The following is a 140,821-nucleotide window of genomic DNA, read 5'->3' as shown; positions in this document are numbered from 1 at the left end:
ATTTATAAACATGTGTTTAAAAAAGTTTGTGGATCCGCATTGATTATGTTTTATATAAGAGAAATCAATGAGATGTTTGTAATATCATCATTATCATTCAGATATGTGTGGCTATAATTTTGTAACGGCTTGTAGACTTTACAGAGCGGTTGAAGATGTTGCATGTGGCCCTTTGGGTTGGGACCTACTACAAGACAAAACAATCACCCTGACTAGATCTCAACCTTGCAAATTTAACATTTGATTTGATGGATCCCAACCACGGTATATAAATGATTTCAGCATTGACATTACTATACCATACCATACCATATGAATGGCTTAATTTAAAATTTTAATTATAGAATATTCTAGTTTAAAGGGTGGGGGAGCACTGGTCCTATTCTTAAGGTTTTAGATATTAATGTCTGTGTCGTATTCTTGTAGGCGTTTTTTTAGTCCGTACAGAAGATTTGATAACGAGGCTCTTTGTTAAAGGCAATGAAAGCATGTTTGATTTGGTAATAAAAAAGTGGGTTGGGACATTCGAGAGAGGGAAGTTGGCACTTTGTGCCCAAATGATGACATGTTTGTGTTTTTTTTTTCTCGTGAGCGTTATCAACAAGGGAAAGGGGTGGTTTGCCTTCAAGGTTGTTTTAAATCTCCTTGTAATTTCCAGGAATTTAATTGTGGGGTCCTTACCCTACCTGTTTACACGTCACTGTTTTAACCTAAAGCCTTCTTTTCAAAAACCCTAGTAAACTTGTATCTAATCTACAGGTAAACGGTGGAAGATCGTTTCTTATCTAAACGCAGTGACAAATGTACCCTTTATTTAGGGTGGACACATAATTTCTCTAAAATCTAAGAAATGTTATTAGTTATTTATTTTTTTATTGTACTCACCTTAAAAAATATGTTCAGATACGTCGCAACTTAAAAGGTGAATATTTCAATTCGGTAAGAGTTGCCCTAATCAGTAAGCTTGAAGAGAAGAGTTCTAACATTACCATAACTGTGTTCGGCTGGCTTTGTAACGTCATTACACCATTGGATCAAGAATGTCCATATATGATGGAAGTTGAGTCCTATTTGTTCACGTTACTTTGGTTGATTACTAAACTTACTTATCTTGAGATTTATTCACGAGACTGATATAGAAGATATGATGAATAATTCGTTGATTAATGATTATTTCCACACTTATCCATAGGTTTAAAGTCGATCACAAGGCCGACCATTTGAACATATATAGGCGACCTTTGAGTGGGATTTGCATGTACAATGTGTATGTCGAGTAGAAATGGATCGAGAGGTGTTAGAGTGCAATTGTATCTCTGGAAATTTTAAATTTTCATCTAGTTTATGTATTTTTTTTCTTATATTTTTTATTAGTAATCTAACTTTATATCACTAAAGTATGATATTTCGCACTTCTTAAATTTTTAACATAAATTAATAATTTCGCACCCTTAACATAAATTTTTTTGTCTCTTCAAATATTATAGGTTCACATTTTATACATTTTAAGGGACGTATTCGATTGCTTTGATTTGATGTTCACCTTGAGTAATTTGTTTATTATTTTTAATAAGAATTTTTTTTGTTAGATAGTGAGAGTTCATATAAATTATACAAGGATATGGCTATGAACTTTTCAGAAATAGAGGTATATTAGGTTTAAATCATATTTCTGTTTTATAATAATTTTTTTCCTAAATGAGACTAAAAGAAGTAGGTTAGATCTGAACTTTTAAAACAGTTATTTGTATTTATTCTCACATTTGAGTTCTTGGTGCGTCAGTTTGTGTGGTAAAGAGTAGTGGCCATTCATCATACCACAACAAGTAGTCCCATTAACTTACAACTAGCCTTTAATTTTTCAGATGTTATTATCTTTTAAAATTTCTGTTTTACTGCTTCTCTTATGTCTAATCCTATTAACCCAAAAAGATATCTATATCTAGAATTGACCAGGAGTTGAATTTATTGAGTTACATTGGTAGTAAAAGAGAATATTGTATTTTTTAGATGATTCAGATTCGAATAATCACTCTTTAAAATTTTGAATTTATGAGATGACTATCCAGCTCAGTTGGTAGAGCACAAGGTTCTTAACCTTGAGGTCGTGAGATCGAGTCCCACGGAGGGCATTTCATAATTCAGAGATCTTCTACGAAAGCTGCTCTCAACCTGGTGTTGGGGGTAGCCTACTATTTTACCTCCCCTTTACCCCGTTACATATGGGAATAAGGGACAGTCATACTATCTTATAATCACATCAGACTATTAAAAAATTAATTGAATTTCTAAATATAATTAAAACACATATATGCTAAATTTACATTGCCCCAATTATAATTTCAATTTGCATGAAAACATTCTGCCTACGGGATTTCAAATTTGCGCATGCAAATTAGCTCATGGCCTACTGCCATTTGCAATTCAATTTGCGCATGGGTTTTGTTTCGTTTGATTATTTAATTTAGGTTTCGTTTAATTAATTAGTTAATTGAAGTTTCAAGTCCAGAATAAAAATTAACTAATTTAATTAAATATCTAACAGTTAAAGGATAAATTATTAAGCATTGGGTCTCTTTATAGGGTAATGAGTTTGAACCCTCCTTAAAAAGAATATTTTTCATTCACACTAACTAATAAAGTAGTGACACGTGTTATAATTTTATTGAAAAATAATAATTTATTAAAATAATCAAATATGTTTAATTGTTTTTCATTCACTCGCCCATCCTATAGTTTTTATCAATTATCGTGTGACTTTAGAGGTATATGTAATTATTAATATTCTCTAATGACGAATGCTCCATCAGCCAATGTGCATTATTTAATTATTATGGACAAAAGGGATCATAAAGTAGTGTGACAACTTTATGCATATTTTTGTTGGAGGAGAAGAATATGCCAAGATTGTACACTCTATTATTTATTTGCCTTTAAGAAGTCAAACATTATTCAAGAAATAAAATTAAAAATTCATTTTAAAGAAATGGAATTCTTAATTTGTACAAAAAATGTGATGTGAAAAATATAATAAATTTTTACAAAGTAATCCGTGGTTTGAAAATTAAAAGAAATATAAATATCTGAAATTTGAACCTAAGTTTATTAATAAAAATGATTACTATTATTTAATGAGGTAAGTTATGTGTTCACTTCTACTTTCCATTCCTTGTGTTTCGACAAAGAGTTGAAAGCAACGTTTCGGTCAGTCGCATATTTGCTTCATTAAAGGAGTGCAGTAAATCCCTTGGCTCCCCATCCTCCAGCTTTGTAGGGTACCCCAAACACATCTTTTCCCCCCACCCCTCAATAATTACCCTCTGTCAGTGCAGGCAACCCTAATTAAGGCTACGCTACCAACTGGCATGCACTGCCAAGAGCTTTGGGCCAGCGTTCATGGATGAACCCGGTCCGGGGAATGCTACATTTGTCTGCAGAGTTGCAGGTTGTAACAGTCATGTACGTAACATGTGTGTGTTTGGGTTTTGGGGGGGGGGGGGGGTTTAACTGATTTGGATTTTCGGAGGGAGGGATCACGTGCAATGCACGTGATCAGTCGGTGATTGTCCTTTTTGTGGGTGACTTGGCCAACAGTTCGGGGAGCCATTCCCTTCCCGGTTTGAATAATCAGATTTTGCTTCGTATCGGTGATTGAGCAGAGTTCACTTTTTGACTTTCATTATTGCTGTTTGTTGGGGTGTTGCCATCGATTTTGAAAGAAAACATTCCATCTTTAAATGTTATTACCTAAAAAGTAATAGGTAAAATCAGGGATAACTTTTTTTTTAAATAAGAAAGTAGGGATTATGGAACTTTATTTAAGGAAACGAGGTAAAAAGAAGGGTAAATTACATAAACTGTCAATAATTTTTGTAAAAGTTTTAATTTTCCATACTGAAGTTTCAGAAGTAACAAATTGGTCACTAAATTGTCATTAATGTTTGAGTAAGTTTTCGTTTTATTCACTGAAGTTTCAAAAGTAACAAATTTGTCACTAACTTTATCAATTTATAACAAATCGGTCACATGTCATTAACAGTCGTTACTGTAGTAACAAAATGCTGACATGGCGTGTTAAACCAGTTGACTTTTTCTTCACCCTTTGGCCGATCATTCGACTCTTTTTCTTATTCTTCTTTACCCTTTGACCTACCTTTTGACTCCTCATCCTCTTCTTCTTCTTCTTCTTGTATTATTTCATTTGTAATATTATTACTCGTTCAAATGAATGTAGGCAAAAAGTGGTCGTTGTGATATGGAAAATATCGTGGTGGCCATGATGACTATGGTTATCGTTGATCTCCAAGACGGTTACCATATCGAGGTTGTGATTACCCTCAAAGATATTCTCCTCAGTCTTCGTGGTGGAAGATCAAGGAGGGATCGTTCGTTCATATTCCTCAGTCTTCGTGGTGGAAGATCAAGGAGGGATCGTTCGTTCATATTCATCATCTTATTCTCGTGGTTCTAGGTGAAGCATTAGAGTTGAAAGCAATCTCTAAACTTGAAAAGACAAGGGCTTGTTACCAAGTCACATTAGTGTTGATTCTGTTATTAACGGTGGATGACCGATTTGTTATAAATTGTTAACATTAGTGATTAATTTGTTACTTTTGAAACTTCAATAAGAAAAACAAAATATTACTCAAATATTAGTGACCATTTGTATAATTTACCCTAAAAAGAATTGTGATGGGTCAAGTTGCCTTCTGATAGTGTTGATTTAGCTCTAACTAATGTCGTATTAGCTTTATACCTGAGCGTAAGATAATTTGTTCCAACATTTTGAGCGATTGTGTCTAGTTGATGCAATGTATATAGGCTTAATATAAAAAAATTGCTAATTTTGGTGCTTAAATTATTTTAGTCAATTTAGGTGTATAATGTTATTAACGCTATTATTTAGGTGTCTTATTCATCAACGTTGTTAAAAAACTATTATTTAATACGTCTTGCGTTTATAAATTTTGAAATTCTTATTTTAAAGAAAAACTTAAAAAAATATTATTATATTTTAAAAACCTCTAAATTCTCCAACATTTTAAAAAATCAAATCCTTTAACCCTAATTTCATTCTTAATTTTACTAAAATATCAGTTGTCGGTCGCCCCTACTGGCCACTGTCTACCGCTGTTGTCGGTCGCCCTACCCACTAGTTGCTAGACTCTACTGCCAATCATCCCGTGACCGTTACTCCTAAGGGGGCGTTTGGAATGGAGAATGTGGGATTTCCCCGGGAATGGAATCCACATTCCCTCGTTTGGTTTGGACGGGAATGACATGTTTTATTACCAATAGTGGATTTTTTGGGGTATATTACCGGGAATGTCATTACCTTCATTCCCTTAAGTATTGTAACATTACTGGCGTTTTGGACTAAAATGCCCTTAATTTTTTTTTTAAAATATCATTATTTTGTCATTAAATAATAAAAATTCTATGAAGGTTAAGTTACAAATTAATCCTTAAATTATTTTAGATTTACAAAAAAAAATCTATAATTAAAATTTTATATGAAGTTCAGGGGTTAAAATAAAATTTTACCCTTTCATTAAACCTTTTATATTTTTAATTTTGTAAAAAAATTATATAAATATTGTGAATTTAATTTTTTTAAGAAAATATATAAATATTTTACAACTGTAATATTATACAAATATATGATAAGGACAATTTGGTCAAATATACATTCCAATAATATTTTATTCCTTTAATCAAACACGGTAATCTTACATTCCTGCTAAACCAACCAAACACAAAATACAACATTCTCAGTAATCCTATTCCATAGTAATCTTTTATTCCCACTGGTAATCTTACATTCCGTGAACCAAACGCACCCTAAATCCTCTTTCAATCCCCTGAACCCCATTACAACCCCTAAATCCTTTTAATATCCATAGAATTGCAGGATATTCCACTGCAGAAGGCGAATGCAATGTGAACTTTGGTGGCTACAATCAAGTGGCAAGGGCAAGGGTGGATTTAAGGTTTTAGGGATTTAGGGGATTAGAGGGACGTTAAGGTGGTGGCAATAATGTTAAAGGTTAAGTTGGTTGTTGTTCATCGACGGTGTGACAAGAAAGGATGGTGGCCGGCGTTCGACTTAGGTAAATAGTTTAGAATTAAGGTTTTTAAAGTTTTGGATTTTTTTTAAGATTTAAGAAAATGTTGGGTTTTTTAAATATAATTTTTTATTTTGTATTTGAATAAAAATTTTAAATTTTTATAAATGAGACATATGTCTAATAACATGATCTTTTAATATCGGTGACGGACGAGACATCTAAATAATTACGTTGATAACGGTTAGACACTTAAATTGACTAAAAAAGTTTAAACATCTAAATGGGAAAATAAGTATAATTTAAGAATTTTTTTTATATTAAGTCGTGAATATACTATTATGTTGAATGTTTTCTAATGTGCAATTTTTGTTATGCGACTTCTGATTTGTTATCTGACTATACTTTTTTGAATTCTTTTTCTACGTCTATTTTAATCCACCTTTTAGATTAAATTGGGCTTTATAGCTCATGGAAGAATCTGTTCCCTCATTATTCGTTGAATTTAAACTGTGTTTCATTATTGAGCAAAGCAGCTATAGATTCTGGCCTACTTACCAATTTACTACCGACTGGTCTACTGATTCTGCTCTTTATCATCATCGTCATTATACAAGAACTTCTTTCATATAAAAGGAGGGTTACAATGAAAATCAAGAGGAAAGGAGCAAGTAAAGGGCCCTTGAAGCCCAAATAAGCAAAAGACCCTAACCAGCAGAATGAAAAGTGAAAACCCAGAAAGTCTTTTTTTTTTCTTTTTTAATGCAAATGAAGTAATATCGAAAAATTGAATGAGCAAACAGCGATAAATGAGAAGTTGCCTAATATGGTCGTTCCGTAAATTCCATTACTATTTTTTCTCCCCAAACTGAAGGTCATCTGCGAGAGCAGAGCAATATGTTTGACGTTTCATCTGCTTCTGAGAGTTGGGTCATCCGCACGTCTCAACTCACCGTGGTTGATAATTGCAGGGACAATGATAAATCGTGTCGACCAGTTTCATTGTTCCATCCACGACCAAAGCATTTTTGTCTTTATCCAACACTATACATATCATTGACATTTCACACAAAGTTTGTACACAAAAGAATGTGTAAACAAGTTTAGTTGATATATCAATTATTAAAGAATTAAATCCAAAATTCATTTTGTACCAAAAATGGGATCCTAGTGGACTTATTTTCTCATGAGATATTATGTCGACCCCTGTAGTTCGTCTCTTCTTATTCGAGCCTTGAATCACAGATGGTGATGATATGACGGTTGGTTGATAACGTTAGTTGTAAAGAGATAAAAGAAAATCTTGAGATTGTGTAAAGAAGTCCCTTCCTACGTATCATGGAGATTTATATATTAACCTTTAGCTTGGATAATATAAATATAATAAAAATGTATCTAACATAATTAATAAATTAATTTCAATTTAAAAATATAAAAGCAACCATATTTATATTTAAGCTAAATCTAAAAAATATATCAAATGAGTTAATGTAACTTTCTAATATAATTCATATATATTTTTGTTCGAGTTGTATTCTAATATTTTTAGGCATGGAGTGGACTATGACCTATTTAGGTCCTCTTTTTTGGCAAAACTAAACGGTAATATTTTCTTATTGGTTTACACGTCGCATCTTAATATAGTATTAATCTAATTAATGAAATCTTGGTAAAATTGATATAAATATTTTGATTTAAATTATATTACATATGAGTAAATAATTAATTACTTTGATCTAAATATAACGTATTTCAATTATCAATTTGTATATTTATGTATTATATTAATTCATTTTGTTTGTAATCATAAATGTGCATTTTTTTGTAATTTAGTTGTTATATGATATTGTTAATTATATTATTATAATCATATAAAAGTATTACTTGTAATTATAAATACGTCTATTTTCAATACAATCTCTTTAAATCTCAATGATATCAAAGTAAGGTAGATACCATCGTTACAATGTCTGATTTTGACAGTAATTTTACTTATTTTAAATTTATAATCTAAAACTTTAGAAGTTTTCTTCCTCTTTTTTTTATTCTTTACAATTTGTGTCAATTTTATTGATCGATCTAACTTTTTCTTCTTTAATTTTGTTTAACCGGTGACGACACTGATTTTAATGTTAGTTGTCGCCTGTTGGTTATCTTTTTTATTTGTTTTTTTAGTTTTTAATAAGAATAATTATATCTTTGTGACATGTTCTCTGTATTTATGACACGTTTATCTCTGTCTTTGTGACATATTTTTCTCTGTCTTTTGTTAGCTTACGGTTTTTTACTGTTGTTTTTGTTTATCTTTTTTTTCAGGGTTTGACTGTAACACACATCTCTCGTATATCTTTCAGTATACGAAATATAGATGTCACATCACTTTTAAAACAATTTTTCATTTGGAAACCCTTAAAATTGTCTTAAAATTTAAAACTAAAAACATTTTTATACAACTAGAAAACAGTCGTTGAAACATATTTTCAAAGTTATCACTTTAAATACAATCTAGAGCAATTTTTTTTAATTTCAATTACATGTTAGTAATTTTCAAAATAACGTGATTATCCTATTGTTACTGATGAGAGTCAACCTTAGATTGATGATAGCTGCTCCTGCTCCCAGTATCGGACTAGTCTTTGCTGTTACATACGCGTGAAATCAACACACGTTAAGTATATACTTAGTGAGACATAATATTATAAAAAATTTGCAATTTATACATAAGTATCTCATGACTATTTAATGACGAACTAAATCGCATACTCCATAAGGAATAGATAAATCATTCTCAGTTAAACTAGATTTTTCTTTCATACAATCATCAAAATCATTTTTAGTAGTCCCAACATACCTATCCTTATGTATATTTTTCCCAATTATTCTTTATTTGCCCTATGTACGTTAAATGAGAAAATACTATACATGTATTGCACCAAAGTGCCAAATGGTTCTTTATCTTTTATAATCATCGTGACACCTTATATACCATTAATATACCGCTATGTATTTTCATTTATGGCACCCTTTCATGCCAATTATGCACTGTTTTACATTTTCATTTATGGCATCCTTTCATGCCAATTATGCACTGTTATACATTTTCATTTATGACATACTTTCATGTCAATTATGCATTGTTATATATTTTCATTTATGACATCATTTCATGCCAATTATGCATTGTTCTTCATCCAACTTGTATTAGTGGCATCTTTCTTCCAAATTGCACCGTTAGACATTAGTCTTTTGTCCTAAAGGCATTTAACATTTTTTATAACTTGCACGATTGACACATTTCTGCTAAATGCAAAATTAGGCATTAATCTTTTATTTTAGAACGGTTTCTACTCTAATAATTATTCATAATATCAATTAACTCTTTCAATTCATTATAAACTTTATAGTTTGCATAAGTAGTGCCAATACGGTAATTCACGAACTTATTATAATTTACGTGGGTTACACACCCACTACCAATACGAAAATTCATAAACTTATTATGAATTTCTTAGTTTTGCACACAAAGTACCCATACGGAACTTCATAAACTTATTATGAATTTCGTGGGTTGCACACATAGTGCATGTAGCTTGTTCATCAACACATGATGAATTTCGTGAGTTGCACACATAGTGTTTGTACGGTTGTTCATCAACACATGATGAATTCTGTGAGTTGAACAAATAGTGTCTGTGAGTTGTACGGTGTACAATCTGTTGCACCATCGTCACCGCATCGACCTCGAAATACCTCATTTTCGCAATGATCCAATCGAACAATTCACCGCCGAAACAGAGTTCTAGTACTAAGTGAACACTAGTTTATTCTTTAAAACATCGTGGAGGTCGATCACATTCGGATGCGATGAAACATTCTCGACGATCTTTCGCATCACAGGGATTTCGTTGGTCAACAACGCATCAGAGATACAAACATGGTATTGTGTCGTCAATAACGTTGCCATTGAAGAATATCTAATTTTCTCAGCTCGAGGTGGTGACGTCATCGTGGTGGTGAATCTTTTCATAGTTTTAATGACAAATTCTCTGTATTTTTCACGATCTTCATTACTTTTTTTTATGCCTTTTCTTACAACTGTAAACCTACTGTTATCCCTAAACTAATTTAAATTTATACAAAAGACTCGTAATTAATATTTTATCTAAAATTTAGGGGTTAAAATAAATATTAAACAATTTTACTAATGAGTTACATCATCAAACTAACGACATTCAACGTCTAAGTGACCAAAATTTAATAAAATAATAATGTAAGTGTCTAAAACTTAATAAAACAATAACATAAGTGACCAAACTTATGTTTCTTTGAATTTGGTGAGCAAGCGTGTATAAATATAAAAGGATAATGATCAGAAATTAATCTTAATAATACAATAACGTAAGTGACTAAAACTTAATCTTAATAATACAATAACATAATTGACCAATTTTTTAAAAAAATTTGGTGAGCAAGAGTGTATAAATATGAAAGGAAAATGATAAAAACTTAATTCATGTATTATTTATGTGTGAATTATGTATTTTTAATTTTATATATTTATCATATTATGTCAGTAGTCGTGGTCGTGGTAATACGTGTCTTTGACATGTCCGCGCGGATACTTTCTTTTTAGAGAAAATTCTTAAAAAACAAACGCGTTGCGAATTTCGACTATCGCGTTACGAATCTTAAAATCGCGTTGCGAATCTTAAAATCGCGTTGCGATTTTAGACTATCGCGTTACGAATTTCGACTTTCGTGTTGCGAATTTGGAACCTGAGTTGCGAATTTGAGATCGCGTTGCGAATTTGTTGGTCATTTTGACAAATTCAAAAAAAATGATTAAAATCGTATATTATATGACATTTTCGGCCAATGAGGTTATTTTCTCTTTAAAAAAAAAAACTGTTCTCAATACTCTTAATCCAGCCATGTAGTCAAGTACAGTATGATACTCCGCAGCTGCATTACACTCCCATAATCTAAGCTGTTCATCGATAATCAGAAAGCGCTAAAATCCATTGGATCAATATCCAACGGTGAGAAGAGAACGTGATAGGAGTTTGAAGAGGGAATATGGTAATGAAGGCGATAAGCATCTCGCGGGGGCTAAGGTTGCTTTGCATTAGCTTTTTGTTTAAAGCAGCAAATTCCTTAGCAGTCTTTTATTTATCGCACTTAAATTATAGGGTAAATTATAACATTGACCATTCAACTACTTATTCCTTTTACTTTTACAACTGATCTATTAATTAAATCACCTAACTATTTAATTATTATCAATCAAGCCACCTGTTGTTAATAGTTGATGGAAGTGCTGACATGATAGTTAAAAAAATTAGCATAATTATACATTTAGTCCTTAATACCTATACATTATATCAATTTAATATTAATTTTAATTTAATAAATTTAATCATCTAATCAGATTGTGACACGTGTCACAACATGAATGGAAGTTTTCTTTTAATTTAATTATTTTATTTTCCACCGAATCAGTCACCATCTAATTGGATGGAAAATTGATGCTAAAGCAGAAATCACAAAGAGACGAGGAAGGGGAATCGAATGTGCAATATTGGATTTCAAACCAACGCCCAAACCACCAAGCTAGGAGCACTTCCTGGTATCAAAATGAACAACATACAGTAATGAATGAAAGAAAAGATATATATATATATATATATATATATATATATATATAAATCAATTTAATTTTGTTAATAAATACATGAAACTATTTGATAAAATTAACAACAATATATATATAATCATTAAATTTATTTTTGTGTTAAGTAATAATTTTAATTTTCTTGCTAATAATTTTACATATATATATAAATCAATTTGTTATTTTTTTGATTTAAAAATCAATTTATTTTAATTAAAAAGATTTATGAAATTATTTTAAAAAGTAAATTATTTGATAAAGTTAACAATAATTTATACATATAATCATCAAATTAATTTTTTAACTTAAGAACAAATTTAAAAAATTTATTAATACTTTCATATATATATATATTACTCAAAATTATTTTAAAAGCTTTAACAATAATGTATATATATATATATAATCAGTAAATAATTTTTTAACTTAACAATTCTTTTCTTAACTTTGTTTTCTTTCATTCTTTACAGTATGGCAAATTTTATAAGTTGCTTTGAAACTAAGCATTGCCCCTACCTTGGTGGCTTCAGCGTTTGTTTTTAATCCAACTATGCACAGGTTCGAATCCCTCATCACCCCTCTTTGTCTTCTTCTAGTATCATTTTTTTCATCCAATCCGAGGTGATATGTGTCACCATATGTTTCGGTAGAAAATATAATAATTAAATTAAAAAAATTCTTTCAATGTTGTGATACATGTTACAATCTTATTAGATAATTAAATTTATTAAATTAAATTAAAATTATTATCAAATTGATATAATGTACAAGTATTGTGGATTAAATGTATAATTACACCAATTTGTTTAACTGCAACGTCAACACTTCCGTTAACTATTAACAACAAGTGGCTTGATTTACAACAATTAAATAATTAAGTGGTTTGATTGATAAAAATAAATAATCGGTAGTAAAAATAAAAGGATAAATAGTTTAGTGGTCATTAATATAGTTTATCTTAAATTATAAATGAAAAGTAAATTGTGTGAATTATTAGCACAAAAAGTTATGGTGGAAGAAATTATGATGTAATTGAACCAATACTTTATTTTGAAACTAATGCAAAATGTAAACCTATGTTTTGTCACTCGCATTTTGTCTGTACTTATTTAACTTATAAACCAAGTTTTATTTTAAAGATAAAATTAAAACATATGATATGATTACCAAAACATATCATCAGTGCCGCATCTAATTATTTTCTTCCTCGTTCAATATTATTTGTTAAAAGCATGTTTGTAACTAATGAAGTTTGCTGATATTCAAGCTTCATTCAATATTAAGAAATGTTAAAGAATGAAGTTTGCCGATATAGAAAACAATGATCAGAACTGTGAAATTATTTGTTAGTAAAGAAAATCGTAATGCATATGCTCATTACACTAATATCGTAAAGATATTTAATTGTAATGCATATAGTCATTAATCTACTTTCACTTTAATAATGAATATTCCACAAATACTGGAATAAACTAGTGGTTGCTGCTGTTGTTAAAACTGGATTAGGATTCTGATTTAAAATTTAATCCCGCTGCTGCTGTTGTTTGCTGATGTTTACTATTGTTGTCGTTTGCGGGGTTAGGATTCTAATTTGAACTTGACTCACTTGTAACCTTTCAACTTTCAATTAACTTCTAATTTTTGTTACTGTTGTTTGTTGCTGTTTTTCTGGCGTGGAGCCATTTTTTCAAGCAAATGATAGCAGTTCTCTGTCCATATGCATGGCTTTGTGATGAATTGGAATAGAGAGAGAAGCAACATATCAAAGAAAAAATGAAGAACTTCAATACCAACTTGAAGTTATAAAGATGATGTAGCAGAATCACGCGAAGAATTCATCATCCCACGTGATTTCTTAGGTTAATGCATTATTTATTATGGTGAACAATGTTGAATTACGTTACATTTCACTTGGAGGTTTGTATATTTTGATTTTTTCATGTTTTAAAATATTTTTACTTAATTCAAATCGTAATTAAATTTCAAAGTTGCAATTGGATATTGTTATTGGTTAAATTTGGGTATACATAATAGGAAAAAAAACATTTGAAAAATTAGTTTTGATTAGCTACGTTAGTACCAAAAACCACTATATATCATAAAAATTAGTGGCGTTTGTGGCAAAAAATGCACTACATACATGACAATTAGCGGCGTTTATAGCAATAAAACGCCGCTAAATAATTAAACCTATTGTGGCTTTTTATCTAAAAAACGACACTAAAAGTTGTGGTGCTTGCACTAGTGGTGTTTCTGGTGGCGTTTTTTCTGTGTCGCGAGTATAGCGTAAAACGCCGCCATAAATCTAATCTGCTGTAGTATTGTCTGTTGCAACTCAAATATCTTAGAGACTGCTTGTCCTCCACGTGTCATTGTTTCAACTTTTAATTCACTCTCCAATTCCACTTCTCGTATCTTTCTCGCATTTTCTCTTATATAAATTATCAGTGTCGGTACAGAAGAAAAAAAACATTGTCGCTATAAAAGATCTTCACTGTTATCTCTTATTTCGTTTATATGCAATTGTTGGATAGATCAAGAGCAGTGTCGGAGACACAGTTTGATAAGGGTGAGTATGTATGCACCTTAAAATTCGATTTTTTTTTCGATTAGTTTTTTATTTTATTAGTGGTGTCCACCTTGAAATTTGAGTTTTTTTTATTAATTATTTATTTTACGGATGATGTCTATTATGAAATTTTATTTGTACTCCATCCTATTTAAAATTTTTATGTTGTTAACCAAGTGTACAACATCGTAAGGCTAATAGGCAAAGATAACCATACAAAATCCCCCACTCTAATTTGACTCTCTGTGTTTTCGGCATATCATGGTTGCGCCCTCAAGCCCAAAAGGCAACGGGCGCATGTTGATAAATCATTCGGGGTATTTACATCACATAAATAGATAAACAAATTTGCAGGTATCTAAGTCAACATATTTTAGTGCAGGTTGATGGATGCATGTTGAGTTCATGAAGATACTGTTCTTCATACACGCATGGATATATACAAAAATTCATATCAGGATACTAACTAGTATACACAATATTTAGAAAGTTTGTAACTAGAGTGATGAGATATGGATTTAACGAGTTTCAACCTAACTTGAACCTATTGATTTTTTTTTAAATTGAGGATTAGTGATTTTTTTAGAGTATAAATTTAGATCGAATCGGATTATAGTTTAGTGTGAAAAAAATAGAATCTAAAAAGAATAAAAATATTATAATTTATATATTTTAAAAAAATTATAATAATAACATTCTATATTACTTTTTCTCAATTAGTTTTTATTTAATAGAATAAAATTAAAAATTATATATATTTGTGTCAAGTCGAGTGTAAGTTTTATCTTAAAGGATAACAAGGTTTAAATCGAATGAAACCATCTTAAATTTTGATTCAATCATATTGTAGACATATTTTTATCAAATGAGGTCAGATTGATTAAAAACTTGACTTATGCTCGTCTCTGTATATCGTTACAAAATTAGACGGTATGAAATTAAATTATGAATAAAGAATATAAAAATTTATCGTTGCATACAACCACACCCAAAGACTCCCTCTTTGCATACACGTGCTATAATACGTTTAAACAGCAATCCCACGAATAGCAAATAAAGGTCTGAGTGGACAGCCACTAGGTACATGCTTAAAGTGTAGAAAGAAAAGATGTTTCAAAAATATGTTAAATCGACCCACCAACTTCATGTCTTTAAAATGTAGCAAGTGATTTAAAGTTAGCTTTTGTGAAGCCATTTGGATCGTACGGTCTACTGACTGTAAGGTCATGTCCAGGAAGCGACAAAAACATACAATGAGAGTAAGGCCATGTAAATTAAATACTCTTGGTCAATGTGCTTAATGCTCCCGGAAGGTCGACTTCTCAAATGGTAGCGGCTAACTAAGGAAAATGTTAGACTATCCGTGTAATTGTAAGGTAATCTACTGCATGCTTTCAGCTGGCTTTCTACGTGATCCTCTTCTTTACGCGACCTGCTAAATAAAACTTGGGTCACCGAAAGTCTGCCAATGCCTATGGTCCTCTTTTCTTCATTACGTTTCTTCTTCGTATTTGACTTCTCCTCCTATATGATTCTCTCTCTTTGTAGATATTGGGTCGTGGATGATGTCACGTAAGATAACGATGAGAACGGTTGTGGGGTCAATGCAGTCGATAGGTGTTTAGGAGTAGTATGTGGGTTCAGATGATGGTGTAGGTGGTTTTAAATGATGATGTGGTGGTTGCTGGTGTGTCAGTGGGTTCGGATGATGATTGAGGTTGACACAATCGATTCGGTTGATGTTGTAAGAAACGGTGTGACAAATGAGTGAGACAAAAAATAAGCAATCAGAGTGTAGGCTTCAAACATTTGAGATTTCAACAAGTAGAATAGCGTGTAAAGCAAGTGTGAAACCATGATGTCTAATTAAAGGAAAAGAAATATGAGTGGAAATGAAAATTCTTGAACCTAGTCAATCAATTCAATTTAATCCTATGTGCATGAAGCAAAAATAATACAAAATGGACTCTCAAGCATTAACTTGGAAGCAAGTAGTAATCAGCTCGTATAAGGCTGTGCTCCGATTTTGTGCTTCAACTCTGGAAAATATTCACATAAACCATATATGTTTTGTTAAATACACACTGCGTGTCATTGTTTGTCACCGGCACAACAGTGAAGAGGACATGAATTCTGCAGATAAATATTCGGAAGCAGAAGCCAATCCATGCAACGTTCACCTGCTGAAAAATAATTGGAAAATCCTTTACCGATAACTTACTATGCAATTTCCTCAAGTATTTTATATGTGCATACTGATGTAACACAGCAAGAAAAGAAATGAAATAAGCATAGCTTTATTTCTGTTTTTGCTCCTTTTGGTCACAATTTCTTACTCACTTTTAGCCCTTGCTGTCCTCAAACACTCAAATCAAGCCACACGAGAAAAATTTAAAAAAATTGTCAGACAAAAGGAAGAAATAACTAAACTTTCAAGTAAATAATACCTTAGTAAGCTCACATTTGATTATAATGAGAGACAAAGTCCTTCAACTTTATTCTTTCCAGTTATATGGAGCACGCTCGACAACTAAATAATCATCCCTGATATCCTTCACAACTCGAATCTCGTCATCAAGGTAGACAGTCTCAAACCTATACAGAATCTTAAGAACAGTAAAATATTTGTTTGCTTCGTCAGAAAGAACAGGAAATTATATGACAGTCTGACAGAGAGATGAGCCCATAACAATTTTTCATAAAGCACAATGAAATGTTCCTGTTGGATGAACAATGAAACTTGAAAACATCAGTAGTAAACATGTTTCTATGGAATTGCAATTCAAGAAAAAACATCAAGGAGGAATGGACATAATTTAGCTAATGCTAAACTTGGAACCCAGATTTCCAAATGCAAACCAAGACCTAAAACTATTTATTGCAGTAAAACAAACAAGAAATTAAAAACCAAAAGTTTAGATCACACATAATAATAGATTTCTCAAAAAAAAAAAAAAAAAAAAAAAAAAAAAAAAAGAGAAGAAGATACAAGTACTAACCAACCCTGCCCAAATGGAGGCAATGGGATCTCCCAGTTTTTCCCCCTGAGAACAGCGCTCGTAAACCTAAAAGGTCCAATCAAATTTGACCAAATATTTAAGCGAGATGAAAAGAGCAATAACTAAAATTAGTTTGAGCCAAAGAAGCAATCACTTGAAATTCACTCTCTGAGACGACGCAACCTCAATGCTAGAGCGAACAAAGAAAACTCCGTCAGGGGGGAAGGTAATCACGTTGTTGAGAGTCTTGTTCTGGACGTCAATGACCTGCAAAACGTCGCCGGCTTGAGTACCGAACAGGTAAGCCTTCTCTATTATGAAGAGCTGCTCTTTCTCGGTGGTCCAAAGGAGCCGCCACGTGGCTGAGAGGGAGACGCCAGTGGTGACCGTGTCGCGGCCCAGGACAGCCATGTCATCGATGGCTTTGATGATTGAATCGCGTTTTGTGGTGTCGTTTTGGGTTTTGAGGCCCCGGTCTTGATCGGAGATGAGATTGAGGAGGTGTCGTCTGGCGGATTGCGATTGGGCGGTGAGGGAGGAGCATGTGATTATAGGAAGGCGAAAATGATGTGGTTTGGCATAAAAGGAGTTTGGATCATAACGGGATCGTCGTTTTAGTTTGCTGGAGACACTCGGAGGAGATGATATGGTGAGAGCTGCGACTGTCACGGTCATGGCGTTGCCGGATTTTTTTATTTATTTCTTGGCTGATTGAAAAAAACAGTTGAGAAACCAAATGGAATTGGTGGTTCAAGTCGGACTTTGGGAGATAAACTAAACAAGTGACTGTCTTAATATATATATATATATTACTGTATATTTTAATAAATTAGAAATTAAAGTACAAAAATGTATATATTTGAAAAAGATAACAAACAATATCGACAAACTAGAACCGATTAACCAAAACATAACAATATTAGAACAAAAACGATACATCCGCAGCAGGTACTGTAATGGTAACAGTGAATTTAATACAATTTCATTTTTCAAATAATGGACCAAAACTTCAAGACCAGAAAGTTAAGAAACCAAATGTTATGAACCAGAAATGAATGAAGTTATTAAAACACCATGCCAAGGGGATCGCTTGAAGATATTGTTGAATTTTATTTTACTTATATTACAGATATACTAACATAAATAGATTAGGATAACCAAGAGATGAGACTTGTTAAAACCTTTGGCTGCGGCTATTTTCCTCTCTAGGTTCAGTGTTCCTTACTGAAACCTTTCTATATTCTTTGATCCTATTTTCTCTATTTCTTCTACTGTTACTATTGAAATTGAAGGAAAGTTCAAACCTTGAGAATGGATGTTTGTTTATTTTATACATGTTCCCTGATGTGCAAACATCACAATTGCAATCACCAGGCTCCAATTAAAATTTTAATAACAAAATGTATTCACTCAAAACATCTTGTGTTGTCATGTGAACTTAACAAAACAGCAGGGACAAAGGATTCCTCAAACTGCAATTCCATGATTACTAATTTTTGAAACCTCCTTTGCCAACGTATTCCGTTCTCGCTTCGCCTCAGAAGCAAGTTTGGATACCTAAACATTCATTATATCACAATCAACAAATACATTTTAAAAAAACGGGTCCATTTATTCATATCCAGATAGCTTACCTGCGACCTAAATTGAGATGCTTCTCTGCTTGGAAGTTCTCCAAGGGCATCCTTTAATCCTGACGCAATACATAGAGGGATTTTTCTCAGCCACATTAATGCTGAAAAACAATTTAATGAACCTAATTGAGAGAAAGTGCTTGAATACCTGCTGCTTGTCTTTCAATCTTATAAGCTGACTGAATTACACTTCGGATCTGCTTGCCTGCTTGCCTGAAACAAAATTGAATATGTTCTGAATGAGAAAAATTAGACTCAAGAAGCTGTGGTTAACATTCCACTGCACTTCCTTTGAAATTACAAACCTGAGTTTTGTCCTGCCACGGATCAGCTCTTCTTCAGCTACCGATGCACTCCGCTGGAAACATCAATTATGAAACATATTTCACAAATGTTTGATCAAAGGAACTATAGTTTCCATGTAGTACACAGTTTCTAGTGATATTCTCATATAACGTTAAAATTTTACCGTCTAGTAACTACATCTCAATGTATTTCCAGGATGTCTATTAAGAACAAGAAACTTTTGAAGTAGCTATAGGCATCACCAGATCAACACTTGGTCGGATAAAAACTGTTCGAAAAGTCAGTTCGGCAATTTAAATATTTTTACAATCCTGGGGATTACAAAATTCCATTGAACACACAACCTAAAGTACTAGCTAAAACAGCTCAAGTATACCTTTTGAGATGGTGAATTCTCTGTTTTCATCAACATTTCATTCTTAACTTCTGATTATTATTAAATAAAGAAAAAAATATTACTTATGTGTTTAACATAGAAGAACTCTAGAATAAGCTAAAACGAAGCATAAAAGTTCTCTTCCATTGACAAACACACATGCATAAAACATGTAGTTTCTGGATAAGTGCATTTCATTAAAAAGAAGAGAACCATGCTATTTAAACGACCAGCACAAACCAGAGGAAGCCAAGTTTGCTTTGAAGTTCAAAATCCTAATTTTTGGAAATAACCTGTTTGTGGGGATATCAGGAAAAAAAAATAGAAAATCTAAATTTTACATCACCTAGAATAGCCTATAAAACAAAACTAAAAGCGGAAGTAGGTATGCTAAACAATGCACGAGTGCTAGAAAACGTACATGAACAGATGTCTAATTTAATTAAAGCATGAAACAACTATCACATGATTATAGAATACTTGTCGATATTCGTATGATCAAATGGGGAAAATGTTACCTCCAACTTCTCACTTTCAGCCTTAAGGCGATCAATTGACTGTCTCAGCTCCTTCACTCTAGTATCAGCTTTGAATATCATGGACTGCAAGACCAAACAGTAGGATTATAATAGCGCTTTAAACCGATAAAGAATTTTAATGAGCACAGCCTACAAACTGGTTTCTTTTTTTTCCAAAATAGTCTAATAAAATTAAGAAAAATACTTTCTGACCTGAGTGATTGTGTTATAAACAGAAAAAAACTGATAAAAATATCACTGCATGGGCCATGATGTGCAAAAAGAAACAGAAGTTTCAAAAGGCAGAGCAATAGTTCCTTCTTTGGGAGACAGTCAAGCTGTACGGAATGGGAACATAAGAAGCTATTAAAGCTTCTCCAACATTACGACAACAGGCTATTCCAACTTTCCCTTGACATTTCACAATTCTACTACCTTCTACTGTTGAAAACTTAAATCTTTGCATGCACCTTGAAATCTCATTCCTGTCCTCTTCTAAATTCCAAATTGAAAATAAGTAGTGGGTCTTCTAAAATCCAAATTCTGTATATGTATTTATAAATCTAAATAAATCCACCAACAAAAATCAGGTAGTGAGGACAGACAGGGGACTCCATAAATAATAACTTATAAAGAGAACAGTATTTATGTTACGTCTTCACTCTGAAAAAGGCGCAAGGCCTTGTAATATAGTAAACGTCTTGGCCCTGCACATTGAAAATTACAAAACAATATCAATTAGGTTCAAGTTGTAGATCCAGGATAAAACAACGTAAGTAAGAAGTTGAAGAGAATTGCTTAACATGTCATTTAAGGAATTATAGATATGCAAGCCTAGGAATCATAAACCTGAAAGTAAGCTAAGCAACAACTTAATCAAGACCTCTTCACTATTGCAAAAAACTTGAACTAATCATTAAAATTGGCCATGAAAGAACAGCACTACGACATAGAAAGACCAAGTTTCTATGAATAACACGTTATGCATATTCATTAGAGCATAAAATCACATGGTAGCATCATTTTCAGCATGTAAAAAAAGGGTAGAGATGGATTTAATTGAATCAACTGTTGTGTATACATCTATGAATGCAGAAACTGGCTAAAAATATTATAGAACCATACTTTTAAGTACCAGAAATCCCAAGCCAACAGCAGCACCGCCCGTGATCAATGGATTTGAAGCTGCACTGATAATTCCCTCTGCAACAAAATGTGAAACATTTAAGCTAAAAATTGATTCTCCTATATACGAACAGAATGTGCATGTACTGAATCCGTAGATGGAGCAGACCTTTAGTGTTTTTAAATGCCAAGTTCTCGTAAACATCAAGTAGCGATTTGACATCTTTAAGTGAATCCTAGCAATTAAAAGAGAGAGATATAAATTATCCGTTCTAATTATCAGCTCAAAAAAGAAAAGAGAAGCGTACGATGGTTTGATTAAAATGAGCAGAGGAAGTGGAGCGAATTTCTGAAAGCCGAGATCTAGAAACTTCGATTGTGGCGTTAACATTCCCATCGATGATTTTCTGGTAGAGAACAGCTTGCTCCACAGCGTAATCGATCCATGGAGTGAATTGTTCAGGAAGATGCGATTCGGTTTTAGAAGGGGGATCGCGGGGCGGAGGCTGAGGCGGCGTTGGTGGTGGATTAGGATTTGGGCTATCTTCGGGTGATCCAGATACCGTTGCCATGGGGGAGATGGTATTGTTTCGCTGCGTCTCCTGCCCAAATTGGTTTTAGAATCGAGGGTCTACCAATCCCGGAATGCTCCATTTTGGACTTGAAGGGCCCGTTATAAATTCGGGTCATGCCAAGTAAAACAACCCGATTTGTCGGTCTAGTTTTACACAATGCCTCTCGATTATTTACCAAATCCCCAAAAAGTTATTGGTGGTTAAATGGATGGGTAAAAAAATATGGGAATAATTGCAGCCTTTTGGTGTGATTAACAATTATAGTCGTTTATTTTTTTATTTGATTATTGTTAAAAATATTTTCGATGAATTCTATCATATGATAGTCTAAATAATTGATTTTATTAATCTATAAATGATAATTATTATTCTACAATTGACACTTATACCTAACTGACACTTGCGTGTGATATGAGTTAGTATACAAGTCTTAAGGCATAACTAGAAGGGGATCTCTTCTCTCCTTTTTCTTTATATTTTTCTCTCTCATCCTTTTAAGTCTCAAGAATATTGTTTATCGTCTTAAGTACCCCTTATAACAATCGATTACGGCTCTTCGTATAAATTAAAAGGGGTGAATCGCTCATAACCGACATAACATACATTGATATCATCAACAATTTAGTGTGACGAATGTAAAATTACATCACGATGAAGAAAAACCAATCAAGATGAGCTCCATAGAACAAAACAATTAATTCAACTTGTCATCCTTAAAACCAAACCGAGCGCATCCCTAAGCCACTTGAAAGAATAGTTAATGTAATCATAGGAGGATCTCAACTTTCGACATCCTTTGACAAAAGGCCACGCCCCAACGTGTAATACTCATGGAAACTATTGCAAAAAGGCTCAAACTCATAGAAGATTAAAAAGTCAGTTCTAGGGATATGGAGTCTTCCTAAGTCTTCGACGAAACCACTGATGATCCACTAGTCGTTTCAGCTCACATCAATGACTTCTTTGTTAAAAGAGTCTTAACGAACAATGTAAGTGGAGGTATTATAATGAGAAGCTTTCCAAAAAATGGAAAGGTCACAAGAACGACTAAGCCTTGTAGATCCATTTATGGTTTCTTCAAACACTCGATGGATATAACTAGATCTATCGTGTGTTACATATTACCTTGGGAGATGACAAACACATTGTGTTACACATGGACTAGATTGATACTCTTTTACTTAGTTATCTAAATATTCAAATTTTGTTTTAGTTTAAACTATCAACGATAAAATATGAGATGCATATTTTATTGGTAAAATTAAATCACTATAAGTCATTATATTTTTATTATTCTCCCCTCTTAACGGATGTAGAAGTTTATGGTTATGTAAAATTTCTTATTTTTTTATTAAACTATATTTTAATAACTAATATAAAATAATGAGTATTCATTTAGCCCTTCATGGTACCCTATGCATTCGTCCATGCTATTGACTTGATCGATGAACCAACACAAAATTATTACTTAGCAAAGATCACTAGATAATTTTATTGATCCAAAGCAATTATATCTTAACGCGGGCATTTTTTTATTAAGTCTTAACACAAGCATGCAACAACAATATAATATAAAAGGTTTCTAAAAAAATCAATATAATATAAAAGAAATCATGCTATCTATATCTATATATTTTTAAGATCATAATACTTTATTTAATTCATTGTTTTCAAGTTTAACATGTGCTACTTATTTTCCTATAGCCAAGCCGTGTTGCACGTAGTTAAAAGAAAGAAAGAAAAAACAATAATAAAAACGTGAGAGAGTACCCAAAATATGTGGAAAAAGGCAGGAAGAAGAAACCGAGAGACAAGGGGAGCATGAAATAGTTTTTCTTGGCTTGGAATTGAACGGGTATGACAGTTAGAACCACTTTCTCTCTTAACCTCTCAAACCACATTCTCTTCCCTCTTTATATTATATATCGTTCTCACACTCCAATGGACCAAACACAATACACAGTCACTGGTTGTACGGATTCCGTGTGTGTGTGTGTGTGTGTTTTTGTAATAGTTAACTGTAATCGTTTGAATTGACTGGCGGCGGCGCCACCAGCACCACCACAAAGCCGAAGAAAAAGTCACCATACAAACTTTACAACAATCTTTCATTATACAAGAGCAATCGACTCACCCTTCTTCCTTCCTCGTTCAGCCTTTTACTTCATTTTATTTCCCTTTCGTATGGCTTTTATTGTGGATCAACAACAATCGGACTTTAAGCACGTTTGTAGAATTTGCAAGAAGGGATTTGGGTCAGGGCGAGCACTTGGTGGGCATATGAGGGCGCATGGAATAGGTGACGAGAGTGGCCACATTGACGACGACGATCATGCAAGTGATTGGGAAGATAAATTAGGAAGGAATGTTCCACCTAGCAATAAGCGCATGTACGCGTTGCGAACCAACCCTGATCGATTAAAGACCTGTAGGGTTTGTGAGAATTGTGGGAAGGAGTTCCTGTCTTGGAAATCGTTTCTCGAGCACGGTAAATGTAGCTCCGACGATGCCGAATCGCTTGTGTCCTCGCTCGGCTCGGATGGCGACAATGACACAATGAGGCGAGGTTGCAGGTGGTCCAAAAGGAAAAGATCGTTTAGAGCTAACGTGGATGATTTCAGCTCCTTTTCGCCGTCGAGCGAAGAAGAAGATCTCGCGAATTGCCTAATGCTGTTATCGAATGCAGCGGTTGATCCTTTCGTAACCGAGCTGGAGGAGTCTTGTGCTTCGGCCAGCAAAGAAGAGGAAAGAAGAAACACAGTGCATTTCATTGCTCCTATTGCATGTAGGGTAGCCATGGACAAAGCAAAAGGCGTTGCCAAAGGGCTGTTTGAGTGCAAAGCATGCAAGAAAGTGTTCAATTCTCATCAGGCATTGGGAGGACATAGAGCTAGTCACAAGAAGGTTAAGGGATGTTTCGCAGCCCGGCTGGATCGTATGGACGATAGCCAAGCATATGATGTTCCCACACACGAAGAGTTTTTCCCTAGGAAATCACTGTCATCTTTGCAATTTAATCAAGGAACCAGCACTCCATTGGCTTCTGCACCCAAAAAGAAATCAAAAGTACACGAATGTTCAATCTGTCACCGGGTCTTTTCATCAGGACAAGCATTGGGAGGACACAAAAGATGCCATTGGATCACTTCGAATTCGCCCGACACTTCCTCTTTGGCTAAGTTCCATCAGTTCCAAGATCGAACGGAGCCGAAGTTCATCAACAATTCCGAGCCACTCAATCTTAAGCTTGATCTCAATCTTCCTGCAGCAACTGAGCATCACGATATTGTACGACGGAATCACGATAATCCGTTAGGTTTCAACGTTTCGACCGGAATTTATTTACAGCCATGGTTAGGAGGCGGTGATGCCAAAGATAAAGAAGATAATCAACACCAACTGCAACAGGTTGACAATCAAACCAAAAATGATCATTGTAATAGTTTTATGCAAAATGCAGACGACGAAACTGACAGAAAGTTGAAGCTAACAAAACTAAAGGACATCAATATGAGTGGAGGTTCATCCCTGGCTGCAAGTTGGGATTGGTTATTTGAACAAAATTAAAAAGTTGGGATTGGTACAACTACTAATGCTGGCTATGACTCTTAATTAAATATTTTGTAATGCTTAATTGCATAATTATGATAATGTCCTCATTTATATTACTTTTCATCTTTTTTTACACATTTTGTATGTATATATATTCTAAAACAGAGTGCAATTATAAATTTAATTAAACTAGTTTATCAAATATCAATGTTGGCATGTTTTGGTCTAACTTGAAAAAGGAGATTTACAGAAACTGTTTTTGGTTCAGTCTGCAGTATAGCGGACCAGGGATTCAAAGCTATAATGCGGTCCAAGCGCCGTTATTGACCAAAATAGTGGGGTGAAACGGATTCACACTAATACGGTCGATAACGACCGTAACTTAACAGTTAACAGCCGATCGCTACTGCCGTTTTTTCCGTTACACCATGTCAACAACATACCAAGTCAAGATCAAGTATTCAATCATTCAAAATAAAAGAAAAAATAGCCCAACTGAATAAGTACATGAACATATTGTTTCTTGCTTTTTGCTTTAACAGCTTCTTCCTTCCTGTTTTTCTTTTAGTGTAACATGCAAAATTTTGAGAAAAAAAATGGGTATTTATGGTAGGAATCGAAGTAGAAACCAAAGTATGTTTAAGAACTTAAAAAATTAACAAGAAAATAGATGATTTTTTTAAAATTAAATCCAATTTTCTCTTTTTTTTGCTCTGCCTTTATGTTTCTGCCTCCTCTCTCTCACTCAAGCACGCGATAGAAGAAGAAGAATAAGGGGTTTGGGGAGTTAATAATATTTTATTTTAATTATGTTTTAAATAACTTTTTTCTACTTTTAATATTTTGGGTTTGGACCAAATCAGACCCGATAATTTAATTAGATTTGGGTTATAAGCTTATAGTATCATGGGTTTTCTTTTAAATAAATGATGAGTTATTTTTACTTTTATGAGTTTTAAATTATAATATTTTGATTTTGGTAAGTGAATAATAATCGATAATTTTATGGGTTAATTTTTTAAATGGGTTAAGATTTATTTGTGAGATTGAATGTTCAATTTAAATTTTATACACTAAAACTATTTTTATAATTTATTATTCTATGCATTATATGGCTTAAGGGTCAGAGTTGCTCCTGTAGTAGATCAAATTTATCAATTTAGTCCTTATCGTATTTTCGTATCAATTTGGTCCTTAAAGTTGTTTAATTTCATCAATATATACATTTGATCGTGTTGACTAACAAGACCATTAGTTTCAGCTGATGTGGATTCCAACTGTTGCCAACAAAGCTTTTTTACTGACATGTAAACATGCTGATGTGACAATAACACAAAAAAATCTTTTTTTTATGTTAACAATTACACGGGTTATATAACAAAACCTAAAATTAATAATCATTCCACGATCGTAAGCATCCCCATTTCTTCATCTCCCTTTCTTTCATCCCAGACTCTTCATCGTCATATCCAGGCAGGTAAGGGTTTTCAATTTCATTTTTTTCTTTTCTTTTATTTTGTTCTTATCATTTGAAAACCCTAAAGTACTCAACTTTTTTTATCTTATTTGAATTTTCTAATTTTAAATCAAAACCCCGAAATTGCATTCTTTAACCATTGTTTTTCACTATTTTATAATGGCATTGTTGAAGAGTGTGACTCGTAATCGTGCTTATAATATGACTGTCATAACCATTTTTTTATAAAAATAATTTAATATTATTAAAAAAACGATTACGACTTTAATTTTGGAAAATTTGGTGATTTTGGAATTAATTTGGAATAAATTGAATAGAGTCGCCATCGACCTTTAGGTTAGGTAGGTCGAATACCTAAAAAACGTCTTTTAAAACAATTTAAAAAAATCATTTTATAAGACAAAATTTGGTATGCGTCACCAAAGATTCGATTAAATGGATTCGGGAATCGGTTACGTGTAGGGAAGAATTAACACCCCACAACGCCCAAAAACTGGTACTGTGTCGCTTACACATTGTCGTAATGGTAGAAATTACAAATCGAATATAAAATTAAGATGTGATCCTTTTATTGAAATTTAATCAATTTGCTTCGAATAAATTAATTAGAAAATTCTTTAACTCGAAAAGAAATATCGAAATTAGTAATCCTCCCATCAGGAAAGCTAACTCGACTATTTCTAGTTAATAAAAGAATATTCCCTCATTGATAAATATGCAAATCGAATATAAATGAAATTAACGTTTGCATTCAAATAAAAATGAAATAAATACTAAATTAAAAACACACATTGCATTATTAAAATAATTAATTAGTAAAATATACTCGACTTGTTGCAAGTTCCTATGTCGTTAAAATGCCGTATCGGATCGTACCACTTCGACCAAGTGGTACTTCCCACGCCCATTCTATGCATACGTGTTCTTGAAAATATAGTCGATATTTCATACAGGGATCAAAATATAATGAAAATAAATGTAATTGAAAACAAGATAAATATTACATTAAATGAAATTAAAACATTATTTACATAATACAAATAACCAAATATAAGTGCAATAATCATACATAAATGACTAAATAAAAGAAAATATTATAAACCAAGATAAGATTATCAAAAGGTAAATATTTGTAATTACAAGGATCAAAAGGAAGAAAAACAGAAACTTGATGTACTAAAATAGTAAATACAAATTTAAGGGAGTAAATAGCAAATACAGAATTGAATAGGTTAAAAATAGAAAGAAAAGAAATTTAGGGACCAAATAAAGAAATAAACTAATGGGACTAAACAGTAAAAACCAAAGTCCGAATTACAAATATTAATAATACATGTATCAAAATGAAGATAACCCAAAATAATATAGAGGACTAAAATGAAATAAACAGAACATAAAAGATCACAAAGTAATTAAACCAAACATCAAACAATGACTAAATAGAATATATACGAATATGGTGACCAAATTCAAATAACAGTAAAGATAAATGCATGGGATCAGTGATTAAATTGAATATTTGAAAATATTAAATCCAGAATCAATATAGACAAATATGATATATAAAACATGAACAGTGACTAATACGAAATAAATATAAATATCACAACCAAATTATAATATCAGCAAACAAATATATAAATTAATGACTGAAATGCAATCATTAAAAACTAAAAGGCTCGAAATAAAACAATAATATTTCATTAAATGACTTAAAAAATCATTACAAAGGAGAGACCTAAAGTGTAGTTAACCCAAACGATGAAATTACAGACTGGTCCCCCTTGAAACTACGTCGTTTCGTGGGAGATATATATCCATAAGCCTAAAGCTTTCTCATTCCATCTTTTCATTTGCTTCCTTTCAGCCGAAGCAGAGAGAAGAGAGAGAGATTTAAAAATCAACCTCTCCTCGTCGGGGAGGGGAGCCACGACAGAGCTCGTGGTGTGAGCGGCGGCGTACGGCGACGCCGGTGGCCGGAGGAAGTCAAAAGAACCAAAATGTTCCTCTCCTTCCCCTATACCTCGAAAAAACACCCCACTCGACCTAAAGCCAACCCTAAATCCCTAGATCTAGGTGATTACCTTCGAAAGAAAGAAAGAGCACGACGAATTTCAGGCTTCCACGGCCTCGGACCACGGTGAGATACCTCTCTCCATCTCTTCTTCCTTTTGTTTTTCTTTTTTTGTTTCGGTATCCCTGTTTTTTTCAGTTCGAATGGGTTTTCTTTTTTCTTTTTTTTTTTGGTTTTTTTCTCCTCCCCCTCTCTGAACCTGAATGCCTCTTTTAAAATGGTTGCCTCTCTCCTTTTTGTTGTGGTTGCTGAATGATGATATCTAGAACTTAGGGAAATTATGGGTGATTTGGTAGCTGGTGAAATCCTGAACTTTCGGGATTTAATTTGTTTTAAATGGGTTCACTTGATGATACATATTTTGATTTTTTTGCTGTTCTTAACTGTTAATAGATTGATGGAGGGACCTTCGGTCACTGTGGATGCAGGCAGCCGGCGTCAGAGGCTGTCGGCGAGGGTACGCTCGGCTTGAGCGGCGGCGGCGAGGGGATGCTCGGCTGAGAAGCTGGAACGTCAAGCGGCGGCGGCTGGGAGACCAAACGGCGGTTGAGCTAGGGTTAACTGCATTTAGGGTTTAAAAACCCTAAATGCAATCTGGGTTGCTGAACATGTCTAGAGCTGGGCCTCGGGTTAGCTGGGTTTGCTGCGGGATTGGGCCAGTTCATTTGTATCTGCTGTTGGGCTTAGGGATTAGGCCTACAAAAATATGTAAATAATAATGATAATGAATATAATAATAATAAATAATAATAATAAAAATAACGATAATAATAATATATAAAAAAAACCCGGACAAAAACGGGTGTCTACAGCTGCCCCTCTTTGCGCATTCTTGTGTTAACAAGAATAGGGCAAAGATGAAAAGACATCACGTTTTTGTCTGGCTCTCTCCCTTAGAAATTGGATAATTTTGGTTGTTGGGGACGACACTGCTCATACGTGATGAAGAGTTCGGGTCGTTTTAAGGTTAACGCGGTTCCTACGTGATGAAGAAGTCTGGTCGGGGAATGATACGGCTCATACGTGATGAAGAGTTCTGGCCATCTAAAGGTGATAACACGGTTCCTACGTGATGAGGACGGCTGGTTATCTATGTTTGACATGGCTCCTACGTGATGAGGAGATCTGGTCTGGGAATGACACGGCTCATACGTGATGAAGAGTTCTGGCCATCTTTAGGAGTTATGGTTTCAAGAGAAACCAAATTAAAGATTTGTTTCAAAAGAAACAGACTCAAAGATTTGTTTCAAGAAAAACAAGCTCAAAGATAATGTGTTTCAAAAGCAACTGTCTCGAAAGAGACAAAATTCATTTCAAATGAAACAACTCAAAAGATGACGTTTAAAGGGAATTGTCTCAAGCGAGACAAAATTTGTTTTTAAGGGAAAAGTTCTCAAATATCTGTGTTTCATGGGAAACTGTCTCAAATGAGACAAAATTCATTTCAAGGGAAACGATCTCAAAGATGTTTGTTTTGTTTCAAGGGAAACAAATTCAATGATGGTAAATTTTGTTTTCCAAAGAAACAAACGCAAAGATTTTTCTCAAAGAAACTGTCTCGAGAGAAACAAAATTTTGTTTCCAAAGAAAGAGATTCAATGATTTTTTTTTTGAAAAGACATTGTCATAAGAGCCAAAACTTTGTTTTTCAGAAAATTGTATCTTATTGAGACAAAATTTTGTTTCCAAAGAAACAGACTCAGATTTTTCTTCAAAAGAAACTGTTTTAAGGGATAAAACCCTGTTTCCAGAGAAACAAACTCAAAGATGATCTTGTTTTTAAGAGAAAATGTTTCAAGAGACAAAATTTGTTTGAAGGGAAACGACTCAAAGATGTCATTGAAAGGAAACTGTCTCATGCGAGACAAAATTTGTTTTAATAGAAACGATCTCAAAGGTGGGTATTTTCAAAAGAAGTTGTCTCGAGAGACAAAATTTTGTTTCAAAGGAAACAAACTCAATGATTTTTTCAAAAGGAATTGCCTTTAAGAGATAAAATTTTGTTTCAAAAGAAACAGACTCAAAGATGGATTACATCTTAAGTAAGACCAAATTTGTTTCAAATGAAACAACCTCGAAAGTTAGTTTTTCATTAGAAACTGTCTTAAGAGAGATAACATATGTTTTTAAAGAAATAGACTCAAAGATGATTTTGGTAAGAGAAACAAACTCAAAGATTTTCAAAATGAACATATTCAAAGATTTACTTCAAGAGAAACTGTCTCAAGAGATACAAAATTCATTTTAAGAGAAACAGATTCAAAGATTTTTTTTCAAAAGAAAATATCTTAAGAGAGACAAAATTTTGTTTCCAAAGAAACAGACTCAAAGATTTTTGTTTCAAAAGAAATTATCTTAAAAGACAAAATTTTGTTTCCAAAGAAACAAACTCAAAGATTTTTGTTTCAAAAGAAACAATCTCAAAGATTTTTTTTTCACAAAATTGTCTCAAGAGACAAAACTTTGTTTCAGACTCAAAGATTTTTCACGAAATTGTCTTAAGAGAGACAAAACTTTGCTTCAAAAGAAATAGACTCAAAGATTTTTTTCAAAAGAAACAATCTCAAAGATTTTTTTCACAAAATTGTCTCAAGAGAGACAAAACTTTGTTTTAAAAGATTCAAAGATTGTCGATTTTGTTTATATGGAAATAATCTCAAAGGTGTTTTCAAAAGTGTTTATTTTGTTTCAAATGAAACAATTTCAGGATTCGTTTAAAGGGAAAACTGTCTCGTGCGAGACAAATCAGCTTTGAAAATCTCAAGTGATATTAATTTTGCTTTAAGTACAACAACCTTGAAATTTGTATTATGAGAGAAAATGATGTCTCAAGCGAGACGAAATTTGCTTTAAGATATAGTCTCAAATGAGACAAAATTTGTTTTTAGAGAAATTGTCTCAAGCGAGACAAAGTTTGTTTTTGAGAAAACGATCTCAAGAGATGTCAACTTTGTTTAATGTGAAACAAATTCGAAATTTGGATTTCAAAGGGAAAAGGTCTCAAGCGAGACAAAATTTGTTTTGAAAGAAACAACAATCTAAGGTGAGGTTAATTTTGTTTTAAGTGAATCAAATTCAAAATTTGTATCTCAAAGGAAAAATGTCTCAAGCGAGACGCAATTTGTTTTAAAATTCTCAAAATTTGTGGAAAAATGTCTCAAGCGAGACGAAATTTGTTTTGAAATAAACACGATCTCAAATGAGATCAACTTTGTGAAACAAATTCAAATTTTGTATCTTAATGGAAAAATGTCTCAAATGAGACGAAATTTGTTTTAAAAGGAATTGTCTCAAGCGAGACAAAATTTGTTTTTAGAAAATCTCAAAATTTGCGGAAAAATGTCTCATGTGAGACTGAATTTTACTTCAATAAAAAAACCTCAAAGGTGATAGATAGTCTTCTTGTTCCTGTATGTTGAGGAAATGTCTTGATTGTTGACTTCAAGAAGTCAAATCATTGCTTCTTCAAGTTAGAGATATCTGGTCATTTCTGAGCTTTGATTTCCTGAGAGATCAAAATGATGTATTTTTGACTGACTATCTTGGATGTTATGATGGATGTCAAGATGAAATTTATTTGATTTTTTTATTGAATTTGTCCTCAAGTGATGAGATAAATGTCTTTAATGCACATGATGATAAATGTTTGATACAACGATGCAAACTCATGTAATATGTATATATGTGTTGATGTATGTATGCATTGATATATGCTTTCTCGATTTGGAAGGAGAATAGTTACGAGAGCATTCTTCACTCTATCTTTGATTTATTTTGTCTTTATTTCCACCAGGTGTACTCTTGCAAACCTCAAACTGAGACAATTTATTTTCCTTGCCCCATCAAAATTTCCCCAAAAACTTGTCTTTTCTTGCCCCAGCTTCAATCTTGAGCTTCAGAGGGATCTTCGTTGAATTCCAATATATGCCTCCAGAGAGATTATCTTGTTTGAAAAACGTTTTTCTTCTTCTTGTATTTTCAAAAGTATGAAAATATCTATCAAAAGAGTTTTAAAAATGTTTAATCAAAGATTTTGAAAATATTACCCCTTTCAAGGTTTCACAATTGACAAATCCTAAAACAAGAGTTCATTATATATCAAAGAATTAATTACACTGTTAATTCTTCAATAAATTATAGCTATTTGACAAATGTCAAGATCAAGGTTATCTTTGAGGAATGGTTTAAGTGACAAGAGGATAAAATGTCTCAAGTGGTTATTTTTGGTCAAAAGTATAGTGTTCTCATTTATCTGATGTTCACTGGTCTGATGGAGTAGCTTCTGTACTCATTTATTGGAAGTGTTCTCGGACTCCCAACTCTCATGTTCTTATCCGGGTTGTGTAACGCCTTATCAAGGGATTTGTGTGATTGCCTCTTATGCAATAGTTGCACAGTATTCATATTCGAGACGCCTTTTCAGGTTTTCAACTCGAATCCTCCTTTGGTTTCAAGACGTTACTCAGAATTTACGTCTTGAACCCCCCTTTGTTATTTTTCTCTATCATGCATTAAAGATTTTAGAAAACCTTTTTGTAAATAAAAGATTAATCATGATGGGCGGAATGCAATCTGAGGATAGTCTCTTCTGTTTAGAAATCCATGTATGATTAGAAGAGACTTTTTAGGCACGTAATATAGGCCATGGTTCACGGTTATGAAAGAAAGGGATAAATAGGCCCAAAAAAGTGTTATAGGGTTATTGAACCAATGATCAATTCGTTCTGAAGCCTTCACTTTTGTCTTGCTCAATTTGGATCTGCTCGCATGTGTTCATTTTTTCTGGATGCTCTATGATCTTCGAGTAAAGTGATTCAAGAATGATTGTGCTTGATCAATCTCATGGTTTGACGCTCAATGCGTCATTTGAGTCGAGAGACTCTTTGTCTGTGCTCTTTGTCCCTTTTTTTGTTCTTTGCTTTTTCTTTGATTTTTGCTTTGATTTTTCTCTTTGCTCTTTGCTCTTCTTTTCTCTTCGCTTTAATATGATCTTTGCACTATGTATTTGGTTCACCTTTTGGTATCTTATCTGGATCAATGGTCTTCACTCATACGAGCAGATTTCCTCCAACTTGCCCCCCAATATGGAGGGTGATCCTTGATTAGGGTTGAATCAGAAGAAAATATCATTCAGGCTCAAATGGGGACACAAGGGATATATTTTCTCCTTTTGTGAAGGGATAAAGAAAGAAAGCCGTTCATCATCTCATACACAGAAGTCCTTGCGAAAGAGGTATCCCCAGGGGGATAGATTTTTCAGGATTAATTTTTATTCACATGAAAAAAATGTAATTAATGCATGATAAAATTATTTTGAAATAATTCTATTTTTCTCTTCGCTTCTTGCTCTCAACATGTCTCAATTGCTCATGCTCGTCTTCAGAAAATTGATGCGAGATGTCCCACACTGTGTCTTCTTTGTAGGAAGGTTTATGTTCAAGTGAACATCTTGTACTCAATGTCTGTAGGTTTTATTGGTAGAAAATGTTGGTTTTACGTCTAAGAAGACGATGGTGACTTTATTGGCTCAAAGAAAGGTATGGGTATGACTTTTGTGTCTCAAAAAAATAAATACAGTTTTTCAAGGTGGAAAGAATATTTCAAGGTCTCAAAGAGAGGGAATGTTTCAAGGTCGAAAAGAATATTTCAAGGTCTCAAAGAGATAGAATGTCAAAAATTGGTTATTTGGTAGTGACCAGGAATTATTTCGGGTAAAAATTGAGAGATTTTATTTTAGGGTTTTAGACAGGATAAAATAGGTCTAATCTTGCCATATGTCAAAAATCTATAATTCTTGAAGAATTAAAAGAATATGTAATTCATTCGATATTCAAAGAACTAAAGATTAAAATTTGTTCAATTATTTAACCTTAGAAAGTAGCATCATTTCAGTCATCAAAGATTAAAAATATTTAAGCAAATATTGAAGAAAGAACAAAAACGAGTTCAAACAAAACAAACTCTATGGATGCAAGTGATTGATGCAATGACTTCTCTGGCTTAGCATTAGGATACCCCTGAATAAATCAGATTATGGATTTTGTGCTTTAGTGCCTTGCAGTTCTCAGTGGAATGTCTGGAGCTTCTTAGGTGGAAATTGTGTACTGAATCAACATCGTAGACCTCAGGGAACGATGACTCTTTCCTCGAACCATCCTGGAAGACTCAATCGAACAAGCTTCTATCGTGTTGATTTCAGCTTCTTGCTTATATTCTCAATATGGTCACGTGATCAGGATCACTTCCACTGACTTCTCCACAAATTGATCTCATGTTTTTATGAATGATGCATATGAAAATGCTTAAAAATAAAATATATATGCAAAATAAAAAGATGCAAATGCAGATGGAAAAATGTTGACCCCCAACGATGAATATCATAGAATAGTCTTCACCAGAAATAAAAGTTTTCACATTACAAGACAGTCCAATTTACAAACATATCTTCGCTTAGATGGTGAGCCTGGAATGGATCACTGCTTCATATCGGATCTTCGTCCTCAATAATGATGCCCCTCAAGCGCTCTGTAATCTGACTCCGTTAATGCCTCGGTGGTAGTGAGGTCGGTGTGTCGCTCTTTGATAACTAGCGATGAAATGATTGTAGATAAGACTCCACTGCTAGATTACTCCTTGAATCAGTGGATCATCATCTCAGTACCGAATGATGCACGATCTCCGAGCTCACTGCTTCGTCTCGGATCTTTGTACTTGGAACTGATGCCCCTCAATGCTCTGTAAACTAACTCCATCAATACCTCGGCTATGCTGAAGTTTGTGCTTCACTCCCTGATGGTTAACGATGGAATAATTGTGGATGAGAATCTACTGCTGGATTACTCCTTAGATCAATGGATTATCATATCAGTCTCGAATGATGCACGATCTTCGAGAAAATCTCATTCTTGTACTCTGGACTTCTTTTTAGCCCTCGATGCATGTCTGTGTATGCGATCGCTCGATTGAAAACTTTTATCTCTTCTTGTGAAAATTTTCTCTCGGATATCCCCTTGCGGATCAACATTTTCATATTATAGCATGACGATGCAACGCAATGCAAAGAAGGATGAAAAATGACAAACAAAATAAAATAAGTTAAGGTGTAAAAACAAAAAGAGAAAAACGAGTTAATACATGTAGAATAATTTATACGGATAAAAATGTTATTCAGAGATGAATATAACACCTACCCCGTCATGATATCTACCCAAACATGCTTTCAATTAAATAACAATCCTACCCGGACATGCTATCTACCCAAAAATGATTTAATTTCAAGAAAATAATCCTAACCGCATGGTATCTAGTTCGCATGCTTTTATTCTAAAAGAATAAATATATTCTACAAACTTAAAACAAAAGGTAAGGGTTTAGAAATATTCCTCCTTTGTGTACACCTATTTTAGGTACCTACTGACGGACAGAGGTTCGATATAGCTATACCTAGGGTGACCATTCTACGGTTCACTATATGCATGGTTTCGGCTCTAACGGAAAAAAAGGGACTCGAATTGTCCTTGATGTCGGTGCCCCCTTGGGCTGCTAGACCCTCTATCCTCACCCATTACAGGTTTCAAACGGAACGGGTTCAATTCGAGGGGATTCACTGTCTTATACCCGTACGAGGAATAAATCCCTACGAAGGTATAAGGTATGTATCCCCTGGGTTATTTGCTAAAACTCATACGAAGAATAAATTCTTACGAGAGTAAAGCATTCACCCCAACTAATTTGGATCGAAGCTCGTGTCCAGAGCTTATGTTATGCCAATGCGAGTGATGTGTGTGAGGAGGAACGTACCTACCTTTGACTCAAAACAGAAAAGAAAAACACGACAAAAAACTTGGACCGATCTGAAATAAAAAAAATCAAATGTTAGTATGACAAATAAAAAATGAAGCAATTAAAAACTTCAATAAACGGATCATAGATTAACTAAAGACTCGAACTCATAATTTCGACCACAACGACAATATGTAAGCGACCTACAGCTTGACTCTCTAAAAAAAGTCCCCAGCAGAGTCGCCAAGTTGTCATAACCATTTTTTTATAAAAACAATTTAATATTATTAAAAAAACGATTACGACTTTAATTTTGGAAAATTTGGTGATTTTGGAATTAATTTGGAATAAATTGAATAGAGTCGCCATCGACCTTTAGGTTAGGTAGGTCGAATACCTAAAAAACGTCTTTTAAAACAATTTAAAAAAAATCATTTTATAAGACAAAATTTGGTATGCGTCACCAAAGATTCGATTAAATGGATTCGGGAATCGGTTACGTGTAGGGAAGGATTAACACCCCACAACGCCCAAAAACTGGTACTGTGTCGCTTACACATTGTCGTAATGGTAGAAATTACAAATCGAATATAAAATTAAGATGTGATCCTTTTATTGAAATTTAATCAATTTGCTTCGAATAAATTAATTACAGAAAATTCTTCTCGAAAAGAAATATCGAAATTAGTAATCCTCCCATCAGGAAAGCTAACTCGACTATTTCTAGTTAATAAAAGAATATTCCCTCATTGATAAATATGCAAATCGAATATAAATGAAATTAACGTTTGCATTCAAATAAAAATGAAATAAATACTAAATTAAAAAACACACATTGCATTATTAAAATAAATTAATTAGTAAAATATACTCGACTTGTTGCAAGTTCCTATGTCGTTAAAATGCCGTATCGGATCGTACCACTTCGACCAAGTGGTACTTCCCACGCCCATTCTATGCATACGTGTTCTTGAAAATATAGTCGAATATTTCATACAGGGATCAAAATATAATGAAAATAAATGTAATTGAAAATACAAGATAAAATATTTACATTAAATGAAATTAAAAACATTATTTACATAATACAAATAACCAAATAATAAGTGCAATAAAATCATACATAAATGACTAAAATAAAAAGAAAATATTATAAACCAAGATAAGATTATCAAAAGGTAAATATTTGTAATTACAAGGATCAAAAGGAAGAAAAACAGAAACTTGATGTACTAAAATAGTAAATACAAGAATTTAAGGGAGTAAATAGCAAATACAGAAATTGAATAGGTTAAAAACAGAAGAAAAAGAAATTTAGGGACCAAAATAAAGAAATAAAAACTAATGGGACTAAACAGTAAAAACCAAAGTCCGAATTACAAATATTAAATAATACATGTATCAAAATGAAGATAACCCAAAAATAATATAGAGGACTAAAATGAAATAAACAGAAACATAAAAGATCACAAAGTAATTAAACCAAACATCAAACAATGACTAAAATAGAATATATACGAATATGGTGACCAAATTCAAATAACAGTAAAGATAATAAAATGCATGGGATCAGTGATTAAATTGAAATATTTGAAAATATTAAATCCAGAATCAAATATAGACAAATATGATATAAAACATGAACAGTGACTAATACGAAATAAATATAAATATCACAACCAAATTATAATATCAGCAAACATAATATATAAATTAATGACTGAAATGCAATCATTAAAAACTAAAAGGCTCGAAATAAAACAATAATAATTTCATTAAATGACTTAAATAAATCATTACAAAGGAGAAGGGACCTAAAGTGTAGTTAACCCAAACGATGAAATTACAGACTGGTCCCCCTTGAAACTACGTCGTTTCGTGGGAGATATATATCCATAAGCCTAAAGCTTTCTCATTCCATCTTTCTCATTTGCTTCCTTTCAGCCGAAGCAGAGAAGAGAGAGAGATTTAAAAATCTCTTAACCTCTCCTCGTCGGGGAGGGGAGCCACGACAGAGCTCGTGGTGGTGAGCGGCGGCGCACGGCGACGCCGGTGGCCGGAGGAAGTCAAAAGAACCCAAAATGTTCCTCTCCTTCCCCTATACTCGAAAAAACACCCCACTCGACCTAAAGCCAACCCTAAATCCCTAGATCTAGGTGATTACCTTCGAAAGAAAGAAAGAGCACGACGAATTTCAGGCTTCCACGGCCTCGAACCACGGTGAGATACCTCTCTCCATCTCTTCTTCCTTTTGTTTTTCTTTTTTTGTTTCGGTATCCCTGTTTTTTTCAGTTCGAATGGGTTTTCTTTTTTTCTTTTTTTTTTTTGGTTTTTTTCTCCTCCCCCTCTCTGAACCCGAATGCCTCTTTAAAATGGTTGTCTCTTCTCCTTTTTGTTGTGGTTGCTGAATGATGATATCTAGAACTTAGGGAAATTATGGGTTGATTTGGTAGCTGGTGAAATCCTGAACTTTCGGGATTTAATTTGTTTTTAAATGGGTTCACTGTTGATGATATACATATTTTTTGATTGGTTTTGCTGTTCTTAACTGTTAATAGATTGATGGAGGGACCTTCGGTCACTGTGGATGCAGGCAGCCGGCGTCAGAGGCTGTCGGCGAGGGTACGCTCGGCTTGAGCGGCGGCGGCGAGGGGATGCTCGGCTGAGAAGCTGGAACGTCAAGCGGCGGCGGCTGGGAGACCAAACGGCGGCTGAGCTAGGGTTAACTGCATTTAGGGTTTAAAAACCCTAAATGCAATCTGGGTCGCTGAACATATCTAGAGCTGGGCCTCGGGTTAGCTGGGTTTGCTGCGGGATTGGGCCAGTTCATTTGTATCTGCTGTTGGGCTTAGGGATTAGGCCTACAAAAATATGTAAATAATAATGATAATGAATATAATAATAATAAATAATAAAAATAAAAATAACGATAATAATAATATATAAAAAAAACCCGGACAAAAACGGGTGTCTACAATGACATCATCACTACGCTTATCGTGTGGAGGTTCTTGGAGCAACTCATCGTCTAGAGGTCGTCGGAGTAAGGTGTGTTCAACAACAAATTGGGGGAACGATGGTCAAGATATCTTGTGTCATTGTGGTGTGAAATGCTCGATGTGGGCTGATTGGAAGAATAATAAGAATATAGGAAGAAGATTTTTTGAGCTTCCCATATTTTAGGACAAATACTTGTGGGTTTTTCGATGGTGTGATAAACCACTCTCAGATAGAACTAAGTTTGTCATTTATGAGCTAAAAAAGAGAATGATGCATTGAAGAGGATGTTGAATGGAAAATATGAAGATTCAATTGGAGCAAGTTTAATCGAAAGAAATGACATGCAAAAAGAAATTGAGACGATGAAAATAGATATGTACTTCAAAGGAATTATAGTATCTTGGATAATATGTGTGAACTGATAATTTGTATTATGTTTAACTGAAATTTAATAAAAAGGGTACTTTCACTTCTTCTTTGCTCATTCAACCATAAAACTTTTTGTCTCACTTTCTCTCTCGCTTCGCTTTCAATTTTTTTCCTATGTATTGATTTCGGAATGTATTCAATCGTGTGTTTTTGGCTAGAGGTTTGATTTTGGGAGAGTATTTATTCGATTTTTCTGGGAGAGTTTATCAATCGTGTTTTTGGGATATTGTTTCTCAATCCTGATTTTGGGATTTTGTTTCTCAATCGTGATTTTGAAAGAGAAATCAACCGTCTTCGTGTTTTTTAGGGATTAAAAAAATTGGGGATTTTTCCCTACCCGCGTAATTGTTAAAGTAAAAAAAAAGCATTTTTTGGGTTATTGCCACGTCAGCAGGTTTACATGTCAGCAAAAAATCTTTGGTGGCAACAACTGGTGTCCATGTCAGCTAAAACTAACGGTCTCATTATTTAACACAGTCAAAGGTATACATGGTTGAAATTAAACAACTTTAATGGCCAAATTAATGTGAAAATACGGTAGGGGCTAAATTGATATATTGGTCTAGAACGGGGCAACTCTGACCCTTAAGCCTATTTTTATTATATTATTGATAATAGAAGTAATGGATTGTTTATATTTCTAAATTCTAATTCTATTTTTCATGTTTCTTGTATATAAATAATGGGTAATTTTATAGGTTAATTTGTTGTTTCGTAGTTTTAAGATTTCAATAAACATTTATTTCTTTTGTAATATCCAATTGTTTGTTATATAAAATAGAATTTAGAGAGTCGGAAGAACCGGACGACGTCATAATTATTTAAAAAATTAAATAAAAATACTAAAAATATTTAATAAAAAATAATTTTTTATATCACAAGTCATATTCAAAGCAAGTCATAACATATATATAAGTTAAAAACCATAAAATCAAGTGAAACAAAATGATTCAAATTAACTACAACATAATATTTAAGGTAAAACATATTAAATAATAAATATAATTATATAACTATAATTAAAAAATAAATTTGGGGTTAAAAAAATCATAACAAAATGATATTGTTTGGTTTAATTTTTTTTTTAAACAATATCACATGGCTAAGAAACATAGAAGATCATTCCAAAAGTCTAAAGAGTAAAAATATGAGAACAAAACAATCTCACATTGCTAAGAAACATAGAAGCGCATCACAACTAACTTCTATAAATAATAGAGGTAATTTGGCATTCAAAATCATGGAGCCTTTTGGTGAGCATTGAGTGAACTATTCTTTCACTTCAATCAAGCTCGAATTTTAGGCTTCAATCGAGCTTCTAAATTTTTTTTTGAGTTCAAGCATTTTTTAGTTCAAGTTTCAATATTATATTTCGAGTTTGAGTTGAACTTGATAATTTTTAGCTTGTGAGTTTGAGTTGAGTTGAGCTTACTTTTAAAGTTTTCAAGTTCGAGTCGAGCTCGGCAATACTCGAGTTCGACTTGGCTCGTTTAACAAACGACGTTGTTTGGTTTAATTTTTTTATAAAAAAAAAACAAAAAATCCCGATTTTCCCGGTTTTTTCCGGTTTTCAGCCGGTCCGGTTCGAACGGTTCAACGGTTCTGGCCGGTTCACTAATAGCGGTTCAACCGGTTTAGATTGAACCAAACTAAACAACGATTCTCGGTTGAACCGGCCGGTCCGATCCGATTTTCAAAACAGAGATTCTTTTCTTTATGGTCTAACATTGTTGCATTGAAAACTTTGTAGAGCTCCTGCTCTACGTTGAACTCAATTTTTAAAAATTATGTTCACGTATTAATAGAAGTTTATGTGTTAGAAAGCTCTTCAAAAAGCATTAAAGGTGATTTTTTATAATTGTAATTATTATATTTTATAATAAATTGTGCAAACATAAAAAAAGTTTACAACCGCGATACTCGTACTGACCGCGATAACATCCGTTACATTCGTAACTGTGATAAATCAATACGATAGAAAACACAACCGCAACCACAATTTAAATTCCTATATAGTCTTCAAGCTTTTCCTACCCAAACCATAGAATACAAGTTCATAACTAGTGTCAAGACCTATGATGATAATAGCTGTCATGTTTGTCTCTAGCAAATTATGTGGAGTCGTTAGATGTTCAATCATGAGACTATTGTCGTTTAGAGAGTTCGATATTCTGGATGAACAATATGCAATGGTGCGATTTTTGAAAGATGCCTGTAGAAGATAACTCCAAAGGTACATTAAATATATATAAAAAAATCAAATAGCTAAAATCAAAGGCGGATAATTCATAATTAATTTGTATCTAATAATTTTATTTAGTTATTTACGATGTACACACACTTTACAGATAAAACTGCTCAAATCTAAAATCTCTAAAAAGAGTAACATTGACTTTAACCACTAAATTCGATTGATGGTTCGCAAACTTATAAATTAGAATGGAATAAAGGGAACGAGTAGTCACGATTCCTGGTGGCTTGGTTTTCTATCTTTGGGGGCAAATTAATGCAATGGAAAAGTTCAAATAGCTTCCACCATGACTTCAAGTGGAATCTTCCTAAGAAAATGCCATGCCATTTCTTGTTTGACTTCGGAATTTTGCCTACTTCATCAACTACAACTAGCAAGCAAATGCAATTAGAAAATTATTTGTGTTTTTTTGCTTCCAATGTTGTTAATTTAGACTTTAGAACCATATATTATTAATTTACATGCAACTCGTGGAAGATATAACACGCAGTAAATCAATTACATCTTGGAGATGTATAACGTAACATGCCTATACAATAATTAATTAATTAATTAATCCCATGCCTCTTCATTGTTGTTTCTTCCAGGGCAGTATACATCTGAAATAGTTAGTCAATTTAATCTTGGAACTGTATAATGGAGTAAATTGAATAGAAAGAGTTACCCCATAATAAATCACTACAGTACACATCTGAAATAGTTAGTCAATAAATTGGATATCAGTTATTAATTAAAAAAGCGAGACTAGTGTATAATTGTTTTCCTCCCCCTCCGTAATATCTCTGATATATTAGTCTTAGTTGAGACAAATTCTTAAATATAAATCTAAAAAAAGTTATGAATGAAGTAAGATTAAATTCTTTATCGATCCAGATTCAATAAAAACAAAATAATATATATAAATCATCATCAAACTCTTCTCCTTTTTAATGTGAAATTACTTTGTATTTTTATCATTTCAAACCAATGCTACATTAATGTAGAAAGAACATTTTATTTTCTTTTAATTTTTTTTTCAAATATCCATGTGATCAAAATCATTTTTGCTATTCATGTTTCTCATTATTCAAATTTTCACCTTATAGTTAATTTCATTTTGGAGCTCACGGACCTTCTAATTGTCACCTTTATCCGGCCCTAATTTGTCATTTTTCTTATACTCCTTTATCAAATGAGAACACAACAATATAAGCAATCCCTTTAGGTTTCGTTCGACGTGGCATGGAAGTAGCTCCTTAATGAACACTTGAACTGCCTAGGTAGAAGTGGTATGACCGACAAAATTACAATAGTGTCTTGTTCGTGTCACTCTAAAACTAGCAAAGAATGCATCTATATACATTATTAATGTATTTATATAGTATTCTTTACAATTAAAATATATTTATATTTAGTACATTATAAATTATAATAATATTTTATAAACTATAAATGAACGTGACGATGTTTTAAATACATTTTTTTTCTTTTCTCTATTAAATGCTCAATCAACTGTTGTTGTTGTCATAGTCGCCAATATCAAAAATATAAAAGTGGCTCAATCAATTTGTCTCAACGTCGTAAACCCGAATCTAACACTTGTTTCGCCAAAAAAATAATGCAATGGCTTAGATCTGAGCCTAATTATCTCGACATTTTCTTCATTGATAACATATTTTAACCATTAGATCATATTCGATTTGAGATATGTTGATTCCTTCGGCCTCTTCCTACTACATGTATGGTAAGAAGGACCATACCTCTAATATTTTGAGTCTAATCACTTATGGAGACCTTAATTTTTAAACTAGATAAATTAAATAACAACCCTTTTAATTTTTTAATTTGAACTATTGATCAGAATTATTTGGATGCCAATGATTATCAGATCCACAATTGATCTTGTAGTGATATCAAGAGATGAAAGACGGCAGTTGGAAGATGTTGATGGATGAGCAGATGGTCGATGAATGTGATGTATCATACTGATGCCCCCAATGTGAAACATGTACATGGTCCAACCTCAACACCTCTAGCCAGTTTAAAAAAAAGGTATCGTCCGATCATTTCACCCCATTAGTTAGAGTCAAAAAGAACCATACGGTGAGGAGATGTAAGGGGGGCCGATCCGAGAGTAGTTTAAATGCTCACTGCACCCGCATGTATTGTCAATCTTAGGATTGGACATATTCTACCGGTCTCGGTCACGCCACCTCCAGACCCAGCTCCTTTATACCCACTTTGAACTAGTGTATAGTGTATACCATACTCTAGAGAACACCGAGTGCTTTTACTTTTATGTCTTTAAACAAGGTGGATCGGTTTTTCTTTTTAGGGTAAAATCTATAAATCATCCATCTACGCGCTACTTTGTTGACTCTTATGACTATTAAAATTTATAAAATGGTCATTCGATTATTGGAACATACGACTAGTCATGTGATCATTTTATAACTTTTAATAATTGAAGGACTTGACAAAGCAACATCTACAGTAGATGGATCATTTTATAACTTTAGTAGGTGAGAGACTCAATACAATATAACCCTATAGTCGGGAGTCCATTTGTGTATGTTATCATTTATTTTAATAGTATCTATTTAGAATCGGTTTTAGCTATTAATAACGTGCACACATCCTACAACACGTAATTATTTGAACTTGAAATCTTTAGAAAGATCAACACTTCTTTTTATCAATGAGTTGGGAAGTGAACTGATTCAAATATCTTAATACAAAATAAATTTAAAATATCTAAGATTTTCACCAATTAAACACTTGGACTAAGACCGGGTCTACCGAACCCTAAAAAAACGCCATTTACTCCAATTTCCATAGAAAACTCCTTCCTCAATGGGGCTGAGATGGGGTTTCTTTTCCACCCATTACACCTTTTTTTACTTATAATTAGAAGATCTAAATTTATTAAGGAATAATAGCCTCGCATGTTGCATGTCCTCATTTCTTCCTTCATGCATACGTTTTTTTTATTTATTTGCCGGTTTTAGGAGAAAAATAAGTTACAGAAACTAAAAGCTCACCCATTTTGTTACTTTTTACTGCAAGTAAAAAATAGTATATAATCTGTTGGTGGAGGAATGCTCCTCACCTTCTCTTTTTTCAGTTTCAAACATACACAAACCGTCTTTGCTCGCCGGCAATGGAGAAACACAGGTGTAAGTTATGTTTCAAAAGCTTTGCAAATGGAAGAGCTTTGGGTGGTCATATGAGGTCTCACATGTTGAATCTTCCCCTTCCTCCCACAGTTGTAGAGCAAGAACGATCGACGAATCAACTCAGTAAAGACTTGGAGTCGGGTTCTTATTTGTCGTCGCCTTCATCAGAAGGGGAAGAGAATCCAAAGACAAGTGTTCGCTTGGTAGATCCTGAGTTCGTTGATGCTGGCTCCGTTGTTCTTCAAGACAGAGAAAGCGAGACCGAGTCGTCTAAGAACTCAACTCGGAGACGATCTAAACAGACTCGGAGGATACTAGCAAATCAGCAACAAGAAGAAAGAAAGAGGATTAAAGTTAACAACAACGACAAGAAGGACAACAGGCTAAGTAGGACCGAGTCTTGGGCTGATCCAGAACCGGTGAGTTCGATCTCCGACACAACAACTGAAGATGTCGCTTTCTGTCTTATGATGCTCTCGAGGGACAAATGGAAAAGCAAAGTAGTAAATCGAGATGATGATGACGATAAAGAAACAGAAATTTACTTCAAATCAAGCAAGGTTAATAGAACAAGTCGAGGTAAATACTGGTGCGAAACGTGCAACAAAGCTTTTAAAACGTACCAAGCACTGGGTGGACACAGAGCGAGTCACAAAAAGATGAAAGCTTACCCGCCGCCGGCAACTCATGAAACAGAAAATATGGGCACCACCGCTACTAGTTCACTGACAGACCAGAAAATCCACGAATGTCCTGTCTGTTTTAGAGTCTTCTCATCGGGTCAAGCCCTTGGTGGACATAAAAGATCTCATGTAATAACTGGTAAAGCAGCAGCCCCTGTTCCAAGTTCCAAAAAATTAGGAGACACTTTCATAGATCTCAATCTCCCTGCTCCGACCGATGACGATGATGCCAGCCAAATTGAACTTTCCGCCGTGTCCGATGCTGAATTTGTGAACCACATGCAAAGGTAAAACTTTTGAACTATTTTCGGCATCTAAGAATTTTGCTCCATAGTTAAAATTCAGGCTTTGTTAAAGCCTTTTTCCTGCTATTCATAACTGTAATTCTTTTGTCTGGATTGTCTTCGAAAGACCAAGTTTTTAGAGTTAATTTTCTCGGTCACTATTGGATTACATATTCTGGGATTTTAATGAAGAACAGCAGAGCATTATTGTTGATGGATTCCTGGTTTTTCTGCTTTGTGTTTCCTTATTTGAACAGCTTTTTCATTTTGGTGCCTGTTTTTCTTTCCTCCTATGTTTTCTGTTTCATGCTTGACCTACAAATCTGGTAGGCCAGTACATTTGGCATATAGATAATATTCGATAGCCTTGAAGTTGAATCTGATTTACCATAAATAAAAGACAAGAAAGAAAAGCAAAGTCCCCTGTTTGTAAGAAAATAAACTTGGGGTCACACTGATTAATTTTGTAACATATGCAATGAATTCCAAGGCAGTTAGAAGGTAGAAGAGCATTTTCTTTTCTTTTCTTTTACTTGGGGGAGAAGAGAACAAATTTGGAGGTGGTTAGATAGGTTAAGCCCCATTAAGAAGCGACTGAGATTTAAGAGAGTAGGGCAGGACCGCCGTTACAATGTGCTGTCTTTCAGGCAGGGACTGCTCTCACTACGGCTAGTTTAGTTGAGCTGAGAGTTTGAGTATTATTGACTTCGATTCGACTAAAAAAAGTTTAAAATTAAGTTCGACTCAAAAGCTCACAAATTAAAAATTGTCAAGTTTAACTTAAACTCAAAATAAAAAAAATGAAACTCGATTAGAACTCGAAATATTTTCAGATTTAACTCGATTGAAACTCGAACATGAACCTTAAAGTACAAAAAAATCTTATATTATATTTTTTGAGTCAAATATCAAGTAATTCGTTTCAACTTATTAAGAATTTAAATCGGATCTATTCAAATCGAGTACAAGTACAACTAGGGATGGAAAACGGACGGGTCGGGTGCGGATACCCCTCTCCCATCCCCATACCCACCTAATATTTTTCAATCCACCACCCGCCCACCACCCATGATGGGTAAAAATTTTCAAATCCACACCCGCCCACGCTGGTACATTCACAAATCCATCTCCACACCTACCACCCACTACCGCAACAACAATGATTCTTTGAACTCAACTATTCCATCAAAATCATGAGAAAATATCATCGAATTTAACCAAAACAAAAGCTGAGAACATATGATTTAAGACCTTCTAAAATAGCAGCTCTTTAATGCATTTACTTATCATAAATAAATGTGCAAGATATGGGTAGAACATTCATTTACTCCTCTATTTATATGTTAATAGTAAGAAAAGAAGTAAATTTGGTTGTGAGTCACAACCGTAAATACAATTGAATTATTTATAAATTACAGAATACATGATTAAAAATACCCAACTATTATCTCATTCAAGTGTTCCCAGAAGAAGAAGAAAAATTAAGGTTCAGGTGTGATAGGCAAACTAAACTAAGTGGAAATACTTAATGTTCTTACTGCATTCGCTACTTGTTTTCCAGTATGTTGGCTCTCGTCCAGAAGAAGTACCATAATTTAGATAGTAAACGATTTAAAACGCCAGTCTACAATGATGGATTTCTTTGAACTGGAAACAAGTCAGGATGCGACTCCCATGCTTTCTTTCTATAAACCGCTTTAATCTAAATTCCAAATCAAAATTCATAAAAGAAGTTAATCAATTTAGAAATTCATAAAGGAAAAGATAAAAGATTAAGGAAATTTATTAGACTAGCTGATTGAAAGAAAGCAATCAAGGCCACAACCTCCAAAAAGGAAAACATACCTAAGCTGGAGAGTGGAGATCAGAGGTTTGAAACTTGAAAGATCGACGCAATAATGACTAATAAGAGGTTTGAAAGGGAAAAAAATTATGCATAAACTTAACTTATCCCTAATATTTGGTTAAATAACAACTTATATCTATACAATATTCGGATTTATAAATTAGTCTCTAAAACTACACCTAAATTCATAATGGTCTAAAATTTAATGGATATTTAGCTGGGCGGGCGGATGTGGGGCGGGTGGATGCGGGGCGGGTAAGGTCTCAAACTCATTACCCGCTCATTACCCGCGACGGATACTACTTTCTAAATCTACACCCGCCCACTACCAACTAAAATTATACACATCCCCGCCCTAATTGGAGCGGGTACGGGGAGGAATCCACGAATTTGTACCCGTTTGCCATCCCTAAGTACAACTGAACTTTAACTGAATTAAACTCAAATAATTTATGATTTATATCGTCTCATTTTTAATCTTAACCGTGACAAACGTGATGAATGTATAATTTCGATTCTCTTAACTTAATCATGTTGTTCGTTTTTTATAAAGCATTCATGTGTATCGAATATATACCATTATTCGACACAACTGATCTCGAATATTTTGGCATACAAACACCAAAACTTTGCTTCATTGGCCATTGAAATGGATTGATTTATAAACACATAATGCGTTATTATTATATTTTTTTATTAAACAGAATGCGTCATTAACACGGCTATTTTAGATGTGTTTCATGCTAATAATAAAATCTAAATAAAGACATTTTTTATTGTGGTGTGTTCATGCTGTCTAAGTTAATCTCCTATTTTACACATATATTATTGTGATTTATTTTATTTTTATTAGTAAGTTATTTTTATTTTCTTTAAGATGTTATTTATTTACGTTTCATGTGATTTTTCTCATATTACTATTGTGTCCCTCAAACACAAACGCGCGTGCACACACAAACGAAGCTAATACGATTAAAATGGTAATAAAAAAGTAATGCTCATCAAAATGGGTACCATGCTTGAAGCGATGAAAGAAAGACTTAATTTAATTGCTATAAATGACATCACTTTCAAACAATGAAAGCAAAACTAATATAAAATTCAAGACTTAATTTTTAAATTTAAGTATTTCTAAAAATCTTATTAGTTTTAAAAATAATAAAATTAAATCTTATATCTCATTTTTTATAATTTAATAATATCTAAAATCTTTAAATTTTAGAATTAATAAAATTAAATTTTAATTTATTTACTTTTTATGATTTAATTACTCTTTTTTTTTGGAATAAAGCAAAGCCATGGAAGCTAATTTAAGCTTGAGTTACAGTGGAAAGGGTGCTCATATCAGGACTGAAGACATCTTGAAGACCGACTAGGGGCGAGGAGAAGAGGGCAACATCGTGCATCAAAGGAGAAGGGAGCTTTGCAATGCCATCAGCGAGCGAGTTAGACTGGCGAGGAACCCAAGTAACTTCCGTCTCCCATGCCCGCTAGAAAATCTGGTAGATGGATCATACCAGAGAAGTGGGGCTAAGCGAGCTGTTAGGATCATTGACAAGGTTCACAATCACAGCATCAGCAAAGTCAGATTGGATCAAAAGAAGCTCGAAACCGTGACTCCAAGCGACCTCCAATCCTTGAAGGATGGCCCATAGTTCGGCTTGGAGGGGCGCTGTGATACCAACCGCTTTATGGAAGCCGATAATCCAATTGCCTACATGGTCGCGAACAACTCCACCAACAGAACCGAAGTTTGAAACTGGAGAAACTGAACCATCAATATTAAGACAGAACCAACCAGCAGGTTGTTTTTGCCATTGATTGGGAGTAAGGTTCCTTACTTTCGCATGTGACATGGGCCGAACAGTTCAGTAGAAATACTTCGCCCAGGCAATACTTTGGTTCAGGATCGAGAGGTCAGAGCAGTAACTGGAAATAAAAATAAGGTCATTCCACTTCTTCCATATCTGCTAAGCGAGGGAGGAGAAGAGAAGGTTCCAAGGGACATTGAATGTGCCACTTATCGTGTTCTGATGGACGTTGGAAAGGATCCACTTGTCCGGGTTTGAGGAATAGAAATCCATTCGACGATCGGCGGGAAGAACACAGTCCCAGAGAGAACGAGCTTGCAGGCAATCGCGAAGCACATGAATCATAGATTCCATTGGTTATCGAATCCCTTACAAGAGGGGTCGTTAGTGAAAGAGCGTTTGGAGCGTTTCAGGTTCGTCATTAACTTCTGACTGAAAGCAGTCCAGAGAAACAAGCGGATACGTTGAGGAACTTGAAGCTTCTAGAATGATTGCCAGATAGAGGATCGTTCATCCCAGCTATGTTCAGCTAGGGAAACATAAGCCGAGTTGGTAGTAAATTGATACTTCGAACCACAACTCCAATGCAAGAATCGGCCATGTCGGAACTAGAAGGAGGGCGGATACTTTGAATGAAAGGAATGATCTATGGCGGCAGTAAACAATTGAGGGCTTCCAGATTCCAATAACCATCAACTGCGGCAACTTCAGAGATAGTGATCTAAACTACGATAAATTACGTATTTAGTATCTAAACTATTAGTTTTAATTCATTTTAGTACCTAAAGTATGATTTTTTCAAAGTAATACTTAATGTTTAGTTTTTTGTTTCATTTTAGCACCCGTTAAAAATTTAACCTTAAACTTTGATTTTTTTTTGAAAGTTTAGGTGATAAAATAGACCAAAACTGATAGTTTAAGTACTAAACGAGTTAAGTTTTTAACGGCGGATATTAAATTGAAACAAAAATTAAATTTTAGGTATAATTTTTAAAAAATAAAAGCTTAAATACTTAAACATATCAAAATTTATAGTTTAAGTACTTAACGCATAATTTATCCTTTAATTTAATTAGTACCCGTGATTATGGCAAGTGCATCGGACTCAGGGGACACGGCTGACTCGCCACATGTTGCATGAATTTTAAGCATCAAATGAGATAAACCAATCGCTTATATGCTGGCTATTGGAGCTTGCCAAATGCCAATTACCTTTATTCACACGCAATTTCCTTTTTTTAAAAAGGGAATAATTTCACGATACCCTTCCAATTCCATTCCAAGTTGAGCAATTTGTTTATAGGATCAGCCGCCGTAATTACTTTGATTTTCTCCATCTAATATATTATTACCTAAAGTAAAAATCTAATTTTTTTTTAAAAAAAATGTTCTTAAGTTAGTATTTAAATTAGATACATTCCTCTAAATTGATATCTAAATAATTTTTATCCTTAAATTAATATAAAAATTTTAATTTCATCTATCGTATTAATACTTTTAATTTTTTTTATAAAATTTAAAGTTTGTTATACATATAATAACATCAACATTGACTCGTAATCTAATTTATTGTCACATCATCAAGAATTTATACAAATAATAATAATATCGAAACAATAAATAAAATTAAAGTTAAAGTATCAATCTATATAAAAAAAAAAGTTGAAGTATCAGCAAACACTCTTTAGGCACTAATTTAAAAGAAAAAGTTTTCAAATAATATCTCGATAGTAATAACTTTTTAAGTATCGATTTAAAAGAACAGATATCAAGTATTTAAATATAATAAATGAATATTTAAAGTTTAACCGTTAATTCAATTAACATAAAGTCATTATAAATTCTAGATTAATACAAGATTAAAGAATAAAGGAGATGATTAAGTCAATATTCTCATACCGAGCATCCTTCAAAATTCTAACACATAATATTCCTAAACTTAATTATTTACCTTTTTTCTTTTTCTTTCATTAATTTTAAAGCTTAAAAAAGGGATTCCAAAGGAATTGAGAAAAAGAAGCTTAGTTAATATGCGATTAATGTTAGTAAACTAGTAATAAATGTTCAGCAATTATATGATCACTTGTAGAGTGCTGAATAGGGTTGTGCAAATCCGGGTACTTGGGTTTTCGTATATCCGAAGTGTCGGGTACTCGGATATTCGGGGTAATTGATTTTTCGGCCTATGTCTCAACCCGGATGTTGTAGGTACCCAGATACTTGATTTTTTTTCAAATCATTAATTAAAAAACACACACAAATTTAAATGTTCGAAACTTCAAATTACATAGTTCAACATCCAAACATAATTAAAAAATGTTAGTCCATTATCCAAACATAATTAAAAAATGTCATGTTAGCATCATTGTTCATTTTTAAATATGGGTGACCAAAATAGAATCAAAACGTAATGTTAGGCATAATTTTGAGAAAAAATAATCGAGTGACAAAACAAAAATTAGATAATATATAAGTGACCAAATAGGTAGTTTACCCTAAATAAAAATATATATGAATTATATTAGATAATATATAAGTGACCAAATATGTAGTTTAGCCTAAATAATAATCGAGTGACCAAAACATAAATTTGATAATATGTAAGTTACCAAATAGGTAGTTTACCCTAAATAATAATCGAGTGACCAAAACATAAATTAGATAATATATAAGTGACCAAATAGGTAGTTTACCCTAAATAATAATCGAGTGACCAAAACATAAATTAGATAATATGTAAGTTACCAAATAGGTAGTTTACCCTAAATAATAATCGAGTGACCAAAACATAAATTAGATAATATATAAGTAACCAAATAGGTAGTTTACCCTTAAAAACCCTAACCATGTATCCAACAAAATTCAATTTTGTGACCCAGGCCCGACCTGGGAAATGTCGGGTCGGGTACCCAACCAGGCCGGGTAAATTTTTTAGAAAATTACCCCTTTTTAAGGTTTGGGTCAACGTGTCGAGTCAACCGGGTCGAGTATTTTTGGACACCTCTAGTGCTGACCTAATAAGGCAGGCACATCACAAAGCTTAGGTATCAAAACAGAACAAATATAATAGTTTAGATACTAAACATGTAATTTATTCCAAAACTTACATAGCCAATTGGTTAGGCTTAACCCCCTAGTATATTAAGGGTTAACAAACTAACCACTCTCAATAAACTAGTAATAACCGTTTTTCCTTAGTTGGAGTCGAAGGGACTTGGATTCGATTGCTTCTTTTACATATTTATACTACCTTTTTTTTCTCCCTGAATTTTTAAAAAGTCAATTTTGATTCATCTTCATCTTCTTCTTCATTTTTGAACCATCAGTCGACGAACCATGTAAAGTGCGGATTATTTAAATGCAAATCGTGGCAACATATCTGAATTTCGAAGGAGGCTTGCTTGAAAAATAACCGCAAACTCGTCAATGATAGTACTCGAATCAACATCAAGGGCCTTAATGTCTTGGACGAACAATGAGAAAACAGAGGCATGATTACCGGATGATTGAAAAACCGACGATTGAAGTCATTTGAAAAACCGACATAAGAAACAATGAGACGACCGAAACAACAGACGGGAAAGGTAACGTTGAAAACAACTATCAATCAATATGTAAAATGATGCTGACGATCAAGCCAAAGATTGGGCAACCACCTGATGAAGAAGGAAGCGGCTTCAGTTTCTCCGTTGAGTGTTGCCGACTCTGAATCTCATATTGAAGTTTACCTCTTTCAGCACGCTAGATTAGATTAGAATACACGTCAAACACCTGACTCGTCTTTGTGAATTTTCGCCCCTTCAACGCTTTCTTTTCGTGATTCTTCTCCGTCTCCGTTGTCAACACGTCGGCTGCGTATAAAATTGATTGGTAAATTGACTTCACCATAGCAATGATGCAAGGAATAACATCTTTCTTTGCAAACAAGAATTTGATTTCAAAATGACAAATTTCCTACTTCAATAGGTTATAAATGTTAGTAATGTAAATAATGAAAGATTATTTTTAGCGGATGTGTTATTCATAATTAGGGAGCGGTTAAAGTGTTCGGTTGTCATTCGATAATTTTATCTCTTTACGACTCCTATAAAAGGGATAATCCCTCTTTTTAATTAGAACATACAATTGAAGGTTTCACCATTTCCTTGTAAAAAAAAAACTATTTTTGAACAAAGCCGATTCACTACCTAACTTTAGGTATAAAAGATTCGAAGATTGTATCAACTTCAGAGTCAACGTTCACTTTTAAAAATATACCAATATGAACAAAATTACTTCTAATAGAATAACTTCTATCACAACATTGTAAATCATCCTACTTCCTTTATTGTTTCATTATTGCTTACTAGTTAATGCTAGTATTTTTTATTTTACTGTCGTACTATCAGGGCCGGTCCAATGAATTTTAATGCCCTGGGCGAGATAATAATTTTATGCCCCTATACTTGTACCGTATAATAGATAAAACATAAATAATTTTTTTATAAGGATGGGAAATAAAAGGAAAGTTGCATAAGAAGAAACCATACTCTAACTAAATTTCCTTTTTTAATCATACAATATTCACCTTGACACGATTTCTTTTCTCAACGTCTTCCATAACACACTTTTTCAAATAGGTACTCTTCAGTAATGAACGCAGACCAAGTCCAAGCAATGCTCAAACTTGATTATAGGTAACAATTTGGTTATCATAATCGTAGGATTATCACATATGTTGACTTTGCTCACAACAATGTCACCTCGAGCAATTACATCATAACTTTTTAGAACGATGGAGAAACATATAAATATCGTTGTGTGATTGGTGAAATAGGGAGATGTAACATTTCAACTCTCAGGGACATTGCGTTCTCTTACAATTTATACATTCATGCATATAATCATTGGTAATAAAAACCTAAATCCTTTGATAATTATTGAAACTTATCAAATTAAAATATAATAATTATTATATAGTTCAGTTGTTATGGTATGAATTATTCATTTGTTTTTTGAAATTGTAACTATAATTTATTTATTTATAGTTCATTTGTTTTTTTATATATCTAAATAAAATTATGAATAATAAAATTTAATAATTATAATATTAATTGTATTTTCAAATCAATACAAATTTTAAATAAAAATCAATGTTTTCGATTGATTTTGAACTATTTTAAGATGAACTGTAATCATTTACCGATTTATTTTAAATCAAGTTACATGTTAATGACGAAATCATTTATTTATGTTTTTTATGTTGAACTGGTCTTCAAGCATTTTTCTTTCAAATAGAAAAATAGGCGGCTGATATGTTTGTGCATAAGGATGGTTGTACGGTGAAAAACAGAAACACGTGGGAGCCATGTATGAACTGTTCAACTGGGGATGATTGGGCCTAGGATGAGTTAGTGGCTGCTGATGGAGAGTTTCCACAGCCTAAGCAAGTGTTGAATAAAAGGGGTGGGGTCCAAAACCCAGGGGTAGTGGATCGGGCAATGAAAATAGCTTTAGAAGATATAATGGATATGGATCTTGTAGTTGAAAATAAAGAAGGGAAGGTTGACTTCATTGTGGGTGGCTTTAATGGTGAAAATTGATGTCCCTACATGTTGTTCTGGGCCGTCGCCTATCAGGCACCTGAGTACTATTTTCTAATAGCAAATGCAGTAGAATGGTAGTGGGTAGAACTGAATTGGCCGATCACGCCTACTCATTACGCAATGGACTTTGAACCGTGAAAGTTAGGCTACCGACTTGCCCTTTTGCCTCTGGATTTTGTTAACAACTTAATTAAGAACATGATTAGGACGGATAATTGTAATGGAACTCTTCGTTAAGTACGTATCATAAATAAAGCTTTTGGGTGAAACAAAATTTTGTTAGAAAATTTGCGTACGCATTAATCCGAGAATGGTATAAAAAAATAATAATGAATAAATATCATTATAAAATGTCAAAAGTACAAAGTGATAAAGAAAATGAACGAGTTTACTCTTATCTTGATATTGTTATCCGAAATAACAATTTGAGACAAAATCAATCTTGAGAAAATAAACAAAAAATGTTAAACTTCTTAGAAGATAAGATAAAAATAAATGGAAATAAAATACTCATTTTATTTTGATTTATTAATCGAAATCAGTTGAAACCTGTCGCTACACAGTTTCCTTAAGACATGTTTTCAGTCACTCTTTTGGTGTTCGAGTTTATTGGTCGTCTGTCTCCCAAGATACAATAATTAATAATCAACTACAATAGCACATATGCACATGTGACGAATTATCACTACCTTCGACTATCACTGAAAAAACTAAAGAAGATAAAACTTTTTCAAGATAAGAGAATTCTTGAAAAACTGAGTTGTGAGATATGAAAACATAACAAATTTGCTCACTATTTATAGGGGATTTTCAAGAGAGATTTAATCCAAATAAATATATTTTAATATTCAACATTAAATAGATAACAACATCTTTTAATTTGAAATATTTAAAAGATAAAACTCATTTTAATATTCAAACTTAAATATGTATTATTTTAATTTGAAATATACAAAAGTATATAATTATCTTTAATATTCAAAGTTAAAAATATAACAAATACATTTTTAAGGTGACATATTCAAAGAGTAATTATCTTACTAATAATCAAATTAAATAAGTATTTGTCAGAAGGTAAACTCTTTTTACTATTTAAACTTAAACATATATTATTTTAATTTGAAATATACAAAAGTATATAATTATCTTTTTAATATTTAAAATTAAAAAGAACCTTTTTAAATTAACTTATTAAAAGAGTAATTATCATACTAATATTCAAATTAAAAATTATTTTTTAATTTATAATAGTCAAAAGACTATAAATTTAATATAAATATTAAATTTATCAATTAAGTTTACCCCTTTTCCAACAAATTTAATTAGGCTGGTGTGTATAGCTCAACTCTTACTGATTTAAGGTCTTAATCAACTTGCTTTTGGTTCATGTCACGGGTGGTTCTGCATTCCAACAGTTTATTCTATGGTTAAATAAAAGCATTAATGGAAATATTAATATTTTTTTTGTAAAGTGCTACTTAAAATATTAGTTTTATCGAAAATATTAATTTTACTATTTAAAAATCAGTAGAAAAAAATAACATTTTAGATATCATCTAATATTATCATTTTCAGTAGAAAAATAATGTTTTAGATAGCACCTAATATTAATATTTTCGGTAGAAAAATAATATTTTAAGTAGTACTTTACCGAAAATGTTAAAAATAATAACATTTCTAATAACATCTATCCTTAACCATATATTAAATTTGTCCCACCTAATACATCCCCTCAAGTCACGCAGTAAAAAAATTGGAAATAGCAGTAAAAAGATTGGAAATAGCAGTCAAATCTACTGCATATGGTGAAACAAACAAATAGTAGTTGAAGTATTAGATTCAGAATATGAAATATAAAAGCATGATAGGTGAATTGGTATAAATGTATAGGTAATTACATTTTTTAAATTTTATAATTAATATTATTTTAAATGTATACAGTTGTATAATTAGTTAAACCCGACATGTTTAATTAAGATATAATATTATAATTAACTCCTGTCGGTCAAACATGTCTGAAGAATTATTATTTTTAATTATACACTCGAGTAATTATTAAGATAATAATTTTATTTTCATATAATTATACAATGAGTGTCCGAATACATCTTAACAATTTTTATATTCTCTTTTTGTCACCAATTGAATTCATCATTTAACTCCTGAGAATCTCAATTAAAGATTTTATTATGATAATTATTATGTCATTTTCTGAAAATATATAAATTTATACACTCATTGAATAATAGATACATGTATATACATATCGTACAAGTTTGTATTTAGATTTTATTTTGATTTAAACGTATCCAATAAAGTTTTCATTTTAAGTGGTGCCCACGTGAGAAAGATAAAGCCCATATGTCCTAACACGGAAATCTACTAAACCGGTTTTTTTTTTTTTGGGACAAATGGGTAAATTAATTGATAAAATATGATTAGTAGAAATTTATTTTGGGATCTACAGTATTTTTACAGTGTTTATGAAACTCATCACATCGAGGTGATGAATTCTAATAAAAATATTTTTTTACTCAAACTCGTCATCTTGAGGTGATAAGTTTCAATAAGATATAATTTTTTATTAAAATTTATTATATCAAAATAAATAATTGGAATAAAAAATATTTTTTATTAGAACTCATCACATTGACTTAACGAGTTCTATATTAATGTAAAAATATCTTAAATCCCCAAACAAATTTCTACTTGTCCTATATAGGCTAAATAAAAAATATGTATATAGTACTGGGCCAATTTTGTACTACTAAACCCACACTAATTGCGTGCTTGAATAAAAAAATTGCTCCACGTAATTGGGGATTATGCCCAATGATTTTGAATGAAATAATCACAAAAATAGCCCAACATGAAATCACCACTCTTTTTAAAATCATTTCTTTGATGATATTTTTAAAATAACTGTTATATCATTTATATAAAATTCTATCGCGCTTGACGAACAGCAATGAGAACCACTAACGACGAACACTATTAGTTTAATTTATAAAAATTTAAATTCTAAAGGACTCAACGTATAATTATAAATTAGTTAAAATTTTAAAGATAATTTATTTAAAATAAAGGGTAAACTATACTTGTGGCCACATAACTATTGCACCTTTTCATTTTGACCAATATTTTTGAAATTTTGTCAAAAAGGCCACTAAACTATTTAAATGCATTTAATTAAGTCACTTGCCGTTAATATTTAACAGAGAAGCTGATGTAATAATTAAAATATTTGGTATAATTACATATCCGATCACTATTACTTATATATTCTATCAAATTGGTCATAATTTTAATAAATTAAAATAAAATTAATCCTCAAATCTTTAATTTTAAAGTTACGACATATTCTATATTCATAAAAAAACATAATTTTACTAAAAAATCCATTTATGGTTCTCAGAAGCATCCCGTCAATGGTATCAAAACCTCTTTTGATTTTAAAGAAAATATAATTGATTAGCCCATGCATATAAAGTTCGTTGGACACAATTTTTATCCTACTACTATTTGTAAATGACATTCTACTAGAAAAATGTGATATAGTCTAACATGTAAAACTAAGAAATTATTATCCAGTAAATTTCTAATAGAAAAATGTGACATCTATTTCTTTCACGTTTGCACAGTCTTAGTTTAAATTTTTTAAAAATTAATCTCCTACCATAAAAAATTATGTCCATCTTTAATAAAAGTTTATACTGATCAGATTATCAGTGGACTTAGCATGGAAAATTTTGCATTAAGAGATTGACGTATATCAAAAGGACGATAAATTTAGTTTGCTTTAAATTTAATATCATAAATTATTGCTTGAGTTATTCAACTTTTTAGAAAAATGTTTTGTTATAAATATAAAACATGTAGTAACTTTTAAAATTAAAATTAAAAGTTAAATTTTGGGTCATTATACATGGTGCCATTTGATTTAAGGGTTAAGTTTATTTTAATTTATTAAAATTAAGATCAAATTGATATAATATATAAGTAACAGTGACCAAATATGTAATTATACCAAATTTTTTATCTGCCACATCAGCTTCTCCATTAAATATTAACGACAAGTGGCTTAATTGAATGCATTTAAATAGTTGAGTGACCTGATTGACAAAATTTTAAAAATATTGGTAAAAAAGGTAATAACTAGGTTGTCACTAGTATAGTTTATCATTTATTTTAAATAAATTATATTTAAATTTTTAATTAATTTATAATTATGCGTTGAGTCATTTGGAATTTAAATTTTTATAAATTAAATTAGTGTTGTGTGTTGTTAATTGTGCTCGTCGCTGCTCATCGAGTGTAGAATAATCATCCTATCATATACATCTACAATGATTTTTTTTCCAGACAGATTTTGCATGTTTCGTACTTAAAGTTTAGAGTATAAGATTTATAATTTATACTTATAATTTAATATTAAAGATTAAGATCATTTAAATATATATTCTAACATCTAAATAAATATTTTTTATTTTTAAATAATTTGATGCAATTATAATATAGTATATGTTTAGAATTTTTGTTAATAATTGATACTCCATACATTTACACTTTACACATACAACTCTTCAAATCTAAAATTTTAAGAGAGAATAACACTCTTTTACCACTAAGTTGTTTGACTTTCGATTTAAGGGTAAACTACATATTTAGTCATTCTCTATTCTCGTAATTTCGTTTTGATCATTCAATTATTTTTTAAAATCATGCATAAAATTATTTTTTATTTCATTTTAATCACCTATAATTAAAAAGTAAATGAAACCGTTGACATGATAATTTTATAATTTTTTAAAACGATAATGTGAAATTATGTTATGATGACATATTAATATTATTGTTAATTTTTTTAACAATAGATAATCAAAATCGAATCGCGTTAATAGATAAATAATTAAATATGTAGTTTACATTTAGTCAAAAGCCAAAAAAATTACTCATTTGAAGTTACACTATGTTACTTAGATTTGTCTTTTAACTCTAATTTGAAATTTATTTTTTATTAAAATATTTTAATAAGCAACTATTAATATTATGATTAGTTCATTTATGATTAATATATATATATATATATATATTAATATTTTGAATAAAAACTATTCCTAGTGTTCAAACTTCATACCTAACCCACAATTATTTTCTTCATCTGCTATTTTTATTATATTTGTTACCCAAAAAAAAGAACAGTCAATGCAGAACACGTGCAGGCAAATGGGAAGAAATCAAGAAAGAGCAATCTTCCTTACTTTTTAGTGTTTAAGGGTTGCGGCAAATCTGTTTGCTACTGCGTCAATTTCCTCTTTTTGTCTCAATTCTCTCCTTTCGCCAATTCTATATATTCTCAGGTAATTTTGTCGATCCCCTTTCAATTATTTCCCGCATTGATCCTCTTTAATCTCTTTCATTCATCTCGCAATTCAACTTTTCATTTTTTTTAATATCTGTTTTGATTTGAATCATATTCTTTTGAATTTTCAGGGTTTAATTGGATTTGGGTTGTTTAAGATTTCGGTAACCCGTACTTTGATATTTAGACAATGAAAAGAATGTTGTTTAGTTTATAGGATAGAAGTGGAGAATTGATAGGAAGAGTTCATACCCCCCCCGGGTTATAGATGGCTTCTCCTCCATTTGAAGTGGAGGATCAATTGGATGAGGATTTCTTTGATAATTTGGTCAATGATGATGACAACTTTGATTTTTCTGGACCCACCCCTAAACATGTAGTAGAAGCTGCTGATTCCGAGGAAGCAAAAGCTTTTTCTAATTTGATTATTAGTAAAACGAGTCCTGGGGTTGAGTCTGGTGGAATGGATGTTGATATTGGTGCAGAAGATGAAAAGTGTGTAGAAGATGCCGATATTTCGGCATTATTGGGTGCTAATGGGGGTAATGTGGCTGCTAATGAGAGCAGTTCCCTGGTACCTAGTAATGCTAATTTGATTATTAGTGAAACGAGGCCTTCTGGGGTTGAGTCCGGTGAAAAGGATGTTGATATTGGTACAGAAGCTCAAAAGGGTGTAGAAGATGCTGATGTTTCGGCGTTATTGGATGCTAATGAGGGTATTGTGGCTACTAATGAGAGCAATTCACAGGTACCTAGTAATGCGAAGGAGTGCAGTGTGACAGGGATGGGAGAGGAGGGTGTGTTGGATAGTTGTACCAGTAAGACTGATATAGCTTCAGGTACTGGTGTGAAAGAGGTTCAGTGGAGCTCATTTGAATCTGATTCTAATGTTCATTATGGTGGTGGATCTAGGTCATTCTCAGAAATTTTTAATGATTTTGGGGATAAGTCTGAGGACCCTTTTTCTGAAGTGGGGAATAAGGATGATATGGTCAAGGAATTTAATGCGACAGTTGGTGTATCAGGGAATACATTTTCTGATTTGGCTTCATCTAGTCATCCACAAAATAATGATATTCAATACTATGGCATGGGATTAGAACAAAATGTAGATGGACAGGATCTTAGCAATTATCAGCAATGGGAAAATCTTTATCCAGGATGGAAATATGATCCAAGTACCGGGCAATGGTATCAAGTGGAGGGATATCTGAATACAGTTATGAATTCACAGGAGAGCTTTGGTGTGGCACATTCAAATAGTGATTATCTTATTTCAGATGGAAAAATGGTCGTGCAGTCTTTGCAGCAAATAAATCAGACTGCTGCAGGAACTTTCTCTGAGGACTTTGGGAATTCAGATACCTCAAACTGGAATTGGAATTCACAAGGAATTGCAGAGTACCCTGCACACATGGTGTTTGATCCCCAGTACCCTGGTTGGTACTATGATACAAATACCCTAGAATGGAAGATGTTGGAGTCTTATACTCCAACTGTAGAACAGTCAGCAATCATGAATAATGATTGGCAATATCAAAATAAAAATATTGAAAGCTATGAGTTCCAAGCTGTAGGTAGTCAAGACTTTTACATGAATCAGAGTGAATCTGCAGGCAACTACCATCAGCAATTTTCAAATAGCTTCCGAGATTACTCAATTTTGAGGAGCGAAACAGATTTTTCTTCTGAAACCAAGCAATTAAGAAACATTTACAATCCTGCAGATCATGTAGATAATCATGCATATCAACAAAATGGATTTGAACCTTCTAGATCAGTTGATCCTTATAACCAGCAAACTCAGACTTTTCTACATGGTGGTGAGGTGTCCAGGTTTGACAGTTTTATTCCAGCTCAGAGTTATACTACATTTAATAATCAGGCAACTGTTCAGCCAGAGCAACAGATGCAATTCACACCGGCTTTCATTGATGCTCAGAAATCAGGAAACCATCCTCAAAAGCCACTTCAAATAGGCACTTCGTTTTCTTCTTCACCCATTGAGGGAAGGTCTTCTGCTGGTCGCCCTCCCCATGCACTAGTGACTTTTGGATTTGGTGGAAAACTTGTGGTCATGAGAAATAACAATTTGTTTCACACAAGTGCAATGTATGGGGACCAGGTAGCACAAATTCTTTTCTTTTTTAATTTCTGGTAGTTCTAGTTTCCTTTCTGTTGCAACTACTTGCTGCTGCTATAGACATCAGGTAATTTTTTTTCCCTTTTTTTGGGTGAAGGGCTCGGTAGGAGGTGTGGTAAGTGTACTAAATTTAGTGGAAGTTGTCACAGACAACAGTAATGCTTCTAGCTTCGGATTTGGTGCCCAAGGTTACTTTCAGTCATTGTGCCAACAACCTTTACCTGGTCCTCTAGTTGGTGGGAATGTTGGAAATAAAGAGTTGTATAAGTGGATTGATGAAAGGATTGCACACTGTGAATCTTCAAGTGTGGACTATAGAGGAGAAGTTTTGAAGTTGCTTTTTTCTTTACTGAAAATTTCGTGTCAGTACTATGGAAAACTTCGGTCTCCTTTTGGTACTGACCAAACTTTGAAGGTGAACTACTCCAAAATTGTTAATTCCCTTTTTTATTGTTACTGTGCAACTATCTCATGGACACACTACTATGTTCTGACCTTATTCTTTCTCTTTCTTCTTTTTATCTCTTTTATTCTTTTTTTTTTACTTTCAGGAGAGTGATTACCCAGAGTTAGCCATTGCTAAGCTTTTAGGGTCTGTGAAAGGGAAGGGAACGCAATTAGGTTCACACAGTGCTGTTGTTCACTGTTTGCAGAATTTGCCATCTGAAGCGCAGATTCAGGTATGGATGGACTACCATTTTCAGTTTCTTGTAATTTTAATTTTATATTATTTTCACGCATTTTCCAGAAAGGAAAACTTATTTGACATTTTCCATAATTGGGACCTATTATTTGTTAAGGCTACTGCTCTAGAGGTACAGAGGCTTCTTGTCTCTGGGAGAAAGAAGGAAGCACTAGAATTCGCACAAGAAGGTCAACTGTGGGGGCCAGCTCTTGTTATTGCATCTCAGCTTGGTGATCAGGTTACTGTGATCACATTTTGCATAAATTTTCTTTTTCTGTTTTATGTAAATGTACAGGACATACAATGGTTGATCTATTTTCCATTGGTAAATAAACCTGCAAGTATTTGAGACTTGATTTCTGCTTCTGATAATTGAAATAATGAATGCCAGTTTTATGGCGATACCGTGAAGCTAATGGCACTTAAGCAATTAAAAGCTGGGTCACCATTGAGGACGTTATGCCTAGTAGTTGCAGGCCAACCAGCAGATGTGTTTTCCACAGTTTCCTCCAGTAACGATCTCCCTGGTTATGCAAATACTCCCAACCAGCTTGGACAGGTGTACATAATTTGAGTGCTTGCTCTGAAAAGATCATTCTCCTTTTTTCTATTTTTCCTGTAACTTGCTTGGAGTCTGAACCATTTTTTCTCAGCTTGTACAAATATATATTGTATACTGCAGGTTGCAGCTAATATGTTGGATGAATGGGAAGAGAACTTAGCCATCATAACAGCTAATAGAACAAAGGATGATGAACTTGTTATTATTCATCTTGGAGATTGCTTGTGGAAGGAAAGGAGTGAGGTAATACAGTTCTTACTGGTTTAAGCCATTCCATCTCTTCCATACCTCTCCCCACTTGTATTTCTATTTTTTTATTAAAAAAACTCCTTTCTCTGTGTTCACCTAATAATTTTTCTTTGCATTTGGAAAAAACTGCACAGGCTGCTGCTGCGCACATATGCTATTTAGTTGCAGAAGCCAACTTTGAGCCTTATTCAGATGGTGCTAGACTTTGTCTCATTGGTGCTGATCATTGGAATTGTCCACGAACATATGCTAGTCCCAAGGCAATTCAGGTATTTAAGCATTCTGATATTGGTAGGACCATTCAAATAATGATGTAGCTGTTGACCTTTACTTTATTGCATAATTTTTACTTACTGATAACTTTTTCGGTTTTGCTGCTTTCTCGTTGTGTGGCATGCAAATATGTTTTGTGCTTAGTTCCCTTTTCATTGGTTCTTTTGGAGTATTTCTTAATTTGAATTTTGACAAGATATTGGACTTGGACATAATGTTTTACCATTCATTTTTATCTCCACCTTCCACTGTAGCACTGTATAACTATCCTTTTTGATATCTGTGCAGAGGACAGAACTATATGAGTACTCTAAGGTGCTTGGAAATTCTCAGTTTCTCCTACTACCTTTCCAGCCATATAAGCTGATTTATGCTTACATGCTGGCTGAAGTTGGGAAAATGGCTGATTCTTTGAAGTAAGTCTTGAAACACATATGTTACTTGGTGATGTAACTAAAGTAGATTAAGTATCTTTATATTTTTCATGGTATGTTGATTCAGATACTGTCAAGCCATTTTGAAGTCTTTGAGAACTGGCCGAACATATGAAGTGGAAACTTGGAAACAATTAGTGTCATCTCTTGAGGAACGATTAAGAATCCATCAGCAGGTATCTCTTAGTCGTTAGATCACATAGCCTTCCTTTCTTTATTGAATTAAGAAGAGAATTTATTGTACAGGGTGGTTACTATACAAACTTGGCTCCAACTAAACTGGTTGGTAAATTGCTCACGTTCTTTGACAATACTGCTCGTGTTGTCGGAGGCCAACCTCCGCCTCTTCCTTCTACATCGCATAACAATGTTCATCAAAATGAGTTTACCCAGCAACCACGGGCCTCGAACACATCTGACAGTCAATCTACAATGCTAATGCAACCACTAACATCTTCATCAATGGAATCGACAATGGCCGTGACATCACTGATGCCTTCTGCATCAATGGAACCCATTAGTCAACAGACTAGTCAGACTGAGCTACCAGCAATGCCTAGTAGAAGCATCTCTGAGCCATACTTTGGTCAAAGTGATAGAAAGGTGACTGGTTAAATAGCTTTTGATAAAAAAATTTACACAAACATGCAGAGGAATCTTTTTGCAACCATTTTTACACTTAATTGCTCATGATTCTTTCTCAAAGACATTTACTTCTCCTTAGTCCATGTGAATCCTTGGAACAGTGATGGGTTGCCTTTGTTTTCGGAATGTGATTCATAGCAATGGAAACATCCCCAAAATTGAACTTAGGAAGATTTTAAGAGTGTTGTGATAGTTGCCTGCCTTTGAAAGAATTGTTAGGATAAGTTCATAATAAAAAAAAATCTTACCTTGTATTTGAACTGGAAGATAATGTTGTTTGTTGATTTAACTTTATGCTCATGTGACATGAGATTAGTGTAGTTTGACCGTTGCTATAGTTGTGCTTGAAAGATTTATTGGGATAAGGTATTAGGAAAAGCAGATATTCTATTGATGGGGTATGAATTTGGTTGCAATGATTTGAAGTTAAGGATCATGTTTGTTGGTTTCTCTGTTCATATCATGCAAGTCTTGTAATTTACCAGCGTGTTACAGTAGTTGTGTTTTGAACTTTATTGGTGGGATAAATCTCAAGCTATGTTACTCAAACTTGGATGTCTGTGTTGGATACCTGGCATCTGTTGGATGTGGGCATGTTTGATTTTTTTTCCCAAAGTTTTTTCATGTATTTGGTGGATTATACCCCCTATACCTATGCCCAAATATGTGTTGTACACGATACTCCAAGGAAACTAAAGAGTCGAAGCAACATAGATATCAAGAATCAAGTTTTGGAGGTGGCGTATTTCTTTTTTGCTCGATCATCATGGTTTTAACTGACAGTGTTTGAAATAGCATATACGATATAACATAATTACAAGAAGAATCGTGAACAAGGCAAATGCAAATGCCATTTTCTTTTTACCCCTTAAATTTTTATGTTATCAAATATTAAAGTAAGAAGATAAGTTATGATTTTCTTTCAGAGTGCCCTGTGAAGGAGAGTTTGTCAACCCCACCCCCCCAACAACCAATTTCTTCTGTGGCTTTATTATCTTGTTTGGAAAAAGGGTGCAAACAAATGGATTGTGATCTTATGTGTGATCTTTGTTTTGATAAGGTTAATTCATCCAGTGAAGCTAACTCATCTGGGAAACAAGAAAAAGCAGCAGTGTCAAGTGGGACTTCTCGATTTGGTCGTTTTGGCTCACAGCTATTTCAAAAGACTGTTGGTTTGGTCCTAAGATCTCGACCTGATCGCCAGGTAATTTATAGTTAACTGAATTTCTGAAAATTATTCTTGATGCATGTAGCTTATGTCAATTGAATATTGAGCTTCTGCTTCATTCCACGGTGAGCATTGCAGGCTAAACTGGGTGATGAGAACAAATTTTATTATGATGAAAAGCTCAAAAGATGGGTTGAGGAAGGAGCTGAGCCTCTGGCAGAGGCAACAGCATTGCCACCTCCACCCACTAGTGCAACTTTCCTGAATGGAGTAAATGATCAGAGTGTAAAAGATACCCCCAAAACTGAAAGCTTTCATGCAAGTAGTGAAAATAAAAGCTCCATCTCTTCTGAACGGAGCTCAGGTATTCCACCAATTCCACCCACTTCAAACCAGTACTCTGCTCGTGCTCGAATGGGTGTCCGCTCAAGGTATTATAATTTAATTAACTTATTAGGTTGTTATAAAGCTTGCTCTCTCTCTTTCACTCAGTGTTGTTAAATGCGTAGTCTCCTTAGCTTGTAGCTGTCGCGGTGTTTTCTTATAAATTTTATTGTTAGTTTCTATTCAATATTCGAGCCAAGTCTTTTCTCCTTTTATCTGATAGTGAACCATTTCAAAACCATTTCAGGTATGTTGACACGTTCAACAAGGGTGGAGGCAGCCCTGTAAATTTTTTCCAGTCTCCTACTCCATCTGCAAAGCCAGTGGCTGGTTCTAGTCCCAAGTTTTTCGTCCCTTCTGCTGTCACTCCCGCCGAAGAGATGGTTCAAAATACTGGGGGGAGCTTTCAGGAAGCAGTCATGAGCAATGAAAGTCCAGCAGCATCTTATAAGCAAGATTTACCTCCACCACCAACTACGGGTATGCAACGGTTTCCTAGCATGGATGCTATTATGCACAAAAGCGTAGCAGCAGCAGCATCTGATGGCAACTCTCGACGTATAGCATCTTGGAGTGGAAGCCTGAGTAATGCTTCCAATCTCTCTACTGCCTGGGACGAAATAAAACCTCCACAAGAAGCCCTAGGTATACCTCACACTGACTCTAATTCAAGGGAATACCTTCAAGAAATCAAGCTTTGAGGCCTGTGGATCGAAAAGTAGTGATTATGCTTTCGTTGTCACCCGCCATTTTGGTGTTGGGGAAAGATTTATGTGGGGGAGCTGGGAATGGCAGAGGCTTGAGTTTGGTTTTTGGTGAGGTGTAATTCAGGCCGAAAATTAGTCCGAGTACAAATCTTCTTCGGCCATTCCTCTGACTTGGTGTCCCAAAATGACCGGAGAATTCAGCTGCCTGCGTTACTTGCTGTACAGGTAAAAGGGTCATTCATCATTCACCCAAAGCGAAAAACCAATATGGCTCTTCCGCCAATATATTTGAACCGCCACTTTTCACTTGCAAACTTGTGCTGGAAGGAACTCTACTACATTATTTTTAGCTGTAGCAGCATTTTATACGTTTCCTTTTATCTAATTTGAATAACAATTATTGTTTAAAACATTGTGGAAAATGATCATAGGAATATGCTTTTGTTGCCTTTATAGTTTAATTACTAGGCTCAGCAACGAATTTAATTCGGGTTTTTCATTTTATAGTTCGATTTTAGTTTGATTTAGACTTTTAACATTATATTCCGGTTTAGTTTCAATTTTCTTATAAGAAACTTGTTTGTTCTAAATCAAATGATTCAAATCAAATTTATTTTGACTTTTTTATAAGACATTTAGATAAATAAAATTTTATTTTTTTTAAAATTTAAATTTGAGTGTTTGTACCCAATTTAGAAGTTTTATTTTCTTGAAATATCGAGTTTTAAAATGATGAACATTTAAAAACAACAAAATTATTCTCAACTAAATTGAAAATTTTAGTTTTTATACTATTTGGTTTCGATTTTATTTTTAAAAGAATCATATAACATAATTCAATTCATATTTTATCAGAAAATTGAACTCAATACAATGTTACTAATTACCTGATTTATTAATAGGCTTTAATGGGTGAATTGTATGGTGTTTTTTAAACAAGGTTCTTTGAGAATAATATTATAAAATTGTAGAAGTGGAAAAGTTAAATTTTAAAGAGATTTTTTAAAAAGAAATGTGAATATATATTAATTGGAACTTTTTTTTATTAGTTTAAAGTGAATATAAAATAATCTTTATTTGAAAGACTCAATTATTTAATAATAATATCATTGTAAATGTAGTGCTCAAATCCGAGACTTCAAGTGATAATAACAAACCTTTAACCACTAAGATTATTTAGTTCATATATAAAGTGATTTGCTTAAAAAGTTATAATAGCATAATTTTGTAAAATAAGAATCCCGATTAAGGATGAACACGAGTCAGGTTGGGTTGGATTTTTAGTTAACTTGACTCAAAAACCATATAAAGTACCTTTTTTTTACCTGAAATTCGACATGATTCAAGTTTAGGTGTTTGGCTCAACTCGAAATTCAACCTGTTTTTTTAGATAAAATTCACATATGAATTGATATGATATATATATATATATATAAAAGAATATTATTGTAATTATCACTATATATATATATGATATAATTATATGACATTTTCATATCAAATTATGTTAAGTATTTTTCACTTTAAACTTAAATTTGATCTAACCTGAATATATCTTTTAAAAAAAGTTTAATACCAAAACAAGTGCCCAAACCATATTGTTTTTCTCAAACAGGTGTCTGAGCTATTTTTTGACTCATCCAGATGCCAAACGTTATCTATTTAAGTGCATGGGCCGTCAACGACGTTAATTTACCCGTTAAGTGACACGTGTCACAATATGGTGATTTTGAATTTCTTTTTAAATATTAAAAATATTATGATATTTACACACTAAAAAACTAATTTTTCTTATATTATAAAACAACCCCTAAATCCCAAATCCTAACCTTAATCTGCCGTCACTACCCTTTTCGGCCACGACCATTGCCACCGACATAGTCCCTACCATCCTCATACTCGTACGTTGTCGTAGTTTCTATCGATTGACCGTCATAATCTCGTGAGATCACAAATTTCATCATACGATTCGCGGGGTATAAAACGTTGATTATTCGTTGATCGATCACGATTTTATGGAGGTTTTGGTCCTCGGAGAAAAGGGATGTTGGGTAGAGTTTCGTCGACGACAAAAGGCGGTGACTGACGTGGGTTTAGGAGTTGAAACGAAAATTTTTAAAGTTTTGGATTTATTTCAAAATTTGTGTTTTCTTTTTTAAAATATATATCTATATATAATTTTAGTTTTTTAATTTTAAGTAACATTTTAAAATTACTAAGTTGTAACATGTGTCACTTAACGAAATAATTATTTCCATTGACAGTTTAAACACCTAAATAAATAATGTTTATAATGATAAACACAACAATAAATCAATATCTATTTGAAAAAGAAGTATAATTAGGATACTTATTTTGTCGCATCAAACCTTTAAAATATTCAACACGATCCAGATGGAAGTCGAATCATCTTAATGAAACCCGAATAAAATTGAATCCAATCGAAACTCATGGGTTTAAATCTTGTGTTGTGCCCCTCCCTAATCCTGGCATACGCAGATGCAAAATTCTCAAACAAAAAGAAAAAGAGTTTCTCACAGTTCATCTCCATAGGGCTATGATTCGCAAATTCTCCGGAGAACATTCTCCTTCCTGCTGAGCGGAGATTTCTTTTTCTATTTCTAAAGAAATGGATTACACGGCCGAGCAGCAGCAGCAATACCAGAACCAGGCCCAGCAGCAGTACCAGAATCAGGCACACGAATACGATCATTCTCAATACCATCATCAGCACTACGCCCACGCCAATCAACAACAGCAATACCCTTATTACCCACCTCGAGATTCTTATTCCCAACAACAATACTCCCCCTTTTATCAAGAAGTCGCTCCCATTCACCCTCCCGGCGTCCCCTTGGTCCACCCCACTCAGCCCCCCGTTTATTACCACCCATCTCAGCCTCTTGTCAACCCTCAACATCAGCAGGGAGTTCCTGTTTCGGGCTCCGATTCCTCCGTTTTGGCAGCGAATTATGTGGGGAATGTGGGTTTGGCTCGGAGGGATAATCGGCCTCGTCAGGTTAGGGTTATTTATGAGTACGTCTACATACGTTTTCTTTTATAAGCCTGAAAGATCAATCGTGAACATTGTTATCTGAATTCATTTTTTCTGAAAGAATTGGTAATTACCAAAATGTTTAAATTGTTTTAGATGGAACATTGGAAATTTTTGAATTTGATATTCATAGAAGAACAAGTTTTGTTAATGGGAATTTGATTTTCACAGAAATATTGTGAACCACGTTTTGAAACATGTTTTCATTCTGAAACTTGTTCGTAGATGTGTTACTATTTTTTGTTGATTGACGCAATGTGTTGACATGGTGTTAGGATTTGGAATTCAGAATCAGTTGCTTGGACTTGGCTCAGATTAGCACACCCCCTATTTCAAAGTTAAATGAGCTTAGCTCAAGCAACTATATGTGATCTTTCGAACATCTTTGCTGTATTGAATTCGTGTTTCTCTCTCTGGTCTGTACCAATGCTACATTAACTGGGCCTAGATTGCTTCTTGTTTAAAAGCCTTGGTATTTTATATCAATTTAACAGAATTGTACAGCAAATACTTCTTTTTAGAGGTGCTTGGTTGAAGGATGCCACTTTGTATTGTTTTTTTTCTGAGGAGCTCAAGGATGCCAGTGTGTCGGTTATCTTGGCTCGCCTCAAATTGTAGATGCTGATTGAAGATGTCTTTTATTAATCACTGTCCTTGTGCTAGGTTGAAGGTTATATAACTCTTGGCTTCCATAGTAATGCTGTTATTTAATTATGAAGTAAGTGTATTGTTCTCCATCAGGCTAGTATGCAAATGTCCATTGGTCAGCAGAGCTTATAGGTACTGAATTCTTGGCACTCATCCCCCTTACTTGAAAGATATTAGAAGACGAAAAAAATTTATCTGGTTACAAATTGCCAGAGCAACCTGATAAAGACAAGGATATCTAGCATAAAAGTTTGCAATATCTTGTGGCTGTAGCTTTGGGTCCATATGTTATGGGTTAATAGTGAATCAGTGATAGCATTTTTCCGGTTGCTTTGGGGATGATGTGGCCAGAGAGCACCATTTTACTGATGTGCTCAGTTGAAAAGTGATGTCTTTCTTTCCCAATGTCTCATGTGAGGGAAAAACTTTCGTATTTTGTAACCTCCATTTTTGGGTTTGATTGCTATCATTCGGCTTAGTTTGTAGTTTCATAATTATAATCATAACGACTAATGAGCTATCTCTAAGCTTCTTATGCTGCTTAATTGTGTGGCAATTTTAAACTGTCTTTTGGCACCCGCACAGTTAAGGATGCAGTATTTATCTTGTTTTAATTTCCCTCTGCTTAACATATAGTATCCACCATATCCTGCGGCAATTGTTTATGGATCCACTGTTTCAATTTCTTTAGTTTTACACTTAGGCCAGTGTTTGAAATTTTGGATTTTATGCATTGCTATGTCACCTTCTGTGTTGGTGCTTACCACACTTTAGATGGAATGCATTGTGTCTTTGAGATCTTTTGGCATAGAGATTATAATGGATTTTTATCTCATAATCACTGAACCACAAGTACTATAATTTTCTTATTTATCTGACTTTATCTCCATTCCGTTTAGATCGCATCAGTTCTAAGTCATAATGAGATAATAGTACTTCAATTATTTAATAGCCAGTGTGCCAAAAGTACTTGTGGGAATTTTCCAACTATGTTATGGCATTGAACAGCATAGTCTTTCTTTTTCTTGTTAGGACCTTGAAGCATATGCTTTTTGAGTACATGAAAGCAATTGTTATTTTATGCAAGATTTCCCGGACTTCTCTCTTGGTAAACATTTTTGAGTGTGTTGTTATAATTCTAATTCAATTTTTTTGTTCAAATGTTCTTACAGCAGCTTTAGTTTTCAGCTTATTGAAGTACTCATATTCTATAAACTTAATATGACTAACGCCTACAAAATTTGGCTATTTCTTGTCGGTGCAAATTGTTCTCATTATTGTGCGAAACCTATATCCCGATTTATTGCACGTGAGTTGTAAGCTTGTTAACTACATGATTACTTATAAGGTCAATTTATCTGTATGTTGGCACATGTATGTCTAAACTCTATATTTCTGTTTTTTTATTGGCTTTGATTTACATTTTCAGTTGAGAATATTTTTGGCCTGGTTATGCTGATTTATTTTATCTTGTTAGAATCTGATAATTATTTTGTTATCTTTGGATCTATTCTACAGATGCAATCTGCATATAGGGGTGGAAGAAGGGGTAAAAGGCCTTCTAGAGGGGACAGATTGGGTCATGCTGGTCATGGCCATAATGACATTCAGCATTCTCCAAATCTTGTGGCTCCAAATGGAGCAGCTGCTGCAATGCTACCTTCAGCATCAGTTCCTGGTCATGCAACATTAACATCTCAAGTGCCACCTGCTCCACTCCGGCCACCTCCACGTATGGCTTGGTGTGAACTTTGTAGGGTTGATTGCAATAGACCAGAAATCCTGGAGCAGCACAAGAATGGAAAGCGTCATAAGAAAAACTTGCAGGCACGAGAAGAGTTGCAGAAGCGGAACAAAGTCATATCTGGACAGCAAAGTATGCAAGTGCCTAATATGGGATCCGAGGTAAAACAACAGCAACTGTATACAGTTCCGTCCTTGGCTTCCACTAATGACAATAAGATAGAAATTGAGCAGCAGCAGGACATTGCAAATAAACCTGAAGCATCAACAACTGGTCCTGCAGAAACTAAGACGAATTTAATGAATCCCTCTGAAGCTCGTAGTCGTGTTTTGAAGCGTAAGATGAGAGGGGGACGAGGGGGTAAATATATGAAAAGAAATGAAGGATCTAGATCATTTGAGCCTCCAAAACCAAAGATTGTTATTCCTTTTATGTGTGAATTGTGCAATGTCAAGTGTGAATCCCAGGTGGTTTTTAACAGTCATCTGGCCGGCAAAAAGCATATTGCAAATATGAAGAGGTTTCACGGGCATCGAGCTTTATATGGAGAAGCAGGTCTTCAAGCACTTTATCCACCTAATATTAATGATCCACCGCCTCCTTTGATCCCTCCAATTCAACAAGGTGTTACTGACCCACAAGTTGCTTTAGCTCAGCTATTGACTTGTGTCCTTATCCAAGCCCAAGCTCAAGTCCCGGGGATGGCAGCCCCTCTGGTATCTCTACCACTAGCAGCATTGGAGTCAGCACAAACACAATTATTGAGTTCTGGAAACCAGTACAGCCATGAGATTCCTCAAGGTTCATTAGCCACATCAGAAGTGAGGAATGGATTGGCTACAATGGCAGAAGCTGAAACTTGGCGACAACATAATGCAGCCAAGTCTGAAGCCTCACCAGCTGCGGGAGATAACAAAGCAAATAGTCAAGCATCACAGTCTGAAAAGAATGAAGTGAGTCGGCAACAATCTTTCACTGCTAAGTCTGAAGCGCCAACAACTGTAGGAACTGATGTTAAGGAGGAGAATGGAGCTTTAGATAAAGAAAGTAAAGCAGTGATTCCCCCCATGGGTAAAGCAGTGTCCTTGGATCCAGTTGATGGGTCAGAGTCCAACAATGATTTGGAGGATACAGAAGACGAAGCCGACGACCCAGAAGAGGAAGCAGAGGAGGATGTTGAGGAGCAAGATGAAGCCGACTAAGTCGAGCAGAAGACTACTGGCCCTCTAGAATTGGTAGATGTCATCTTGAATTTAGAAAATAAATTTCGTTGTCTAGAGGTATAAGACGTGAGTGCTATTAGGAATATATATATGATGCATGCTTTCTTTCTCCCGTGTCCACCATAGGCATAGATCCAAGGAATCAACCAAATGATATGTAATTGATAGTTGCTGGATGACTTCCTTTTGAGCAATGGGAACCTTTTCAAAGTATTGACTTTAAATAAAATTATAATTTCAAACAAAGAAGATTTAAGATTAAGATTTTTCTTTTTTTGAAAAAAAAAGAAAGGAAGTTGTATTAAATCAGGCAGGACAAATTGATTTTTACATTTTGTAGGGGGAAAAAGAAAGAAATAACACAATCTTTGCAATTTCCGCAAGGAACACATCAATAGAAACAAGACTATCCTCCCGGGGAAAAAACCCTAAAAAAATCTTGTTCAAACACCTGTCTCTCAATCCTACCAATTTCATTCTCAAAACCAAAACATGAATTCCATCTTCTCCGTTCATAATTATTTATAAAAAAATATCTTTTTCTCTTTGCTACTAATCTTTTATGGCCTCTCTCGTTGAGATCAGTAGGTACAATCTGATTCCGCTCTCAGTCAATCCTCTGTGCGGTTGCCCATGCCGTCTCTTATCCAATGGAACCCTTTCTCGCTCTCGCATAACCCCTAAACTCAAGCTTAGCTTAGTCTTTCATGGATCAGAACCGCTCTTCCGGGTTCCTTCTACCAATATTTACGTCAACCGGCGGTTAATTACGGCCGTGGCTCGTTCTGAACCCGAAAGTATCGACGAAATCAATGCCAACGAGGTACCTTTAATTATGGTTGTGCTCCTATTTATTTAAACTTAGTACTGTATTTTTGAACGTTTGATGAATCTGATTATTGCAGTTGGTATGTCCGTATAAAAGAATCTGCTATCATGAAGAGTTAAATTCCTTAAGAAAAAGCGAGAAAGGAAATGGACTATGAAAGATTTATATAATTCTGGAATTAAAAAGAGAAAAAATTTACACCATTTGGAAGGAATTGGTAGAATTTAGAAATAATCATAGTTATATTGATATTACCGAAATTTCTCAATCCAATTAAAGGAAACCTTTGCTCAAAGTTAGTTACTCGAGACAGTTCTGTGGTAGGAAATTGAAAAAGGCCATGAGTTACCAGTAGCAAAGGATTCTCTTTCCGAGCTACAACATAAATCAAGTCAACTGAGAAAAAGGATTGTTTTTGGACTTGGTATTGGGATCTCTGTTGGAGGTGCTGTACTAGCTGGAGGATGGGTTTTCACTGTGGCTTTGTCTGCCGCAGTTTTGCTTGGTGCACGATAGTATTTCGAACTGGTTAGGAGCCGCGGAATTACTGCCGGATTGACACCTCCACCACTATATGTCTCAAGAGTTTGCTCTGTTATATGTTCTTTCATGCCCATTCTCACATTGTAAGATTGTGAATTATGTTTCTTCATTGTCTTACAATGGTTTCTACTAATGTTTTGGTTTCTTTATCTTTATTTAGAATGCTAGGCTTTGCCCTTAAAAACTTGGAACTCCTACTTTGCTAGTGAAATATTCTTTGAAAATATTTCATGTTGTAATTTGTTTAGAGTGCTGTATTATCAGGTACTTTGGGAATATTGATATTTCAGTGACATTTGCTGCATTTGTTGTGGCTATGGCATTGCTCGTGCAAAGAGGAAACCCTCGTTTTGCTCAGCTTAGCAGTACCATGTTTGGGTTATTTTATTGCGGCTACCTCCCTTGTTTCTGGGTTAAGCTCAGATGTGGTTTAGCAGCTCCTGTCTTGAATACTGGTATGAATATGGTTTCTAACACTTATCTGTTTGTAAATCTAAATGTTGGACAAATTTATTTATGAACAGTGAACATTAATATTTGTTAAGGTGTAAGTGTAGAGCTGAAAATGGCCTTTTCCCCCCAAAGCAGTAATAACTTATATACGGCTTTTGCTAAAACTTGGGTGGTTTGGTTAAGGATTTGGGAGTTTCTGATGATGCATCTCGGAACTGCTTTTATTTCCCTTATGTAATGTACTTTTCAAATCGTCGTGCCTTTTATTTCTATCGGTGTGAAACTTCATTCATCTTTATTTTCACATTTGTTTCATTTGCAGTGTGATGGTGCCCTTGTAGAAAGGGGAACAGGTTATGATTCTATGACCATTCACCAAAACTGTTTTACGAGATTCCTTTCGGCAGGAATATGAGCTGGATGGCCTTATCTTCTTGGTGGCCAAGATAATTGGACAGTAGGCCTTGTGGCAACCTTGATTTCAATCAGCAGCATAATAGCAGCAGATACATATGCCTTTTTGGGTGGAAAGGTATGTATAGTCTTGATCAAGATGATCTTGTTTCACTTATTTAAATAAATACTTTAAGATGTCCTGAATGACTGAATTCTACATTAGTTACAGCTATTTATGGCATGAGAATGATTTTTTTTTTCATTATATTTTAAGTGGACATATCATCCAATGAATGTGATTGTGTTTGTCCTCTGTTGTGATGCAGGCCATTGGCAGGACACCGCTTACCAATATAAGTCCAAAGAAGACCTGGGAAGGAGCTATTGTTTGCTTGGGTGGTTGTATAGCAACTTCTGTAGTACTGTCAAAGATTTTAAGCTGGCCAGCTTCTTTGCTAAGGTTTTCAATCTATCTCACAATTAGTAATGTACTAAAGTATATTTTGATCCAAAAATAGATCTCTCTTTCACACACAAAGGTATTCATAGTAACTTAAGAGCAATGGTATAAGTTTCCGCACAAGACACTTGTCTCAAAATCGAGAGTTGGATTATTTACTGTTGATGAATCTATTAGGTTTGAAGACGGTACAAGTTCCACTAATTATTCATCCCCCATTGGGTTACAAGTTGGTTTATTTTCGTTAATATGTAATCTGAAGGTTACATCCTTTGGTGTTCCTGCACCTTCATGCATGCATGCAGACATTTGATAGTCGGTGTGCATGTCATAATTCGAATTCCAAAGCTTTTTATATGTCTAGTCACACACGTGCATGGAATGTGAGTAATAGTGATGATCAATTGTTGATTCTTTCGAAACCAAATCTGTGGCTAGGATCACTGCAAGCATCACTTGTTATCCACTCCAGGAGTCTAATACTGGGGATTACTGGATTGCATTGTTATCTAAAAAAGACGTGGCATTATGAACTCACTACATTAACCCTAAGACTTTATATATTCTTTTCATTGTAGTGCAATAGCCTTTGGGATTCTCAACTTCTTTGGATCTGTTTTTGGTGATCTTACTGAATCAATGATCAAGAGCGATGCTGGTGTTAACTAATCCCCGGTCATGGTAATTATAGTTGCTCATGATTATTTATTCAGTTAATTTTCGATACTTTGAGGGTGAACACGAACCTTGCTTACTTTAAACAACTGAAAAAGAAGCTGCTCATTATTTGGCTGGAATAATTATTCATGGATCATATCTCCTTCCATTTTGTCATCTCTATATTAACATTGTGTTCGCACTGTCGAGCAGGCGGAATACTCGACAGAGTGGATAGTTACATATTCACAGGTGCTCGCTTACTCTTTTGTCAAAATCTTAGCGCCGCGCAAATTTTGATCAATAGCATCAGAGGGGATACAAGATTGAATTTCTTCCATGTTTATACTTACATATATATATATCGAAAATCGAGTGCAGAAGCACATTTGATGGATTCATGAAAATGCTGTTAAGAATCTGACTGAAAGAAACTGAGGGTGCAGTGGCAATTCTGTTATAGTCAAGTCGAGGAGTACATTCCATATACAAGTTATTCTCCCTAAGTTGCATGTAATAGTACTTACACAGGGCATTTAGACTTTGCTTCATCTCAAGATTCATGGTATTTACAGTGGCTGTGACTGAATGTTGTTGATTTATGGAGATTTTGCTTTCAATTATCATGCAAATTGATGCCAAACACGCTTTCCCTTTCCTTACTCCTTTTTCTTCCTAAATACATAATTATCACCTCACATTTTACATTGCCCCCGTTTAAACACAAAAGCCAGCAAACACAATTCTCCTTGAAAAAAAGAGAGAGAAGAAAATCCGATCTCCAAAGCCAAATGGGTAACTGCGACAAACTCTCCAAGTCAACGGTGGTGAACAGGGTTGTAAACAAGTCGAGCTCGTCTCGATTTGAATGCTAGTGAGTTCAAAATTATCAAATTTGATTCAAATTTAAAATTAAAAGTTGAAGCTCAATTGAAATTCGAACCTAAACACATTATATTACATTTTAAAAAATAACAACATATAAATGTTAATACTATTATAATTTAATTTAAGAAAATGAAAAAAAAATTAAATATATTATTTTTTTAAATTTCTCGTGAGTTTTTTAAATCAAATATTAAGCGTTAAGAATTTGAATAATTATAAACTTCAATTAAATTTATTATATTTAATTTGAATATTAATTAAATTTTAACAGAATCAAATTCGAATAATTTAATATCGATCTATCTCATTGAAATTCCTAGTGGTGATGAACCCATCTTGTTAAAGATACCAGCGAATGAGGATGAAGTGGCATTTATTGGTTAGCAACTTAACCGAAAAGCAGGAGAAGCGCGCCGTTGGAGCCAAACAACCGTCAACTTACTCGTATTACCGTCTTTTGTTTTCTTTGAACACAACAGCTCAGCTTCTCTGTCGGTTAGTTCATTTCTCCATCTTTCTCTTTAATTCAATCTCTAACCTTTTTTTCTTCGATCTCTTCATTTATCCCTTTTGTTTTTTGTCATCTGCTCACCAGAGGAAACACAAACATAAACAAAATATTATTGCTTTAAATTTTAATTCACCAAAACCGGGTACGTTTCATATGATGAAATTTGTTTTCTTTTTTGTTTAATTTGCGATGATCGGTCGTCTGATTTCCATCAAATTAAAAAATATCATCATTTTTATTGTTACTTTGGGTTCGTTTTCTATAAAGTCTGTCCCCATTTTTTTTCACCGTCCCCTCCCCTAGGTAGAAATTGTTCAAAAAAAAAATCTGTGTCTTTTTGTCTTAGCTAATATGTAAAAGTTAGGTATTAGTTGACTTTAGGGTGTTGCCTATTGTGCAGGGCTATCAGCAGAATGGCCAAAAGCAGCTTCAAAATTGAGCACGACTTTGGTATGTTACTGATGATCGTGTATTGGTATTAGTACTAGCATTTCTGATCGATTTTCTTGATTTCACTATTAGTGTACTTGAATCGCAGAGAAAAGGCGTGCCGAGGCTACAAGAATCAGGGAAAAGTACCCTGATAGAATTCCTGTAAGTATATATCTGTACCTTTGTCTTTCACCCTTTTTTCCTTTTCAATGTTTTGCTGATATTGAATAAATGGTTTTGATTGTTCCAGAGTTTGTCCACCCTTGGTGCATATAGTTTTGTATGCCTTTCTATTTTATTTTTTAAGCTTGGATAAGAATTTTGTGTTGCTAGGAGTTTTGGTTCCATTGTATTAAGAACAAATTATGCCTTTGGGTAAGCTGCAGACAAATATGCTCAGACTTGGTAATGTTCATCGCTCAACTTTAGATTTTGGACTGTAAATCAGGCCTTGCCCTTGCCCTTGATCGGTGAACTTAGAGTTTTTAATGCATGATCATTGTGGAAGACTTACTGATTCCGTGCTTGCTGCCTAACAATATCAATTGTGTTAATGTCGGTTATGTATTTCGTTCAATGTTCATGAGGTATGACTTGAGGATTATAAGCCATTGTTGAACATTTGCTTTGGTAGGACTTCCATTACTGTCTGGACATTGTTGCATGTATAGAGCGGATGACATGTAAACTTTGCTTTTGGCAAAACCAGTGCTAAGCTGGAGAAAATAAAAGTTTTGCACCCATTTAGGCATGGCAAGGTAGAACAGATGATTGTGAGGAAAGAGATGAATATATGTGCTCTATGCATTTCCTATTCTAGATCTTAACAAAGATTGTTGGGGTATGATTCGATCGCTTTATAAGTCTTAGGATCTCAGCCTCAGTTGGTCTGCCCCTCACTGCTAGGAAGGGGAGAGAGAAAGGAAGAACAAGGAAAGCTTGAAACTCGAGCACATGAAAGAGTGGAGTTGCGTGTGCCTTTATTCCGGAACTAATTATACAAAAGGCTTTGTATTAAAACCTTGAAAGGTTAAATGGAGTCTTCTTGAATTAGTTTACGGGTGTTCGGCATGTCATCCATGCAGTATGCAAAAGAGAAATTTGTAACTTTGTGGTTATCCTAATCTTGCTTCCATTGATATTTGCTTGTGTGCCTTTCAGGTGATTGTGGAGAAGGCAGAGAGAAGCGACATACCTACCATTGACAAGAAGAAGTAAGCAACAGTTTCATGCCAAGTTTACTGAATATGTTCTGATTTATTTTTGTTCTTTTGGGGAAAAAGAGAAAAAAATTCGTTATTACACCATTACTAGCCGGTACCAACCAAGTGTATGGCTGTTGCATATTAAACTCTTCAGATACAATTTTGGCATCCACATTTTGGAACCTTTAAGGGTACTTGAATCGACTTTATTAAATGATTTCCAGATACTTAGTTCCGGCTGACCTTACGGTGGGTCAATTTGTGTATGTGATTCGGAAAAGAATTAGACTAAGTGCTGAAAAGGCTATCTTCATTTTTGTGGACAATGTCCTCCCTCCAACAGGTACTCATTCCACTTGGAAACTTTCTTCTCTCTTTGAATAATTCCGAATGGCTTTTCAATTCCGATCGATCGACCAATTGCAGGAGCAATAATGTCAACCATCTATGATGAAAAGAAAGATGAAGATGGATTTCTGTATGTTACATACAGTGGGGAAAATACATTTGGGAGCAGCTGAGTTGATGCAGTGGCCTTATTTACATGTTAATGTTGTGCTTCAATTAAATAAGTGGCTTTACGTCTAATATTTCACCCTTTCAGCGTATAGTTTCTGTACATATAGATATTCTCAGCGGACTAAAATGTTATAGACCAATGGGAAATTTGAAATGAATTGAACAAGTGTTATATATATATATATATTGTTTATTTTTAACTTTATTAGTCAATCTGCAACATGATCTGTTGGTAAGGTTCTTAAGAGAATTGACAAATATTTTGCAAAAGTGCACATGTATTGCTTCTATTCACCTAAAATAGCCGGGGAGGCAACGGAGGATGAGGCTTTCGAGGCTGCTTCTCGTTATCAAGACAAGACACTAAGCCTTTTTAAATTTATTAGTCATGGAGTAACTACTTGGACAGCAAGAAGTTCAAATCTCGAGACATGAATGTTTGCTTTTGTAATTTCAACACCAATTCATCGAACTTTAACAAAGCTTAAAAAGGCGTCGCCTGGAGTTTCAGACCAGTGGGATCATTGACACCTGCCGTTGACTGTGCTGGAGCTGGACCATCCATGATTTCTGGGAATGGAATGAATTACATGTTATGACTTGTATTTTGGGGTGTAAATGAATCTAACTTGAACGAACAAAATTATATTCGTACTTGGAACAAATTTATATTTGTATTTGTTTGTTTATCTTTTAAAATTCGCATTCGTTTATTTATTTTTGTTCACAGACATGTGCTTTTAGCATTCGTGAATATGTTCATGTAAAATTTGTTTAATGTTTGATGGTTGGCATTATGTTTGTTTTTTTTACTTGCAAGCCAAAAAAAATAATGAAATTAAGTCAATTTTTAATATAGTCTCTATCTTTATTAATATTTAAAATGTAAAGAAATAAAAGGAGAAACATATATGAGAAAATGAGCTTATAAATAAGTCTATAAACGAGTTTGTTCGTGAATATAAATAGATCGCACACACCTTTGTTTATGTTCATTTGTTTGTTAAATGAACATAAAATTTTGGTTATACTCGTTTATTTAACTTAATAAACGAACACAACAGAACATTATACGAACAATTCGTCAAACACTCTATTCATTTACACTCCTACTGATATTGATGTTTGCAAAAATATATGTTCTTTTTTAAAGTCGTTAATTTAAAAAAAATTCCCAATTTTGGATTCTACGTTACTTTTCTCAGCTGCTCATGTATATAAATTTCCCTGTTGAGGAGTCAATTGATGGGAATTTGGTGAAAAAGGAGATGAGCCTATCTCATCTCCGCATCTTACCTCTTCTCATCAATACATCTGCATATTCTGAAACAGATCCTCTTCAACCTTCATTTGATTCTCTTACTACATTCACTCTACTTGTTACACTGCAAACAAGTTTCATCATTCCTTCTAATTTACCCTATCATGTCAATCACTCCTTGTTTTCTTCTTTTTCTTCTATTTCTTACTCTGCATGCATCTACTGCTCGTCGCCTCCGTAAAGTTTACACTGAGAACACGCTTGATAAGAAGTTTCACCTCTCCGTCAAGGTTGGTTCAAGGAATCAAGACTCATTCCTCACTAGCATCTACATTTAATACATCACTTGCTACATATATATTTTTGTTTAATTTTGCAGGGTGATACGAAAACCGGCTTCAGAAGGATCGCAGTTGCAGTACCAGAGGCGAAATCTCATGCAAAAGGTGACGATGGTGATGTGGATCACAAGTCAAAAGTTTCAGTTTCATGGCGGGTGCCGCATGAGAAACGTGCCGGAGAACATCCTGCTTTTAACCTGGATTACTCACCTCCAAAGACACACCCTCCTTCTCACTACTGAGAGATCACATATCACTAATATTATATACAGAGCTTGGTCGATCAAAAACAAATGAATTACAACGATTATAGGCGATTTACCTTTCTAATTTGGCATAACAAAACTCAAACTCATAGCCTTAGATCCCAAAATGTTCATCTTTGGAGCATAGCCGCTGGAAAGTTACATTTTGACTATGATGTGGGTACGTAACAATGAGTTATACAAGCCCTTCTTTCCATCAATGTGCCTCAGACATATATATACAAATATTTCTGCTTAATTAATTTCCTCATACAATGATTATATAGTATCCTCTTCATATTATTGTTCTCCCTTTTGTTAACCATGTGTGTGCCTAGACTAAGACAATATTTCAATAGCTTATTGATGAAAGTAAAATTGAAGGCACCTCTCTTATATGCAAAAACATCGATAATAAAATTAATTTGTTTACTACATGTGATAAATTTATTGATACATATGTGTCACATTTAATTGTTGTATTTTCATTTTTTATAAATAAAAGAAAATTATTAACGTCATGTTTTGAAAATTTTAATGGTGAACAATCACGAACCAAAGGAACAACATGAAAAGGGCTACTGCTAAATGACCTTAATGGATTCTCGACTTTCTTCAACCACGACGACACATCAATGCTAGGATAAATATTAAAATGGTTAACTACTTCAAACACCGCTCACTTTTAAGCTTCGATTCGAAAATGTCACATACATTTATGTTTCATTGTAATTATGCCACCTCGTCATTAATGACTTAAGGGCACGATGACATGACATCTCTGCGTCATGACGTTGCTGTCGTGGCTCCCTCCCCAAAACGACGTCATTTTGACGTAATTGTCTTGATGCTTAAAAGAACCCAAAACGACGTCATTTTGTTAGAATCCTTAGATGAAAAATTGCTTTCTATGAGATTTGAAACTATGTCCTTTGGAAATAAATACTAAACACCGGACCACCAACCTAAGTTAATAATCTGATATATTTTTAACAAATATGTTAAATTCCAGCTGTATACTTCTTCTCCACTCTCTTCTTCTTCAGTGTTTTCAACAAGGCGACTGCCACAAACATTCTTCATTGCCAACTACCAAACAGGATAGCATGACTTTGAGCGTCTCTTTGAGAACAGTCAAGAGAATTCAAGCAAAAATTTTTATCAAAATTCCCAACAATCCATTCCACAAATATCTCTTCCTTTTTCAAACCAATTCATTGAATTTGAACCTTCAAAGCTCGAAATTTTAAGTCGAATTTGCTACTTTACTGCAGACTTCTCACCTGTTAATTTGACAAAAGTCCTCACCCAGACCTTAACCATTACAATGGTTTGCTCTTCGACTACTCTCGCAATAACAATAACAAGGAAACTCTAAATCTCTTTTTGGGTATTCATCGTTTTGGTTTGCTAGTTGATGGATCCACTTTATCCTGTGTTTTAAAGGTATGCGGATGCTTGTTTAATGTGATACCTGGAAGACAAGTTTATTGTCAATGTTTGAAACTTGGGTTACTTGAGGATGTCCGTGTAGGGACTTATATTTTAGATACGTATATGAGGACAGAGAATGTTAAAGTGGTAGGAGAGTTTTTGATCATTTAGGGGAAAGAAATATGGTTTATTGGACTTCATTGCTTGGTGGTTATGCTCAGAATGGAATGAATGAGCAAGTTTTCAAATTGTTCTTGCAATGCAAATGGAAGGCATAAAACCCAATCCATATATCTTTGGAACTGTTATTCGAGCTTTGAATGGTTTTAATTGTGACCCTAAGATCGAAATCGTGCTTATGGGAGCTTACAGTAAGTGCAGTGAAAACGTTAGAGAAGAAGTAAACAACTACAATTTAAGATATATATTAAATTTGTTAAGAATATATCAGGTTATTAATTTAGCTTGGGTGGTTGGGTGTTTAATATTTATTGTTGAATGATACAGGTTCAAATCTCATTGAAAGCAATTTATCTTCAAATGATTTTAACAAAGCGACGTCGTTTTGGGTTTTTAAAGCATCACAATAATTGTGTAGAAAATACGTTGTTTTGGAGATGAAGACACGCCAGCAATGTCACGGCACGAAAATGCCATGTTATCGTACCGTTACGCCGACATTATAACATATTTGTAGTGAAACATAAACGTCAGTGATAAAATTGACAAAATTAAAAACGTCAATGATATTTTTTAATCCAAACTTAAAAGTAAGTGGTATTTAAAGTAATTAATCCACAATAAAATGGGCAGTGATCTTACCATGCAGCTGTATTGGATGAGTGGTAGAGGACGTTGGCGCATCCTGTGAAGGAGTGCTACCCGCTCCACTGCTTTCTGCCACACTAAAATTATCGACACTATAAAATAATTTTTAAATTTATTAGAATCTATTATTATTTTATAATATACAGTGATTATTTTATAACAGTGATAAATTTAATAATTATTTTATAAATTTTAATATAATTCAGTAATTATTTATGTTTTTTATATTAAATATAATGTATGTGCTCAATCCCAAATGAACTTCGTTGTTGTCGGAGGTGGATGCATTAAGTCCCGTGGGGGACAAGTGTATCTCACTATTTTGAAAAAATAGTAAAATTTAGCTTACTATGTAAGGAAAAAAGAAAAAAGAAATAAAAAATTTATATACTTATTATTTGTAAGAAAAAATATTAAAATTTTAAATCTCATTCTTAAATTTTTAAATCTGCTACTTGCTGTTCAACGACGTGAGTTTTAACCCTCAACACTAGAAAGAGCCATAAGTCGGGAAAGACCTATGTGCTTATTTGCAAATCAATTTGGACAACTAAAGATAGGTTTCTTAAGAAAAGCAAAAGCTAATTTTTTTATTAATCTGGAGTAAGTACAAGATAGTATATGTTCAAAGATAACTCTCAACTTTTTAACATTGAATAATCATACCCCTGACATCTATAGTGCTCGAACTCATGAACTCAAGGAATAACAACAATTCTTTTATCGCGAAAGTCATTTGATTAGGTATTAGTAAACTCATTTAATCTAATGATCAATTAATTTACAGATTCCACGGAAAATTATTATATGGATAACTCAATTTATTATATTCGTAATATTATTTTTAATCTATGATATTGCTTAAAAGATCTAATGTCTCATCCCATTAGATCAATTAATTGTTCATGACTGATTCTAATCAAACATTTGGATTCTTAATGTTCATTTGGGATTGCCTTTCTAAGAACTCAAATGTTGAGAAAACTAAACAGTAGCCTAAAGAAAACGATGAAAAGGCCAAGTTTTGGTTTTACTAAATTACTACGGTTGCATCATGCAGCTTCATCGCTGCCTTCCCATTGCACAAAACCCAATTCTGAGTACTCCGATGAGACTACACTTTGCGCACTATTACTACCTGCACCCTACAAAATATAGCAATGTACTGCAAATCTATAACTAATGAAATTTCATGTCATTCTTCCCTATTTTGTTTTTAAGTTTTCTCATACTTTGTTTAGTTTAGAGGTTCCCCCCCCCCCAAAATTAAAAAAAATAGACTTTGTTGAGAGTATACTCTTTTATACTCTTTGTCGAGAGTTTCTCATATTTTGTTTGGAGGTTAGTAAAATAGGTTATTTTTTTAATTCCACCCTATACTTTAGATAAAATATTATTTTGATCTCTAAATTTTAGATGAAATATCATTTTAACATATAAATCTTATCAAAGAGCCAAACAGTTTGGTGCCGCTCACCACCGTCGTCCGTCACTATCCATCGCCATCGGGCGTTGATGATGGATGAACCCTAAAATTTATAATTCAATATTTTTTGGCATGCTGAACGTGAATTCAATATTTATTTCATCATATAATGTTTCAAACTCTATAAATCTAGCATATCACCCTCGTCTTCCGTTAAAATTAAATATATTCTTTTAAAATAAGGAGAAAATTTAAATCTATACCATAATGAAATTGACAATTTTTTAGTGACAATATATATTCTTTTAACCAAAAAATACTACAAAATTAAGGATAAATCGAAAAAGATGGGAAAAAGTGAAATTTTATGACAATTAGATTTAAAAGTTTAAAGTGTATTAATTAGTTCAATTGAAATAATCGATTGTTAGTTATATATATTCACTGTTTAAAGGAGAAATACACATCCAATCAATTGAATTAATCGATTGTTAGTTTTAGTAAAGGCAACGAAACCAAAGGAAAAGAAAGAGACAACAAATGAAAATTGAAAGATAAAAGTAGGATTAAGTTTTGAGCATTTGAAGCACTTTTATGGGCTAACATTCAGAAGCACAAAAGCCTTCATCTTCATGAGAGTTGTTCGTAGCTACGTTGTCTCTTCACAAAAACATCAAAACCCGTCCGCATAACCACTACTAGCATAATCTACGAAACCCAAACTTTCAGACAGTCTTATAAAGACAAACATATCATGAAAGTAATAAATAAAATACCCTATCAAGGAAAAACCCTAGCAGTAGTTTTCACTTGTTTGGTAAGGGGCGAACCCATGTTGTTTGCAGCAAAGAACCCATCTTTCATCACCACTTCCTCCGCTTCCTACATGCACAACATTTGAAAGAGATTAATGCCCAAACTCCAAAGCAATTTGAACAAAACTTTAAAAAGAAAAAGAAGAATAAATAAAGTTAGAGCTTAGGGTTTGAAAACACCTGTTTGTGTACGTTTGTTTTCTTCACGGGTTGATCAGCCATAAGTCCGAAATGTATGTCTGGGAAGTGGGCCCACTGAAAAAACATTAAATATTATTAATATATGGATAACATTAATCAGTAACGAGTAAAACTCAACTAAATTAAAAAAAATAATTTTTTTTTGATTAAACTCGACTTGTAATTTTATAAAATTGACTCAATTTTTTTTTAAATTATAGTCGATTTGTAAAATAGAACTCGATTAACTCAAAATTTTTAATAATTAGTTAATTGATTGTTATGTTTAAATTAAGTACTTCATCTCTACATGACATAAAAATTGTAAATGAATATATATATATTAGAATCAAATCGTACAATAACCTTATAAATATTCACAATTAAATTTAAACATAATCTCAAACAACTCAATTCGGTTAGACGCGAATTTCATAAACTCGGTTAGACGCGAATTTCATAAACTCGACTAGGCTTAAAAAATTAAATAAAGTTTGAGTTATAAAATATGTCTAGTCAACTTAACAAATTCCAAATCTTTTGACTGGAATAGACTCAAAAAATTTTCTAATAAAATTCAGGTTATAAAACTTAACTCTTCGTCTAAACTAAAAGAATTTTTTTTGACTAGATCAAACCCCCTGGTAGTAGTACAACCTAGATTGTCAAAGGACTTAATTTGAAATAAATAATATAATAAAAGAAATGTTGAAGAGAATAATGGAATCTTGGATCTTACATTCTTCGCAGCGGCACTGAAGGCCTCTCTATGACTTATATCAGGATTCCCAGCTTTGATGCGTTGAATTTCGTCCCTGCACAGATGATTTGATTTGATATTGTTCCAGTTCTAATCACTTTGGTTTGGTTAATATTAAATCAAAATAATCAAGATTAACCAGGCATTACTTGATGAAGCGGTTGTAGGCGGATGGGACTCGCTGTCTCTTCTCCGGAGCTGGACATAATAACAGACAAACAATGAGACATGTTACATTCAAATCACCTCGCTGACTCTTTTTGGTAACCTTCTGTCATTCATTCCCTCTCTCTTCATCATCACCTCATCATCATCTCTCACACAGTTACAGATCTATCTGTCTATCTTTTGCATGGATTCTTCTATTTCCATTTCTCTTTCTTAATCAATTTAAGCCATAAACACGGACAAACAGTGATAGGTAGTAATGTCTTGAACGCTAGGGTTTGATGAAAACGTTGAAGATAATGAACTTTGTCAAGATTTGCCTTGAATGCGTATAGCCCTAGGGCTTTTCTATAACAGCTAAGAGCATAGGGTTCTTGACCAAGAAGTTTTGACTTGTCAAAAAAAAAAAAAAGATAGACCCAAATCGATTTGAGTGGCTAAGCTTCTAAATTTCTTGCCACTGAAAAGGGAGATGAAAAGCATAGTCATTAAATGTTGAAGAATCTCACGTCTGTTGACCGCCGGAGGCTTGGGAATATCTTCAGCTCCACCATGAACAGCAGGCATAATAGATTCATTAATCTGGTTTGGTTGGTTGATCACCATATTCGGTGTTGCACTGCTTCGAATCTCCTCCTGCCATGTACATATAGTAAAATAGTAAATCATGTTAAAGCCTAATTTGTGGAGAAATGAAGATATATGCATGTATACCAAGAGACTTTGAGGAGTGAAGAAAGAATGGCCAAGGTGAAGCTGATTAGCCGCAGGAAGAAGCAAGCCAAGCATGTTGACGGACAGAAGATTGGTGCAGTGGCCACATCGAACCGTGACCGTCTTGAACAAGCTGGTGCAAGGAACACTCACCTGAGAAAAATTGTAAAACAACTAACTAAAACATGAATAAAAAATCAAGGGAAAAGGGTTTGGGAAAGGAAAAAGAAAGGGACAGAAAACGATACAGCGAGAACAGTGTCACAAAAGTTGCAATGGACGTAACAGAGCTGCTCGGAGGGAGAGAGGTGGTCCGGTGAAAAAGAAGCTGAAGAAGACGACATCGTTTTGTTAATCTTCTTTTCTCTGATGATGAAGATTTCGATCCGATATTGATTGATAGATGGATGGATAGATTGAGTTACAAAGATGAAGATGGAGGAAAAGATGCTACTGATATACTAGGAGATGTAACAGAGCCAGAAAGTGTTTTTCAAAAGTTTCTCATTTGTACATGGTTTTGTAGTTTCAGCAGTAATTTGAACAGGTTATGGATATAGATATTAAACAGGATCCGATCCGGTAGGCAAAAATTAAAATAAAAGAGGAAATGATAATAATTATAATAAAGGGGGTTTAGGTTAAAAGGGAAGAGAGAAAAATGAATGGTTGGCATTCCCAATGGATGTGTTTTAGTGTTAGAGAAGAAAGGGACGTGTGCATGCATGGTAGTGAATAGCTTTGGCTCATTCACCTGTTGTTTACACAGTTAAGATTAAAGACACCTCGGTTCTCTACAATTCCATGGGTGCCTTCAGCTAGCCCTTCCACAAACAATTTATCATCCCTATTTTTTGTTCAAATAAAGTAAATATGATTCTTTTTTTTTCTTCTTCTTAAAATGCGTTCCATTCAATGACTTAAAACATTATAACTGAAAGGATATAAAATCTCATTCAAAATAAACATCCATTATTAGGGTGAGCATTCGATCGAGTCGAGTCAAATAAAAAAATTTCGAGTTGACATGTCCTATTTTACAACTCGGATTTGACTTGAAATTTTTTCGAGTCAAGTCGATTTTTCGAGTTTATGTTTAAATTTAATTGTAAATATTTATAATATTATTTAATTTTAATTTATGTTACTTTCTATAACCATATATACAATACAAATATATTTTTTTCATATTTTTCCATACGTAATATAAATATATCATACAAAGGCCAATGTCTCGACTCAAAATTGAAAATAAATCGACTAATTACTAAAATTTTTGAGTTGTTCGAGTTATTCAAGTTGCATTTTACAACTCAATTTGAACTTGACATTTTTTTTAGTAAAGTCGAGTTTATGAAATTATAACTCGAAGTCAATTTGAGTCAAATTTTGTTTACCCCTATCCATTATAATACAAATCAATAAAATAGTATGAATAATTAACTACAAATCAAATTATATTGAACAGACGGTTAATCATAGCATATAATAACACAAAGGATGTAATCATATCATGTGTAAATCTAACAATTATTCTCACTAAATAATATCGACTATATAATTTAATTCATAGAATTTGTCAAAAATATATATGTTCATCTTGAAAAAACTTTTTTTTTTAAAAAAACTTACAATCATTATATTCATCAAGTTAGATATATTGGAGACGGGTTACTGAATTGTGAGTTGTGTATGATGCTTTACAACATGCAAGGAACTTAGGATGCATGGAAATTATAGTGGAGACGGATTACTTAGAAGTGGTTGAATTACTTTGTTCTAACAAAGAAACACCGATGTATACATTGGTGGTTTTTTTGTAGTTAGTTGCGTCTTGAGTGGGAAGTACGCATTAAGCACATAGGACCTTTGAGTAATGAAGTAGCTGACTGTCTGACACGTTTGAGGGGTGGGGCTCCGATTGGGGAGATGATATTTCTAGTACCACCATCTTGTTTAGTTGAAATATTGCTGCAAATAGATCAATTACCCATAACTAAATCAAGACATTGGAATTCATTACATACCGGGTCCTATCATGGTACCTTTTGTTCTCTTGATAGATTTATGATGAAATATGTGTTGAATAAGTACATGGATGGTACCAGGGCCTTGACTTAATAGCAAGGTTGAAGTTTTGGGATCTTAAATGTTCCGTTCAAATCACATTACATGAATGTTATGTGTAGGTTCTTAATTCAAAATTTATTTTAATTTAAGTTTTATCATATATAAGTTTTTTTAATATATATATTTTTTAACCTTTCGGTTCCTAATGTTTTGCCTTGACTAATTCAGACTAATACAGGTCGCACACTTAGTTTTGGTGTGTGACTTTTTTAGCAGAGATTTTCTGTATGTACAAAGACTCAAACTTGAGACTTACTTAAGAAATATCAAACTCCTCACCACTTGAATCAACATCGTTAGTTTTTTTTTTATTGTGAATCTCGATTATAATCGGATATATATTATATTGTATTATGAAACGGATAAGAAACATTACTGTTGATACTGATGCCAAGTCTAGTTAAGAGTTAAATCAAATAGTTGCTAAGGCATCGAATATATAAACTACAGTAAGTACAAGAGAAAACAATGTGACAATTTTGACAGTTTAACTGTCATTCACATTGCCATCCAACTTAACTTGCATCACTACATTATCACCTTCGAAATCTGTCTTTTCATCACTATGGTCGTTCAAAATTTTCTCCTCTGGTTTTCATCAATATACATATATATTACTTGCCAAATTGCCTATAATTCTGACAATGTTTCTTGGTTCCACTCCAATATGTCTTGAATATGATTCTTCAAATCATTCTTCAGTCTGTCTTAGATATGTATTGACTAAACATTGATTCATCTCCTCCGATCCCTTAAATGTAAATGGGACAAATAGTTTATAGTTTGGTGAGCTGGTCGGTCAGAGCAAGCCAGCTGCCATATAAGGGAGCACGTAATAGCTAGACCACACTTGCTTTGCGCCTGGAAACGAATCATAGCCAAATTATTATTATAATAACAAAGGTAAACTACGTATTTAATCACCCATCTATTCCTACAGTTCTTTTTTGGTCACTTAACTATTTTTTTTTCTCAAAACCATACATAATATCACATTTTGATTATGTTTTGGTCACCTACCATGAAAAAATAAACAGAACTGCTGATGTATCATCATAAGGTATTGCCATTCCCATCACTGAAAAAAAATAAAAAAAAAGTTATCACCTCAGAAATTTTGTTTATTTAATGGCATGTGACCAAAATGGAACTACGAAAATAGGTGGGTGACTAAATATGCAGTTTACCCCAAATAATAATATTACAGAATCAGACGAAAAAAGTATTTGCAGCAAGAAGCTTTTGAAATATGGATTTGACCACTCGAGCTATCTTCATGTACAAAGAGATAAGTAGTTGTCAGAGTAACTGCACCAGACAGAGATCCCCCTTTAATCGATTTTTACTTTAATTTCTCCTCGCATTGCATAGCATTGATCGGGACATTTTTTCCCTGTTGGCTTTCGGCTTCACTTTTTGTTGGCAATATGTTGCAAAAGTAACCCTAACTTTGCTGAAAAAGATGGTGTGCCCTTTGAAGTAAAATTTTCAAGTCATTTTGGTAAAAAAGAAAAGAAAAGGAAAAGAACCACCGTGGGTCCTGTATATAAATGCCATTGGAGCATCGTTGGCATGCAAATCAGGCAGAAGCAGGTTCTGTTGGGACTTTAAGTCATGCATGCCTTACGAACCAATCAGCTCTTTAATTTATTGTGGCTTAATTTAAGATAAGAAGCATAGTTGTGTTAGAAAAATGACAGAATTGTAGCTCAAAACCCATTTCTCTTTTTGTGACTAAAAATATGTATTGAAGTAAAATAATAAAAATAAATAATAAATTAGACAACAAATTTTCGTCACACCAAAACTTAAATCGGGAAAAATCATAGTACGATAATTCAGTGCAAGCTGTGCATGAATTTAAATTACGATTGTGATTATATTTTTGATTTTGTTGCATTTATCGCGAATACAAATATAATTGATGTTATTCTCGTCATTGTATCATGGTCGTGTATTTTTTTTTAAAAAAATTCGCACGACTTATTGTAAAACATAATAGTTTTAATTGTTGCACTTGATTGATAGAGTTTTTTTAAATTAATTTTACTGTAACATAACAATAACAAAAATAATATGTCGTTATTGTCTGCTACTTGTTAAATTGCACACAATTCAACACTATTGGTGTGATTCAGCTTCATATCATTATTTTTCACAATAACGATTTTGGAAAACACCACTACTATTATATAGTGGTCGCTATTCTACTATTAATCCACTATTTAAATCCCTAGTCCAATGCTAACTTGCCTTCCACCGTCAAGCAAGGTAACAAAAGACATCTTGTCCATTATGAATAATTTACAAATTCTCTCAATAAATTGCAACAATAGTGTCGACTCTCTCTTTTCTTATCTCCCACAAAAAGAAATATTATCTCTTACACTTGAATTGTAGATAAATCCGTCGTACATGAATTAACCTAAAAAAATACATGAATATAGGTTGATAAATCTATTAAACATATGATACATCTACTTAAATCACCCATCAAGGAAAAATAAACATTTACATACATGCGTTATATTTGAGACACAGGTGTAGAGATGTCGACATTCTTGTTTATTCTAATTGTGGGACAGTAGGACTCAAGACTCGTACCGTATAAATGAGAGTATCCTACCCAGGAGATCTTCACCATCCTTCCACTTAATTGTCAGAGACTAATGGCCACTTGCTTGTAAACTACTTTTAAGCGTTTGGTGTTGGACATATGTAGGTGGTTTTAATGCCCTTATGATCTTAACATTATTTCTCATTCAATTCGAATGTTGATGCCGTGACAGACAGTACTCCCCCTGCCATTAATTTACCCGAAACCCAATTTAAATGCTAGGCAAATCCTACAAGCGGTCAAATTTTCTCGTAATCTATACTTTTCCAATCAACGTTACCTATTTGTTTAATTGTCCCCACCCGATCAAGTAAGACGATGACAAAAACTTCCTATCAAATATTTTAAGTTTATGCACATATGATATACCAAGTTCTAAAACTTTTAAAAAAATTAATATAATTTTTTATTTAATTTAGTTTATATACTTCAAAATTTTATTAATTTATAATTTACTAACTATACATGGGAAGGTGGTAAGGCATTCGAACGCTTTCATGGTGGATTTGTCTCATATATATATGCATTCTTCGAGAACATTCAAGTGATAGCTACCTGTCGAAACTTTATAACCCAAAAAAGATCAGAAAAAAAATGTTGAGAGACTTGTTGACTATACTGCTTGCGTTAAGGAGAGGAATAGTTAAAAATGGAAGAAGAGGAAGATTAGCTTCCAGTTGGAGAATTTTGTTCACGTCTATGATGTAAAAGCTAGTCTTTCATGTCGTCCTGAAATAGGTTTGCCAAGATATGCATGTTGGAAAGAAATATAATTATAATAAGCATGGAAGTGAGCTAAAAAATTTACCTGAAAACGACTAGAGAACTGTTGGCTGCTGCTAGTCTTCCTCGCTGGATATTTGGGGGTCGACCCCTACATGCAAATTGCAAAGTATAGCAATCATTCATAAACATTCTAACCCACTTTCCTTTCCTTTTCTTTGGAACGCCAATACGCTTTATAACATGCAATATTTATATTCTCAGATCTCTTAGCACACAATATATTAAACACCTACAATTCTTTCTCTTTAAAAATTAGCTGACCTATTCCCATATATAATGGGGTAGTAGGCTGTCCACAACGCTTGATTCTTCGGTCGAGGTTCTCAACAATCTAAAGGTATATTATTCTTAGGGTATTTTACTCTGTGTTCTTTTATTCTTGATATTTTATTTCTTAATCTTTAACAAGATTTTATGAATGTCTCGATTGAAGAGAACATACCCTTAAATTATGTCATATTTACTATTATTCAACTATTATGTCATATTTACTATTATTCAACTCAGATGTTAAATAATTGTGTTTCACTCTAATTAATTTAAATGAATCATCACGGGAACCTAATTGAAAAGTCTAAACACTTAAAATATCAAAATAACAAAAATGAAAATCTCAACTTTATGAAGAATGTCTTCAAGGTGATAGAATCCGCACCTTAAGGGGGCGTTTGGTTCACGAAAAAGATCATTACTAATTAATAACTTATTATCAATAGTAGTATTTTTGGGTTAAAATTGTGATAATGTCATTACCTCCAAATTCTTAGGTAATGAACAATTCTCACTACTTAGAACATAAATACCCCTGAAATAATAATTTTTCCATATGGATCATTCTCAATTCTTATTCTTCGTGCTTTATTCAAAATTATAAACTTAATAATAATATACAAAGATATTAATTTAATGAAATATAAATAAATTTGAGTACTTAAAATTATTTTATATTTTTAATATTTAATATATTAATTATTTTATAAATTTATGAGGTGAAAATATTATTATTGTAAATATGTAGTTATTTAAAATAATATTTAATTTTGAGTTATTAAAAAATAGATCCTATATATTAAAAAATAATATATTTGTCACCTCGAGATCACAATATTATTTTTCATATTATATTATAATTTATATAAATAAATATGATACTTCTAAAAATTATTTAAAATTATAATTTTGATATACTAATTATATTAATTATATGTTACTTTTTTCTTTAAACTTAGATATTATAATAATTAAAATATTTTTACTAGTTTTCATTCAAATATTTATAATTTAATATTAAAGTTTTACTTGTTAAATATATATATATATGATAAGGAAAATTTGAAAAATATGCATCCAAGTAATATTATATTTCTCCAACCAAACATTGTAATCTTACATCCTGTTAAGCAAACCAAACAGGGTAATACAACATTCTTAGAGTAATGTTATATTTTGACAATCTTATTTTCAAAGGTAATCTTACATTCCGTGAACCAAACGTACCCTAAGGGTTAAAGATGATTCCAAATCACCCTTATAGAGATTTTATGTAAGAAAACAACAAACTCATAAAATATTTTAGAGACGAACTTATAAAATTTTAAGAATGTAAAAATAAACTATTAATAAAAAGTAATCTAAATTATATACGAATTTAAAATTTTCATACAAAAAAAATCCCTACAACACTATCCTTGGACCACAGAAAATCCTCCAACAAGTATTAATCAATGCAAATGCCAATGGGAAACTCTTTATCTGTGATTTTGTATTGTGGCCTGGTAGGAGGGAGTGGGTAGGGCTTAGATATTAAAAAAAATGAACGAATGAATAGTAATATATATTGCATCCATCTCTTGGCATTGAGAATAGCATAGTAGGCAGTAGAGTGAACAGTTTCACTGACAAAACACAGCATGTAGATGTAGTACGTACTGGAACTGCACAGTGTACAACATCTCAGACCGCAGTAGGCCCCACCCCCCCCCAAAAAAAAAAACCAAATTCAGGTTTAAATTTAAGAACCAAGACAAATATTGGGTTAAAATAAGGTAAAAGTTATAAAAGAAAAAAAAAACAGCATCGGATCATGTTTTTATATGAGATTGTCCCTTCTGCTACCTCCCCACTGTGTTGATAACAATGGATCGAGCCCAAAAAATGCATTCTCGGGAATTAAACAACCAATGCCCTTTGCTGCAAGGCACAGGTAAAAGATCCTTGGATCATACCCTGAGTGTGGCATCTATTCATGACTTTAGGGTGGGCTGCACACCACCCATAAATCTGAATTTTTTTAGACTAGTCATTTATTTTATTGACAGTATTTATTCTTAAATTTTATTATGTCTACCTTAAAATTTAAATTTTATTCGATTAGTCACATGTTTTATTGATGATTCCCATCCTAAAATTTTATTTATGCTCAACCTTTCAAATTTTTTATTTGTTAATAGATATGTGCCTACCCTCAAAATTATTTATAGATATGAGATTGAGATTTTGACCCAACATGGGATAACCCCACAAGCTACCCACCACTCCTTCACTACACCAAGCCTGTGAATTGGACCAATGCAACAAATCTGCACATTAAACAAATGAGATTTTTCGAGGTAATGGCGCCAAACAGAAGCTACCAAAACCACAAACATAACACAATGCGATCTGTTCTATCAAATTATAAACCAAAAATCTCTTAGCAGAAGACAGTAGCTTTTAACATTTTTGTATTATTAATATAAATCTCTAGCTACTACTTTGATAGCCAATAGATGATAAGGAACAACGTACACGCAGCTATTACTGCTGACAGAATAAGAGTGTCCCTCGAACGCCTCCTTCTGATGGAACCTAGAAAATAGAGGCATTTTAATTAATTATAACAAAAGATGGTATATAGAATAAAAGCTCAGTAATGAAGATGCGTCGTGACGTACCGAGCGAACCACGGATAACAGGGAACTTGTCACCTAGAACTTTAACTTTCCCTTGAACATCTCCAAACAAAGCTCTTTGAGAGCCCAACACTGCTCTTGTCGTTTGAGCTTGATTAATCACATCATCTATCTATAGAAATCAATCATACAGCTTAGAAAATTGGAACTTAAATAATCCCTTGACAAATAGGGAAGAAAAACTAACCACCAATAGTAATACAAGCTACTCTGTAACAGTAGCAAGGCATTGAAGACAGCAATATATATATATACGTAGCGAAGCTAACGGTTAGTCTAAAGTTTATTCTGCATGTCACCTCAATCTCATCCATTAAAATTGGAGTAAAGTACCTAAATGACCTGTGCGCATAGCTAGTGAAGAAAAAAGATGTATGAGCAAAGAAGGATGCTAGTTTGAGTCTTTATGCAAACATGCAGAAGTTTTTGTTTTTGCATAAGGAAGATGTAACATAAAATTCTCATCAGCATATCTGTTCACAACCAATTTTGGACTTCAACTGAATTCACCGTCCACCATTGCACCAAATCTTTCTCTTTTGGACAAATAATTAGAACTTGGTTCACACTATAAAATCTACAGCCTCACTGCTGGTATGAATAAGATCACATCATTTCCCAACAATGAATAACTTGTGTACAATAACAGCAACAAGAAGATTCAACTTTAATGAGACACAAGTCACTTCCACGGTGTTTGAATTTTAAACCAGATCCTTCAATTGCAAGAAAGCAATCAAGGATGCATCTTGCGATGATGATCAAGTGGTAATTGGGCATACATCATTAAGCAACCAAAATCTGATGGAACACCTTCTAGCTGTAGAAATTCTTGTTGTAGACAAACTTGGAAATATGGCCTTGTTATTAAGGCTTATATATTTTAAACTTGCATTATTTGTAAGGGGTCGATTCTTAAGGCTTATATATTTTAAACTTGCATTATTTGTAAGGGATCGATTCTAGGTTCATGTATATCATATAAAAAATGGTTTTTGTCAAAGCATTGTGTTGGCTTTTAGTAATATAGATTTGAATTTTGAGACTAGACCATGGATATATGACAATGGTGATTTCAACTACTAAGTTTTTTTGGGTTCTACATGCCAGAAACTTGCTTTAGGTTTTTGATCAACAGGTTCACCTGTTTGTTCTGTTTATAACGTGTATGATTTCGCATATATAATCCAAAACCATTAAACAATTGCAAAATAGAACACGTTGCAGTAGAAAACAGAAGGGGAAGGTCTTTCAACAAAGCATGTACCATGATAAACACTGATAAAATAATATTTATATCTTACATGAGTAATGCTTCCGTGGATGGCAGCTCTTTCTCTCAGTAATTGCATTCTTGGTGACATACTCCCTGATGTCTGCATGGTGGCAAATAGGTAAAATTTGGGAAACTACATAGTATTGGCAATGGGAGTGAAAAAGCCAAGAAATTAAATCATATGACTACCTTATACTCATTAATATCATCTCTGACCGAACTCAGAAGCTCTGCATGTTCTCTGCTAAAGCTCTTAAAAGGGCCTGCATCATATTAGAATGCCTTGATTGAAAATTGAAAAAATCTTTCATCTCTCTTACATGTTTAGGTTCAACCTTATTATCTCTCTAATGTGTTGTACAAGGTGCCATTTTATAAATCCTTGTTCCTTTCAGGTGACAACCACCATTGGTTATGGATCTCCGAACAAGGAAAACTCATATAGTGTACATGGGAGTGCATTGGTGCCAAGGAAGTTGATGCTACCGGGAAAAACCTTGGATGGCTATATGAGCCTTTCCATATTCCTGAAGACATTAAAGGGTAAGGAGACCAGTTAAGGTAACTATATATGCATCTGATTATGTTTTTTTGGTTTTGTGTTCAAAACTTTCCTTCCATTTTCTGCAGGCACTGGAGTCGTCATACTCCTCAGGGTGCTGCTCTTGAAGCTGAATGGAATGCCAAGTTTGCTGAATATGAGAAGAAGTACAAAGAGGAAGCTGCAGAACTCAAGGCAATCATCACTGGTGAACTACCAGCTGGATGGGATAAGGCACTTCCAGTTAGTAGTCTTTACTATCCTTGCTGAAAAGGATCTGGCACCTAATTCTCAGATAATCTCTTTCAATAGACTAATACAGTCGGATTACATTGGAATGAAAAACTATATTTTGAGCCCTTTTGTGTTTACATTTTTTAGACATAAACTCCGGAGAGCCCAGCTGACGCTACCAGAAATCTCTCTCAACAAAATCTCAATGCTCTTGTAAAAGTACTCCCTGGTCTTCTTGGTGGAAGTGCTGACCTTGCTTCTTCAAACATGACCTTGCGCAAAATGTACGGTGATTTCCAGAAGGACACCCCTGAGGAGCGCAATGTTAGGTTTGATGTTAGGGAACATGGAATGGGAGCCACCTGCAATGGCATTGCCCTTCACAACCCAGGCTTCATTCTTTACTGTGCTACGTTCTTTTTCTTCACCGACTGTATGAGAGCTGCCATTAGGATTTCTGCCTTGTGTGAAGCAGGAGTTATCTATGTTATGACCCATGATTCCATTAGTCTTGGGGAAGATGGACCCACCCACCAGCCCATTGAGCACTTGGCAAGCTTCCGTGCGATGCCTAACTTTTTGATGCTTCGTCCAGCTGATGGAAATGAAACAGCGGGTGCATATAAGGTTGCTGTTCTGAACAGGAAGAGACCCTATATTCTTGCCCTCTCCAGGCAAAAGCTGCCCAACCTTCCTGGAACTTCCATTGAGGGAGTTGAAAAGGGTGGCTACATTGTTTCAGACAATTCTCCTGGCAACAATCCCAATGTAATTCTGATTGGAACTGGTTCTGAGTTGGAGATTGCTGCTAAAGCTGCCGATGAACTAAGGAAGGAAGGCAAGACTGTTAAGGTTGTCTCCCTTGTTTCGTGGGAGCTTTTTTGATGAGCAATCTGATGCCTACGAGGAAAGTGTTTTGCCATCATCCGTATCAACTGGGGTTAATATCGAGGCTGGATCAACTTTTGGGTGGCAGAAGATTGTCGGATCCGAGGGGAAGGCAATTGGAATTAACCGGTTCGGAGCCAGTGCACCAGCAGACAAAATATACAAGGAATTCGGTTTAGCTCCAGAGGCTGTTGTTGCAGCAGCGAAAGAACTTATCTAAGCTTGTTTGGTAACTCTCCGGGGAATATTGTGGTTTTGGGTTGAAGATTGAAACTTAAGAGAGGGAGGCCATTCCAATTGTGACAGTCTCGTTTGTTTTTTAATAAGAATCAGGATCCACTTATTTTCTATCGCTCGTTATTCATCAAAAAGCAAAAAAATAGAGCGAAAGGGAGAGTAGAGCTTCTGTATGATTATGAATCTGTAACTTCCTCTTGGACTTTTTCCCAGAGTTTTGCAGTACTTATTGCTTCTAAGTTAGCTTGCCCATTTCTTTTCATTTTATGTGATAAATTTGAGTTCTCTACTATTGCAATCTAGCTTATATAATCAAGAACCCGAAATCATTATTTTTATCAAATATGCTTGGCCTAAGATGCATGACCAGTTTGTATCATTTTGCCTTCATAAATGCTTTTCTATCCTTGGTTTGAAATGGTGGTTGAAAATAGAAATTGGTGGATATAATCCTGCCAAGAGAAGGATAGCTTTCATTTCATTAAATTGAATGGGATTCAGAAATGGTTTTCAGCCATTCAAAAAAAAAAAAAAGCCAGAATCTGATGAGAAACTTGTGTGGGGATCCACTAGGGAAGAAGGCAAGGTCTTGAGCTCTCGGTAAGTTATGGTTGCTGTAGATCATGTCTTTGATCCACTATCCTAATTGTCTTTTACTTGCAAAAGTTCTTTGACAAGCATTTTGCTAGAGAAAGGTTTTTAATGTAACCGTTTTTTCAATTTCAAAAAGGAGAAAAATCTCAGTTCACTGGTATGGAATTTGAGCTTCAGTGGAACATGTTTGATTTGGACATGAAGGTATCTTCAGCATATTACACCAGCATGCTCTTTCATCAGCAGACCACATTACACTACAGCAATAATGTTTCTATGAAAATATCTAAGCACCCAAAGAATCATTACGGCATCTTTCTATGAATTTTTTAGTTCAAAACTAAATCATTACTTTATGATTGGTTACTCCTTGATTAGATAATTTTAGTTGCTAACTTGGGCCTTTTCAATACACTACAACAATAATGTTTCTATTGATTAGTGTTTAAATTATACATTATTTTATGATTAATTACTCTTTGATTAGATAAGTTTAGTTGCTAACTTGGGCCTTTCCATTCATTTTCGATGCAGAACATTAAATTCCAGAATTTATGCTAAAAACAACAAAATCGTGCAATTTTTTATTTTTCTGGATTCATGGCCGGATTAGTGGGCACGACTTGGGACATGACACACCCGACATGAAATCTAGTCAGCGACTGATGTGGTAGATGACGTGGCAGGTGACATGGTGATAATGTGGCAGATGACGTGGCAGGTGACATGGTTATAACGTGGCAGATGACATGGTGATAACATGGCAGGTGATGTGGCACCAAAGTCAACAACTTCTAGAAGCCCAGTTAGTAGTTTCTAGAAGATCCAATCAGCAATGGGGTGGAGAAGGAGATTTAGCCGAATTTTTAATTTTAAATTAGCATTTATCTTATTTTTTTTTAGGAGTTATCTTTTGTGTTGAATATTATTTTCTAGGGTTTTTGAGGACTATAAATACTCTATCACTCGAGCATTCAATCATTTTCAAACTCTCTTGTTTCTTTCTTTCTTTAGATTTATTCTTGTTTCTTTCTTTCTTTAGATTTATAAAAGTTATTCTTTTCTTTTAGTTTAATTTCAAGTTACTTTTTTTTTTCTTTCAAAATGCTAAGTATGGTTTCTACCATGCTTAGCTAAGTTTTCTATAGCCAAGGGCTAAAGCAATGAATCGATTCTAAGTCGTAAGAATCGAAAAGCGCTTCATAACCCTCAAGGGTTACATTTTCAGTTTTTGGAAATCAAGGATCGATAATCGACCTTCCTTTTATAATTAAGACGATTTCATTTCAAAAGTGTACGTTAGAATTGAATTTCGGTTTCGATTAACAATTGGGAGGAAGGATCGACCTGTGGCACATTCGACTTCCTATGAACACACTTAGCAGCGGTCTGCTAAGGGAAAATGAAATTGGGTCAGATTCTCAATTGAGATGATAGAACTTGAGTCGGGTTTTTCCAGATTTTGAAAGTATTGAATTGATAAGTGTTTGACGCTATTGACTTACAAAGAACCAATATCTAAAGATAAATTTTGGATTCTCGATTCATTAGAGAGAAAAACAAGTTGTTAATCATATTTTTTTCATTAGATAAGTTAGGCCCTATAGATTGTAACATGCGTGAGCCCGAAGGTAAAATCCTATTCGATGATCGATTTAAATAGAAGCAAAAGCTTTAGCCCAAGGCTGATTTCTACCGATTGAATTTTACCATTTTATTTTATTTCAATTAATTCTATCACTTTGTTTCAATTCTCCAAAATCTTCCTCTAATTTCTTATACAAATCACGCCTGAAGCCAGATCAAAAGCGAGGAAATCGTCAAACTCTTAGTCCCTGTGGATCGACTCTTACTCTTACTATTCTACTTATTCTTATTCTTGGATTAAAGCTATTTATTTTGACATCATAACCCGTGTCAACTATCTTCTTTCTTTCACTAATCAAATAATAATAATAAAAAGTTCTAATCATATATAAGGATGATGAAGGCACTAAACCAAATTTAAAAACATAAATATACTCTAAATCACACCTAGATTAATCCTAAGGCTTAAACTCTCTCAAAACTCTTCCTTTATTCATATTTCGAGAAACCAATGATATTAATCTCATTTTGAAACTTATGGATTTTTAGGAATGTTTCTTACCTTCCTTAACATGGAATCTTTCCAACACAATATCAATATAATTTTTTTAGCTTCAAGGGAGAAGAAGAAGAAGACAAATAAGAGAATGAAAGGACAAATAATGGGCGAAAAGGTCCTATTGCTCCCCTTAGGTCAGCCTCATTTCCCCCACTGGTTTATTTATACTATTAGTCCTCATTTGACTTCTACACAAGATATTTCTTTTCTTATGTCCAAATGGGCCCAATTCACACTCTATTTGGCGTAATTTGTCCCAAGAGTCGATTCTTCGGGCCATTACATTTGCGTGACATATTCTTGCATCGTCTGATTTCCTTTCTCAACAGCCTGAAGCTTGTAGTTGAGGTGCATGACCCTGCTTGTGGATTTTGAGGAGAAGATTTGCATAAGTTTGACCCAGATAGCAGATTTTGTACCGAAGCCACATACATCTTCACTCTAGTTGGATAAGAGAGAGGAAGCAAGGGAACAATCTTACTTCACATATTTTAGATATTTCATGCTTTTAGCAGGATTACCTTGGTCATGACTTTTCAATGTGAGAAGGACTTGTTTCAAGATTAAAGAAGTGAAAGGTTCCAATCGAAAATCAATCTTCTTGTCAGAGTAGGATTTATTATTTCATGGAGTTAATTGCACCATATGTCCTCAAAGTATGACCTTTATTTTAAATTGGTCCCTAAACTTTTAAATATTTTAATTTTATCCATAAACTATGATTATCATTCTAAATTAGTCCTCAAACTTTTGAACATTTCAATTTCATCCCCAAACAATGACCTTCATTCTAAATTGCCCCCAAACTCTTTGAGCATTCCATTTTTATCCCAAACTATACGTATATACTAATCAAATTCCTTGTTAATAAAATCGTTAGGCCAAGTTATACTATTATATGTTTGAAAAAAAACAAAATTTAGGTCAAACTATGATTGAAATTAATTATATATTTGGATGAATTTGGGAATAAAATTGGAAGATTCAAAAGTTTGAGGACTAATTTAAAAAGTGGGTCATAGTTTAGGGATGAAATTAGAATTTTCAAAATTTTAACGACATTTAGAACGAGAGTCATAGTTTGGGTATGAAATCAGAATATTCAAATGTTTAAGGACCAATTTAAAAGGAATGTTATAGTTTGAGGACATATATTGCAATTAATTATTATTTCATGTCTCATTGACCGAAAATTACATGATTAGTTACTTTAAAAAACTAAATTAACAAAATTAAAATCACAAGCCACAACCATGAATATTGATGAAAGAAATAAAATAATATTAAGAATATTTTTAATTAAGTAATATAATTTAGGGTAAATTAGATCAGATGTCATCGAACTTTAGGTATTGTATTGTTTATACAATTAAACTTTCAATTTGTTCAATTATAACACCGAACTCTAATTTTCATTTCAATCATACCAATGGGATTTAAATCGTTAACGACAAGATGAGGTGGCTGACGGCTGCTGATATAAACACATCACCAAAACGACGTCGTGTTGATCCAATTGTTAATGATTTAACGACCCAATGGTATCATTGAAACAAAAATCAAAGTTTAATGCTATATTGATAAAATTAAAAGTTAAATGGTATAAACGATACAACGCTTAGAGTTCGGTGGTATTGGTGTAGTTTTCACTATAATTTAATTCAAATGTGCAACATCCACACATCAAATATATATATATATATATATGAGGTGACCTTACATAATTTATTAATGTATCATATCTTTTTTTTCAAGTTATTAAAATATTTTTTTGATTATATAGTCTAATTTAATTTACATGTGCACCGTCCACACAACAAATTAAATATTTGGAGTTTATCCTAATTCATGAAAGGTGGACTTTTTTGCTCATGGGATGCCTTCAAAGTTCAGACATCAAAGACATCACAGTCAAACAGTGGCGGATTCACTCATTGTTTAGGGTGCGCCACTATAAATAAAAATTGTTTTATTGCTGAAAAATGTGGTAATGAAAAATATGATAATGAAGTCACAACTGCCAAATGATATTAAATATAAATATCAGATGCCATCGAACTTTAGGTATTGTATAGTTTATACCATTAAACTTTCAATTTTATCAATTATAACATTAAACTCTAATTTTCATTTCAATCATACCAATGGGATTTAAATCGTTAACGACAAGATGATGTGGCTGACGGCTGTTGATATAGACACTTCACCAAAACGACGTCGTGTTGATCCAATTGTTAATGATTTAACGACCCAGTGGTATCATTGAAACAAAAATCAAAGTTCAATGCTATGATTGATAAAATTAAAAGTTAAATGATATAAATGATACAACGCTTAGAGCTTGGTGGTATCGGTGTAGTTTTCACTATGATTTAATTCAAATGTGCAACATCCACACATCAATATATATATATATATATATATATGAGGTGACCTTACATAATTTATTAATGTATCATATATTTTTTCAAGTTATTAAAAATATTTTTTTGATATATAGTCTAATTTAATTTACATGTACACCGTCCACACAACAAATTAAATATTTGGAGTTTATCCTAATTCATGAAAGGTAGAAGACTTTGCTAATGGATGCCTTAAAAGTTCAGACATCAAAGTTATCACAGTCAAACAGTGGCGGATTCACTCATTTTTAGGGTCCGCCACTATAAATAAAAATTGTTTTATTGCTGAAAAAGGTGGTAATGAAAAATATGATAATGAAGTCACAACTTCCAAATGATATTAAAATAAATATTTTAGATTAAAATCATCCAAATAATTGAATATTGAAAATGAAATATCTCCTGGATATTTTTAATTTAGGAGCCCTTTAACTATTAGCTTTTATATAAAGATTCAAACAAAGGAGGTGTGTGCAAGAGATGGAAGAAGATAAAGGAACTGTGTGTGTGACTGGAGGTACTGGGTTCATAGCTTCGTGGCTGATCAAGAGGCTTCTTCAAGAGGGTTACTCTGTGCGTACCACTGTTAGACCTGATCCTGGTAAACTTGATCTTCGTTTAAGGCTCTAATGAACCTTAAGTTTCTTTGTTTCTTTGCTGATTTCTGAGAACTATATGTTTAGTTGTGTTATATTTCCAACTATTTGAGCAGAAAACAAAAGAGACCTTTGTTTCCTCACCAGTCTGCCGGGGGCAGCCGAGAAGCTCAAGATATTCAGTGCAGATCTTAGTGATCCCCACAGTTTCGATGCGGCCATCGAGGGGAGCAAAGGAGTGTTCCATGTCGCCACTCCGGTCGATTTCGGAAACGAAGAACCGGAAGAAACCGTAACGGAAAGGGCGATCAGCGGAGCACTAGGCATCTTGAAATCATGCTTAAAATCGAAAACAGTGAAGAGAGTTGTCTATACTTCTAGTGCATCCGCTGTTGTTTTCAACGGCCAGGATCTGGACATGTTGGATGAGAGTTTCTGGTCTGATGTGGATTTCATTAGAGGAATATTACACCCTAGCACACGTTCTTACATGATTTCCAAGACTTTGACAGAAAGGGCAGCGCTTGAATTTGGTGCACAACATGGATTGGACGTGGTGTCTGTGATTCCTAGTTTTGTTGTTGGTCCTTTCATATGCCCCAAGTTCCCTGGTTCAGTGCGGTCAGCATTGGCTCTCGTCTTAGGTACAATACAAAGCAAAACCGTTATATTTATGTTTTGTTAAGAGTAGAGGGTGATTACAAGATAATATATGTTTAGAATATTTCTTAACATTGACAACATATACTCAAGTTTTATAGATAATAAAGTTTCAATAACATAAGTGAAGAGCGGTAAGACGGTGAAGATGAATTATTTGTGCAGGAGAGCAGCATGGATATAGTGCCCTTCTAAACACACCCATGGTGCACGTTGATGACGTGGCAAGGGCACACATCTTCCTGTTTGAATATCCTGATGCAAAGGGGAGGTACAACTGTTCTTCATACAGGATGAGTCTTCAGGAGATGTCTGAATTTCTTTGTGCCAAATACCCAGAATTCCCTATTCCGACACCAGAGTGAGTGAACCTCCGTCCCTATTCTCAAACAATTCCAACTTATTATAGTAAAAACAATCATGGGCTAACAGCAAAATTTTCCCCAACTTGTTCTTGCTTTAACAGATCCTTAGCAGAAATCAAAGGTCAGAAGTATCCTGGCTTGTCATCAAAGAAGCTGTTGGATACAGGTTTCAAATTTAACTATGGGGTGGAGGAAATGTTTGATGATGCTATCAACTGCTGCAAGGAAAAAGGATTTCTCTAGTTCAAATATAAAAATTGTGTTAATTTGAATCTAAATAAGCTTGAAAACCACAATCAAATGTATGTTTGTAGGGGCTCTTTTTTCCCCCTTCTACAAAATGATTATGTTATGCTATGCAGGCTGCAGCTAAATGTTCTAACTGATCTATTTTATTGAAGAATTAGAAAAGGGGTCATAAACAAAACAAGTAAACGTTCATTCTTAATTTCTGAAGCTTTTGTTCATGGTGGGTTTTCATTGTATTTGTTTTTTGGGTTGAAGTAGAGTAGTTTCCAAGGTGAAGCTATGGTTTTTTTTTTTTCTGAAAAAAAATCACACAATTCATTTTTCAAATTTCACTACCTTTTCTCTTTGCATTTAATTTTAGAGTAAATTTCTCTGTTCCTGTAGGTTACAGTCTGCTACTTCTCATTTTTCTGCTTATATATGTATATATATATAGGTTGATGCATTTTTCTTCTATATATGGTTCAACAAGTGGATGTTTATTTTGCCTTGAAGGTTTTTTTTTTTATTCCTTGCTGAAGATGTTTTGATCTTACACTATTCTATTGTGCAGTGTAGTTGAAAAACCAGAGCAGAATCAAAAGAACTAATTTTTTCTGATGTTTAATTTTGTATTTGTTAATGAAATGATGACATGTATCATCATTGTATTGGTTGAGAATTATTAAAAAAATAATATAATTACTTTAAAAAAATTAATTTTTGCTGATGTCGCATTTGTCATGTCATCACCTTTGCATATGTGGCACTGTCACGTCAACTATTCAAGCTTGTCATGTCATCTATATGTCTTAATTATTAGTTGATTAATGATTCTCATCCAACGAAAATATTTTTTTGATTTAAAATAAAATATTAAAAAATCAAATATTCTAAAAAACAATAAGGGTAAATTCGATAATACTGTTAAATGTTAAAGAATATTTTATTACATAATACCATTACAAAATAAAAATATGAGCAGCCTAATGGGTCAATTAAATATATTGTGTGACCTATTGGGCAAATTTTCATATAGTTTGAAATGTGAATACTGGCTCTCGAACCTTGGACTTAGCACAAGAGCACGACAAACCAGCAAGCCGCTTCAAGAGCCGGTTATTTTACCCTTCGAATTTGGGTCTGATTATGTCTTATCAGCCATTAGTTAAACCATACACGAGTTGGATCTTATCTGCCAACATAACATAAAACACTATTAGGTAATAACACTGCTGCTTTTTAACGAGTATTAGATGTCAGTGTCAACTTTTGATCTAAGTTAAAAAAATATTGAGGTAACGAGTTTTATTCTATAATTTAAATTTTATTTGATATTTTTTTAATAGAATTAAGGTTATAAAATTAAAATTAATTTGAATTATTTGAGTTTAAGTTTAAATTATAAATCAAATTATTTTGAATAAAATTTATTCAAATCAAGTTAAATAAAAAAATATTGTCATGTCGAGTTCATCAAAATTCAGACTTGGAAAATAATCTGTAGAGGGAAAGGGGTTAGACTATTTTTACAAGTATTTGTGTTCGTGGAGTTGCAAAAATGTCAGATAGAAGCTGAACAAAGCATAGATAAAAAAAAAAAAGGATTCTGGGAAAATTCCCTCTCCTCTGCTTCATCTTCTCCATATGAATCCCCAAAAAACCGAAGTCCATCTCTTCCCTCACCGCAATGATCTTGACCCACCGCCTCCCCAGATCCTCCATTCCCAACCTGACCCACCCTTTTCACTCCCCGAAATCTTCCTCTTCCGCTCCTCTTCCTCCGCCGACTCCCTCTCTGCTTCCGATTCAGACAACCACGACGACGCCACTACTATCCCGCCTCCTTCCTCCGCCACCCTATCAACTACGAATCAGCCCATGGGCTGCATTAATCCCGAGCCTCACATCTCCTCTCAGTTCTACACCTTCAACGCCGACTCCCATTCCCTCATGATCCGCTGCATCACCGAACAGCGTTTAGCCACTCCAGCTGAGATCCGTGCCGCCACGCCCCGCTCCGTCCTCAAATCGTGGCGCGCCGTTTGGAAGGACCGCAACGAGGACACTGCTTACCTCACCGCTTGGAAGCGGATCCAAGACAAGCTCATCTCGCATGTGGACGCTAGTTCCGGTAACGGATTCCTTTGCTTCAAAAACAATTCTAATCAACTCGTTTCCCATGTGAGTCAATGGCAAGAAATCATTATGAATTTCCATTGCGACGCCGATTTGAAACATTTAGGGCTTAAAGAAACAATTGAGAGAATCAAGCAAGTGTGGACTGTGGGTGCTAAGTTCTATGGAATTCCCGAGAGTTACATTAGGGTTTGTGTTGCGGATTGCCATGTATGCAATGCTTCCTCCGGGTCTTCTTCTAAGAGTAAACGGCGCCGTTTTGAGTACACGGAGTCTTTAGACGTGCCTGCAAAGGAGGTCCCTCATAAGCTGCAGCAACTGGCTGTAAAGCACAAGGTTGTGCTCTGTATCAGGCAGAAATATATTAGGTATAAACCTTTTATGGCCGAGGTTAAGGATTATGCTTGTCATAGAGCTGGGAAGCCTGCAGCTAAGAAGTCGAGGATTTTGAAGAGGGAACCATATGCATCCAAGAGATGTGGGTGTGGATTTAGAATTAGGGCTATAGTGCCAATTTCCAATTATAATGAGAAAGATAAGACATTTGTATATCAAGAAGAAGGGATGGCAGTATTTAAGTTGTATGCAGTGCATTCTGGGCATGAGCCAGGGCCTCTGGATGGAAATGCAAGGATCATGCACCGTGTTGTTGGGCATAAGGGAGGGGTTTTGATGGATCAAGATATGGTTTATGGGGCAAGTGAGTATTTTGATAGTGAGGGGTTTGGATTGGCTGGAAAGGAAGGAGGAGAGTTGCGGCTAGCTGTTTTGCAGCAGGTGCAAGAGCTGAGAGCTGAAATTGGGTTGTTGGAGGGGAAATTTGATAATATTCCTCATCAGTTGTTGGGTTTGGTATCTAGGGATTTGTTTGATGTTTTGAGTAAAGTTAGAAGTATAGGAGAAGGAAGTCAAAAGTCAGTTGGATTACTTTCTGACAAACCTCATTCAGATGACATGTTGGTAGGGGAGAATGATTTAGCTCACTGGAGTGACCACCACCATGATAGGTTATGCGGAGATGGCAAGGATGGGGAATTGATTGAAGATGATGAAGACAGTTTTGGAAGGACACTTGGTGATGTTGTTCCTTGGGACCAAATGAGGGCAGATTGTAGTAGGAGTGAGAAAGATCTGATAAGTGTGCCCTGTAAGACAGATAAGTGGTTGAAATGTAGTGATTTTGATGAGAAGAGCATTCTTGGCTGTGAGGATACTAAACTAACCAAGTCCATAAGACATGATGATGGTATAGTGACAGATGTAGGTCTTGTTGGCATTCAGGTTGATGGTTTCTACCATGAAAATCCTAAATGGTATGATTCGCCATGTGGTTTAGATTCCAGTACAGACTGTGGTGACAGTGGATTTCAACATGGGGAGATTGTGTAGAATCCTCAAGAGCTAGGTTTAATCTACTCTAACATGATCATGAATATATATTGTTCCCTTCATCCCTTCTCCCCGCTGGAACTGGATTGTAGATTTATGTATACTGAAAATTGGAGCTTATTATCACATGCTTTAGGTGTCTTTGTTGTGTGTGATTTCTGTAAATTATAGCCACTTGGGCTAATCTGCACATACCTTATTTATATTTGTTAACCATGTTGACATACTTGATTTTTAGTCTGGTTCTCTTAAATGGGCGCCAGTGACTGTTTTCTTGCCCTTTGTTTTGGTTTCTTTATATTAATAATTGTACGATATGTCCAATCTTTCCTGTCTGGCTCTCATTATGACATGAAGGTGCCTTGTATTATTGGTTTGATCAAGCTGGTGTTTGTAATGATTCCCCTTGTATTATTGGTCAAATGTTCTGGATGGTTTCTTTGGGCTTTTTAATTTATTCTTTATGTTCCTTTTTATCCTACCCGCATTTGTGTGTTTTCTAGGTTCATCATGCATTCGGTCGTTCATTTTTGCTGTGCCATTGCTTGGAGAGCTTGAGATGAAGTTCAATCAAGGAACTTTATTCAACTAAGCCAGTAGGTATTACCTTGTTCTTTTCTCAGTGTGTGGTTATTTCTTATCATCATTAATGTTTTTTTCTTTACATTGCTCTACTGTTGCATGACTATTTTTATATTTTTCGTTTACTTCACATTGATAATTTGATATGAGGAACCTAATAGTTGGTTAGTCCAGCTTGCTAGTGTATTAATATCATGACTTCAGTATTCTTACTCTCCTCAAAGTCGGTCCTCAAATCCTTTTGTTTTAAAAGACTAATTATATAGTTTTTTTGTTTTTAAATTTTCAAGTATACGTTTAGAGGAAAATTCTGGCTACTCTTTCAGATTGTCCTCTGCTACATCGTTGTACTGGATGAGTCTGTAGGGATCCTTCTTATCAAAAAAAAGTCTGTAGGGATCCCAATATATACTTTTTTAATTTTCAAATATAAATTTTGGAGGAAAGTTCAGGCTTATTTTTATGTCGCCCTCTGATACATGGTTCTATTCAATGAGCCAGTGTAGGAATTACGATTAATCTTTTCTTAATGCTTATTGTTTCCCAATTTGTAACCATTAAGTTATTTCTGGTGTCTGCTTTTTAAAATGTTCAAGACTTACTTGCATCCCAATGTCTGTCGTCTGCATGGATTTCAGGGTATATTCAAGATTGTGTCTGTAGGGATCCCGATAAATCCTTTTTTAATTTTCAAATATAAATTTTGGGAGAAAGTTCTGGCTTCTTTTTATGTTGCCATCTGATACATGGTTTTGTACTCAATGACTCAGTGTAGGAATTACAATAAATCTTTTTTTTTTAGTTCTTTTTTGTTTCTCAATTTGTTACCGTGTTAAGTTCTTTCCTGGTGTCTGCATGGGTTTTATGGCGTATTCAAGATCGTGTCTCTTTTGATGAATTATAATTTACTGTTCTGTCCCCCTCCTCTCTTCTCTTTAGTAATAATATAATGATTGGTGGTTGCTTCTCATGATATAGTTTTACTGTTACTTGTAACAAAATGTCAAGATCAAGGGCATTCCAACTTATCCCCGAGTATGAGAGGAAATAAACCAGGATTTGACCTGCTTATATATGAGTTTATAGTTGATCTGTACTTGTGTCTCTTATCGTACCTTTTGAATGGTATGGTAATACTTCTCCAGGGTTAAACTTTTACATGCAAGAATGATTACCAATCTTGGCATATGGTTGAATGCTTAAAATTTGACATTTTTAGATTGAAAGTAACAAAATAATATATAAAATGAGTCACATGGACAGTTTATAATTGGTGGGTTTGTATTGCTGTCAAATACATATTGCCAACCCGATTTGATAAATACATGTCGGTTCAGGTTGAAATTTATCCTAAAGATGAGTAATTGCACATTTTCTTTCTTTCTTTGTTATCTTCCAGCTAAATTGAGCCTTTACTGTATGAATATTTGGTTTTATGCCAAAGGTGTCCACTGTTGCTAATTTTCTTAATGGTTTTGTGCACAGAAACAATTTAAATTTACCAGAAATTTATATCTTTTAAGATGTGTGGTTGTCAAAGTGAGTGAATTGCCCAATGTAGTAGATATGATGCTTTATTCTGTAATTGCTTAAAATAAGCTAAATATAATGAAAGGAAAAGAAATTGGTCACGTAAAGCTTAAAATATTGATTTCAGTTCTAGTTATACTCCTGTGTAGAAAGTTAGGGAAGCCTAAAGTTATTGACCAAACGAAAATATAGTATTTAGTTAGGTCTACTGTTTTGTGTTGAAGCTTTTGAATGAACCATATTTAAAACTAAATTCATTCAACTTTATTTCTAATAATGTGGTATCATTTGGTGCGTAGAATTATACCATGTCACATATTAACCCTTTTGTAATACCCAATTGTAACAGATGGATTGAAGAAGAGAGAATACTGACAGGTAGTTTCTTCCCCTTGTGGTCATGTTTGCCTATGTTGAGAAATGTCAATCTTTGCTGCAGGATCCATCATCCTGTATGAAATGTATTTGTTACCGCATCTCTGGAGTTGGACTTAATTACTTCTTCCTACACTATTTTGGTTGCATTCTCTCCTTTCATCGAGGTAAACAGCAATTTTAGTCAGGAATGGATGCACGGAATCTAGTTTTCATTTTCCAAAAAGTTGGAGATCTCGGACACTGTAAAATCGAGGGCCTGTTTGCATGCTGCATAACTAGGGGCGGTAATTTAACTCGAAATAGATGGATTCTGAATTGATCCGATTTAATAAGGTAATTTTTTTAGTTAGATTGGTTGGATCAAACTCAGGTAGAGGAAATATGCTATTCGGTTTAGGTTTGGGTGAAGGTATTTATTTTTCGGGTCAAGTTGACCAAATACCCAACCTGTTGCCATCTCTATTCATAACCCACAGATTACTTGTATCTTATAACATGAATATTGCATGCGCGACTTGAAATAACTTGTTAAAATAGGTAACATTCCTGAGCCTATGGGATTCTCAAAAAGTTATAAAACAGGAGTCATCTGCCGGCATTGGATCGGAATCATGGTAAAAAAGGGTACGATTTCATTAGACACTAGAACAAAAGTGCTAATCTGGGACAACATAAAAAAAGGTTATGCCGAAGCCAAGGATCAAAAGTTCTATAGCTAGTATTGGAAGGTGGAATCAAACTCTCTGAAGATATACGGGGACAAACTCCCTGGCCAACGCTTGAAACTCTTGGTTTTCCATTTCTTGAACACAAGTGGGAAATTCGAGAGCTCCATGGAGGTGTGTTGTGTTTCTGAACCAATTTCAGATGCTTGATGAAGATGAGGCGTCGTTGGAGAAGGGCAGAGGGCTTCTGATTGCGGCAACAAAGGCACACGTCGCAGAGTAGAAATATGGGCCTGAATGTGCGCCAACTCTGCTTGTAAATTTACCACCTACGGATAATCGTTGCGTTGCATAAAATTAGAGTTGTATTTATTAACCCAATACCACGAGTTACACATACACCGAGAGAGACCAAGGCTGCCGACAGTGGAAACGGTTTGAAATTAACATAATGCAATACTAAATAAAAGTTTCTCAGCAAAACAGCAGGCATAACCGAGTCAAAATGAACCTTATTATATAATGTAAAACATTTAATATACAATAAAAGAAATTAAAAAGTTTTTACGTTAGCATTTCGATTCAAAACTTCTCTTTAAATGGTATCCCCCCTCGCTTATTAAATCAACTCTTTGTATCATATCTCTTAAAACATTAAAGCGTGGAAATTAATGAATAAAAAAATATTAATTTAATGGTTAAATTGTGAAATAAGTAAATTGTTGCAAAGATTGTATCTCTTCAGACTTCAGAGAATTCAAGAATTAGCTTAATTTTTCCATCCAACTACTTCTAAAAATAAATATTCAACAATATGCCATTCTCTCTAGTCTTTTATCCCACAATAAGTTACTGTATTATTATACATACATATATATAAATAAGGAGTATTGGTGAAGGAAGTTGACTATGCATGATGCTACACATGGTAGGACCCATAAACTTTAATGCAAGAGAAATTCAAGCTAATAAAGATAATAATTTCGTAAGGGGAAAATAAACCTTATAGTTACTTCATAGGCGCTACTTAAGATGACTCCATTTTACACTGTACAAACATGTATTAAAATAAAAATGGCAAGACAAAGCACCAACAAAGTCAAACCTAGACTATTTGAATATTCTCGACTTTGTATACTTTCTTGCTGGCTCCGGCAAGCAACCAGACCACTTAGCCATTCACTTGGCTCTCTGTTAACCGTAGTTAATATTAGGACTTTTGTGATATTTCACTTGGAAAAAAAACTATAGTAGAGTAAACAATACCTTGGGTTGGGTAATAAAATATACATGCTCGTTAAACTTAACGTTTAAGTATCACAAAAACCAAGATAATGGTACTCAGGCAAGGGCTTTTACGGGGAAACTTCAGATTTTAAGTATTGGGTTATAGACATTTCTTAGGTGTTCAATAAGTTACAAATGCATCAACCTTGACTAATTACATTGTTTGCTTATACAATAATATTGTATTCAGCTGCCCTGCCTAAGTTTTACCGAATGAGCTACACCACCATCCAAGACACACCTTTGCATTAACGCTTGAAATCCTTAATTTTATACTAATTTAGCCCGAGATACGAAAGAGCTGGTTTTATAGGACTAAATTGTGGTTGTAGCTGTGGTGTCACAGTTTCTGATGGTGTAGACGTTACGACTTAATTCACTTATTAAAAGATATTATGATTTTATATTGTGGATGCGGTTGAGGTACCACATTGACTTAGAAAATATTACCATAATTTAACCGGTTTCTTATGCCAAATATGGGTATAAGATTTTACTCAACTTTATATTAATTTAGTTTTGTGGCGCATGCATGCCTGCATGATTCAATGGAACTCTCAAGCCAAAAAGAGAAAAATGAAAATGGAAGAGAAACTACAAAACACTAAGATCTAATGCTAAAAGCAGAAAGATTTTCATCATCTCTAATGAAGTTATCAAATTTCCCCAGAGAAATAATTGGATAAAGAAAAGGGAAAAAAAGAGAGGAGAGAATTGCAGGGGTGACCTGTTGTTGGAGGGTAAAGATATGGCCGACGCTTCCGTAAACGGGGTCTCGAACCCTAGCCAAAGCCTCATAACAGAGTGTAACTACCGCATCTAGGCGCTTGTCATCCGGTATTCCCTGCAGCATCTTGGAAGCATTGCTGGCACCGAAAACCTTGTGCACCGCCGCAAAGTGAGCCGCGCCTTGGTCTGAGCTAAAATACGGTGCAAATATGCACCCTTTCACGCACTTTCTCCGAAGGAATTTGCAGGCGCCGCGCCTTCGTTATTCGCTGCACTCATCATCGTCTCTCTCAGCTTAGGGCCGATCTCTAATCTCTTGCTTTCTTTGCAGATATTATCTATGTTTTCCAGAAGTATAAGATAAACTAAGAGCGATATATCATATCATATATGAGTCTTCTCATAGAGTTGAAAAACGTTGAAAGCTCAAAAATATGCATAGAGAAAAGACCGGGACATCCATCCCTTATATACATAGATTTCCTTTGTATGTGATGAAATATACATATATTATACAATATTAATATTAAATAAATACAAGATATTTTCCATGGTTTTTCCTTGATTTCAGGAAAGAGTTTATATTTGTACATGCATAATATATCAAACTCATATAAACTGAATGGATGACACTTTTTTCTTAAGATTTATTGCCATCTATTTGTTAATTCAATCAAGATGTAAATGTTATAAATATTTGGAGTTGATATGTAATTATATGGAAGAATTTATATTCAATAAAGATGAAAGATTGTACTAATTAATGTAGGTATAATCTCACTTTATCTCATCTTTGAGATTTATTTTCCATAGAAAGTAAGATGGACTTGGTATATAGTAACCATATTTAGCTTCAAAGTTCTTTATTAGCAGTATGGAAAATATTAAGCTACTTGCGTGAAGCAAGCATATAGACATACATCACATGAGGTGAGTAATCGACACGTGGGACAAACATCTCTTCTGTGGATCACCCTTCTATTTCAGTCCAACGTACAGATCTCTTAGTAGCTTATGCTTGTTCGCACTTGGTAGCAAAGGGTTTAGGATTTAGAAAAGTCCACAGTCCAAATATCTATAACTTTTTTTCAGTCGAAGCCCAAAGAAACTTTGAAATCAACGTTTTCTTAGATGTTTATTTATATAGCCCTTGAATAGTAGACAAGAAAACTGTTAATCACCTATCGTAATCATATGCTTTTTATGTAAAAATATCAATGTTGAGCTGATAAATGATGAACATCGTTTTAACAAACAATCTAAGTTCCTGGGTTTATACTAAAAAATGTTTGATGGCGTGGAAATCGAAGGAGGGGGATGGGGAAATATGGAGATTTAACGTGTCCATTCCGCCACTAATTACACGTCTTGGGCAGCTAATCAAACTTTCAGTCTAGGCGACTATCTCAGTAAGATCCAAAGCTTTTATCATTTTTATCTTCTATTCGCCATTTTTCAACTTTCATCTTATTTTCTCGTTTAATTATTCATCTTAGAACTTTAAATATTAGTCTTCAGGACCAGTGCAAATCAAACGGTGATCCAGACCTACAATGAAACGACGTATCGGAACTGTACAACGGACGACGCTTTGGACACCGATACCTTCCAATACAACGGCGGCAACTCAGACTTTGACCAAGCAATGACCATCGAGGGTGCAAACTACTACTTCGCCGACGGTGACGATGGTGTCCAATGCCAGCACGAGATGGAATTCGAGATCCTCGTCCGTCACGGCATTGGGTTGCTTCCCAGCCTCAACCAGCCTCCTCCTCCTCCTCCTCCTCCCTACGTCGAGGCTCCTAGTGACCCAGCTCAGTCTCCTCCAGTCACGATTAACGGTGGGACACCGTCGTTGAATAACAACGCCGCGACCGGCGGCACTGACACAGGAGCGATACTGTATTCGGTTTTTTTTGGTGTTACAAGTTTGATGATAGCTTTCATGCGCTAAAGTGATTAGGGGTGGTGACATTTTCAGAATCCTCGAGTACGTTTTTTTATTAATAATATAGTTTTACTACTTAAATTTTATTAATTTAATTTTTAAGATTTTATAAATTTACTTTTTTCCTCTTATAAAATTCTATGTTCAGATATTAAGATTTATTTGGAAGTGCCCATTTAAGTTTAGAAAATTGTTTTAGAGACTGAGTGTATTACCTAACAGAAGGATTAAGTCTTTTACATAGTGGTATTGTTTTAGGCATAATGATATTCTCAACATTTTATAAAATATTCATTTTTGATTTTATTTTTCTTGAAACATTTTAATTCTTAATATTTCATTTAAAGACAAAATTTTTTTTATGGATATAAATCGTTAGACAATCCACAATCAATGTCTTGAGATGATATAACCGACATATTTAGCATTATATACTAACATTATAGTATCACATCAAATTGACGGGAATGACTAACGTTTCCTTAGATCGTCGCCATCAACAACGATAAAATTTATCAATTTTGGATAATACAATTTTTTTTGGAGTGAGGAAAAGATTGTGTATTTAATTAAAGGGTAAAGTATATAAGAGATCATTAGACTATGTTAAAAAAATAGCCAATAAACTTTTAAATATTATAAAATGATCTTTAATTATAAAATGATAATTAAACTTATCAAAACTCTTATAAAATGGTTCCAATATATTATAAAATAGTAATAAATTTTAACAAGTTCAAGGATCATTTTATAATAATTTGCTAAGTTTAAAGACTATTTTATAATAGAGTGATAAATGTTAATGATCATTTTGTATAATTTGAAAGTTTATTATTCAAAAAGATTATTTTAACATAGTTTGAGGACTATTATTGTACTTTACCCTTCATTAAAAAAGGTAAAAAAAATTGGGTAAAAAAAAGTTAAAATCAATGTTGAAAAGGGCCTCAAGTTAAAAAGAAAGAAGGTAAAGCTATCTTAGAGCTTCAAGTTGTGAAAATACTTATCTAAATGCAATAAAATGTCGTACCTGCACCACAAGTTGCTTCACCTTCACCAAAGGAAAAGAAGGAACCTTATAAACACAACCCCTCACCCACGCCGCCACCACCACACGGCACACATACAAGACGCACCGGTAAAAGGCGCTATGAAAGCGACGGCAATGACATCTGAAAACCAATCACGGCATTCCCAAAGTGACTTGCCCTATGTCCTCATCTTAAAACCGCCGCCATCCTTCCTCCTCTTCGGTGACCATTTTTTGGACTCATCCAAATTCCAATACTTGAAAGCATACGAATCCCCACTCCCTCTCCCCCAGTTCTTGCAGGAACATGCACAATCGGTACAAGCCATTTTCTCATCCGGTCTCGCTCCCGTCACCGCCGAAACTATCCGCCTTTTGCCCCGTCTGGGTTTGGTCGTTACCACTAGTCAGGGGCTTAATCACATCGACCTCACCGAGTGCCGACGCCGTGGCATCGCAGTGGCTGGAGCTGGAACTATTTTATCCGCTGATTGTGCAGATTCTGCGGTGGGATTTTTGATCGACGTCTTGAGGAAGATCTCGGCTGCTAACCGTTATGTCAAGCAAGGGCTCTGGTCTTCCCAAGGAGCCTATCCTCTTGGCTATAAGGTAGTAAATCTTATCCTTTCTTCCACAGTTCTCTCCCTCTCTTTCTCTTTCACTTCCAAAGGGGGGGAAAATACAACTTTAAAAAGAACTTGTCCTTACAATCCCATATTTAAATTATTTGCTAATTGCGAGTTTCAGCTCGGAGGTAAGCGTGTTGGAATTGTAGGATTAGGGAGTATTGGAACAGAGGTTGCTAAAAGACTGGACGCATTTGGCTGTTCAATTTCATACAATTCAAGAAGTAAAAAACCTTTAGTGCCATACACCTTTTATCCCAACGTGGTTGAACTTGCGGCTAATTGCGATGCCCTTATAATTTGCTGTGCTTTAACTGATGAAACTCACCACTTGATCAACAAGGAAGTATTGTCAGCGTTGGGGAAAGATGGGGTCATTATCAATATAGCTCGTGGACCTATCGTCGACGAGAAGGAATTGGTGCGTTGTTTAGTTAAGGGAGAGATCCGAGGTGCTGGCTTGGATGTGTTTGAGCATGAACCCGACGTTCCGGTCGAGCTCTTTGCATTGGATAATGTAGTTATGTCTCCTCATTGTGCTGTTTTGACAACGGAATCTTTTGAAGATTTGGGTAAACTAATGGTCGGAAACATTGAAGCCTTCTTCTCGAATGAACCCTTACTAACTCCTGTTTCTCTGGATGGATGATCTACCACATTTCTGAGGTTAGCAACTGCGCCATCCTCTTCTGCTAAGAATTTCTTTGGGGCTATATTCGGGGATGTTATCTGCTGTTATAAATACATTGGTGGAGGAAAGACTGAATGTAGGCCAAGGAGAACAGCAGGAGTAAGAGTTGGTGGATTATTAGGTGATTTTAACTTCAGTTGTGAGTTTGAGAATAAAAGCTCTGAAGTTTCTTGAAACTTTTGTTCAGAGTCGATATGTGCTGATTTACAGTGAACATTTTTTTATCATTGCCTGCAAATGCGTGCCCTTTCAAGCTTGCTCTAGTAGTCGATAAAAAGCTTTGTTTCTCGTTTTAATTGCACGTCCAGTCGTTCACACATCAACACCCAAAGAGAGTATAAAGAAATCAGAAATGGACTGTGGACTTCTTCAAATTAGTCATCTTCTAATACAAAATGGAACAGTTTAGTTCCTCTACTGTTGGAGTTATACAAATTGTTTTAAATTTCGGATAAGTGACATGTTATTTAATTATTAATAAGAGTATAAGTGGGTCACACAATTTTAAAATTTTATATAGGCATAATTAGTTATTTGTCATACTCATATATAGGTAATTGAATTGTTAAAAGGTGGATCTGAAAGACTCTCTCTCTCTCTATATATATATATCCTAAACTATGACCCTCATCTATATTGGTCTTTATCTTTTGAATATTATGATTTCATTCTCAAACAATGATGCTTATTCTAAATTAGTCCTTAAATTTTTTTAGCATTACAATTTCATCCTCAAACTATGACTCACATTCTAAATTGGTCCCCACACTTTTAAATCTGTCAATTTCATCCCACATTCATCCAAATATGTAATTAGTTTTAACCATAGTTAACCTAAACTTTATTTTTTTAGAAACACATAATAATATAGGTTGGCTTAATGATTTATTAACATGGAATGTGATTAGTATATACATATAATTTGGGATGAAATTGAAATGTTTAAGAAGTTTAGAGACCAATTTAGAATGAAATTAAAATGTTCAAAAGTTTAAAGACAAATTTAGAATAATATTAATAGTTTAGGGATGAAATTAAAATATTTAAAAGTCTAGGAATTAATTTAAAAAGAGGATCATAGTTTAGGTACATATGATGCAATTAACTCTAAACAATATAAGATTTATCGTGATTATAATCTCGTATAATTTAAGTAAGAGTTTTTTAAAAAATTTAAATATAATTTTTTATACGTGTATTCATTAAGTGATCGAAGACAATACATATATATGCGTGCCATTGCTCAATCAACTCATTTTCGTGCTCGTGCAATTACATAACACTTTGAGTGATTACAAACATCTATTAATATGAGGGGCCTAGTTCGATCCAAAAGCTAGGATTGATCATCAAAACCCAACCATGAAATTAATTAATTTTAGATAATAAAAATGATTTAGAGTGTAAGAAAAAATTACCAGTATACTGAATTAAAGGAAAATATATTATAGGTCATTATACTATGTTAAATAATTTTTGTGTCATTGAACTTTCAAATGTCACACAATAATCATTAAACTTGTCAAAATTATTAAAAATGATATCAATATATTATAGAACAGTAATAAAAATTTGATAAGTTAAAGGATTATTTTGTAATAGTTTGATAAATTTAAATTTTATGTTATAATATATTGATAAATTTTAATGAACATTTTGTAACTGATTGACAATTTTAATGGTTGTTTTATATTGTTTGAAAATTTATTGATGAAAAATATCATTTTAGCATTGTTTAGGAAGTATTGGTGTACTTTATCCTTAATTAAAAAGAAAGGGTAAAAATGAGAGAAAAAGGAGTTAAGATCAATGTTCAAGTAAAAGCCAAAAAGAAAAAATCCTAGACCACACAACGGTTGGTAAAAATACTTACCCAAACGCAATAAAATGGGTTATCTGCACCGACAAGTTGCTTCAAAGAAAGAAGACTAAAAAGGAAGAACCTTATAAACACGCCCCAGCCCACACACCACGCGACGGTGAAAAGCTCTGAAAGCGACGGCAATGACATCTGAAAACCAACCACGACATTCCCAAAGCGAGTTGCCCTGTGTCCTCAGCTTAAAACTGCCGCCATCCTTCCTCACCTTTGGTGACCATTTCTTTGACTCGCCCAAATTCCAATACTTGAAAGCATACGAATCCCCACTCCCTCTCCCCCAGTTCTTGCAGGCACATGCACAGTCGGTACAAGCCATTCTCGCATCCGGTGCGGCTCCCGTAACGGCCGAAACTATCCGCCTTTTGCCCCGTCTGGGTTTGGTCGTTACCACTAGCCAGGGCCTTAATCATATCGACCTCTCCGAGTGCCATCGCCGTGGCATCGCTGTGGCTGGAGCTGGAACTTTATACTCCGCTGACTGTGCAGATTACGTGGTCGGATTGTTGATCGACGTTTTGAGGAAGATTTCGGCTGGCAACCGCTATGTCAAGCAAGGGCTCTGGCCTTCCCAAGGAGACTATCCACTTGGCTATAAGGTGCTAAATCTTATCCTCTCTCTCTCTCTCTCTCTGTCGGGTATGGCAACCCAATGCCTTTTCAAGTATCCAATATGAGATGGGTACAAGACGGATACAGCTTAGGTGTGTATTGAAGACGTCTCATATATTGAAAGAGTACAGCTGAATTAATTTGGTTCGCCGGAGAGATTTTAACAGACATCGGAAATGATGTTTAATTATGCTCGTATCTAATACTATTTTTTAGATTTATTTTTAAAAAAAATAATAAAAAGTTAGTATTTTAGATAAGAAATTGAAATTAATTTTGAAGCTTAGAATATGATTTTTCGAAATATTTCTGGGTTGAGATGTATTTTTATGAGGAAATTTTACCGTGCGGTTTTTTTAATATACAATTAAAGAAATGATTTATCGGTTTTATTATTTTTTAATAAAATGGTAAAAAATTAATTAAAATATTATTATTTTTACTTAAAATATTAATATTTTTTAACATTTATGTTAAAGTGTCTAATAATAATAAAACTGATAAAAAATAATAAAATTGCTAATATTTTATTAGATATGTTAACAAAATCGATAAAACGATCAATAATAATAAAATCAGTAAAAATAATAATATTTTCGATAATTTTTTTATCAATTTTGTTAAAAATAATAATAAAACCGATTACGCCTTCGTTAACTGTATATTAAGTTGCGCATTTGAGACTTTCCCATTCTTATGCATTACTGTCTTTCAAAAATTTATTTATGAATTTTAACAAATATTTATAATTTTTTATATTTTTTAAAATTCTAAAATTTATTTAAATTTATTGTATTATTGCTGCACTCGTACCTTAAAATTTTGAAAATTTTCATTTTATGTGGTTATATCCGTTCTCGTATCCGACCAGTGCAAGATAAGTATCTCTCTCACTTTCAAAGGGAAAAAAAGAGGACAACCATAAAAAGTGTCGTTAATTATTTGCTAATTGCAATTTTCAGCTTGGAGGTAAGCGTGTTGGAATTGTAGGATTAGGGAGTATTGGAACAGAGGTTGCTAGAAGACTGGACGCATTCGGCTGTTCCATTTCATACAATTCAAGAAGTAAAAAATCATTAGTACCATACACCTTTTATCCCAACGTGCTTGAACTCGCGGCTAATTCCGATGTCCTTATAATTTGCTGTGCTTTAACCGATGAAACTCACCATTTGATCAACAAGGAAGTGTTGTCAGCGTTGGGGAGTGATGGAGTCATTATTAACATAGCTCGTGGACCGATCATCGACGAGAAGGAATTGGTGCGTCGTTTAGTTAAAGGAGAGATCCGAGGTGCTGGCTTGGATGTGTTCGAGCATGAACCTGCTGTTCCGGCCGAGCTCTTTGCATTGGATAATGTAGTTATGTCTCCTCATTGTGCTGTTCGTACATGGGGATCTTTTGAAGATTTGCGTAAAATAGTAATCGGCAACTTCGAAGCCTTCTTCTCGAATGAACCCTTATTAACTCCTGTTGCTTTGGATCATCTACCACATTTGTCACGTTAGCTACTGTGCCATTATCTTCTGTTATAAATATACTGCAGGGTTTCATGATTATGTAGAAACGAGGAACTGATCAAATATTTGCAGGGGGGAAGGACCGAGTGTAGGCGAGCGATGGAGAGCACCGGGACTAAGAGTTGGTGCATTATTAGGTGATTTGAACTTGTATTGTGAGTTTGAGAATAAAGGCTCTGGTTTAGGGAGGAGCAGTGGAACATTGTTCATCATTGCTTGCAAATGTTGTGCCCTTTCATGCTTGCTCTAGTAGTTAAGAAGTACCCAAACCGAGGCTTTAACAACCTTGCCTTGTAGAAAAGGCTTTGTTCCTCGTATTAATTGCACGTTCAGTCGTTCACACCGAAAAAGAAACTATAAAGTAATTCTTTAAAATATAATATTTTTACTAAATAAAATATTTCACGTCAAAAAGTAGTAGGGTATTTAACGGCCTAATAATTTGTTTTAGAATAATTAATCATTTGAGTGACAAGTTTATATTATTTTAAAATTAAATGATTCCTTTATAATTTTATAAATATTAAATCACATGCTATGTAATTTATCCTAAATTTAAACTACTATAATGATAAACTATAGCTAATACTGATCTGTCGGGACCTTTTCTTTAATGGAGTGGGAAAAAGACGTAATCAAAATGTCACCTCAACTATTTAGCTGAACATGCAACGTCGTTAGTTAAAACATTAAGTGAGATGTTACTGTGTTGGGTAAGATGGTCATAAGAATATGTGGTAGACAAACTCCAAAAATGCCGATTGAAAAAGTAGATGTGGTCCCATTATTTATTTGTGGACCTACGTTTAATTAGTGATGTAAACTTACCACTTTTACAATTTGTCAAATGATAAGAATATTGAATTAGTTTCTTTTATCTTAGTGACGTAAACTTACAACTATTACAATGCTTAAATACTTTTATCAATTTTTAGTTCTACAACTTTTTTTCTCTAAACTCCCTCTTTTCTTGTCATCATGTGCTATTTTCTTTTGAATTTTTTTAATATTTATTATATTTTTATGGTTCAATACAAAAATAAGTGTCTAAAATACTCAAAATTCACTTTTGGTGTATAATTTTTTTCTTAAAAATAGATTTTCCCATTACACTTTTAGGTGCGTGTCGTTAAAAATTGTTAAGTGATATGTGTCGTGTTTATATATATATATATTTTATTTTTTAAAAAATAAAAAAAATTTTAAAACATATATTTTTAAAAATATAAACATGACACATGTCTTTTAACGGTGAACATCTAAAAATATAACAGAAAAAACATTAAACACTTGTTTTTAACAGAAAATATTTTGGCACTAAAAATGAATTTGAAGTATAATTTATGTAATGATTTTTAAATTAAGCTTATTCTTAAATATACTCTCGTTGAAAATAATACTTTTGCATCAAAAATCTCTGAAAAAGAATTCTTCCATTAGTCAAAACTTTCGTAGTTTCACATATCATAATCGATCATATTAACATGTTTAATGACAGATTTACGAAATGTATTAAGAGTCAATTTTTGTTGCGAGACAACTAAATTTATTTGCCTGCTTTGTGTACTAACAATTAAAAATAAGGACTCTAACCAAACATCCGCACCTAATTAGAGTTGGGATATAAATCACAGTGTAAAATCGAAAGGGGGTTAAATTCTTTGAGCTGGGCATCATCTTCTTCATTACGTTTCTTCTCCAATCGATCATCATCAAGTCTTTTTTTTGGGGGGTAAACAATATAGAACACATTGTTGTTGCGGAAGACGACTATCGGATAGAGCAAAATCGCAACTGATAATTTGAGAAAATAAAAAATAGAGATAAAGAGGACACAAAATTTACGTGGAAAACCCCTAAATAATATAGGGTAAAAACCATGGACAACGGTAGAAGAAATTCACTATGAGAAAATAGGAATTACAACCTCTCTCGATCTAACAAGGAGAAAACAATGATAATTCTCTCTTGATAAAAAAGAGAAAACAACTCTCAAGAAACTCTCTAAATTCTCTCTAGTATTGGAAGAAAGCTAGATGCTTTGAGATGATTTTGAAGCTAAATGAGCTAGGGTATTTATAGTTGAAACTTAATGACTAATCTTGTAAATACCCTAAAGTCTAATTGCTAAATTTTGTGATTTTACCATTTCAAAATTCAACATTTCATGCACTTAATTTTGTTACTTTCGGTGGATTTTTTTTCCACATTTTCGGTGGATTGTCAACAATCTCCCACTTGAAGATTTGATTGGAACAATCAAATCTTCACACCATTCTTTCTACCTTGTACCTTTATGTTGCTTACGTCTCTGACAGGCCACAAGAGGATCGACACCAAGTAAATTTATCGGCATTTATCGCCTTCGTCATGAAATCTGCTATGTTGTCTTTGGTATGGATCTTCTGCATATCTATCGTCCCTTCTTCCACCTTTTCACGAATGAAATGGTATTGAACTCGTATGTGCTTTGTCCTTGAATGAAATGTTGGATTCCTTGCTAGATGCAAGGCGCTTTGACTGTCACAAAATAGAGAGACATACTCTTGATTGTGCCCAATCTCCTCCAATAGCATCTTCAACCAAATTGTTTCTTTACTGGTTTGTGTAGCTGCTACATATTCTGCTTCTATTGTGGATGTAGCCATAACTGACTGCAATTTTAAAACCAAGCTTACAGCTCCACCAGTAATTTTGAACACATATCCTGTAGTAGATTTACTTTTATCCAAATCCTCTGCATAGTCAGAATCGACATACCCATTTATAAGTAAGTTTGATCCTCCGTAACATAATGCAACATTTGAGGTCCCTTTGATGTATCTAAGGATCCTCTTTACTGTATTCCAATGCTCTTTGCCTGGATTCGCAATGTACCGACTAACCACTCCACTGCTTGTGCAATGTCTGGTCTTGTGCATATCATAGCGAACATTAAACTTCCCACTGCTGATGCATACGGTACTCGAGACATCTTTATCCTCTCTTCTTCACTGCTAGGACTCATACCGGAAGATAATTTGAAGTTAATAGGAAGAGGGGTAGAAATTGGCTTACAATCTTGCATGTTGAATCGTGACAAGATCTTCTTCAAGTAATTCTTTTGTGAAAGCCAAATCTTCCTATTACTTCTGTCTCGGTGAATTTTCATCCCTAGAATCTTGTTTGTTGATCCCAAGTCCTTCATTTCAAATTTCCTAGCCAGTTGTGCCTTCAATTCTTCAATATGATATTTGTTGGGTCCTGCAACCAATATGTCATCCACATACAACAATAATTTAACAAAATCCTTATCACCAGACCTCTTGAAATAAGCACAAGGATCTGCATTAAGTCTGTTGTATCCAAGGCACATAATGAAAGAATCAAATCTCTTATACCAACACCTCGGCGCCTGCTTTAGACCGTACAAAGATTTGTTCAACCTGCAAACCAAATTCTTTTTTTTTTCCTTCAAAACCTTCAGGCTGGAGCATGTAAATTTCTTCTTCAAGATTTCCATGAAGAAAAGTTGTTTTAACATCTAGCTGCTCTAGATGTAAGTTCAATGTAGCACACATTGCCAAGACTACTCGAACTGTTGTTAGTCGAACCACAGGAGAAAAAAATTCATTGAAATCAATAACTTCTTTTTGAGCATATCCTTTGACCACCAATCTTGCACGATACCTCTCCACTTGATCGTCACCATTTTGCTTGATTTTGAAGACCCATTTGTTACCAATTGGCTTCCTCCCTTGTGGTAGTGGCACAAGGTCCCATGTATTATTTTTATGAAAGGCTACGATTTCTTCTTGCATCGCCATCATCCACAGTGAAGCATCTGAGCTATTTATTACCTCCTGGTATGTTGATGGCTCACCGTCCTCTATTAAAAGGCAGTATGCAACATTTCCTTCTATAACATAATCTGAGTGCCAATTGGGACGTCTTCTCACATGATCTGATTGACGAGTTGTTGGAGCTTCAGAACTCTCTGGTTCTTGTTCATCATGTGATGGTTCTTGTTCATCATGTGATGGTTCTGCTTCAGAAGAATCTCCTCGTTCAACCTCTTTTTCTACATGTATCTGTGTAGTCTCTGACTTTTCAGCGCTTTCATCATCTTCTTTTATTTGTAGCTTATCTTCTACAAAGATAATATCCCTGCTGATGACTACTTTGTGGGCAGTGGAATCCCACAAGCGATACCCCTTGACTCCATCAGCATACCCCAAGAATTTACATTTCCTAGATTTTGGATCCAGCTTTGAGATTTCTTGGGAGTTGTACATCACGTACACAATACTTCCAAATATATGGAGGTTTGAATAATCAGTTGGTTTATCAGTCTACATCTCCATTGGTGTCTTTAGCTCTATTGCAGTTGATGAAGCTCGATTCACCAAATAACAGACAGTATTGACTGCTTCTGCCCAGAATGATTTTTCTAGGCCTGCATCCCTTAACATTGCTCTTGTTATTTCTAACAAAGTTCTGTTCATCCGCTCTTCCACTCCATTTTATTGAGGAGTGTTTGCCACTGTGAACTGTCTTTTGATGCCTTCTTTCCTGCAAAAGTTATCAAATTCTTCGCTTGTGTATTCTCCTCCATTATCTGTTCTGAAACACTTGATCTTATTTCCAGAATCAAGTTCCACCCGCGCCTTGAAGTTTTTGAAAGTTGAAAACACGTTTGACTTCTTCTTAATAGGGTACACCCAACATTTCATGGAGTAGTCATCAATAAATGAGACAAAGTATTTTGCTCCACCTAAAGATGTAATTGGTGCTTGCCATACGTCAAAGTGAACCAATTCTATAACACTTTTGCCTCTAGAATTTGATTTGTTAAATTTCAACCGGTGCTGCTTACTTGTTATGCAATGGTCACACAAAGGAATTGTTACCTTTGTTAAGACTGGAAGTAGGTTTTGCTCCACAAGGACTTTCATTCCTTGTTCTGACATGTGTCCAAGTTTCTGATGCCATAGCATTGCAGAATCTGAACTACATGAGGCAACAGAGACTTCTGCTTCTATAAAAGTCTCTCCCTTCAGCATATACAAGTTTGCTGCTATCTTTTCGCCTTTCAGCACCACAAGCGCTCCACGGAACACCTTCATGATTCCATTATGTGTTTCAATCTTTCTTGTATTATTATCCAACAATCCGTAGGATAATAAATTTTTCTTCAGGCCTTTCACGTGCCGCACATCTCGAACAACTTTAATTGTTCCATCATACATCTTCAATTTGATGGTTTCAACGCCAATGATCTCTAAGGCATGATCATTGCAACTATACACAGATCCTCCTGAGACAGGTTCATAATGATGGAACCATTCTCTTCTTGAGGTCATGTGATATGTTGCTCCCGAATCAATAAGCCATATATCTGCATATCTCTTTCTGCCTTCCACAGTGGTTGACGCTCACAACATAGAGCATCTCCATCATCTGAAGTGTTTGCGGTATTGCCTTGTGGATTGGAGTTTTTATTTAGACTCCAACAATCATTCTTCAAGTGACCCTTCTTTCCACAGTTGTAGCACTTTAAATTCTTCTTGCTTCTCGACTTCAATCTACCATGGTTGTGACTGCTGCTTTGGCCACGTTCTGTTAATCTCCCTCTCATCGTTGTCAATCTGCTTGTTGCAGATTTACTTGTCTGTCTTTCTTATTCTTGCACCGATTTTCTTCTTGTAGAATAGCAACCGCAATGTCATCGAAGACTAGACTGGTGACATTATTGTTTGTCAAGTTGATGATGAGTTGATCATACGAATCCGGTAGACTTTGAAGTATAAGTTCAGAACGTTATTGTTCTCCTATTTTATAGCTTAAGGATATAAGCTGAGAAAATAAAGTGTTAAGTGTATTTAAGTGCTCCATCACTGAAGTAGATTATGGCATCCGGAGAGTGTACAATTTCCTCTTAAGGAAAATTTTATTGTGCAACGATGTGGCCTCGTACAATTTGGTGAGATGATCCCATATCTCCTTAGCTGTCTTCTTCTCCTCGATGCTTGACAATACTTCATCTGCTAATGCTAGATGAAAGTTTGCCATAGCATTCCCGTCCATTTCGATCCATTTGTTATCGTCTGTGAAATCTACCAGCCTTTCAGTGATAGCTGCTAGACAACCGTCTTTCCTCAGGATGACATTCATCTTCAATTTCCACAATGAAAATTTTCTCCTATTAAATTTTTCAATATCAAATTTCGTTGACATAGCTTTTAGATAGCTCCCACTATTTCACTATCGTGAATAGTTCTCTGGAACCTTCAAAGAATGGGTAATACCTTCCTACTTTCTTATGTTGGAGGATCCACCTTTTGGTGGCAACCACAAAGACAATAAGCAAATATTACACACTCAAATCTGGCTCGGATACCAATTGTTGCGGAAGACGACTATCGGATAGAGCAAAATCGCAACTGATAATTTGAGAAAATAAAAAATAGAGATAAAGAGGATACAAAATTTACGTGGAAAACTCCTAAATAATATAGGGTAAAAGCCACAGACAACGGTAGAAGAAATTCACTATGAGAAAATATGAATTACAACTTCTCTCGATCTAACAAAGAGAAAACAATGGTGATTCTCTCTTGATAAAAAGGAGAAAAAAACTCTCAAGAAACTCTCTAGTATTGGAAGAAAGCTAGAATGCTTTGGGATGATTTTGAAGCTAAATGAACTAAGATATTTATAGTTGAAACTTAATGACTAATCTTATAAATACCGTAAAGTCTAATGGCTAAATTTTATGATTTTACCACTTCAAATTTCAACATTTCCCACACTTAATTTTTGACAATTAATTTTATTATTTTCGATGGATTTGTTTTTCACATTTTCCGTGGATTATCAACGAGTGTTACCGCCAACTGTCTACATTCATGTCCATTTCTATCCACACAATCATGGATCCCAAAACCCAAAAGCTAGGTAACTTGGAATCAGCTACTTTACTCTTTTTAATACTCCGCTGCTGCCTAGCATTGTTTCTCGCACAAAACCACCAATGGAATCTCAACTACCTCAAGAACGAAGCAAGCTGAGAACGAAAGACCTCCCTCAGGTCCTAGTGATGAAACCACCACCACTTCTCACACTTTTCGAGGACAAATTCATATCAACCAAATTCCAGCTCTTAAAAGCATGGGAATCAACTCTTCCTCTAGATCAGTTCCTGACGACCTACGCAGGCTCAGTTCGAGCCGTCCTCTGCTCCGGTGCTTCCCCTGTAACCCCTCACATTATCCGGTTACTGCCTTCGGTGCAATTCGTTGTAACCGCCAGCGCAGGCATCAATCACATCGACTTGAATGAGTGCAGGAGGCTTGGCATAGCGGTCGCCAACGCCGCGGCTGTGTTTTCAGATGATGCTGCCGATGCGGCTGTGGGTTTGCTGATTGATGTACTTCGAAAAATCTCTGTCGCTGACCGGTTCGTTAGACGTGGTCTCTGGCCCGCCATGGGAGATTATCCTTTCGGTTCCAAGGTCATCATTTCTCTTTTTGTTTGTTTTACGTTTGTGGATTTCGTTCGATTCTCGGGGACATTTATTCTTGAGTTTTGATTCATCACTGATGCTCAAATTTGAGATTTCATCTTATAATTTAATTTGACCCTCAAATTTGGACTAACATCATAACTTTTATATATTTAGTTTGAACTTTTAAAATCATTGGCTGATCTGAATTGTACTACCTTATAGCTAACTTAAATTATTAAAAAAGAAAATTGAACTTTTGATATATGTACTAAAAAGGAGGATCAAAAGGGAAGAATTCATGATACTTCAGTTCCACATTGTCTTTAGATTTTTGGGTTTTCTTTTGATTATAACAATCTTTGACCAATTGCAAACTTTGTGCATGTATATCAATTGGGAGGCAAGAGAGTTGGGATTGTAGGACTTGGAAACATAGGTCAGCAGTCGCTAAAAGGCTAGAGGCCTTTGGGTGCACCGTATTATACAACTCAAGGAAACCCAAACCTTGGGTTCCATACCCTTTCTACTCCAACGTTCATGAACTCGCATGCGGCAGTGATGTCCTCGTCGTTTGCTGCGGATTAACAGCCGAAACTCGGCACATGATTAACCGAGAAGTCATGGTGGCGCTAGGAAAGCAAGGGATCATCGTCAACGTAGCACGTGGAGCAATAATTGATGAGAAGGAAATGGTGGTGTGTTTGGTACATGGGGAGATCGGAGGAGCTGCTTTAGACGTGTTTGAGAACGAACCTGATGTTCCTAAACAACTACTTCAATTGGACAATGTTGTGCTGACACCGCATAGAGCTGTTTTTACACCAGAAGGTTTCATGGCTGCCTGTGACCTGGTTGTTGCTAACTTGGAAGCTTTCTTTGAAGATAAGCCATTACTTTCTCCGCTCATAGATGAATGAATTATTGAATTTAAATAATTAATGTAACAAAAAAAACGCAAATAATTAAGTTTTATTTTGCTGAAATATTTTTGGATAATCTAGATGAATGGTCATTGAAATTTGAGTAATTATTTTTTCTCATTGATATTTTAAAATTAACGATTTGATCACTGATGTTATTGATTTATAATAAATTGATCATTCATCACTAACAATCATTAATCGAGAATAATAGAATGTTGAAGTGTCTCGTTAAACTAATGACATGTCATCACCAATCTCCCTTTACCCAAACGCTGCCGCATGAAACCCCTTAGGGTCATGAGCAATTCTTCTCTTTACAAGTGAATGAATCTGAAACTTGTTAAGAGTTAACTCGTAGCAGACAACTAATTTCTTCGTCAACTGAGTTCTGTGATAGATAAACAATATAGTCAGTGTACCTCGGGATGCTGGTAAGTGCTCTAAAAAAATGTGGCTAATCCTTCACACTTACATAGGTGATTTCATCAAGTCTATCTCAATATAGATCACCCAAATCAAGGATATGAAATCATTAAGAGCATTTAGTAAGCTCAACCTCACAATTAATATTCGATGAGTTCATCAAGTTCGTCTCTCAAGGCCACCCAAGTCATGGACTATGAACTCATTAAAAGCATAAGCTCCTCCTTTCACGTTGGTTGATTCATCAAGTCCTTCTCACTAGGATCACCCAAAACCTGGGCTATGAATCCATTAAGAGTTTGAAGACTCAACCTCAATTGTACATAATACGCCATAGGGATAGGAAATAGTGTACTATATTCAATCAAATTGGCTTAAGACCCATCCCCGTCAAGAACCATTTTCCTACATAACCCTTTAGTTAGTGGATAACTAGGTTCATTTCCGATTTCACATATTCCATAGAGAATACACCATTCTTTATTAAATGTCTTACACATTCATGTCTTATCCGAATATGCTTTTTCTTACCATTAAAGGCTTGATTTTCTCAAGTACTTTAAGAAAATTCATATTCACATGTCCTAATCTATCATGTTATAAATCAACAGATTCAACAATATAAGCATAAGTAAAAGCTTTTTTATTATCATTATTCATGGTCTCAACAACAAATAGCCTCTACTAAGATAATTTTCCCCCATAAAATTACCATTACGAGAAAGCACAAGTTTATCAGATTCAAACACAAGTTTAATTCATGCCTTATTCAAGAATCCACCACTAATAAGATTTCTACGTAAAACATGAACATACATAACATTATGCAAAGCCAAGGCTTTGCCAGAAGTAAGTTTAAGTAAGATCTTTCCTTTACCGAGTACTTTTGAAGTGGTGGAATTTCCCATGTAAACTTGTTCACCTTCAACTTCATCTTCAAAATCAGTGAACATTTCTTTGTTGGCACATAAATGTTTGGAAGCGCCAGTGTCCATTATCCACTTGGCATGATTTTCCACCAAGTTAACTTCTGAAATTACAGCAGCAATCACCCCATATGGATCCTCCACCAAATTTGCTTGTGGTTTATTTTCATTCTGGTTTTGATTCTTGTGGCGATCAGAGTGACGAAAGCACTAATAGGCTTTATGTCATTGCTTGCCACATACGTAGCAACTCACCAACTTGTTGGGTTTTTGCTTCGCTCTTGATTTTTTGAAGGTGGTTGAATTCTTAGGATGAGAATTATCATTCTTCTAAGGATTGACAGAGTTTCTAAACCTGTTATTTCTAGCACCAGAAGATTCCACCAAATTAGCCTTAAAAGAAAATTCATTTTTAGAGATAGAATCCTTATCTTTGAGGCGGTTCACCTCTTCTATCTTCATGTGACAAGGAAATGTCTCACTTCTTATGCTTTAGAAGGTTTTGATAATCGAACCAAGACTTGGGAAACTTCTCGATCAGTACATTGGCTTGAAGGATTTCACACATCTCCATTCCTTCAGTAAGGATATCTGAGACTAACTTCTCATAAGCGTGAACTTGTTCCATGATTGGCTTGTCGTTAGTCGTCTAAAATTTCAACCACCCCCAACTACATACTTCTTGATTCCTGCATTATCGACACCGTATTTTTTTCCAAGGTCTCCTATATTGACTTGGCGGATTTGTCTTTGATGAACAAATCAAAAAGATTATTGGTCATGTGACTGAGCATATGACCTCTGGTATGTTGGAAGTGTCAATTACATCCGAGGAAGGAATTATAGCTCCGACAATGGTAGGTGGGTTGAACAACACGTAGTCAACTTCTAGTTGTTCAAAGAAGATGACCATTCTCTGAGACCAACGACTGTAATTAGTTTCGTCTAACGGCTCGAGTTTAGACAAATCGAGAATATACTTGTTGAAAGTGAAAGACATGTTGAGCAGATAGTAATTTGCTTCTAAATTGTAAGAATTGAGACTGCAAAACAAATCAATTAGCACTGACAAGTACGATATAACCAAACAAATATGTAGAATTGTTACTGCGTCATGGTAGTCTACTGCCTTAGAAGCGAATTCGCCCCGACCGGTGTAATTGTTAAAAATGGACGATTGCCCCCAAGATTAACACAATACTCCCTGTTCCGTAAACCTGAGATAGGAAGTTAAAACTCAATTGATTGCTTTTTTAAGGTCGGATGATAAATGAATTTAATTTTCTAACGAAGGCTTCAAAAGGAAAGGAAAATAACAACGAAAGTTGGAAAGCTTTAGAGATGATTGGTAGGAGAGATATTTGATAAATGAGTGAGTGAAAAAGTGAAACAATCAACTTTGCACAAGAATCCCAATCATTTTGCACAAGAATCTCGCCACTCTCTCGTGGTTTCTCCAACAAAAACAATCAACTTTGAAAAGGTATTTTACAATATATGCATTAATCACAGGTCATAGCTATCTACCATCGCTACCGTTTAACCACTCCTTAGAACCCAGCACACCCCATCTTGTCGCGTGCTCTGGTGGTTCACCCCTGTTCACATGACACTCTGAGCCACCCGAGTAGTGTTCGCACCCCTCTGTCCTAGTCGTGTACCACCCTTAATGTATGAACCCATCTCGTTATGGGTATAAACCCCGTTGTTTTTGTTATAAAAAGTGGTTATTGTAATATTCCTAATGCTTCTTGTGGATCAAGGGTGGATGCATATGCCCTATAAGGAGTCAAATGCATATTCATTATTTTAGATAAGCTAGTAAATATAGAGTAATATATTAAGGAAAGAAAAAGAATAAAAAAATTGTATAACCCATCATGTTGAACAAATAGTATTAAAAATTTTAGACCCCATTTATAAATTTCTAGATCCATGGCTGTTGTGGATACGTAAATATTGTAGAAGTATCAGCTCTTCTTAAAGCGAGTTGCAGAGACAGTTTTTCAATTAAAGGCCATGTTTGACAGGGTCCTCAAGTCCACTTTCGTTGCTGGCCATCCACTGTCGACGAAAACAACTGAAGAATGCGCGCGACTGCAAGAACTGTTACGATTGAGGGTCTTAACATCCTATCCTGGTTACGGGGATCGCGAGACGCAAAAATTTAAAATTAATATATATTTTAAATATTTTTGTACATTTTTATTGAAAATTTATTTTTATCTATCTAGAGTTTTATAAGTTTAAGTTTGTCTCATCTGAAATTTTATAAGTTTAATTTTACCCCTATAAAATTTTTCGTTGGTTGCTATATCCACCTCATACTGCTGCCGAATATCGACTATCCAGGAGTGAATCATTATAATCCTAACGAGCTTCTGAATAATGGTTTTGTTCTAAAACTTAACCAAGCTTACCTCAACGAAATCAGCGACCCCATCCTTGGGTCCAACAAGTATCAATTGCCTAATCAAGTATATATACTACATTCATATTCTAGTGATCGAGTGAATCAGTTATATGTATGATATTTCTCAAAACTATTTGTTTTTTATTGGCATAGCAACGAGCTGGTTCTGGCAGCGACGATGATGATCTTGAGTTTTCTTTTGACTCGTTGTTCCCAGAAATCTACCTCTCCTATTGAACTCCGACATCGACGTATCCCAAGAAGATAATGCTCTTTGGAATGAGCAAGATGTTAGCCAGACAAGTGCATTATTTTAATTCTGGTCATCTCTATCCACCACCTTTTACCCTTTAATTCAGTACAATATTCGTACCTTACAGCTGTTATCCCAATGTACTAATACAATTAAGATATAATGTGCTATTGGTCTAAGCAATTTTTAATATCGATACCCTATAAGATATCGATATCATTAAGAGGCAAGTATCGATACTTATGAAAAAATATCAATACTCGTTGTTTGTATTTGATCCCTAACGTATTAATTTCCAAAATTATTATGGTTACGATACTAATAATGGGCAATTGTTGAATATTGAGATTCAAATTTATAAATCAATAATTCCATAATATAATACATGGAAATTAAATGGTGTTTTTTTATCGGCAAAATGTAAATTTTTATTAATAAGGATCAACCTAGCTCAAAAGCCTCATTAAAAACCTCTCTAGACCTAAATAGAGAAAAAAAGTACTTTGAACCAGGGCAACAAGCATTAATAGAAGCTTAAAACACTCCAGAACAAAAGGAACACCCCTTCACACAACAAACTAACAACTATCCAAAGCAAATAACAGCAAGGCAGCGAAGGCAAAATAAACTACACAACGATTGCGTACTGAATTTTTTTGATCCTATCCTGGTAATGTGACTCGTACATAAACATCTAAAAATATGAACGCGATAATTTATTAATTAGCAGTTATGAGTGGAATTTAAAAAAAAAAACACTTCGGACAGCCAAGATACTTTATTCAGTAACCATAAGTGACACACAAAGAAACAGGTTGGACACCCATACTATTATTGTCCAGCGACTATTTGTGACAATATAACACATTAGATACATAAAGACCTCCATTGATTAAAACAAAGTGCGTACAACAGAAAAGAGAAGAAAGCATGAATTATGGTAATGTTAACGATGAAAATAACTTTGGGTAACTTATGAGAATATAAAGGTATAAGTACATTGACCTCAATGACAAGGTTGGACGTTGTTTATACTTTCAATGTACTTTCACTTATCTATATTTATGCTTTTTGTGAATTGCTTAGAATGGTTATGCATTACTAGCTAGCTCTCATAGCTCACTCCTCGTTTGTTTAATATTTTTCAAGAAGTAGATAATTGATAGTAGATCCATGGAGCACATCTTCAAGGAATTCCAGCATCAACCCATTAAGAGTACAGCTCTGAATTGAGTTAGAGAAGAGGAGATGTGTATCCATGTGTTCCTACGTTATATTCAATTTTGAGTCTGAATGTGTTTTAAACAATTCAAATATTTTGTTGAACATGCATGAGTCGGGTTTCACATTTTGTAACAAATTGTCCTTTTTATCAAATATTTTATGTAATAATGTTTATTTAAAATGAATATTGAAACTTTTATTTAAAAAAATTATGGTATAATTTATTGGATTGCTTTGGGACCTAAACGTGACATCCTAAGTTCACCGTTGCGACTGATAAAATTTAAGGTATCATAAATTATTACAGCCAAATTAATAGTAAAATATAGTATTTTATTAGCATCCGAAATCAACAAAAAAATGATAACCGGTAGCACAAACTTAATTTGTTCCACCGAGAAGGAAGCATATGAGCCAAAAGTTTTGATCTATGCACGTGAGGAGGGGTTCAGCTAAGATGAGCATCAAATTGATGTCTAATCGGGGGGAAACTGGGCAAGGTGTCAGCTCGAGTGGAGGCTGAAATATAATTTGTGGGGTGGGGGGTTCTATTTTTTGTCATTTTCTGAGAAAGATCGAGACTGGATTCCTTACGTACCACCAACTTTATGGTAAGAAGTCTACCATTTGTATCCATCAACACCATAATTTCCATCTCAATAACCTACAAAATTAACGTGATATTTGATATATGGCTTAATTATTTGATCCTTTAATTAACAATATCATTTCTATCACGATATTTTTTTTAATTTGCACAAAAAATTATAGTTGATCGGTGAAGTAATAATCATTGACTAGTATTCTTCTGTAACATAGATGAAAGTATTAAAAGGAAGACGGGAGTGAAGAAGAAGAAGTGGAGAGAATCCTCCTCTCAATCGTGGTTGAGAGATATTTATTGTCATTATAGTTGAGGGTCTAGGTATAAGGTAAATATGACTACTCGTAGGTCAATATACTAAATAAATCTGATTATCATATTAATTTCGCTCTCGTAGATCACGTGGGTTTGTCAGAGGTATTATTTATATATTGTAGTTGGTCTGAAAGCAATGATACTCATGTGCCCAAAGGATATAGACTCCTTAAAAGCTCCGATAGATGAGAGAATCTATCCAGAGGTTTCAACTAGCGAAGAATTAGCAGATTTTGAAAGTGATTCCTTAAGGTATAACAATTTCGAATATTACGGTAGATTTAATCCTACTCCTACCTACAGGAGAGGAGAATGAGGACTTTAGGGAAAGAGAGGGGAGTATTCTTACTGGGTCTAGAATCCATGACCTAAGAGAATATGAGGGAACAAAGATGAGCAGTTCGGTCAACCTAACTAATGTACTTGCTCGGTTACGAATATTAAATATAATTAATAATATAAATATGATAAATACTAA

General features: G+C 34.0%; 15 protein-coding genes and 4 pseudogenes across 16 annotated transcripts; 13 read left to right on the top strand and 6 right to left on the bottom strand.

The window, feature by feature from the left end:
• Positions 1–16,188: 16,188 nt before the first annotated feature.
• LOC120186360 (probable plastid-lipid-associated protein 11, chloroplastic) lies at positions 16,189–18,069 on the bottom strand. Its single transcript, XM_039190314.1, has 4 exons — positions 17,459–18,069; positions 17,305–17,370; positions 16,767–16,900; positions 16,189–16,485 (listed from the first exon to the last, which is right to left on the bottom strand). The coding sequence occupies exons 1-3, from the start codon at positions 17,977–17,979 to the stop codon at positions 16,801–16,803; spliced, it is 687 nt and encodes a 228-aa protein (XP_039046245.1). The 5' UTR covers positions 17,980–18,069; the 3' UTR covers positions 16,189–16,485; positions 16,767–16,800.
• Positions 18,070–18,609: 540 nt separating this feature from the next.
• LOC120186359 lies at positions 18,610–21,885 on the bottom strand. The gene is made up of 9 exons (XM_039190313.1): positions 21,572–21,885; positions 21,433–21,499; positions 21,264–21,341; positions 20,793–20,845; positions 20,139–20,222; positions 19,244–19,296; positions 19,087–19,151; positions 18,939–18,997; positions 18,610–18,861 (listed from the first exon to the last, which is right to left on the bottom strand). Exons 1-9 carry the CDS (start codon positions 21,833–21,835, stop codon positions 18,772–18,774), a joined length of 813 nt encoding a protein of 270 aa, XP_039046244.1. The 5' UTR covers positions 21,836–21,885; the 3' UTR covers positions 18,610–18,771.
• Positions 21,886–24,022: 2,137 nt separating this feature from the next.
• Positions 24,023–25,405, top strand: LOC120186348 (zinc finger protein ZAT9-like). The gene has a single exon (XM_039190303.1). The coding sequence runs from the start codon at positions 24,023–24,025 to the stop codon at positions 25,403–25,405; it is 1,383 nt and encodes a 460-aa protein (XP_039046234.1).
• A 20,104-nt stretch (positions 25,406–45,509) lies between these two features.
• LOC120186216 (zinc finger protein ZAT9-like) lies at positions 45,510–46,664 on the top strand. The gene has a single exon (XM_039190208.1). The coding sequence runs from the start codon at positions 45,543–45,545 to the stop codon at positions 46,530–46,532; it is 990 nt and encodes a 329-aa protein (XP_039046139.1). The 5' UTR covers positions 45,510–45,542; the 3' UTR covers positions 46,533–46,664.
• A 14,362-nt stretch (positions 46,665–61,026) lies between these two features.
• LOC120186229 (protein transport protein SEC16B homolog) lies at positions 61,027–68,732 on the top strand. The gene is made up of 14 exons (XM_039190220.1): positions 61,027–61,127; positions 61,261–63,254; positions 63,370–63,687; positions 63,824–63,952; positions 64,073–64,195; positions 64,349–64,516; positions 64,640–64,762; positions 64,903–65,037; positions 65,330–65,457; positions 65,543–65,651; positions 65,722–66,078; positions 67,181–67,324; positions 67,427–67,719; positions 67,920–68,732. Exons 2-14 carry the CDS (start codon positions 61,398–61,400, stop codon positions 68,371–68,373), a joined length of 4,338 nt encoding a protein of 1,445 aa, XP_039046151.1. The 5' UTR covers positions 61,027–61,127; positions 61,261–61,397; the 3' UTR covers positions 68,374–68,732.
• Positions 68,733–70,860: 2,128 nt separating this feature from the next.
• LOC120186230 lies at positions 70,861–75,276 on the top strand. The gene is made up of 2 exons (XM_039190221.1): positions 70,861–71,398; positions 73,601–75,276. The coding sequence occupies exons 1-2, from the start codon at positions 71,009–71,011 to the stop codon at positions 75,026–75,028; spliced, it is 1,818 nt and encodes a 605-aa protein (XP_039046152.1). The 5' UTR covers positions 70,861–71,008; the 3' UTR covers positions 75,029–75,276.
• Positions 75,277–75,459: 183 nt separating this feature from the next.
• Positions 75,460–78,954, top strand: LOC120186231 (annotated as a pseudogene).
• Positions 78,955–79,756: 802 nt separating this feature from the next.
• LOC120186232 (autophagy-related protein 8f-like) lies at positions 79,757–82,045 on the top strand. Of its 2 annotated transcripts, none has more exons than XM_039190222.1 (6): positions 79,757–79,774; positions 80,196–80,236; positions 80,325–80,380; positions 81,380–81,432; positions 81,648–81,766; positions 81,850–82,044. In XM_039190222.1, exons 2-6 carry the CDS (start codon positions 80,200–80,202, stop codon positions 81,942–81,944), a joined length of 360 nt encoding a protein of 119 aa, XP_039046153.1. In that variant the 5' UTR covers positions 79,757–79,774; positions 80,196–80,199; the 3' UTR covers positions 81,945–82,044. The 2 variants fall into 2 exon arrangements, with proteins under 2 accessions (XP_039046153.1, XP_039046154.1); XM_039190223.1 differs by lacking the exon at positions 79,757–79,774 and adding an exon at positions 79,906–79,928 and having other exon boundaries at positions 80,187–80,236; positions 81,850–82,045.
• Positions 82,046–88,107: 6,062 nt separating this feature from the next.
• Positions 88,108–90,728, bottom strand: LOC120186209 (axial regulator YABBY 1-like). Its single transcript, XM_039190203.1, has 7 exons — positions 90,363–90,728; positions 90,115–90,267; positions 89,910–90,036; positions 89,382–89,430; positions 89,212–89,287; positions 88,473–88,547; positions 88,108–88,359 (listed from the first exon to the last, which is right to left on the bottom strand). The coding sequence occupies exons 1-7, from the start codon at positions 90,456–90,458 to the stop codon at positions 88,258–88,260; spliced, it is 678 nt and encodes a 225-aa protein (XP_039046134.1). The 5' UTR covers positions 90,459–90,728; the 3' UTR covers positions 88,108–88,257.
• Positions 90,729–98,393: 7,665 nt separating this feature from the next.
• On the bottom strand, positions 98,394–100,245 carry LOC120186347 (Golgi SNAP receptor complex member 1-2-like). The gene is made up of 5 exons (XM_039190302.1): positions 100,236–100,245; positions 100,064–100,137; positions 99,903–99,974; positions 98,581–98,710; positions 98,394–98,494 (listed from the first exon to the last, which is right to left on the bottom strand). Exons 1-5 carry the CDS (start codon positions 100,243–100,245, stop codon positions 98,397–98,399), a joined length of 384 nt encoding a protein of 127 aa, XP_039046233.1. The 3' UTR covers positions 98,394–98,396.
• A 185-nt stretch (positions 100,246–100,430) lies between these two features.
• LOC120186208 lies at positions 100,431–102,111 on the top strand (annotated as a pseudogene).
• Positions 102,112–107,353: 5,242 nt separating this feature from the next.
• LOC120186228 (vestitone reductase-like) lies at positions 107,354–108,922 on the top strand. Its single transcript, XM_039190219.1, has 4 exons — positions 107,354–107,520; positions 107,632–108,159; positions 108,341–108,536; positions 108,642–108,922. Exons 1-4 carry the CDS (start codon positions 107,400–107,402, stop codon positions 108,781–108,783), a joined length of 987 nt encoding a protein of 328 aa, XP_039046150.1. The 5' UTR covers positions 107,354–107,399; the 3' UTR covers positions 108,784–108,922.
• Positions 108,923–110,324: 1,402 nt separating this feature from the next.
• On the top strand, positions 110,325–112,515 carry LOC120186356. The gene has a single exon (XM_039190310.1). The coding sequence runs from the start codon at positions 110,416–110,418 to the stop codon at positions 112,294–112,296; it is 1,881 nt and encodes a 626-aa protein (XP_039046241.1). The 5' UTR covers positions 110,325–110,415; the 3' UTR covers positions 112,297–112,515.
• Positions 112,516–115,520: 3,005 nt separating this feature from the next.
• LOC120186346 lies at positions 115,521–118,425 on the bottom strand (annotated as a pseudogene).
• A 390-nt stretch (positions 118,426–118,815) lies between these two features.
• Positions 118,816–119,448, top strand: LOC120186345 (blue copper protein-like; the record flags this gene model as incomplete). Its single annotated transcript, XM_039190301.1, has 2 exons — positions 118,816–118,876; positions 118,979–119,448. Coding segments are annotated over 2 exons (507 nt in total), but the record flags the coding sequence as incomplete, so codon positions are not given.
• Positions 119,449–120,503: 1,055 nt separating this feature from the next.
• On the top strand, positions 120,504–121,992 carry LOC120186189 (glyoxylate/hydroxypyruvate reductase HPR3-like). Its single transcript, XM_039190189.1, has 3 exons — positions 120,504–121,057; positions 121,196–121,736; positions 121,822–121,992. The coding sequence occupies exons 1-2, from the start codon at positions 120,569–120,571 to the stop codon at positions 121,721–121,723; spliced, it is 1,017 nt and encodes a 338-aa protein (XP_039046120.1). The 5' UTR covers positions 120,504–120,568; the 3' UTR covers positions 121,724–121,736; positions 121,822–121,992.
• A 1,707-nt stretch (positions 121,993–123,699) lies between these two features.
• On the top strand, positions 123,700–125,947 carry LOC120186188 (glyoxylate/hydroxypyruvate reductase HPR3-like). Its single transcript, XM_039190188.1, has 2 exons — positions 123,700–124,243; positions 125,219–125,947. The coding sequence occupies exons 1-2, from the start codon at positions 123,770–123,772 to the stop codon at positions 125,762–125,764; spliced, it is 1,020 nt and encodes a 339-aa protein (XP_039046119.1). The 5' UTR covers positions 123,700–123,769; the 3' UTR covers positions 125,765–125,947.
• A 6,825-nt stretch (positions 125,948–132,772) lies between these two features.
• Positions 132,773–134,194, top strand: LOC120186265 (annotated as a pseudogene).
• Positions 134,195–135,366: 1,172 nt separating this feature from the next.
• LOC120186344 lies at positions 135,367–136,650 on the bottom strand. Its single transcript, XM_039190300.1, has 4 exons — positions 136,643–136,650; positions 136,334–136,577; positions 136,079–136,183; positions 135,367–135,744 (listed from the first exon to the last, which is right to left on the bottom strand). Exons 1-4 carry the CDS (start codon positions 136,648–136,650, stop codon positions 135,367–135,369), a joined length of 735 nt encoding a protein of 244 aa, XP_039046231.1.
• Between the last annotated feature and the right edge of the window lie 4,171 nt (positions 136,651–140,821).

This window comes from Hibiscus syriacus, unplaced genomic scaffold (assembly GCF_006381635.1).
Source record: "Hibiscus syriacus cultivar Baekdansim isolate YM2019G1 unplaced genomic scaffold, ASM638163v2 tig00113337_pilon, whole genome shotgun sequence".
Classification (NCBI taxonomy): Eukaryota; Viridiplantae; Streptophyta; class Magnoliopsida; order Malvales; family Malvaceae; genus Hibiscus; species Hibiscus syriacus.
Note: the sequence above shows the minus strand (reverse complement) of the source record. Positions and strands in the feature narration are given on the sequence as shown.

Coding starts and splice junctions, on each gene's coding strand:
- LOC120186360 (XM_039190314.1), bottom strand. CDS start 17,979: ATGACCGTGACAGTCGCAGCTCTCACCATATCATCTCCTCCGAGTGTC. Junction 17,371..17,458: donor TCTCAGAGAGTGAATTTCAA/GTGATTGCTTCT, acceptor TGGACCTTTTAG/GTTTACGAGCGCTGTTCTCA. Junction 16,901..17,304: donor CCTCCATTTGGGCAGGGTTG/GTTAGTACTTGT, acceptor GATTCTGTATAG/GTTTGAGACTGTCTACCTTG.
- LOC120186359 (XM_039190313.1), bottom strand. CDS start 21,835: ATGGCAACGGTATCTGGATCACCCGAAGATAGCCCAAATCCTAATCCA. Junction 19,297..20,138: donor CTGAAAGTGAGAAGTTGGAG/GTAACATTTTCC, acceptor TGATGTTTCCAG/CGGAGTGCATCGGTAGCTGA. Junction 18,998..19,086: donor GATTGAAAGACAAGCAGCAG/GTATTCAAGCAC, acceptor GTATTGCGTCAG/GATTAAAGGATGCCCTTGGA.
- LOC120186348 (XM_039190303.1), top strand. CDS start 24,023: ATGGCTTTTATTGTGGATCAACAACAATCGGACTTTAAGCACGTTTGT.
- LOC120186216 (XM_039190208.1), top strand. CDS start 45,543: ATGGAGAAACACAGGTGTAAGTTATGTTTCAAAAGCTTTGCAAATGGA.
- LOC120186229 (XM_039190220.1), top strand. CDS start 61,398: ATGGCTTCTCCTCCATTTGAAGTGGAGGATCAATTGGATGAGGATTTC. Junction 64,517..64,639: donor CTCCCAACCAGCTTGGACAG/GTGTACATAATT, acceptor TGTATACTGCAG/GTTGCAGCTAATATGTTGGA. Junction 67,325..67,426: donor GATCTCGACCTGATCGCCAG/GTAATTTATAGT, acceptor TGAGCATTGCAG/GCTAAACTGGGTGATGAGAA.
- LOC120186230 (XM_039190221.1), top strand. CDS start 71,009: ATGGATTACACGGCCGAGCAGCAGCAGCAATACCAGAACCAGGCCCAG. Junction 71,399..73,600: donor GGGATAATCGGCCTCGTCAG/GTTAGGGTTATT, acceptor TCTATTCTACAG/ATGCAATCTGCATATAGGGG.
- LOC120186232 (XM_039190223.1), top strand. CDS start 80,200: ATGGCCAAAAGCAGCTTCAAAATTGAGCACGACTTTG. Junction 80,381..81,379: donor AGTACCCTGATAGAATTCCT/GTAAGTATATAT, acceptor TGTGCCTTTCAG/GTGATTGTGGAGAAGGCAGA. Junction 81,767..81,849: donor CAATGTCCTCCCTCCAACAG/GTACTCATTCCA, acceptor GACCAATTGCAG/GAGCAATAATGTCAACCATC.
- LOC120186209 (XM_039190203.1), bottom strand. CDS start 90,458: ATGTCGTCTTCTTCAGCTTCTTTTTCACCGGACCACCTCTCTCCCTCC. Junction 90,037..90,114: donor TCACTCCTCAAAGTCTCTTG/GTATACATGCAT, acceptor TGTACATGGCAG/GAGGAGATTCGAAGCAGTGC. Junction 89,288..89,381: donor GCCTACAACCGCTTCATCAA/GTAATGCCTGGT, acceptor TCATCTGTGCAG/GGACGAAATTCAACGCATCA.
- LOC120186347 (XM_039190302.1), bottom strand. Junction 99,975..100,063: donor ATGATATTAATGAGTATAAG/GTAGTCATATGA, acceptor GCCACCATGCAG/ACATCAGGGAGTATGTCACC. Junction 98,711..99,902: donor TCCACGGAAGCATTACTCAT/GTAAGATATAAA, acceptor TGATTTCTATAG/ATAGATGATGTGATTAATCA.
- LOC120186228 (XM_039190219.1), top strand. CDS start 107,400: ATGGAAGAAGATAAAGGAACTGTGTGTGTGACTGGAGGTACTGGGTTC. Junction 107,521..107,631: donor CACTGTTAGACCTGATCCTG/GTAAACTTGATC, acceptor CTATTTGAGCAG/AAAACAAAAGAGACCTTTGT. Junction 108,537..108,641: donor TTCCCTATTCCGACACCAGA/GTGAGTGAACCT, acceptor TTGCTTTAACAG/ATCCTTAGCAGAAATCAAAG.
- LOC120186356 (XM_039190310.1), top strand. CDS start 110,416: ATGAATCCCCAAAAAACCGAAGTCCATCTCTTCCCTCACCGCAATGAT.
- LOC120186189 (XM_039190189.1), top strand. CDS start 120,569: ATGAAAGCGACGGCAATGACATCTGAAAACCAATCACGGCATTCCCAA. Junction 121,058..121,195: donor CCTATCCTCTTGGCTATAAG/GTAGTAAATCTT, acceptor TGCGAGTTTCAG/CTCGGAGGTAAGCGTGTTGG.
- LOC120186188 (XM_039190188.1), top strand. CDS start 123,770: ATGACATCTGAAAACCAACCACGACATTCCCAAAGCGAGTTGCCCTGT. Junction 124,244..125,218: donor ACTATCCACTTGGCTATAAG/GTGCTAAATCTT, acceptor TGCAATTTTCAG/CTTGGAGGTAAGCGTGTTGG.
- LOC120186344 (XM_039190300.1), bottom strand. Junction 136,184..136,333: donor ACACTTCCAACATACCAGAG/GTCATATGCTCA, acceptor TTGAAATTTTAG/ACGACTAACGACAAGCCAAT. Junction 135,745..136,078: donor GTGAAATCCTTCAAGCCAAT/GTACTGATCGAG, acceptor AAAGCCTATTAG/TGCTTTCGTCACTCTGATCG.